The sequence below is a fragment of the Pleurodeles waltl genome, chromosome 7 (assembly GCF_031143425.1).
Source record: "Pleurodeles waltl isolate 20211129_DDA chromosome 7, aPleWal1.hap1.20221129, whole genome shotgun sequence".
Taxonomy (NCBI): domain Eukaryota; kingdom Metazoa; phylum Chordata; class Amphibia; order Caudata; family Salamandridae; genus Pleurodeles; species Pleurodeles waltl.
Genome location: NC_090446.1, coordinates 1,201,177,334 through 1,201,321,512, shown reverse-complemented (window position 1 = coordinate 1,201,321,512; position 144,179 = coordinate 1,201,177,334). Strand labels below are relative to the sequence as shown.

Sequence of the window (144,179 nt, the reverse complement as noted above, 5' to 3'; positions counted from 1 at the left end):
AACCCGGCCTGGTTGTGCTCCCGAGCATTGAGGTTTGCGCACAAGAAGCACGAGATATGACTTACGCCCCAATCCTGTACCGAGCAGTCAGTTGAAAGACTTTGTCTGTCAAATAGATTGCTTATAACTTGGGTTTCGTTGCCGTCTGGCAGGACACTGTTGGAGACGGATGTTGACAGCGCGGAAAGATTTACAGCTGTTTAAAGTGGACAGTGTTTGCGATAATGGGGCTCGGGGTGTTAAGGAGTTTCAGTGTTTCTTCGTTATTAGTTGTTTATATTGTTTCTCTCAAGGATTATTTCTGAAGAGCTCGGCATGGTCATGTGTTAATCTTTTGCTTAAGTTTTTTTTGTGAATCCTGTTTCCATGTGGAGTAAAACATGGGGGGGATGTAAAGAGTGTGCGGAGAGCCATGCGGGCTCTCCCTGTTTGCATAGCGTGCTCTGCGTGTCCGGGAGGGGCACGAAACACGAGGTTATAAAATAAAGAAGGAACTGCGGGTGACGCAGTTCCATGCGTGTTGGCAACCAAGCACTGTCTCTGTGTCTCCCATGAACGGCTGCCTGTTCGCAAACTACATCAGGCACAGTTACTCCAACATCTGCTTTAGAACTCTTGAAGCAGCTGGAGACAGATAGCCGACCTCCGGGGCACTCAATTTCTGGCACATGGCACACCTATTTCAGCAGTTCGGTGGTGTATGGTGCACTGGACCTGGAACCCCTATCCATGAACTGCTGCAGACTTTGCTAACCTTTGTCATTGGACTTCACCTTGTCTCCTGGCTGTACTAGAATACAACCACCATGGGGGTGGATGACTTACCAGCCCTAAAGGATAAATGTGACAACGTTATTGGTAATCCCTTTGCAGGGAAGGAATGAGACCAAACTTTAAAGTGCTCATATAAATTCACCTGCAACACAAGGTTCAAATTTACTCAATTCAACTATCTGCACTGTACATATCTAACACCACATCGACTAAACATCATGTCCCAGGGCACTGACATGAGCTTCCCTCAGTGTTCTCTACCAGATGCAGGCTTTTCACATAATGCATGGGGTTGTCCAGTTATAGAGCACTTTTGGATGTAGGTGGCAACAGACCACCCTCAGTCGTCGATTACGCTGTGCGGCAAAGATTTGCCGGCTTAGTCTATACAAACAGCCGCCAGAGAAAAAAGTGGGCAATAGGTTCCTAGACCTGCCTCTGGGAATAGCTCATAGAAACATGGAAATCACCACATGACCCACTTCACATTAGATTAGGGATAGAGGTAAGAAGAAGGGCTGCAGCATAAGAGGCTGTTCTGCGGAATGAAGAATCAAGGGGTCTGTGCAGAAAACCAACTGTGGAGCTATGGCAGGAGGTAGTAGTTGGCTTTCTGTCCTGCGGCACTCAGGATGAGACAAACAGGGACAGGGCAGGGGTGTGAATATGTGTGTCAATGATGCTGGACTCCTTACCACCTGGGGACCCTCTGGAATACCCCGCACTTTCTGTGGCCCACAGTTCCAATCCACTGAAACATGATATTGTTGCATTTGATAAACATATTTGTAGCCAGGGTCACTTTCACTGAGTAATTTTTATTAAACTGTTATGCACTTGTTAAAGACATATGTTAGCATGCCCATTTCTTTCTCTATATAGGGCAGGCATCGGGACAAATAAAGAACGCTTAGTACCACTGAGACGAGCTGCCTGCTCATACAGCAGAAGGATATGCAGGACTAATAATATACGACGGGCAGATGACTTGGACAGACAAGTGACACAGTGGCTCAGAGATTTGGTCCCTTAAACAAACGGTTACGGATTTGTAGGACTGTTTAGGAGGAACAGTATTCATTACAGTCAAGGAGGAGGCTGAAGGCGACAATGTATTAGCGTTCCCCTGATGCCATAAGCTGTTAAACATGACCGATGACTAAGAGTAGCCGACCTGGAGTGCACGGAGAGGGCAGAGTGTGAAAGGCAAGGAAAGCCTCTTGCATGAGTGTATGTGGCAGCCTTTTGCATGAGTGTATGTAGCTGCAGGGGAATCTGTAGGAAAGGGAAGCGGAGAGAAACGACAGGAGCGTGAAAAACAGGAATGTGGGCTGACCTGCTTCTAATACAGGACAATTGCAAGAATCCGGCCCGATGAAGCCGGCGAGCTCCGAAGGAAGAGAGTAGCGTTACAGCAAGACTTGTTCTTGGAGTGGCCTCAGCAGAGTCAGCACAAGCAGCATAGTCAGACAGTTGTGTTTACTTAGCATGGCACTTCTTAGAAAATTTTGGCATGGCATGGAATGTGAAAGTGAGCTCTAGAATGTAATGAGCTCGGTGTGTTTGGATTGCTTAAGAGAACCGCGGAGACAGTTGGAGATGTAGGATGAGCTGCTGCCAGGTGTTGGGCTACAAAAATAAAACCTAAAAAGTACATTGGTATGGTGTATTTTGTGAACTCAACAGCAGTTGGATACTGTGCTGGCATTGTCTCACTGTGACGGGAGAGCCACTTTGAGGATTTCTGTGTTTTAAAAAAAAGCATTTATCAATTACAAGTGTTTTTATGAGAGCTATGGAGCGCGAAGGGAAGAGCCAAAAGAAATGACTCTGATTGGGTAGCAGTGTGAAGGATGTGAGCAGTGTTTCAATACCACCTCTGGTATTTGCGCTGTTTTCCACTGTTCATGCTGTGAGCGCCATGGCCGCCATGGAGCACGAAGGGGATAGACAAAAGAAAAAAATAGTTCGCCCGCGCAGTAGTATATCGGTAATCATGCAATTATCCATGTAACAGGGTCAGTCTACAAAGTGGTAACAAAACCGCCCCAAGGCGGGACAAATGTAAAGCATTTACCATTGACATCAAGGGATTTTTGAACGGCAAGACCAGAAACTAGTGAAAGTGATGGGCGTGAGATGGGATTCGTTAAAAGCCCAAAGAATTGACATTGAAAAGCACTTGCGCACGCAACCTAAAAATGAACTCCATCATTACGAGCTTTCTTCAAAGAAACCTCGTATTAGGACTGAGAGGTAGAGTTTGGAAGGTGTCCGGAAGAGGCACTATTCAGGAGAGTGTGAAGAGTGGTGGGAAGAGAAGGAAGGATAAGTCAGGCCCCTATCAAAAAACAGAAATGCTAGGGAAGGTTAGATATCAGAAATAGATACAAGGCATTCATGGAGGCTACAACAGATGTCCAGATAGCTGAAGGAGAGGAAAATTGAAGTAGTGCACAACAAGGTGATAACCCTTGTGTGGTATGAGAAAGTGGTCCTCCAAAGAATATTACTGTGCAAGATGTAGCAGGTGTAAGTCAGACTGCAAGTCAGAATGAAGGAGGGTATCCAAGAAGTTCTCTTTTGTCTATTAGCAGAGATGAAAAAGGTTTTGAGAATTCTGAAACAAATCAGAGAGCTATCCAAAACTCACGTGTGACTTTCGGAAAAAAAAACTACACTCTGGCAGAGTGGACGGAGGCCCTAGAAAAGCCGGTACAGGACTTAAGGCTCACTTCACAGGGAGCATGTGCTGAGGTAAAACAGTTGAGGCAGAGAAATAGGGAGATCTTGGAGAAAATGGACAGATGGAGAGACTGGAAAACATAGGAAAGCATGAGAAGATGGAATAATCTTTAAATATTAAATGTTTCAGAAGGGGCAGAAGAGGGTGATATAAAAATGCCTCATAATATAACTCTTTAATGAATTATTGATGTCCGCAGATTTGGAGATAGACGGGAGTGAATTTATTTAAGGAAATACAGAGTGGCTTGGGGACCCTTTTTAAGACCAATATAGCCTGTAAAGAACCTAGACGGATTCTGGTGAATTGTCTGTCATATGGAATAATGGAAAAGATTGTTGGGTAGCTTTGAAAATTGCAACATTGAGAGCAAAGGGGCAGACCTTAGTCATCAGGTCAGATATTTCAAGAGAGAACCCCACCTTCCCAACTCAAAGGATCATAGCATGTCTCACCAAACACACAGGGATCTTTAATATTAAAGGTGGCAAGAAACTTGTGGGTTTGTTCACACTGACAGTCTCCCTGATCCCGGAGTCATGCTTATACCTCACAAAGGTTGCATGACTGAATTCTTCGACCCAGCTGCACTAGACGACAAGAGGGCTATTTGGAGGCCGAAGGTCTCATACTCTTAGATGCAGAACCTTCAGAAGCTGTAGTGGAAGGAGAGCTCACAGGCAACCAATGCCAGACCCAGGGATGGCAAGGAATGCACTCTTGCAGCAAGCACCGGGCAACTGCCTACAGGAAATCAGATATGGGGGGTCTCAAAAGAGTGGTAGAAGCCATAACCCACAAGCGGAGATACGCCCAATGCAGCAGACAGAGCAGTCATGCGGTGCATAATAGGAGATTGCCATCTGCTTGACGTGTGATGCATATCATACCCACCGGATAAAGACTATTTGTTTTACTCACAGTTACAGGTACACAATACACCCTACCGACTTGGCTGTTTTCTCTTCCAAGGTCCTCTGTTGCACCTCCCACCCCAGGCAGATATCCTACCCGGAGGTATCTCTGATCACTGCCTGATTTGACTGTCCGTCTCCCTTCGGCACTGCTGCTCAGCAGGTAACAAATGGCACATGACCATCTCCTAATAAAAATCCCATGAAGATAAACGTCTTCTAAAGTCCCATGTCTGTGCCTACTGTTTAGATAATGACCATTCTGGTTCATTTGTACCACCCTAGTCTTCCAAGCCTTCCTCTGATCCCTTGATCCTGACTCCATTTACGTCTCCAGTGTCTTCACATCTTGAGCTACAATTCAATCTCCTCTTGTAGCTTCTTGTTCCTCAGCCTTCAGCCTTCCCTCAGATTCCAGTTGAAGAAGGCTAGGTGCTTTTTCTCATGTTAGTGCTCACTAACCAATAGTTCAGTTTTGAGTATTGTCTATGACTGAGTTCATTTGAGGACATTCAATTTACCTTGTGGATGCTCCGATCTTTATTTGACTCTAATCTGAAGGTCTTCAGTTTGTATTCTCAACAAGATCTTTGTATTTAGAACTTTTCAAGACTTTGAGCACATAACTGTGGTTCTCAAACTTCTTGAATTGAACCTTGTTATACTGGACATTCTGTGGATTGCCAGAAAACTCAGTTTTTACCTTTTGAAGTTGTATCTGCTCTCAAGTCTTATTTACGATGAAGCCTGTAAGTGTTATTGTTGTAAATATCTGTTTAAACACCATGTGCTAAGAACAGTTAGTAAACTACTCTTCTTGTTGTTTCTAGTGCACCACAACCTCATCCACACACAAAGGTCCAGGGAGTAGAGATCCTGCTGTACAGTATTGCAAGGGAGGAGAGCAGATCCTGTGACGCAATTCCATCTTCTTCTTGTTTTATCCCAACATCCCCTTCCTCTTGGAGGCAATTAGTGAATTAAGGTTGTTGTTACTTGATTTCATTCTCTGCCTCGGGAGGGATTACCGGTCCAGCGCTGTTTCCACGGTTTGAACCATGTGAGTGCGTGACAAACAGTGTACAGAAATAACTGCAATGAGCAAGACAGTCAAGGGTTAAAAGTCTCAATGAAGGGCTGTGCATAGGGTTGAAAGGTGTGCACATCAACACGGGCAGAACCATGTGTATGTACAAAAACATATATGCATGTGCTGTCAAATAATGTTACACAAAAGGTCACTTTAAAGGGGAAGGATGATCAGGCAAAGGTAGAAAAGCAGAGAAAGCTGACAAATAACCTTTACGGTGCTTACAACAAGACTTTTTGGGGCCAAAGAATAGTGTTCAGAGACCCTTGCTTCTCACAAGAAAGTGATTTGAGTTTTTAACTATCACTGTAGTGCACTGTGGGCCTAGGGCACTCCTGTCTGTTTTAATTGGTAGTGACCTTTTCCTTAGTTTAGGATTAATTGATTATCTATTTCCACTATTTTTTGTGTTTCGTCTCAAATATGGCTGGTTATGGGATACAAAAGTGCACTACTTGCTTTTAAAAATGCATCTTTTTGATAGAGTTATATGAAATTACAGACAAAAGCCAAATTTTCATAACTAAAACTCTGTTCTCTATCTGAAGTGTTGCAATATCCCATCCTTTTACAGATATAGTACTAATCAGCAACATCATCATAAATGCCATGGTGGAGAAGTACAGGATTCTTGTGAAATGGAGTTCCTAAAGTTCCTGTGCTGGACAGCGGAAACAGTAGGGCAAGCCAACTCAAAGAATGTCAAAAGCATCAAAAAGAAAATTCTGAAAAACATGATGTGATGGGTGTGATCATTTTTGAGTGGTGTTTGTCTTTGATATTCAAAGTCAAATTTGATGTGGTGCTTCATTTAAATAACACCAACACTATGTACCCTTACTCGAAATTACTAAAGATGAAATTCAGCATGAATTGAAAAGACAGCAGCTTGGTCATGTTCTTTGACTCTGAGATTAAGTTCTTGATAAATGTGTGCCAGGGAGAACCCCGGTGTTGAGTAGAAGTTATCAGAGAACATTTCATTTTTATAGCCAATTACAGTGTTCTTCCATTGTTGACCTCAGGTAATTATTTCAGTAAAATCAAGTTGGTTTACAAAGAAACCAGTTACTTACCTGTAATTATCGTTTTGCAACTTTAAGATTTTCTAGATTTACAAGCTGTGCATATTTGTGTCATCTAGTCTTGGGTCCATAATCCCGTCTCCTAGAGGAAATGTTAGCATGCAAAACTTTTTTTTTACTCCTAGTGGATGTCAACACATGCGTTGCTTGAGTGTGACATTGACTCCTAGCCCAAAATGGCCAACAACGTGACTGCTATTTTAGATTATGTTTTCCCACTGTTGGGTACAGAGGTGTCTCAGCTTCGAATAAATTGCTGAAGAATCTTCGAGGGAATATCGAAAACTGCGAGGGACATTGATTCCATTCTTCATTGGGGAGGCATGAGGGTTGCATGTGAATACAGAAGATCTTCAAGCGGCAAAACCATAATTACAGGTTAGGAGCTGATTTGTTTTGCAGCAAGAAGTCTTTGATACATTCACACGTTGTGCATATATAAGGTGCAGTATCCCCTCAGGGGAGAGTTTGAAGATGGGGTGAACAAGAACAAATGTCTCGGCACTGACTGCTGCCTTCATTCGAAAGCAGGCATTTATGTCTATACAATAGTGATAATGTATTGTAAAGACCATGTAGCAGCTTTACAGATGTCTTGTACTGCTTCTAATTCTAGTTCCCTGTTAGCCTGTGCACAAAAATATTGCAACATTTGCACTACCCATCGCGCTATAGTACTTATCATTAAAGCTGTACTCAGTGCTTGTGTTGTGTGTACCACAAACAAATTGTGCCCTTTCTGTTGAACTGTTGGGTTTGTGGAAAAAAACATATTGTGTGAATTTTCGTTAATGTGAAAAGGAAACAGCACCTTAGGTAGAAATCTTGGACGCGTCCACATTATCACCTTGTCTTTGTGGACATTTAGATAGGGGTTTTGTACAGTGAGTGTTTGCAAATCACTTGCTCTCCTCAGTGATGTGATAGCTATTCGGAATGTTGTACTTAGTGCGAGGTACTTGAGTGTGGCTTTGTGTATGGACTTAAAGGTCAGCTTCATTAGTCATGATAGAACACAATCTAAGTTCTATTATGGCTGTGGAACTGCCCTGCAACGTAAATGAGAAAACCTGTACAGAGTGACTCCCCCTAATGTCTGCTGCATTTGCTGATAGGTGAACTTTTAAGGAAGCATAGGACAACTTGCATTCCACAATGCGAAGTAGACATCTGTCAACGATTCCTCAGAAAGATTGACAATAAGGTTAATTTTCTCACACCATAGTGGGTGTCCACTCAATTTCAGCAGGTAGGATGTCCAGGTGGAAAGTCTACATGCTTCTTTGATAGTGTCTAGTATTTGTTCTAGTATAACCAAACTCGGCTACACGTGGAGACAGGCTGTAGCAATCTCCTGCATTCCAGTGAAAGCCATTTACTCCCTGCATCATGAGTGTGACCGTGTATTGGGATTCTTGAGTGAAGACTTCTGCATTATTTAGGAGTGCCACGGCTAGCCTAGCACTAGAATCAGCCATGTTGGATGCTCTGAACTTTTCTTATACTTTGGGAATCAGAGGCATGGGGGAAAATCTTAAGCAAACATCTCGTACCAATATATCAATAGTGCATTCTCTATAAAACTAGGATGGCAATGCTTGAATGCAAAGGACTGACCTTTTGCATTTGCTGCTGTTGCAAATAGGTCTACCTGTAGTGTTCTCCACTGATGTAAAATGTTTACCAATACCTTGCTTGTATTCTTATTGGTGTCAAATTCAGGTTTGTCTGCTGAGCTCGTTTGTATGTTTTCTACTTCAGGGAACTGATTTCCTATCTGTTGTCTCTTGCTGTTACTCACTTGCATGTGGACTGTGCTAGATTTGAGAGTGTGATTAGGAAACTATTCTCCCCGCTTGTTTAGATAAAACATGCCTTTAGTTGTTTAGCCATTCCTGTAATCTTGAGCTACGAATTAAATGGATAAAAGAAACCATCATGTCCAACAGTTTAATTTCTGTACTCACCATCAGAGGTGGAGATGTCTGGTAAAGATGAGCTTGCAATAAATGCTTGCCCCCTCCTAAACGTAAGCTACCCCTTCTCTTTCGAGGTTTCTAGGCCCAGTCCCCAGGAAGGTCTTTCTCGTTTCTGGGACAGGAGACATTTTTTCCAATTTTTTTGTCAATCCTAGTTGATGGAGAAGGGTCACTACTGACCAAATGGATAGACTAGCCTGAACTTTTTTATGACTTTGGAAAGACCCAGAAGAACGAGTTACTTACCTTCGGTAACGACTTTTCTGGTGGACACATTAGCTACCTGTGGATTCCTCACCTAATGAATACCCCCTTTGCGCCAGCATTCGACGGAAATCTTCTTCCTAGCTTCTGCACGTCGACGAGGACGTCACATTCGCCCACGCGACGCCGTCTGACGTCATACAGGCAATAAGAAGTCCTCGCCGACGTCAGTACCAACATTTTTTACGTGCCTGAGAACAATAATCCAATGAGATGAAAGACAAAAGCAATATTTCATGACATTGTAAACAACACATCATTGCGAGAAGATGGACTACTAATTTAATATATATATATATTTTTTTAAATAAATAAATATATACACTAAAGATAAATATATATATATATATATATATATATATATATATATATATATATATATATATATATATATATATAAATATATACACATGCACATATATACATAATCTATACCAGTCCTCAAAACCAAGAAGAGCACACTCAAGAATTACTTGGTGAGACCAAACAGGCAACGGGGAGGCGGGTGGGACCGTGAGGAATCCACAGGTAGCTAATGTATCCACCAGAAAAGTCGTTACCGAAGGTAAGTAACTCGTTCTTCTGATGGATACAACTACCTGTGGATTCCTCACCTAATGAATAGAGTCCCAAAGCAGTACCGCGCCCAGTGGTGGGTGCCTGAATGGTCAAACCAAGAAATCCTGCAGCACTGACCGTGCAAAATGGCCGTCCCTTCTGACCTCAGAGTCCAAGCAGTAATGTTTCGCAAAAGTGTGAAGGGACGACCAAGTTGCGGCCTTGCGGATGTCGACCACAGGAACACCTCTGGCCAAGGCCGAAGTGGACGACTTAGCTCTGGTGGAATGAGCTCTAATACCATCAGGAGGATCCTTCTTTGCTAAAGAATAACACATTTTAATGCAAAGAACAACCCATCTGGAGAGTGTTCTCTTGTGGACTCCCTTTCCTCTCCTCTTGCCCACGTATCCGATGAAAAGCTGATCCTCCAGCCTGAAATCCTTCGTCCTGTCTATGTAAAAGCTTAACGCCCTTTTTGGGTCCAAGCGGTGTAGTCTCTCTTCTTCCTTTGAAGGATGAGGCGGAGGATAGAACGTGGACAGAGTAATTGTCTGGGCCAAATGAAAGGGTGAAACAACCTTCGGAAGGAAAGCAGCCTTGGTCCTCAACACCACCTTATCCCCATAAAAAGTTGTATAAGGGGGTTTTACCGATAAAGCCTGCAACTCACTCACTCTCTTTGCGGATGTTATAGCCATCAGGAAGACTGTTTTAAGAACTAACAACCTTAAGGGGCAAGAATGCATAGGTTCAAAAGGGGACCCCACAACGAAAGTTAGGACCAAGGACAAATCCCATTGGGGCATAACGAAAGGATTTGGAGGAAATTTATTCATAAGGCCCTTTAAGAATCTAAGTACTATAGGAGATTTAAATAACAAAGGCTGGTCTGGAAGACAAATGAAGGCTGACAAAGCAGACAAGTAACCTTTAACAGTAGCAACTGCACAACCCCTCTGTGCTAAAGACAAAGCAAAAGATAAAACATCTGACAAACGAGCACGTAAGGGATCAATCTGCCTCTCTCCACACCATACCACAAACTTAGACCACCTATTAGCGTAGATAGATTTAGTGGAGTGTCGCCTGGCCGCTAAGATAACATCCACTACATCAGGCGGGAGAGAGAAAGAACTCAGGTTGCCCCGTTCAATCTCCAGGCATGAAGGTGCAGACTCTGGAGGTGGGGGTGTAAAACCTGCCCCTGCGACTGCGAAAGGAGGTCTGCCCTGAGAGGGAGACGGAGCGGAGGGCACAGTGAGAGTTGGAGAAGGTCCGTGTACCATACCCTCCTTGGCCAATCCGGAGCTATTAAGATGACTTGGGCCCGGTCTTGGCGAATTTTCCTCAACACTCAAGGAATCAAGGGTATGGGGGGAAACGCGTAAAGCAACTGGTCGCACCAGGTTCTCTGAAACGCGTCCCCCAACGCTCCTTGCACCGGATACTGGAGGCTGCAGAATAACGGGCAGTGCGAGTTCTCCCGGGTGGCAAACAGATCTATCTGGGGAAACCCCCACATCTGGAAGATTAGACAGACTTGATCTGGATGGAGACGCCACTCGTGGTCGGCCGAGAAATGGCGACTGAGACTGTCTGCACGTACATTCAAGACTCCGGCCAGATGATTTGCTACCAAGCAAATCTGATGGTCCTTTGCCCAGGACCATAGCCGAAGAGCTTCTCTGCAGAGAAGCTACGACCCCACTCCTCCCTGTTTGTTTATATACCACATCGCGGTAGTATTGTCTGTGAGGACCTGAACCGACTGACCGCGAAGGGATGGGAGGAAGGCCTTGAGAGCCAGATGTACAGCCCGTAACTCTAACAGATTGATATGAAACATCTGTTCCTCTGGAGACTAAAGACCTTTGATCTCCAGATCCCCCAGATGAGCTCCCCACCCTAGAGTGGAAGCATCCGTTATGACCGTGGTCACTGGTGGAGGCAGCGTGAACGGCCTTCCCCGGGAAAGATTGTCGTCCGCAATCCACCACTTCAAATCCCTGGCAGCATCTCTGGAGATCTTGACAGAACCTTCGAGATCTCCTTTGTGTTGAGGCCACTGCCTTCGGAGGCACCACTGAAGAGCCCTCATGTGCCAGCGAGCATGCGTGACCAACAGTATGCAGGAGGCAAACAGACCGAGCAGACGAAGGACCTTGAGGACTGGAATGACCGCTCCACCTTGAAACATTGGAACCAACGCCTGAATGTCTTGAATCCGCTGAGGCGGAGGAAAGGCTCGATCCAATGTTGTATCCAGTACTGCCCCTATGAACAGGAGGCGTTGAGAGGGCTCTAGGTGAGATTTGGGCACGTTCACCGAAAAGCCCAGGTCGAACAACAACTGAGTTGTCGACTGCAGATGATGCAGCACAAGCTCCGGGGACTTGGCTTTGATCAACCAGTCGTCCAAGTAAGGGAATACTGCTATCCCCTTCCTTCTGAGCTCTGCCGCAACCACCGACATCACCTTCGTGAAAACTCGAGGTGCTGAAGTAAGACCAAACGGGAGGACCGCAAACTGATAGTGCTGTGACCCTACCACAAACCGGAGATACTTCCTGTGCGACTTTAGTATCGGGATATGAAAATAAGCATCCTGCAAGTCGACAGACACCATCCAATCTCCCTTGTTCAACGCCAAAAGCACCTGAGCCAGGGTCAGCATCTTGAACTTTTCCTGTTTGAGGAACCAATTCAAAATCCTCAGGTCCAGGATTGGTCTCAACCGACCATCCTTTTTGGGAATCAGGAAGTACCTAGAATAACAACCTTGACCCTTTTCCTGCTCTGGAACCAACTCCACCGCGCCCTTTAAAAGGAGGACTTGAACCTCCTGTTCTAACAACCGGAGGTGCTCTGCTGAACAATAAGATGGGCGGGGCGGGATGGGGGGCGGAAACTCCCGAAAGGGGAGGGTGTAGCCTTTTCCCACAATGCTGGTGATCCAGGAGTCTGATGTGATGACCTCCCACTTGTGTAGAAAATACAGTAACCTTCCCCCTACAGGAGAGGAGTGAGTGGGAATTGGTGGAAGCCTAAGGCTGCTTCCCCTGCTGCACCCCTCCAGAGGACGAGGAAGAGGCAGAATGCTGCTGAGAGGCTCCCCTGGTACGGACCCTACCCCTCCCTCTAAATGATCTATAGGTGAGAAAGGAGGTAGGCTGTTGGAATTTCCCCCGAAAGGAAGAGGAGGATGAGCCACGACCAAATCCGCGAAACCTCCTAAAAAATCTGGAGGAGGCAGAAGAAGTGGCTTGCAGTCCTAACGACTTGGCCGTGGCCCTGCTCTCCTTAAACCTCTCCAAAGCCGAATCCGCCTTGGCACCAAAGAGCTTGTCCCCATCAAAAGGGAGGTCCAACAGGGTCGACTGCACATCCGAAGAGAACCCTGAGTTGCGAAGCCAAGCCTGTCTTCTCGCAACCACAGCCGTGCCCATCGCTCTGGCCACCGAGTCAGTTGTATCCAACCCAGATTGGATAACCTGGGTTGCAGCAGCTTGAGCTTCTGACACGAGATTCAAGAGTCCTTGAGGAACCTCTGTATGCGAAGATGTTATCTCGTCCATCAGAGCATAAATGTACCTCCCCAAAATACACGTAGCGTTGGTGGACTTTAACGCCATGCTACATGACGAGAACACTTTCTTTGACTGCATATCCATCTTTTTGGAGTCCCTGTCTGCCGGCACTGATGGAAAAGATCCAGGCGCAGATCTTGTAGAACAGGAAGCCTGGACCACCAAGCTTTCAGGCGTAGGGTGTCTGGAAAGAAAGCCAGGGTCAGTTGGTGCAGCCCGATACCTCCTGGCCACAGACCTATTGACAGCCGAGGAAGATACCGGCTTCTTCCAGACCTCCAATACAGGTTCTAGCAGCGCCTCGTTAAATGGCAAAAGAGGTTCTGCTGATGTAGAGGCCGGATGTAAAACCTCAGTCAACAGATTTTGTTTCGCCTCAGCTACCAACAAAGGCAGTTCCAGGAAGTTAGCTGCCTTCCTTATCACAGCATGAAAAGTGTCCGCCTCCTCAGTATACTCCCCTCGAGATGACAAGTCCCACTCAGGGGAAGTATCAAGGCCACTAGCTGTGTCCAGTCCATGAAGACCCTCGCCAGAGTCCTCAATTTCTCCTTCCTCCAGGACCCTCTGATACTCTTGTTCCTCCAAGAGACGGAGAGCACGTCTCCTCGAATGTAGCCTCTCCTCAATTCTCGGCATCGACATGGCGTCTGCAGATGTCGAGGAACGACGCCGATCACCGGATCCGTCCGACGCCGGGTCAGGCGCCACAGGTAGCTTCAACGCCGAGCCAGGAGTCGGATGAAGAGAAGTCTGCCTCGGAGTTGCAGAAGGCCCTGCCGGTGTCACTGGCCGAAACACCGAAGCCGATGAAGCTCAAACCTCCGGAGCTGAAACCTCTGGAGCCACCGGGGCCGACACCGGCGCCGAGCCCACATTCCCCAAGGGGAGAAAGGGCATGAAGGGTGCTGGTCGCAGCGGCGCCGGAGCACCCAAACTGAAAGCCAACGGACCCGAAGGCCCAGTCGGAGCACCACCTGGAGCCATCTGCTGGAAGATGGAAAACATCGCATTTAAAAATGCGGTATTATCGGCTCCAGGGGCTGGGAAAGCCGGATACTGGGGTGCCTGGATTGAAGCCGACTCCGACGCCGGCCTCGACGTCTGCGACATCGGTGAGAACACTTGAGGCTGTGGTACCTCAAATACTGAAGGCGGCTGCCCAGGCGAAGTCGGCGAAGCTGGAGAAGGCAACGGCGTCGAAGGATGAGGAGTGACTGTGAGACTGACCTCCCAAGTCTTGCGACGTCGAGTCGATGGCGACCTCGACCTGGACCTCTCCTTACTCGACCGGCACCGTGATTCCCGACGGCGCCGGGAGTCTCGATGACGTCGATGAGACTTCGGCAAGGAGGATTTTCTATGGTGCCTCTTCTCCTTTCTCTTCGACTTCGCCATAAAAAGTTTGGCCTCTCGCTCCTTCAGGGCTTTCGGATTCATGTGTTGACATGAATCACACCTGGCCACATCATGGTCGGAACTTAAACACCACAAACAGTCCGAATGTGGGTCAGTAACCGACATTTTGCCCCCACATTCTCGACAGGGCTTAAAACCAGACTTCCTCTGAGACATAGTAACCCCAGAGAAAAAACACTCAGCAAAAAAACACACTGTAACCGTCGAACAGCAACAGTAGCTCCCTCGAAGATAACCGTTTCGAATGGCACGGAAAAAAGGGAACTGACGTCGGCACGTCGGCGAGGACTTCTTATTGCCTGTATGACGTCGGACGGCATCGCGTGGGCGAATGTGACGTCCTCGTCGACGTGCAGAAGCTAGGAAGAAGATTTCTGTCGAATGCTGGCGCAAAGGGGGTATTCATTAGGTGAGGAATCCACAGGTAGTTGTATCCATCAGAATTGACAGACTTACAACAGCCATCTATAACGAAGTTCCGGCATTTGATTAAACTTCGGGCCCAATAGTGTTACTGCACTCCCTCATTATACTACCTGTATCTGTCACATCATGACCAAACGGACCCTATACATTTTTTCATCCTGTTACCAGTTTATTATTTAGTTCATGGTGTTAACTGTGGGGCTTACGCTATATCTACGTCCAGATCTGGCAGGGTGTTAGATGATGTAGTAGCACCGTTCTTCCTACTTACTGTTTTTTAGGTTGAGTGTAAGTGTATGGCCTCTTGTATATGCTTTAGTATATATTTATATACTCGTTTGTGGGCTCTCTTCTTTTTCATTAGTTTGTTTCAGTGTCCTTAAAAATCCTTGCTTGCTAGTGGTCAATCCTTCCTCTTTGTCCCATCTTTTCCTCAGTTGCACACTCCCCTGGAGCATGGCCCCAGTACTTGTACCCTTCCACTTGTGCCACTATAGCATCTCCACAGGGACTACTTTTTTTTAGGCTAAGAACATTTGACCAGAGTACTGGATGTTTTCAGTGGCTCTAGTGAGATTCTCTAAACAGGGCTGTAAATCATGTTCTTCTCTAGTTGCATGTGCTGTGATTTCAAAGACCGAGGTCAAATGTTAGAGGCTATTGTCTGGGGCACCTGTTTCTGCCCTCAGCCGCCATCATGCAAATACAAGCGTATGTTTACATTACGCACTGCTGATGCGTACAGAAAATCTCTAGAATTACAACATTTAATGTATATTGCCCCAATTTAAGATGGTGGTTGCACGTCATGCGTTTAGACGTCATTAATGTCATAATTAAGCCGTCTCTTTTCCTTCCCTGTTGCTTCTCCTTTTCGTCTGCAATCTTGAGGGCAGGAGCTGTCTGAAAAGGTAACCTTTCTTACAGCATATCCGCCTTCGCAGGTGTAGTGTTTTTTTATTTATTCCTGTAAGGGTTTAGTTAAACTACATTGGTTGAGTGACATTTTGCTCTACTACAAGGCAGTTCTTCCCCTTCTTACAGAAACACAAACTAGCCCCAGTTTGCAGCACTTCAGGTGAGCATCTGCATTTGAGTCACACTTCGGAAGAGTTTGGGTGGGGTGGATGTCGGGACTAGGTGCGTCGAGTTTTAAACTATCTGATGCTGAACTCCTTCGTCCTGTAAGTGCATGAGAATGAGGCTGCACATTTGGCTCCTCGCTGCACTTGATGCTCAAGGGCCTATATTTAGAAGCACATGCAATGCAAGGCATATGCCACAAATCGAGCCGCGTGCAGCTGAGCAAATGGGTGGCTTCCAGCGGACCTAAACTTCCCACCTCTGCTTCTCAAAGTGTGTGGGGCCCAGGTCAAACATTTTTAACACCGGTACTCGAAGCTCAGAGCTGACCGTGCAATAGCAGGTGCCTTTTAAAAGAGTTTGTGCAATGCTGATGGCCTACACCATGTAACTGCTTCTTTTATATTTAATGAAATGATATATGTTTAATAAAGCACTGCAGACAAGGTGGTATTATGGGAAACAAAAAATAAACATAAAAGCAGCATTGACGCCACATAACGAATTCTATTAATTTTCATGCACTCCACCAACACTGCTTTTGTGCAGATGGCCCAGGAGTTAGTCCAAACCAATCAGAGCAGCTTCTGGGTCTTCCGTAGATGGAATGTTCCTAAAGGTGGCTGCTCTGTACTGAGAAACCGACACAAAGGGGATGGGATAAGGATCAGCAGGGCTCTGCCTGGTATAATAATGTACTACCCTTTGAGATCTTGTTTTATAAAAATGTATGGCACCAGGTGAACTGAACCCATCCACCTGTCCTGGCACGAGCTCCGCCCCTATAAAGTTGTTGAGGTGCCATGAAATATGCAAATAAATACATCCAGGGCATCCCATTGCTGTGTATTGTATGTGAAGTGGCCACAATGTGGTTTGTGCTGGGCGTCTTTGTTGCAAATAACTGCTTCCGAACATTAGATATGGGCAGCAGCACATATCTGTGGATGCACTTTAAATGTTTGTGGGGCCGCGAACATCTGCAGTTTTACAGCTGCTCCTTTCTGAAAGGCTAAACACAGCTGCCATTCTATGAGTTAACATGGGTGACTACGCGTGGGAGCAATGGAAAGCTATACCTCACTGTAAACAGCCACAGACAGTGGTGTATCTCAGAGGGGCCATATATAGAGGCACCCAGAAGAGTTATAGATTGTTGAATCTCTAAGAGTCCACAGACGGCTGCACCTCTTTGAGGGACTAGAAATAGCTGCACCTCTTTGAGGGAGTGCAGACAGCTGTATCTCTTTGAGGGACTGCTGACAGCTGCACCTCTTTGAGGGACCGCAGGCAGCTGCCCCTCTTTGAGGTACCACAGATAGCTGCACCTCTTTGAAGGATCATAGACAGCTGCACCTCTTTGAGGGACCGCAAACAGCTGCACTCCTTTGAGGGACCTCAGACAGCTGCATCTCTTTGGGACACCACAGACAGCTGCATCTCTTTGAGGGACAACAGCCAGTTGTGCCTCTTTGAGGGACCAGAGGCAGCTGCGCCTAAACTATCCGAGCCAAATTCTTAATGTGTTTACATTTAATATTCAAGGATAGTGATGTGTATTTTAACACAGCAGCAGCTCACTAATAGTACTGCAAATAACTTCCGTGACACCCTACCATTTCTCATGTGAGGTCCAGTTTTGGTGTTAAACAACCTTTTTTTATGGATGCTGCAAGAAATAAACACAACATTTCTCTGAAAATGTCAGTAACATTCCCTCACACTCAACCACATAAAAAAAAACTACAAGAAAGCGGTACTAAAAACAAAACGTTACTAAAAACAATCTAAGAAATGTTCAAGCTCATCAGGGCCAGACTCTGCAGTAAATGGAAGTGCTTTGGTTATATGCAGGGGCACTGGAATTATGTGACAGAGAGGAGCAAATTATGCATCAGGGTTGAACAAATTATGTAGCAAGAAAAGTCCAATTATGCATTTATAGCGCCAATAGCTCTAATTTATGCAAATGTGAGACCTATTGCATTGCAAATACTTGTTTCAGATACTAAGAAACTATAAAGAGAATGTGTAACAAATGTTGAACCTCTGTTAAGCTACTGATTGTATTAATTGACTCTTCCAGCCAGAGGTGTCACTTCCTGCTGTGTTGTCATCTGGAACTTTTGCATTTTTCAGAACTTTTTAAGAAGCCATGGGGCCAGTACTGGTCTCAAGGCAATGTCTTGTTTTGGTACTAAGAAGCAGACCGGTTTAATCGCTGTCTTTGTCTCTTTCTGGTGTACTTTTTTCATATTGCCTTCTTTTGCAGTAGTTCTAGTACCTCCAACTGGAGTACTTGTTCTTGGTCTTTTCTTTTTCTGTGATAGTTACCTATTGAATGTTTATAACACATTTTTCTGCAGTGATCCCTTCCCTTCCCAGGGGCATATTTACAAGCCCCTAGCGCTACCTTGCGCCGCCCTTGCATAATTTTTCTTTACGCAAAGGCATTAAGGAGGCCTTTCTCTTGCACCGCATTTACAAAGTGGTGCAATGCTAGCATTGCGCCTCTTTGTAAACACTTGCGCCACATTATGCCTGCGCTAGGCATAATGTATGCAAGGGGGGGTTCAAATTAGGGAGTCCTGAAAAAATAGCACTGTGAAATTTTCAACATTTCACTGTACCAGTTTTTCTGCCATTTTTAATGCCTGCTCAGAGCAGGCGTTAAAATGACACTCATTTTAATCAATGGGCCTTCATGTGATTTGCTGCACTAGCGTAAAATTTTTTGACAATATTGTCCTAACGACAAAGGTGCGCCGTATTGGAAATTGTAACTAGGAGCAACGTAAGAAAAGTGGTTTCTTGTGAATATGCCCCCCAGTTCTCTGGGAAGTGTTCTATCTTCCCCACTGGACCTATTGTGTGCCCGGACGTGAGTCACCTAGAGGATGCTCTTTTTGGGGGCACAACTCTGTCTGCCATTTAGGTGTGTATAAAAGGGGTACCTGTACCTTGTCTTCGTAGCTGTCGAGGTACAGAGTGCTCTTCCCTGACACCTTCTGTCCATGACATCACCTCTCTTAATGGGAGTTCTAAAGAAGTGTAGGACTCCTGAGTCTTCGCAGTTTTCATAGACTACAGAAGGAAAATGTGACTTAACCAGTATACATCTGTTCGTGGCATGTCTTACTGTAGATTCACATGCTTTGCATAAGTCCACCATTTAGTGTTGGGCTCCGAGTGTTACAGGTTGTTTTTCTTTGAAGAATCTTTTCGAGTCACGAGATCGAGTGACTCCCCCACTCGGTGATAGTGCGCATGGGCATGGAGTCCTTTGTGAGATTGTTTTCCCACAGTCAGATGATGTAAAAAGTGTATATATATATAGATAGATAGTAAATGAAAAAGAGATGCCCATGCAATGTATGTACATATTTACAATATTTTGTACTACAACAACTACAGGCTTCCGGGGAGGAGGGAGGGCGCATGTGAATTGACAGCAATACATGCCACGGACAGATGCTTACTGGGTAAGTAACATTTTCCGTTCAATGGCATGTGTAGCTGTAGATACACTTGCTTTGCATAGACTGTAAAGCAGTCCCCTCCAAATAAGTGGTGGCTAGCATGTAGGAGTTGGAGTAGCTTAAAAAAGTGTCCTAAGTACTGCTTGACCAACATTTGCCTGATGACGAGCTAAAACATTTACACGATAGTGTTTAGTAAATGTGTGTGGTGTAGACCAAGAAGCAGCTTTGCAAATATCTGCCATTGGAATGTTTCCTGAAAAGGCTGTAGAATCACCCTTTTTCCTGGTGGAGTGTGCTTTAGGAGTTGTTGGTAATTGTCTTTTAGCTTTGGAATAACAAATTTGAATACACTTGACTATCCATCTAGCTAATCAATTCTTTGAAATTGGATTACCTTTGTGAGGCATTGAAAAACTACAAAAAGTTGTTTTGATTTTCTAAAACGTTTTGTCCTGTAAATGTAATACATAAGAGCTCTTTTAACATCTAGTGTATGGAGAGCTCTTACAGAAACTGAGTCTGGTTGTGGGAAAAAGACAGGCAACTCGACTGGTTGATTAATGTGAAAAGGTGAAACAACTTTAGGTAGGAATTTAGGGTTTGTCCTAAGAACTATGTTATCTTTATGTACCTAGACAAATGGTTCCTCTAAAGTGGACACTTGTATTTCACTTACTCTCCTTAGTGAAGTTATAGCTGCCAAAAAAGAAACTTTTCATGAAAGAAATTGCAAAGAGCAGGAATGCCTGGGTTCAAATGGTGGACCCATAAGTCTAGTAAGCATAATGTTAGGGTGCCACACTGGAGCTGGAGGAATCTTCGGTGGAATAACTCTTTTAAGTCCTGCCAAAAATGCCTTAATAACAGGAATTCTAAACAAAGGAATATGTTGTCTGTTTTGGAGATAAGTAGCAATGGCTGCCAAGTGAAGTCTAGTAGAAGAGTATTTTGAGTTTTCTACTGTGGTGAAGATATCTATTTCTGGTGTTCTCCAGAGGCAAAAGTATTGGTGAAGTACTTGTGGATGAATTTCCCATTGGTGGACTTGTTGTGCGTCCTGCTTAATAGGTCCGCTAACTGATTGTCCATTCCTGGGAGATATTATGCCAGTAATTGAATGTGATTGTGAATCACCCACTTTCAAACTGCCTGAGCTAGAAGGGACAAGTGAGATGAGTGTGCTCCCCCCTGTTTCTGCAGATAATACATTGTTGTCACATTGTCTGTACAGACTAACACCACCTTGTGAGAGATTTGTGTCAGGGATGCTTTGAGTGCTAGGAAGACTGCTAGCAACTCCAAATAGTGAATGTGATAAGTCTGTTGAATGGGATCCCATTTCCCTTTTATGGAAAGGTTGTTGAGGTGGGCTCCCCGACCCATCTTGATGCATCTGTTGTGAGAGTGATCTGAGGCACAGGGTCCTAAAAGGGCCACCCTTTTGAAAGGTTGGTGGGATTCTACCATTGCAGACCACAGTGAGTCTGGCGGTCCAACAACACCAGATCCTGAAGATGACCCTGCGACTGAGACCACTGACGAGATAGGCACTGCTGGAATGGACGCATGTGTAGTCTTGTATGGCAATGCAGGAGGCCATCACCCCCAATAGTTTTACTGTGTAAGTATGATTCTTCTGTAATTGAAGTAGGAGACTTTGAAAAGCCTGAATCCTTATTGGATTTGGATATGCCAATGCTGATTAAGTATTTGAGAATTGCTCCCAGATAAGGCTGTATTTGTGAAGGTTAGAGATGTAATTTGAGTTTATTGTAAATCCCAGTTGTGTAGAAGATGTACTTTGTCTTGAGTATGCTGCTGGCATTTTTGGATGGCATTGGCTTTTATGAGCCAATCGTCCAATATCCTTGGGGCTGTTGTTATCCCGAATGGTAGTACTTTCAATTGATAATGTTTTCCCTCATTGTGATGTGCCTGATGTATGGGAATGTGAAAATAAGCGTCTTTGAGATGTACTGTTGCCATGTAATCTCCTTGTTGTGATAGAGGAATAACATCTTGCAGAGTGGCCATATGGAAATGCCTTGAAAGTATGTATAGGATGGGAGGCCTGAGATCGAGATTTGGTCTTAAAGACCCATCTTTCTTTGGTATGAGGCAATATGAACGAGTTACTTACCTTCGGTAACGACTTTTCTGGTGGATACATTAGCTACCTGTGGATTCCTCACCTCATGAATACTCCCATGGCGCCAGCATTCGACGGAAATCTTCTTACTAGTCTCTGCACGTCGACGAGGACGTCACTGTCTCGCACGCGACGCCGTCTGACGTCATACAGGCAATAAGAGGTCCTCGACGACGTGCGGACGTCAGTACCAATCATTTTTTACGTGCATGAGAACAACCAGGCAATGCAATGAAAGAACAAAGCAACATCCATTATATTGTAAAAATACACCACATTGTATGAATAACTGTAAATCTTTTTATGTACATATATATATATATATATATAAAACTCTCTCTTTTAAAATATATACACACACCAAGTATATACATAAAGATATATACACATATACCTATATATATATAAATATATTATATATATACATCTATTGCACCCTCAAAGATCAAGAGGAGCGCACTCAAGGATTACTTGGCAAGACCATAAAGGCAACGGGGAGGCGGGTGGGACCGTGAGGAATCCACAGGTAGCTAATGTATCCACCAGAAAAGTCGTTACCGAAGGTAAGTAACTCGTTCTTCTGATGGATACAACTACCTGTGGATTCCTCACCTCATGAATAGAGTCCCAAAGCAGTACCACGCCCGGCGGTGGGTGCCTAAATGGTCAAACCAAGAAATCCTGCAGCACTGACCGTGCAAAATGGCCGTCCCTTCTAACCTCAGAATCTAAACAGTAATGTTTTGCAAAAGTGTGAAGGGACGACCAAGTTGCGGCCTTGCAGATGTCGACCACAGGAACACCTCTGGCTAAGGCCGAAGTGGCCGACTTAGCTCTGGTGGAATGAGCTCTAATGCCCTCAGGAGGATCCTTCTTTGCCAAAGAGTAACATATTTTAATGCAAAGAACAACCCACCTGGATAGTGTTCTCTTGTGGACTGCCTTTCCTCTCCTCTTGCCCACGTATCCAATAAACAGCTGATCCTCCAGCCTGAAATCCTTTGTTCTATCGATAAAGAAGCTCAACGCTCTCTTTGGGTCCAAACGGTGCAGTCTTTCTTCCTCTTTGGAAGGATGAGGCGGAGGATAGAATGTGGACAAAGTAATTGCCTGAGCCAAATGGAAGGGTGAAACAACCTTCGGGAGGAAAGCAGCCTTGGTCCTCAACACCACCTTATCCCCATAAAAAGTTGTATAAGGGGGTTTTACTGATAAGGCCTGCAACTCACTCACTCTCCTTGCTGATGTTATAGCTATCAGGAAGACTGTTTTTAAAACCAAATACCTCAAAGGGCAAGAATGCATAGGTTCAAAAGGGGACCCCATAAGGAAAGTCAGGACTAAGGGCAAATCCCATTGCGGCATAACGAATGGCTTTGGAGGATATTGATTTAGAAGACCTTTCAAGAATCTGATAACAATAGGGGATTTAAATAAAGATGGTTGGTCTGGAAGACATATGAAGGCTGACAAGGCCGATAAATAACCTTTAATGGTAGCCACTGCACAACCTTTCTGCGCCAGAGATAGAGCAAAAGACAAAACGTCCGATAGATGAGCTTGTAAAGGATCAATCTGCCTCTCTCCACACCACGCAACAAATTTAGACCACCTATTAGCGTAGATAGATTTAGTGGAGTGTCGCCTGGCCGCTAATATAACATCCACTACCTCAGGCGGGAGAGAGAAGGAACTCAGGTTGCCCCGTTCAATCTCCAGGCATGTAGGTGCAGACTCTGGAGGTTGGGGTGTAGAACCTGCCCCTGCGACTGCGAGAGGAGGTCTGCCCTGAAAGGGAGACGGAGCGGCGGGCACGTTGAGAGTTGGAGAAGGTCGGAGTACCACACCCTCCTTGGCCAATCCGGAGCTATTAAGATTACTAGAGCCCGGTCTTGGCGAATCTTCCTCAATACTCGAGGAATCAAGGGTATGGGAGGAAACGCGTAAAGCAACTGGCCGCACCAGGTCATTTGAAACGCGTCCCCCAACGCTTCCTGCATCGGATACTGAAGGCTGCAGAACAACGGACAATGCGCGTTCTCTCGAGTGGCGAACAGATCTACCCGAGGAAACCCCCACTTCTGGAAGATTAAACAGACTTGATCTGGATGGAGACGCCACTCGTGGTCTGCCGAGAAGTGGCGACTGAGACTGTCCGCACGCACGTTCAAGACTCCGGCCAGATGGTTTGCTATCAAGCAAATCCGATGGTCCTTTGCCCAGGACCATAGTCGAAGAGCTTCTCTGCAGAGAAGGTACGACCCCACTCCTCCCTGCTTGTTTATGTACCACATCGTGGTAGTATTGTCCGTTAGGACCTGTACCGACTGACCACGAAGGGAAGGGAGGAAGGCCTTGAGAGCCAGACGTACAGCCCGTAACTCTAACAGATTGATGTGAAAAATCTGTTCCTCTGGAGACCAAAGACCTTTGATCTCCAGATCCCCCAGATGAGCTCCCCACCCTAGAGTGGAAGCATCCGTTATGACTGTGGCCACTGGTGGCGACTGCTGGAACGGTTTTCCTTGTGAAAGATTGTTGCTTGCAATCCACCACTTCAAATCCACAGCAGCATCTCTGGAGATCTTGACAGTACCCTCTAGATCCCCTCTGTGTTGAGACCACTGCCTTCGGAGGCACCACTGAAGAGCCCTCATGTGCCAGCGAGCATGCGTGACCAACAGAATGCAGGAGGCAAAAAGACCGAGCAGACGAAGGACCTTGAGGACTGGAACTACCGCTCCATTTCGAAACATTGGAACCAAATCCTGAATATCTTGAATCCGCTGAGGCGGAGGAAAGGCCCGACCCAATGTCGTATCCAGTACTGCCCCTATGAACAGGAGGCGCTGAGAGGGCTCCAGGTGAGATTTGGGCTCGTTCACCGAAAAGCCCAGGTCGAACAACAACTGGGTTGTTGACTGCAGATGACGCAACACAAGCTCCGGGGACTTGGCTTTGATCAACCAATCGTCCAAGTAAGGGAATACTGCTATCCCCTTCCTTCTGAGCTCTGCCGCAACCACCGACATCACCTTCGTGAAGACTCGAGGTGCTGAAGTAAGACCAAACGGAAGGACCGCAAACTGGTAGTGTTGCGATCCCACCACAAACCGGAGATACTTCCTGTGTGACTTGAGTATCGGGATATGAAAGTAAGCATCCTGCAAGTCGACAGACACCATCCAGTCTTCCATGTTCAACGCCAAAAGCACCTGTGCTAGGGTCAGCATCTTGAACTTTTCCTGCTTGAGGAACCAATTCAAGATCCTCAGGTCCAGAATTGGTCTCAAACGACCATCCTTCTTGGGAATCAGGAAATACCTTGAGTAAACTCCTTGACCCCTTTCCTGCTCCGGGACCAACTCCACCGCGCCCTTTAAAAGGAGGACTTCTACCTCCTGTTCTAGCAACAGGAGGTGTTCTTGTGAACAATACGAAGGGCGGGGCGGGATGAGGGGCGGAAACTCCCGAAAGGGAAGGGTGTAGCCTTTTCCCACAACACTGAGAACCCAAGTGTCCGACGTAACAGTCTCCCATTTGGTGAGAAAATGCTGTAATCTTCCCCCTACAGGAGAGGAGTGAGTGGGAAATGGTGGAAGCCTAAGGCTGCTTCCCCTGCTGCACCCCGCCAGAGGATGAGGAAGAGGCAGAGTGCTGCTGAGAGGCTCCCCTGGTGCGGACCCTACCCCTCCCCCTAAAAGATCTATAGGGATGGGAAGAGGCAGGTTGCTGATATCTTCCCCGAAAGGAAGAGGAGGAAGAGCCACGCCCAAATCCACGAAACCTCCTGAAGAATCTGGAAGAGGCCGTGGAAGAAGGAGCTTGGAGTCCCAACGACTTAGCCGTGGCCCTGCTCTCCTTAAAACGTTCCAAGGCCGAATCCGCCTTAGCCCCAAACAGTTTGTCCCCATCAAACGGGAGATCCAACAATGTGGACTGTACATCCGCCGAAAAGCCCGAGTTACGGAGCCAGGCCTGTCTCCTTTCCACCACAGTTGTGCCCATTGCTCTGGCTACCGAGTCGGTGGTATCCAGTCCCGTCTGGATAATTTGGGTCGCAGCAGCCTGGGCATCAGAGACAAGATCCAAAAGACCCTGGGGAAGCTCTGTAAACGAAGAGGAGATGTCATCCATCAGAGCATGAATATACCTCCCCAGGATACAGGTCGCATTAGTGGCTTTTAACGCCAGACTGCAGGACGAAAAAATCTTCTTCGACTGCGCCTCTAGCTTTTTTGAGTCTCTGTCCCCAGGCACCGTCGGGAAAGAACCAGGCGCTGACTTGGACGAACAGGAGGCCTGCACAACCAAGCTCTCCGGCGTAGGGTGCCTAGATAGGAAACCAGGATCAGTTGGAGCCGTCCGATACCTCCTGGCCACGGCTCTGTGAACTGCTGGGGAAGATGCCGGCTTCTTCCACACCTCTAAGACCGGATCCAGCAGAGCGTCATTAAAAGGTAATAGAGGCTCCGCCGCGGCTGAGGCCGGATGCAAAACCTCTGTCAAAAGGTTTTGTTTCGCCTCCACCACCGGCAAAGGCAGGTCCAAAAAACTAGCTGCCTTCCGTACCACTGTATGAAAGGAAGCAGCTTCCTCGGTATATTCCCCCGGGGACGAAAGGTCCCACTCAGGGGAAGTGTCCAGCCCACTGGCCGACTCCAGTCCACGCAGCCCATCACCCGAGTCCTCTAGCTCTCCTTCCTCTAGGGCTCGTTGGTACTCCTGCTCCTCTAGTACCCGGAGAGCACGCCTCCTTGAATGCAGTCGTTGCTCAATCCGCGGAGTCGACAACACCTCCGCCGAAGTCGGAGATCGGCGCCGATCTTCCGAAGCCACCGACGCCGCATCCGGCGCCACAGGTAACTTCGGCGCCGACTGAAGAGCAGATGAAACGGATGGACCCACCGGAGTCACAGGCCGAAATCTCGACGTCGACGGGATGGAAATCCCTGGGGCCAATCCCTCCGAAGCCATCGGAGCGGCCACCGGCGCCGACACTGGCGCCGAGCCCACGTTCCCAAACGGGAGAAAGGGCATAAAGGGTGCCGGCCGAAGAGGCGCAGGATCACCCAAAGAAAAGGCCAAAGGCCCAGCCGGAGCACCCCCTGGAGCCATCTGTTGGAAGATGGCATACATCGCATTTAAGAATGCGGAACTATCGGCTCCAGGGGTGGGAAAAGCCGGATACTGGGGTGCCTGACTCGGAGGCGACCCCGACGCCGGCCTCGGCGTCTGCGCCGGAGAAAACACCTGAGGCTCCAATACCTCAATCACCGACGCCTGTCCAGGCGAAGTTGGAGACGTCGGAGAGAGCAACGGCGTCGAAGGATGCGGCGTCACCGTGGGGCTGACCTCCCATGTCCTCCGGCGCCGATCCGGAGACCTGGAACGAGCCTCCCTTGAATGACGCCGAGATTCTCTATGGCGCCGGGAGTCTCGATGACGCCGATGTCTTGGAGAAGACTTTTTCTTGTGATGCTTCTCCTTTGACTTGGCCATAAACAGCTTCGCCTCGCGTTCTTTAATGGCCTTCGGATTCATGTGCTGACACGAATCACAAGTCGAGACGTCGTGGTCGGAGCTCAAACACCAAAGGCAATCGGAATGAGGATCCGTCACCGACATCTTGCCTCCACACTCACGACAAGGCTTAAATCCAGACTTTCTCTGCGACATTATTTCCACAGAGAAAGAGTACGCAGCAAGATATACACTGTAACCGCAAGAGTAACAGTTGCTCCCTCGAAGATAACCGTTTCGAATGCACGGAAAAAAGGGAACTGACGTCCGCACGTCGTCGAGGACCTCTTATTGCCTGTATGACGTCAGACGGCGTCGCGTGCGAGACAGTGACGTCCTCGTCGACGTGCAGAGACTAGTAAGAAGATTTCCGTCGAATGCTGGCGCCATGGGAGTATTCATGAGGTGAGGAATCCACAGGTAGTTGTATCCATCAGAAAGTGAATATACTCCTACCCCTTGTTGTGATAGGGGGACTGGTTCTTTAGCTTCTTTGAGAAGAAGGAACTGTACGTCTTCTTTTAAGAGAACAAGATGGTCATGTGAGAGTTTGTGAAAATGAGGAGGTATATTTGGTTGAGTGGAGATGAGTTCTAGACAATAACCATGTTGGATAATTGATAGAACCCACTGGATTGTGGTGATGTAAAAGTCACAGTTTTGTATTATAGGGAGATCCTCTAGAGGCAAATGCTTTGCCTCTCCCTCTATTATTTGTGCCTCTATAACATCCTCTAGAGGAACCTCTGTTATAGAAATGTGTTCCTTGCTTTTGTTGTGAGGTAGAAATTTCGGTGGTTGATGTTTTAAAACCACCCCTAAATTGTGGGCTACGACAATTACCCCTGCTGGGTGTAGTTAATAAGTCGCCCATAGCTTTAGCTGTGTCAAGAGTCCTTTTTAAATTTTTCTATACTGGTATCTACCTCTGGGCCAAATAAATGCTCCTTGTTAAAAGGTATGTTCAAGACTGCTTGTTGTATCTCTGGTTTAAACCCTGAACACCTTAACAATGCATGCCTTCTTATAAGAACGCTAGTGTTCACACCACATGCTGCTGTGTCAGCAGCATCAATGGCACATCTGATGGAATTATTGGAGATGGTTCTGCAGCTATCTCTTGTCCTCTTATTTGATACTACAGTGGAAGATGTTGCAATAACTCCTCCATCTCATCCCAGTGGGCCTTGTCATACCTTGCCAGGAGTGCTTGAGAATTTGCAGTTCTCTAATGATTTGCAGCTTGAGCAGCTACTCTTTTGCCTGTGCTTCCAGTTTTTTGCTCTCCTTATCTAAAGGAGGAGCATCCCCCATGGACTGACTGTTAGCTCTCTTTCGTGCTGCACTTACCACTATAGAGTTTGGTGGTAGTTGCGTTTTTATGAAAGTTGGATCTGAGGGTGCAGCTTTAAATATCTTGTCTACCCTTGGTGTGATTATTCTTGCCCTAACAGGTTCTTTAATTATGTCATTAGCATGTCTGAGCATGCCTGGTAGCATGGGTAGAAATTGAGATTCTGTGTGTGTTGTTTAGTGTGTCGAAGAGAAAATCCTCTTCGACTGGATCTGTATGCATCTGCAGCTCTTGCAATAACTTGGTTGTATGCAGTCCTGTCCTCATGAGGAGAAGGCCTTGCTAGATAAAGGTCAGGGTCATTAGGGAGAATATGATCGGGATAGTTTAGATCCCAAGGATCCACATCTTGTGGAATATCACTTATATCATCTCTATGAGGTGATGATGATGATGCTTGTGGAGAAAATTTTGGGTGAATAAAGGATATAGGTGATTGTGGTGGAGTAGAGGGAATTACAGGAGAATGAGGTGGTGAAGGCTGAGGTTGTTTTGGAGCCTTGTCTTTTCATTTGGAGACCTTTTTAGGGGGAGGCACAGTGTCCAATGTTTCTTGGAATGTAAGTCTCCTTTTAATTGGAATAGGAGGAAAAGTCATGATTCTTCCTGTTCATTTTGTATGTGAATTGTACACTGTCTAGGGTCCATCCCTTTGAGGATAGACTCTACAGAAGATGTCTCCTCAGAGGAAACTGCAGAATGTTTGCCCACTATAGTTTTCAGCTCCGAACTCTTCGAGATCGAATGTTTTTTTTCAAACTGAAAATGTCGGCTCCAAAGTAGATGGCAATAGTTTCTTTGGCTCTGAAATGGTTGTTTCCAATTTTCGACTCGATCCTGAAACAGGGATGCAGATGCTTGTTTGGTTGATGCCGAAGGTATTTTGGTCTTAGTGAATTTCAGTGCTGAACCGGAGAGTGGGGCATCCGAATGTATTTTTTGGATCCTACCATGGGCCCAATGACAGTGGAGGACTGACGACCAATTTAGAAGTCTTTTTAAAAGTCTTTACTTGTTGCGATGTTGCTGCTGTATTCACTTACTGCGCCACTGGGATAGATTATCGATGTCCGAATCTTTGTCCAACTTGGAGTCTCGAATCGAAAGGGCTCCCTGGTGTCTAGCTTCTTCCTGTGCTTGCATGCTCTTCTCTGAAGATGTCTGGTATGTCATTTGTTGTTTTCTACGCCATTTCTAAGCGACACGCTCTTCGGTCCCGGAGGGTCTTTTTGGATCGAAAAGACCTACAGGCGTCGCAGGTCTCTTCTTTGTGTTTCGGAGACAGACACAAATTACACACTGTGTTGATCCGTGTACGGAAACTTGGAGTGACACAGAGGGCAGAACTGAAACAGAGTACGTTGCTTTACCATATCATTCTCCATCTACAGCTGTTGAAGTATGCTCAAGAAGGGGGTTGACGCCCCTGAGGGCATTAAATCGACCCCAACGATAACAATCGGATCAACTAGTAAAAGTATGGAATAGGCGATCGAAAACTATACCGACGTTGACAGAAAGATTAAATTTAAAGTTCGAAAGATACCGTACCGAGATTCACAGGACCGACAGGAAACACGTCCGAACCCGATGGCGGATAGAAAACAATCTAAAAAAGGATTCAATGCCCATGCACACTATCACTCGATCTCGTGACTCGAAAAGACTCTTTGAAGAAAAACAACTTGTAACACTCCAAGCCACTAAATGGCAGACTTATGCAAAGCATGTGCATCTACAGCAACACATGCCATCGAACATTTATCTACCTCTGGGTCAAGGAGGTGAATGCCCAGAGGAGGCACGTCTTCAATATCAACCTGCATCTCAAGTTTATGCATTGAGATAGGCAAGCAAACATGCCTTCTTGATACAGTGCCTGTGGCTAACTAGCTGCATCAACAACATCAAAAAACTATTTTAGCTACGAGTTTGCAATGTTTTGACGTTCCTCAATGATGTCTTTTGCCCTTTTCTGATACTCCTCAAAGAGGTGAGCCATAAGGTCATCTGCCCTCTCAGCTTTGGTGAGTGGATCCATTCAGGACAGCATTCAAAATAGGATTACACTCTTTTTATCTTTCTCCCCACCTGCTCTTTTCATCTTCCTACCCACCTTCACCAGGCTCTTACTATCTTTCTCTGGAGTGGGAGGGCATAGGTGCAAGTGACAAGACCCTCTTTCTTGTTGATGGCATGACTGGGGATTTAAGTGCCCCATAAGAGTGTAAATGTTTGGGGATCTGAGGGGGTGTCTTATGATTTCTCTTTATTCATGGGTAACAGCTCTAAAGGAGGTACGTTTTCTAAAACTTCTATTCCATGTTGCATGATACTGTGTAGTATGGGTAGGCATATATTTATTCTGTATAAATGGGTCTTAGAGTTTATATAAGAAAGATGATGTTGCATTTTGTTATTTCCATCTGGCCCCAAAAGCTTCTGCTGTTCTTTTTGCCTCCCAGTGATACATGGAGGTATTTGGTGGTGATGGCTTTGAGGGATATTGCTTGTGGGGAGACTGCTCTATATCCGCCCAGAGTGAATGTTGTGAGTTGGTAGCCTTAACCTGATTAGTGACTACCTCAAACGCCTGTGGTCCTACAACTTTTGCTTCTTGCCTATGCCTTTTAATTCCTAGTGGTTTAAGAATCTTGTGTTGTCGCCTAGATTCTTAAATGGTCATTTTCTTCATTATTAGCTATTCAATTTCTGCCTCAAGTGCCTTTTCCTCTTCTCACTATCAAGGATGTTGGAGACTTTCTTGTCTCCCTTGGACTTCTACTTCAAGGGTGTTGATCACACTTTCCCCTTGAGCTCAAAGACCTCAGAAGCTGAGCCATGCCTTTCAGCAGATCCTTACCAGTGGCTCTTTCTTTAGATTTCTCGAATTTCTTCGACTGTAAACTTCTTCAATGTTGAGGTCTTAGGCCTATAGTGTTCTGATTTCACACTTGAAGGTTTTGGCTGTCGTTTTAATCAGCAATTTTGGTGACTTGTCTTTCGCTACTCATGAGGTTTCTTGCTTTGGGGCACTGTAAGGCTTTCTTTTGCACAGAACATACCACCTCTGGAAGAATTTCCCTGAGTTCTTGGTCCTCAGCCCCCTCGACCTTAGCATCATCATCTTCAGAAAAAAAAACATTTCTTTCACCAATGGAGTGATTGAGCTTGGAAAGCCCTAAATATCTCCCACTGCCCAGTCAGCACTTACGATCTTCCATATGTAATAGGGCCTTAGGTTTAAAAAGAGAACAGGCATAACAATCCTCGGGACTATGGTCAAATCATACGTGATAGATGTTTGTTGTTAAGCGTGAACGTCCTATGACAATTGTTGCAGAACTTAAAAATTGTGCTCATGCTACAAAGTGACACAGAGGAATCTCAAGGACCTCATTGTGCTCAACAGTCATGCTCCAATGATGTCAAGTTTCCCCGATAATTTCCTAAATAACCTTGATGCAGCATCAAGCATTGAGAATTGATATCCACATTTTCGAGGTCCCCTCACCAGTCCTTTGGGAGGTCTCGTGAGACACCTCAATACCTAAGATCAGAAAAAAACAGAATCTAAATTGGTGGTAACACATTAGGACATTGTGTGCCTACAGCTGATGTCACACTCAAGGTGCTCCTATGTTGATGCACACCAGGACTAAGAAGAAGTTTTGCATCATAACACTTACAAACCAACCACTTGATTGTGGGATTATGGACCCAACTACTAGATGGTGGCATTATGCATGGCATAAGAATCTAGGAGAAACTTCACACTGCAAAACAAATGGTAATTTGAAGTTCTAGTTCTTCATTTTAGTGATTTTAACTGGAGGCATAAAATCCCTAAATTCTGAGTGAGAAAATATACAGCTTAGCTTTTGCCAGCTATAACAAGTACTGTAGAATCAAGCCCCATAGAATCAACTCTTCTTGGCAAGAGTTTGGTTTAAAACGTTGTTGTTGACACGATAAACTAAACCTTTTCAAATTTGAAGTAACAGGAGGCTATCATTGAGCATCTTTTTGCTTCCACTAAGATATCCATGCAATTTCATGGCAAGTTCAAATTATCATATTGTCCGATTTCAGGAGTCATGTTGGGAAATTTAAGTTAGCATATTTGATTTCAGGGGTCATCTTGGCAAATTCAATAACGTCTGGTTCAGATAATATAATTGAAACCTATTGTGTAGTGACAATGGCATCTGCAGAAGGTCGGTGAACCACTAGTCTATGGGTCATTCAGGGCAATTATTATTAATGTTGTGTTAAATGTTCCACAGCTTCACATTTACTGCAGGAAATAGAATAACTGGAGGAAAAGCATATAATATGGTCTCTGACCAGTTCATCAAGAGGGCTTCGTTTAACAACCTTGTTCCCATAACCTGGATGTGATGTTTTGGTATATTTTGTTTTGAACATTTACACAAAATTCACATCTTGTGTTGAAATATGAAGACACTCCACAAAGTTGGTGGGGTCTGATGCAGCTTTTCTGCCATGTTAAGGAAACCTCAAAAAAGTAAAGGCACTGTGATTAGAAAATCAGGCTACAAAAAGCTTTCCAAATGTAAAAAAACTTTGGCAACAGACGAAAAAGATGTATTCCTGTGGAAAAGTGGGTAACACAACACCGTCAATGTTCCAAGTTACACTCACACAAGCTGGAAAAAAAGGACTCCGAGAGTCAACTGCCAGTACAAAGCATTCTGGAACTCAAAAACTCACGACGTCTTAAATGCACATGGTGCTATTTCAGCTCTTTTAATGTATGTCTATCCCTTCCTCCTTTTCGTCCTCATTGCGCGCACAGTTAGGCAGAAATGTAGTTAATCGGGTTCTGAAATTTACTTTGAATGGGAACTTAATTTTGATTAGTGTACATTTTGTATGAAAACTTGCCCTTTGTATTCTTTGGAGGGTGTTCAGTCGCAATGGGCAAGCTAGTGTTTACACCCTCTTAGTAAATAATATGTGGGTTGTGTTCTGTCGTCTCCACGGACTGAACAGGATTATTCTAATGTTTATGACTATCAATAGAGATACTACGAAGCAGAAATTCTTATTTGAAACTGTGGCCTTGGCCTTCAGTAGATGTGCAACAAATTAGTAAATAAGCAAATGATCTAGAAAAAGAGCGAGGTCCATGACTCCTTTTCTACTTAATTTCTAGGGCAAAGCAACTGCGCTTTTAGTGGTCATGTGTTGCTCGTGACATTATTGCTTAAAAGAAGAAGACTGAATCCAGAGAGTTATTGTGACTTTTATTTCATAGCTTCTTACTGCACGCAGTCGATACAAAATCAGAAAAGCAAAACGTACGCCTCATGTCATTGGGAGGCGCCAACTGACTGCTACTGTTCTTCTGCTGCCAACACAAGTCATTGTCAGATACACATCTCCGGATGTGAAGCCTACAGAGTAGGGGCCGTTCTCCCCTACCATAGAGAGGGTTTGTTCTGACAGATTTCTGACCACGAGAAACCCAAACAAAATAAAATAACTTTGGTTACACATTTCTTCTTAAAAAAAGAGTAAAATAAGGTATTAGCAAAATGTCACTTTTAGGTACGAAAGTAGCAAGCCCTTTCAAATGACACAAAATTATTTATTCTCCCATAGTTTTCTGTTGCTCACAAACTGTTAATGCAATTTTCCAGTGAGAGTGTTAAACGGTTATTAATATAAGGAATGGTAGATAGGTAGCACCATTTCACATATGTGGTATTTATTTTTTTAATTTGTCATTTGTTTCAGGTTTTTTAACATTTTTATTTTTCTCTGATTTATTTTGTGTCTACTCTTCAAGAAATGACACTCCAAACCCACCTGCCCTACCTTCTGGTTTGTTAGCTCCCTTGCCCCATCCCTCTCCTTCAGCCCCCACCCAGACTCAAACCCATCCCACTCCCCAATTTTGGTTTTTAGCTCATTTATTTTTCACAGAAGCAACAATGAACATTGTAAAAGGTGGTAGGTGTTCAATGCAAATTTAAACATGCCTTTAGGTTAACAATGTGAATATTTAAGTTCGAAAACGGTTTGGCTATTATTTATTATCAGGGCAAAATGGAAATATATAAATGTATGTATAAATATATACATGTATATACATACAAATAATCAAAATATATATACATGTATATAAATAAACATTGGTAGAGAGTAATACAATTACATATATTAATGCATGCTTCCCAAGAACATATTCATTTTCCTGGATGACACAGACAGACATGATGGCAGGTACGCAAAGAAGCACACACCTGTACAAAAGTACAAAAAACACTAGCCACTGTGAAGATTCATACTGACACTGTTGAGTACTTCTCCATGAAAAAAGATGTGGAGCAGAAAAGAAATTAACACGACTTCATGTGCATGTCTGTGTGATCTCAAGGAAAACCGAATTTTTTTCAGTGTGATTCAAGCTGACTAAAGTTTGACTGTCCTATGGCATATAAAAATATACATTTTTGACACACTCTGAAAATAAATCATGGTTCATGGATTTGTGCATGTGGGGTCCGCCTACGTTGACTACACACATATGAATCCATGTTTGTGTGTGTATATGTATATGTTCATTTGTTTCATTTTATGCATATATATATATATGCAGCTATATACACATATGATATGTTAAACTGTTGTAAGTAAAACGTTATTTAGGCACTTATTTAGCTGTCAAAAGCTTGAGGTCAAAAAAGCAAACAATACTATGTACATACATGTAAAAAGTGTTATAAATATGTTTTAAACCATAGATACTATATACATCTTCAATTAACACGGTAACTCTTTTTTGTTTGTTTTTCTGTTGGGAGGAGATCCACTTCTCTTCCACCTCACTCATATTCTTGAATTCCTTCGATGGATGTCTCATAACGAGCTGTCTGATGACTCTCTTCTGCAAAGCTTTATTCACGCTTCCGCAAGATGACATAGATGATACCACTGATTACTGCCAATGGGAATGCCACCCATGCCAGAACATAGGCATAGCCAAATGAGATGTTTGAGTTCTCCGGGGCCCATTCCGTGTGTCGTACAGTGAATATTGCTGCTCCAGTCATCACACACAAACCTAGAAAGGATAGGAGAAACAGGTTTTATATGTCATCCTCCCAAAAAACACAGTTGTGTAAAAATCTTCAATAACTGAACGACTGAAAGAAATTAAGTATTTGCAAGAATCTGTTTTTGGGAAATTAAAAGTTCTGAGCTAGATCGATGCATGATTTTTAGTATCACCATTGACAGTATCAATAAATTCCATTTAAATTCACTGTATGTAAATGTATCTTCAATAGATTTCATGTAAATCTTTCAAGAACCAGGCCATCCTAGACCTATGTTGGGCACTGTTGGATTATGGCACAGGGTATGAACGAAACAGATAATGCTATAGCAAGGTGACTGTAGTATGTTGGCTTAGATGTTCACTCTTCCTATCACAGGAAAAATGATTTAGGAGTTGGTATGCTGCACCTTTTATAATAAGGACTATTGATTCAGCTAAGATATGTTTCAAATCATTTGGTCTTCTATTAGAAGTTCCCAATATTTAATTGAGGTATGCATTAATTGTTATGTGAGCATCTTTGAGGGATTCCTTTGGTAAGCGAGGATGCTACGGAAGTTTATGGTATAAAGCATCTTGTGTAGTAGTGGAACTAAAGCCTGCAGATAGGTCTGTTAGAGTGAGAAACCAGCAACATGCTCAGCCTACGGGTCAAGGCCTGAACTTGAAACTGGATTTGTCTTATTTGACTCAGAAGACAATGTTTATGTAGGAAGGATGACTGGTGCAGAGAAATGGTGCTGAAAGAATGGAGCTGGAAAGGCAGCATGTAGCCTGAGTAAACTGGTGTAGAACAGTGAGTGCCATTCTGGATGTAGGGTCCAAATATAGATAGGATGGTGTTAGATGTTGAGCACACTTGTGTTCAGATTTGCAGGAAGCAGACTGATTTGAAGTTGAAGGAACAAATGTATAGGCGATTTACATGTGGGAGAATTTGAGATACCCCTGCAAGGGAAGGGGAGTTCTTGGTTCTCTATGAGGGAAACGCCTTTGGGGACCATCACTGGCAGGGTATGTCACCAACAAAGAAGAGAGAAAGAGAGAGACTACTTTTCCTAGGAGTTAACCATCATCCAGAGAAGGAAGTTCCTGACTGGTGTGTTGATGCGTGGCTAACATTTCCTGAGAGCTAAAAAGAGGGATAGATATATAATTTTCAACAAATGGACTGACCGCTTTTCAGACTAGAAAAGTCAGGTAGAATAAATCTGAAAGACGGTGGACTTATTCAATGCAAAAACGGTTAAGGATCGGCATAGTCAGCATGCTAGACTGATTCACACCCCAAAATCAAATATTAGTTGGAGGACTGAAGTGCAACGAAGCTGTACTGAAGCTTCTGAGACATGCATATGCCAGTGTCACCTAGCTCTCTTCTGTAAGGAGAAACGGAGACCCTCGGGTGGTTTTGGAGCTGGGCTGGGTCAACACCCCACTCCGTAGTAAAAAGGAGAGTAAAGGGTATGTTGACTGAAGAAGGTGGAAAAAATTAAGCCGATGAGATACCAGACCTTTAGAGCTAGATGCGCAAATGGGCATTTGAAATGTGGAAAAACAGAAGTAATTATTAGTATGTTGGATATGAATGGTATATATTGATTTATGGTAGTGTGTATTGCTAACTATATTTATGCATGTATATGATATTTCTATAGCATGAACCCAGCCAAGAAGGAGAAGTACAGTCCATGATTAAAGACAAGCATAAACTCAAAGATTAAGAGGAAAGGAAGCTGGGTTCTGGATTGTCAAAGCATTTTGATTTAGTGCTGTTTAAAGAGGTGTCTCTTCAACTCATTCCTAAATTGTAGAAGCTTTTGGGCTGTCATGGTAAGGGGATGCTGTACCAGATCCTGGATGCATAGATGGAAAAGGCCTGCTGTCTTTTTTTTTCTTTTTTACATTTCTTTAGTTAGCCACGAGTGTGCCCGCATCCACCAGAGATGGTGAGCATCAAGGCAAGATAAGTGGAGCTGCCGGTCGTGATAATTTTGTAAATGATGCATCCGGTTTTTAAGATGGTATAGGCTGGCATGGTGGGCCAATGGAGTTCCATCAGGATCGGGGTTGATGTGATCATATTTCATCAGGTCCTGGATGAGGAGGGCTGGAGCATTGAGGATGCCCATAAAGGGTGCTGGTGTGGAGTCGGGCTAGAAGGATAGGCTGGAGTCAATTTAAAAGACTTAGGATTAGATAGAGTGAGGAAACTTAGGAATCAAATGTTCATGGTAATGCCTGGGTTTGAGTAAGCTTGTTTCATGCCGTTGTTGATGATAACTAATTCAATTGAGTTACTTTACAGGGAAAAGGAAGACATCAGTATTTTGATGGTGGCGAGTCAAAGATCTGAGCTTGTGTATGGTACTGGACTGTGACTCTTCTATGTAGAGTCGCATCCTATAAATATTGATGACCAAAATTTCCTATCGCCAGTATTTTACTATGGCTCTCGATTTAGTGCTCAGAAACAATAAGAAATCAGGGAGTTTTCCGGATCAATGACAAGACTCTTGGTCCTCATATTAACAAAGAAGTCAAGAACATTGTTTTGAAATGTTGCTAACTTCAATTTCCGTCATCCATCACACTTTCTACAGCAGCTGGGGTCCATACAGCAGTTGGGGTCCATACCCCAACTTGATCATGGGAATAGCATTGTAGCAGGCTGTCATAAACACCAACTAATAAGGCTTCAGTGTTTCCAGAATGCTGCAGTCAGAGTTATGTTTGGGTTTCAGAAATGTGACAAAGTTTTGCAGCTAACACAGAATCTAGAATAATTTCCAGAGAGAGCAAGAGTAGAATTCAAGATCTTGACTCTAATTCAAAAATGTTTGCTTGGCACTGCAGCTTTATATTTGCGCTACATGTTTTTCTGAGAATGCCTTATTCGGCCACTCTGTCTGGGTGACCTTTTCCTGTTGACCATCCCCAGAACTACTCGCAGGTACTGCTAGGTCGAACATTCACTGTCTTATGATTTAAACATGTGGTTATTAACATTTAGCTTCTGTGGACCCCTGACTTAATCATTATTGGAACCAGGGGACAGGCACTGAATCATTTTGGAAACCGGGGACCCCCTCAGTTTCATTACTGAAAACCAGGGACCCCCGCTTAAGTATTTTCGAAGATTTGAACCACAAAACAATACAAAAGAATGCAGAAACAAGCATTTGTAAGACACATATACAAATTATGAAACACTTTCTTTAATTTACAAACAAATATAAGAAAATCAAAATGTATATTTTAATGGGAAGGTTAAAGCTTTTCTAAATTCAATTGATGCCACTCATCACCCAGACCATATTCTGTTTAATGCACTTGCACTGGTCACACAAATTAATCTGAGGATATTAACTTAATTTTCAGCCTCCGATTTCAATTCCTTCAAATTTAAAGAACGTTTTAAAACGTTCACTTTTATATTTTGCTTCCTTATTTTTCGAAGCAGTTGGTGACTCCCTGAGTAGGCTTTGTGGACCCACCAGGGGTCCCAGGACCACAGGTTAAGAGCCACTGATCTAAACCATCCCCCATTTCAGCTGTGAGAATTGCATTATTGATTGTATTTTGGAAAAAATTGAAAAAAATATTTTTTCTGCAAATTCCATGTTTTTTTGCTGTACAGTGCTGTGAGGTTTTTGCAGCCTTGGTACGGTTTAGCCCATCAAATGTGTGTAATAAATACATTAAAATCCTGAATTCTCTGAGAGAATTCAATTTTGTAGTAACTAGACTGACAAGGTGACAGTATATGTTAGATCGTTTTTTATTACATAGAAAACATTACAACAGCGAAGACAGTAAGCCAGATAATGCAATCACTAAGAAAGCTAAATAGGCCCTTCAGAGAGTCGTTGAATCCTAAAGGACATTTCCTAGTCAGGCCAAATACATCCACCACATTGACATTTTACAAACTATTTCCCAACTATTTCACTTAACAGAAGTGGCTTTTGTTTTCCCAGAGAGTTAACTGAACGGAATATGCATTAATGTTAAGCATTTAAACCAGGCCTCCTACTTGCATACCACGGGCAGGCAGAAGAAAGGGTTGGCATGCTTGAGTGGGACAGAGGGGGCAGCTTTGTCTTAGACTGCAGAACTAACCTTAGCCCATGTCAAAAATACAGTTTTAAAAGATTCATACAAAATCAAGTTATACTTCTAGTACAGATAATGCATACATTGGAATCACAAAAAGATTGGCCTGGTATTTAGCATTTGTAAGACCTCCCTTTTGCTGCGGAGCATACTGGACGGGCCATCAATAAACGATTTTATGCCTTGAAGGCTAGCACCTTAAAGTGAATGGCTACAACTAGAAAGTGACTAACACAATATATCCTGAGAGATCTGATAATCAAGCATACTTGCTAAGTATGATTTCATCCCCCCAGTCATGGCTAATCGGGCTCCTTCTTCGTTTACAGCACCATCCGTACAGTCTAAGCCACCACAGGGTCGCAAGTTTTAGGCCCCTGCAAGGTAGGCTCAACTTTTCATTTTCACACCATATTAATTCTGATTGACACAGCAGTGTCTGAAAAGAAGTTAGCACACAGAGGGCCAGATTTACAAGAAAGTGGCACATCAGCTCTGATGTGCCACTTTTCTTGAGCCCTCCTAACGCCACCATGTGTGTGCCATATTTACAATACGGCACAACATGGCGCACATTAGGACAATAGTGTCAAAATGTATGACGTTACTGTGGTACTTTGCAGGATTAACACCATAAATTGTGGCACTAACCCTGCAAGGTAAAGGGAGGCCTATTGAAAGTAATGCATTGCGCCACTTTGTAAATATGGCGAAGGAAAATGGTCTCCTGAATGCCACATTAGCATAAACAAATGATGCTGGTGTGGCGCTAGGGCCCAGAGTGCTTTGGACTAGAGTGATAAATAATTTTAAGATTGTTTCACTGAGACTTATCACCACTTCCACTGATTATGTAACCAGTTGCGTTAACTGTAATAGAGTAACTAACTCATAGTGACAAGAGTGGAGCACAACATTCTTTCCTCTGCATATTGGTAAAATAAACTGATCCTTGCTTAGTTGTTACACCTTATAGTTTGTATGACCCGTTGGAGGCAATGTTCTGACTAGAGTGAGTCTAGTATTATCTGTGAATGGAACTACAGAGCACGGAAATACAGGCACACCAACAATGACCCACATGTCAGATGAAAAAACAGATACTTTATCACAGCGCAGAGGGAGATGGAAAAGAAACACAGGGATCCCCATAAAAGAAACTCAGGATGACCTTTTGATGCTAAACAGAGGGCCCAGTTTACTAAATTTTGTGCTCTTCCACTGTAGATTACTTTAACTCAGCTAAAACTGAGTTATGGATCTCGCTCAAAGGCGTTAAATGACTGAAATTCGCCAGTTGTGGTTTACAACGCACACAATAACTCATGTCGCCAGATATGTTTGGCTCTTGGTGGTCAGTATTTTTTTCCTGTGCCATTTTAAAATGGGCGCTTTATGTTTTCTGCCTGTTACATGATGTGAGCTATGGCATGCGTTGTGTGCCCTGCATGCCATGATTGGCAAATTTCAGGGCCATTTAGAGGTAGAGCCCTCAGTGTTTAACAGTTTTTTTCACTAAATTGGCCAAACCCCACTGCACACAGCCTCAGTCATAAGGTCATCAGCAGAACTTTGCCCAACTCACCACAGGCGGGCTACCCCCACTGCACACGTTCTTTGGCTCTGCACTTGTCCTTTGGCTCAATTAAATTTATTGTACTATATTTTTTAATTTTCTGTTTTTCACTTTTTATATTATAATTTTTCATAATTTTTTGTTTTTGTTTAAAAAATTCCAAAATTCATAAGAGTAGAAACAATTCACATTTGAGAAAAAAATCAATTGTGATTAAAAGAAGTTATGAATTTCTGAATCATGTTTTTAAACTGTAGCTCTGAACCCTTTGAAGGCTGCAAAGCAACATTTTAAAATGCTTATATTTCAGAAACTACTGAACAGATGTACACCGACAAAAGCATGTTTTCTGCGCACATTCCAGGTTTGGTGTAAATTGGCTCAGTGGTTTTGGCTGTGACACAAGCAAAATCTCTCATGGGAGCAAAAATGGGGAAAATCATATTTTTTCAACAATGTATTCTTTTTTCCTCCCTGCACAGGTCTGCACTAATATTGGCAAGCAAGTCTTTAGCTCACACGCCAAGTGATTGCTAAATATGGTGCAGGTGTTAATGGGTATAGAATAATACAAAAAAATAAATTATATTATATATATATATATATATATATATATATATATATATATATATATATATATATATATTTATATATATATACACACACACTAGTACAATAATAGTTAAAAATGATTATCTCTCTTTGTATGTATGCATGTATATATTTATATATGCATTCATACATAAAATGAGAGATATATATACATACATACATAAAGAGAGAGAGAGATAATCATTTTTAGGTCAAGCATGCATGTTGTAATCTATCTGTGGGCTTTTAACCACGCCCACTGCAGGCCCATCACTATCACTCATTCATGGGCTTGCCTTTTAAAAATCCTTTGTTATCATTGGTAAATGCTTTACATTTGTCCCTCCCTGGGGCATTTTTGTTACCGCCTTGACCATCAACCCTGTTCTGTTATATGGATAATTGAACATTTGCCGATACGTTTGACTTCTAGCGAACTTCTTTTTCCTTTTGTGTCTCTCAATCGCACTCATGCTTATGGTGTCCGTGGAGCTTTGAATCAGGTTTCTTATGTCAACTGTTTTACTTTTCATTATCAATTTATGTGGTAAGAAAAGTCTAGTTAGGAATTTACAACGCTAATAGCTCTAACTCGAGCAAACGCAAGACCCATTGCATGGCAAATGCTTATTACTTATTATTGTTGTTGCTATTAGTATTAGGATATATCATGTTTAGAGCTAAGTAGGAAAGCAATAAACAGAAGTATGGTTATTGTCATTTTGAAAGCTGATTCATGCGTCACAATTTATACCATCCCTTCTGCTACTTAGTGCATGAAAGTTACTGTGTACTCACACTTAGAGTGCTCATATTGGTGGCACTTTTGTGTTTTTATGGTTCTTAAAATAAAAGGAAGTGAGTTTCTACAACTAATCGTTAGAAAATCCAATATCAAAAACAACTAGCAGATGGTGCCAAACAAATCTAAATTTTATGAGCCTCAGCAGATATGCATCGTGTTTGCCAAACTCCTGTTGCAATCATTCTATTCATAGTTCTGAATTACAGATACCAAGTTTGGCGTGGCTTTTAAAGCTGTAAACCATTTTCACATGTGATACATTTTTGTTTTCGAAGTTAGAAACAAGAATTAGCAGTTTTAATGATCATTTTAAATGCATCAATTATATTTTGTGTAAAAGGTCTTATTTGTTCACAGAGGGCATCCAGATCAATATTCTATTTTTGATAAGCCTATTGTTTTGGCTATCTAAAGATTGACCTGGTGGCATTTGGCACTATTGTGCTTAAATTACGTGTGCGGCCAAGAGTTTTCATTATTATATTGAATTAAAGGCGTATATAGCTTCAAGTGTCAAATTTGTTACATTTCTCTAACTCTTTCCTGGCTCTACTCTAACTTCAATGGCAAACAACTGGTATTAAGCAACCTCATGGAATTAGAAAGCAGAGATCAGGGAATGCAATTCATTACTCGCTCATAATTTAGGGCCTGATTTAGATACTGGTGGAGGGGTTACTCCGTCACCACGGTGACGAATATCCCGTCTGCCGAAATCTAAATCCCATTATGTCCAATGCGACTTAGATTTAAATGTACGGGATATCCATCACAGTTGTGACGGAGTAACCCATCCGCAAATATCTAAATCAGGCCCTTAGTTGTTACAAAATGTAGTTTCTCTATAGAAACATGAACAGACATGAAATTAATCTGCACAATATGTTTTGAAATAAGGAACAATGACTCAAGCTTAATTCTTGTGCTTTTAGTTCTTGCTTTCCCACCATCACAAGAAGTTGAATAATACCAGAGCAAGCAGTAAGCTGGCAGGACCCTAAAAAGCTTCTCTAAAAAGCTTAGAGTCATTGAGAAATGTTGGAGCACCCTTTGCTCAAGCACCTCCCTATGCGAGCTACACTCTAGCTGAGCATCGCAAACCATTGAATTCTGTCAATGTAAGCCGGGCACATGCAGAGGTGAAGACAGTGATGTGTGTTTAGGATGTAGTGCAAGGCCTAATAGTACAAGCATCAACTTGTAGCCATTCTTTCCTTAGACCATCTACCTGCTCTTACTCCTTCCTAACTGGTTGGGAATGTGATGGGTTAGGAGGAGATGTATATGCTAGCACAGGTTTAAAGCAAATAAGTTGGTATAACTTCCAGTTCAAAAGGTGCAGTTTTTCAAATGATGCATCAGGGAGTAATGCTTGTAAAAGGCAAGCAGAGTGACCAGCTAATACGTTTAAATACTTGTTACCTCAAACAGAATGGTAGGCAGCTCATCCTATTTACACAACCTCTAACCTAAGTGTGGAATGCCTCCCATCTTGACACCAGTAGCTAGAAATGTCCTTCTACCTGACACCACTAGCCTCAAACACAGCAGTGGATTGCATGCCTTCCTCACTTCAGCAACCACAAAGAGCAGTGCAGAATCCTTCTATGCACCAGTGGCCTTCAAAACAGCAGTGCAGCAGTCAATCGTGTTGGAAATGTAAACGTAAACGAAACCCTGATTTTCTCTGCTGTATTCAGTCATACTGTAATACCACTGAACTCACAAAATACACTTTAATTTGGAGAAACACAATTTTCAACGAACATTTTTCAAGGTAGGTATATCAATCAATATTATGTAATTATAGATTTACTGTTTGGACAGATATTCATAAGCAACAGAACTGTGCAAATTGCTGTTAAATACAGAGGAATTGAGTCTACGGTACGTAAGATAAATTATGCCTTGCCTGGGCTATGGGGAATGAAATGGTTATGCAAATGTGGTCCTGGTGCTGCATCGTAGGAATCTTCATTCAAGTCAAAAACGTTGAATAATTGTCCACTGCATGTGCAGACTGCAGAACACCTTTTTGCACAGCATTCTTCCACGGAGATCGTATTACAGAATGTTTTTGTCCATGAGTTCATATTTAGTTCTGTGACATGGAAGCCTAATAGAGGTTTCTTTTTCCCTGAACATTCAAAATAACACTCTGGATTAAATTAATACAACATCATTGCTGCATTCAAAAGCAGAGAAACCAGTGTTAAGTAGTGAACTTCCCTGACTGCATTTTCCTGGCAGTCTGTGTTTATTCTTGGCACAGAGGGGTCCTTTCATTTAAAATAAGTCCTTATCGTTTCCTGCTGTACCTTGCCATCTGCTTGGGTATCAGACTCCAGACAATAGTGTCTAGTAAATGTATGCACTGACTTCCATGCTGTAGATCATACTGCAGAAGCTGTTTTCTCTCTTGTAGAGAGAGTTTTTGGTTTTCCAGGCAGTGGCGTATTAAACCGTTGGTAACATAAAGAAATGCGTGCCACTAGCCACCTTGCGATGGACCAGTTGGAAATAGCAGCCCCATCTATAATGTGGCCATAATTTACAAACAAACCGGTCTGGGATTGCTTTTGGTCCCCTTCGGTCGGTGTCTTTATTAGGCAGTTTGGGATGGACTGTTCCCATGAGAAGCAGGATCAGTACTGATTTGTATAAGGCAGCCCTTTGACTAGAGTGGCATAGTGGGTGAGAAACAATGGGCTGGAATGCTACTATGAACGACTGCCAGTTAGACGCTTTGCAAGCATTCTTCCCCTCACCTTTTGTATGATTGATATTATCCACTAAGTAACCAAAGGTATGCCCAGACTTGGGCCCCTTGCTCACTGTGCACAAGATCCAATCTCTACCTCACTGACGAAGCCTTAGAAAGCTGACACTGGTTTGGGGTTGCTTGTGCTCCATTCTGGAGGGGCTTTGCCTGATACCTTGGGATGGACTGTTGTCCAGGAGTAGGAGAGTCAGAACTGATTTGTATAAGGCTGGCCGTTTTCGAGAGTAGCACATTGGGTGAAAAACAATAGGCTGGAAGGCCAACCCGAACCATTACCCATGGTTACACTTTTTGAGAGCATTCCATCCCTCTCCTTTTGTGTGACTGGCATAATTTACACACAACTGTTTTGCATTGTAGTATGCTTGGATGTCTCTAGATAAAACTGTAGCACTCTTTTAATGTCAAACAAGTGGACAACCCTCTCTGATGGTGTAGTCAGATTAGGACGGAAAGTTTGTAAGTTAACAGTCTGACAGATGTGGAAACCAGAAACCACTTTGGGTAAGAATGAAGGGTGAATACCTAAAAACAACTTTGTAGGAATGGAAGAGAGCAAACGTTTCTACTGCGGATAATGCTTGTAACTCAAAGAGTCTTTTAGATGAGGTGACAGCAATTCAAGAGATTGGTTTTCAGGAGAAATGTAGGTCTATGAAGAGGCCCAAAAGGAGACCTCATCAGCCTCAATAGTACTAAGCTGAGCTCCCGTGGAGGAGATAGCCTTTTCAGTGGTGGGAAAACCTCCTTGAGTCCTTGCAGAAAATGTTAAATTAATGGACTTTTAAAGTAAGAGATTTCTTGAGACAATTATCTTTAAGCTGGTGGTCCTTTGGGGAAGAGATAGTTTGATTTGGTTAGATGCAGAAAGTAAGGTAGTATCACTTCTTCTTGGCATAAAATGGCACCAGGTGCAGAATCTATTCCATTATACTACATAGCATGGTCACTTTGAGGGATGTTTTACCTTTGCAAGTATCTCCATGCATTTCTGAAGAAGATTCACATTTCTGTTCTGCCTAAGTTCAGGAGCCATGCAATCAAATTCAAGGACTGTAGGCTCGGTATTGGATTTGGCCTTGAAGTCTGGATGGAAGATCTGGTCTGCAAGGTTTTGATTCTGTGTTGAGTGATTGGCAGATCTAGAATGTCCTCATACCACCCCTGTCTCAGCCAATCTGCTGCTATCAGGATCATTTTTAATTTTTGATTTGTGTAGTTTCACGATAAACAATGGTATGAGATGGACTGGAGGAAAGGCAAAGACAAATGGTGTTGACCATCTGATCAAAAGACCACTGAGTTGATTAAATTGATTAAATCTGATGTTAGAAATCCCCATTCTCTGAAAATGTTTCACATGACTTTGACATTCAAGAACCATTCATGTTTTTTAGTGATGTTGACTGAGAAAATCAGCTTCCTGGTTCTGAGCTCCTGGGATGTCTATCACTGCCAATGTGATCCTCTGGACAAGGCTCAGAGCCCCGCTGTTTGTGCATGAAGAGACAACTGTTTTGATTGTGTTCCCCCTTACCTGACCATATAAAGCAAGGTAGTTGTGTTGTCTGTTTGAGCCCTGATGTTTTTGAATCCACAAAGGGCAGAAAAGCTTGAAGGACTACCATCTTCAATTCTAATAGGCTGATATAGTATGTGTTCTCCTTGGCTGACCAAAGACCCTGGATTGCCAACTGATTCAGATGGGCTCTCCATCCTTACAATGAAGCATCCATTCCTATGGTCTGTTTTGAAATTTACATTTCGGAAGAATACCCCTTTCCGGAGATTCTGCTTGTTACCCTTACTATGTAGAGATTCTGCAAGCTGGGTTGTCAAGATTAGTCTTTCTTCTGTGGGAACTGATCCCTCATAGACTGTTGAAGGTGTCTCATAAACATGTTTCTCCTCAATTCTAAGCATTCGTTCAGGATTGATGTAACTCTATCTCCCGTAGAATGCACTTTTTTACTTTTTCTACCTATTCTTCCTTTAAGTAAGGCACTGGACCGGTGTTGGGATTGACTTGTCCAACCTGATAATCAAGCCTGGTCTCTCTAGCAGCCTGGCTGTAGTTTCGAAGTCTTAAGCTACCTTTTGTTATTAGTCTGCCTTTAGAAGCCAGTTGTCTAAGTAGAGGTCCTTCTTGGATGGGCTGAGCCAAATGCCATGCACTTTGAGAATTTCCTGGCAGCAACTTTTAGTCGAAATGGAAGGATGGAGTATTGATAGTGAATGTCTCTGACAAGAAACCTCAGGTATTTCTTGTGTTTAACTGCAACTACAATGTGAAAATATACATCTTGCATATCTATGGAACAACGCCAATTGTTCCATTTGATGTGTGGAAAAAATTGATGAAGGGCTGGCATCCTGAGCTTCTCTCTGAGAATGTATTTGCTGACAAATCGCAGATCTAATATCAGACAATATTGATTTTTTTTAACCATTTTTCAATACTAAGAAGTACTGATTTGTTTTCCTGTTCTGATGGTACTATTACACTGCCACTGATTTTACACTGGTTTTGTTAGAACAGATGCTGCCATTGCTTTGAAGCAAGTCAAGTAGCCTTGTCTTATGATGCTCAATACACATCCGAAAGGGGGAGGGGGTCAGATATCGTTGCAACATCAAAGCCAATTACCAGATTAATACCTTTACCTGAGTGTGAAATCTTCAGCAGAGCCGATTTCCATTTTTGGTATCTCCTCTGTTATTGACATCTTTGCCCTTGCTTTTGTTGGTGTTGCATCTATTAAGAACATCTCAGGGATCTCAGGGAATGAACCATCTGATGGAGAAAGGTGCTCATTAGGCCTATATTGCCTCAAGAACTTATTTTATTCCTCAAAAAAATGCGTTAGGTTTTATGCATTGTTCTTCTCTTTTGTATGTTGCCTAAAGACAGCTGTTCCCGAAACGCCAAGCTTGCTCTTGTAAGTGAGGCTTCAGGGATGATAGTCTCTGTCACAAAGATCTTCTCAGGTAAATACCATTACAATATTCTGTAGCGACAAGTCCAGCGGGGTCCACTGCAGTACTAATGACTTGGTTCAAGACCGGAGAATCTTCCTTCAGCATTTCTAAGAAATTATGTTGGCAAACAAAGGATTTTATGCCATTCCACCAAATACAATAACAAGAGTTCATGGTCTTGTTGAGGTAGCAAAGATTTTTTCTGTAGACGTGGTGTTGCTGCCTTCAAGCTGAACAGAGTAATGCATTTTTCGTAAGCTATCTATAGCAGACCAAGACCCAGAGGTAATAAAGGTTTCACAGCTGCTCTTAGTTGAAGAGTCATTATTATTGTCCACAATGGTTATTGTTGAGTCTTCAATTAAATATTAGGTTTTGTAGGCCCTCTTGCCTGTACCTTATGGAGAGGGCGGATTTTATCCACTGATAACAGTTAGAGATTGTGCTATATAAGGGGCTGTGAATGATGAATGTGCTAAGATCAAGTCTGAACAAGGAGAGCGTGACTGATTGTATGATCTGGGTCCTGTGCTAATAGAGGAGCTTTGTGTTGAAGCAATCCTGTTCCTTTGGAAATCTTGTGGAGATGGTGGTTTCCATTTTCCTATTGCCCTCGAAGTCTTCCTTAATGTAGAAAGATCTAGGGGGCTCAAATGAGTCAGCACTCCATTGTCAGCACCCAATCTTATAAAGGCATTATTAACCTAATGGACCTATAAGGCAAAGGTGAACTGTCTGTGGGGATGATGCTGTCTTTGAACTGCCAAACAGAGTGGAGGTTGTTGTTTAAGAAGAAACATGGTCTTGTTACTGTGGAGAGGCCATTCCAGAATGAGAAGATGTGGAAGGGATAGAGTGGACAGCTGAAGTGATTCTGACCACACTTATGAAACATGTGATGATAAACTAGCCATTTTTTGTTTCTTTAACGTCAACTGCAATCTGTACTTCTTCGACGCCGATCTCTATTTCGTTGCCAGCAGTAAAAATCTCTTCAACGTCAATCTCAAATGCTCTAACAATGATGGCTGGTCTTGTTTTCTGTATTGCCAGTGTGTAGCAGCTGAGCAATCTTTCAATGATGAGCAAGTGGGCAATCAATGCTCTTGAAGATGGTGCCATGGTTTGAATGTTGGTCTCTTGTGGCATCGGTAATGATGGTGGTGTTTTTCACTACTACTTGATTAAGAAAGTTCTCTCTGATGACCATTCTCAGGAGGTAATAAGGACACTGAAGCAGTTGGTAGACAGACCTTTCTAGCTTTCTTTTTTTTTTCTCCTCTTCAGTCCTCATGTGTTCAAGCACACCACATAGTCTGATACCCTCTCTATTGTTAAGGCACTTGTTTACATCTTCCTTCAGATGTCTTATTCAGTTACAGAGAGTGAGCCAGGACGTCAAACTAAATATACTTTGTTGGCATCATTGATTGTTTTCTTTCTCCCATTTAAGGGACACTTAGTGAAGAGCAATGGACCTTTGATGGGAAAATGAAGTCAGATGGAAAAATATGTTTAGTGAATCAGTTAAAGAAAAGGAAAAGAATAAAAAAACATTGAGGTACAAAACCTCAGAGGTGTTTTGAGATCATTCTCTCTCAAACTGGAAAAAAATGGCCCTGAGAGGCAACTGACAGTACAATGAATTCTGGCAAGTAGAATTTTCCAGGTACTTAAAGCATTTTTAGGTACTTAAAGGTACAAACTTTTTTCTCCCTACCTTCAACGCAAGCCTATAATGCTTCATTTTTACCCTCCTGTTTACTGCCTATAGGGATTTTTGTTTTCACTTGAATCCTGCAATGCACTTAAATGATTTTTATCTGGAGCATTAACTTGAGCACTGAGGACAAAATGAAGCTAGAATGTTAGGCTTTCATTTCCCAAGGCTAGATATGAACTTATGCACAGAGGTATTCTATGATACTGATTCCATGTAGGAAAACTATACAAAAATTGTGTTCCAAGGTTGATGTATATAGTTGGGAATTATTTAAGCACTTATGAACATCAATGAAGATCCTACAAGGCAGAAACAGTGAATTTCTAATGAATTCTGGAAGTAAAGAATTATGTATCTAAATTTCGAAGTAAAAACTACTGTTTTAACCACTTAATTTAATTAATGAAAGATTAATACATTTTCAACAAAGGCAGCTGCATGCAGAAAATATTGACTGGTATGGGTTGCTATATTCTATTTTTCCCCAATGCCCTGCATCCGTCACAGTGAAATTGCAAATCTGAAGAAAGTAGATATTAACAATACTTTTGTTGCACTTAGACAGTGCCAGGGCTGAAGAGTGCTAGCAAGGCTGCACAAGAAACATTTGCGATTAATGATAAAAGTCAAATTACAATCCTACAAGAATGATTGTAGGATAAGCTCTGACAGTAAGATGTGAAAACACACAAAGGGCATGTGTGAACGAGGCTACGTAATGAAGGCCCAGAAAGTATTCTGCAAGTAACTCTAACTTGAGCAATATTATGAATTTATATGTGGGTTCTTAAAAAGGGAACATAGATTAACTTCCATATTATTACTGAATTTGTCTCATTAAGGTGTCTGTAGCCCATGATATTTTCAGCATGCTTTGCAGGCCCTCCCAATGTGAACACCAGCCTAAACATGTTATCTAAAAGTCCTGGGCCACTCATCATTCGAGACTGATGAAAATCCCCATTTAAAATGTAATGTTTATTAGCTGATGTGACACTAGCCGGTATTCTCTGGTGACATCTAGACTCATAGGTGGCTGTTTACTAACTACCTAGCAATCTTCTATTCTTTCTGAACTGTTTAACATCTGGTCTGGCAACTATTACAATATTAATTACCACTTGGAATGGTTATCGGCTAACCCAATGAGAACAGGTCTATTGATAACTCTCCAATTATCTTAAATTTCTCATCAGAGCATTGTGGATGTTCTTGAATGTTGCTGCGACCCTGGATGAGAATTTTAAAAAATGTGAGCCATGCACCTTCTGTGCAACAGTTACTTCAAACCCTCATACAGTAAAACTCATGGCTGTCCCACGTCTATGACTTAACACATTTGAGGAACCTATTTATTTACCACAGTAATTTGTTTAATTTACTCCAATTACAATACTAAATCTCCCATGTCTTATTTCTCTTTTCATTTATTTCTTTTTTAATGAAACCTGTAATACTTTAAAATCCTAAAGACTTGATAATTTGATATATTCTGATTTTGAATATTCTTGAAATACATCTACAAATCTCATTTTTTTAGGCAACAGTATGTGTGTCTTTGTTTTAGCAGCAGAGCTGAACTCCAGTTGAGATATCTGGCTAGGTTTCAGTGCCTCTAAGAATGTAAGCCATTTCCCTGGCAACTCAATCGCACAAACATAATACACAGAAGAGTAAAAAACATACTACCAAACTTTTGACAAACTTCCGATTCAGAACCATCAAATTACGTAGCTCAGCTTACCGGCAAGGATCTGGAAGATTCCAGTGAGGTAAAACCTCCCGCCCTTGGTAAGTGTAAACAGCTGGCAGAAAAACAGGAATAAAGAGATCACGCCAAAGATGATGGAGAGAATCATCAATGCCTGGACTGACTGCAGCCATTCTGTGAAGAAATACAAAAAACAGAACCGGATTTAAAAAAACATACCAATGGATACTTCCACAACTCCCAATACTGGGCAAACTTTTTTCTACATAGGGATGTTTAGGATACAGTTTTCATATTAACACGTTTTCAGTTGCTGAAAATATTTCCAAAAATGTAAAAAATCCTAAGAACATTACCGAGGGGACACATGGTATTGTGGCTAAGATGCTGAGCCTCAGACTTAGGTTGTAATATCTCTAAGTGCTTAGAACTGAAAATCTACAGTATACTGTATGTTTCTATTACAGGTAGTAGCCACTCCTCATCGCTTGCATGTTTTTTAAAGCTGGTCTTAGCTTGACAGATGCAGTGTTCTACATCTAGCACCACGTTTGAGATGCTGCTTGTGAAATACAAATGTTCACTGTGAAGTGCTCCGTTGCTTCCTTGAACTAAGGGGCATATTTACGAGCCCCTAGCGCCACCTTGCACTGCCCTAACGTAATTTTTTTTTTACGCTAAGGCAACGTTAAGGAGGCATTTCTCCTGCGCTGTATTCACAAAGTGGCGCAATGTAAGCAATGTAAGCATTGCGCCACTTTGTAAACCCTTGTGCCACATTATGCCTGCGCCAGGCATAATGTATGCAAGGGGGCGTTCCGATGCAGGGAAGCCCAAATAAATGGCTCAGTGATATTCACAACATTTCACTGCGCCATTTTTCCGGTCATTTTTAAAATGACGCACACATTTGAATCAATGGGCTTCCCAGTGCTTTGCTGCACTAGCGTCAACATTTTGCCACACCGCAATAGGCCAAATTTTTTTGACATTATTGTCCTAACGACCGCCATGGTGCGCCGTATTGTAAATACGACACAACCATTGTGTCGTTAGGTGGGCAGGGTCGACACTCCCACCAATACTACAGAATGCATTCTGAAAAGCAGTGTAAGTGCTACTCCGTAAGTATTTTATTGTTTGTTTGCCATCAATTTGAGTCGTGAAAATAGTAGCTAACAATGGACCCAGGGAATTTTCTAATTGGCTTCTGGAGTCAATTGAAAATTAGGGAAATTTAATTTAGGCTCCCAGAAGAATCAGGGCAATGAATGTTTCATTTCTAAATGAAGCAAGTGACTTTTGAAGTTGCTTGAGGATAGGGCTCAAGGATAAGACTTAAAAGAGAAATGAAGAAGTGGAAAGAAACATGAGAGATGGTATAAAGCACATGACAACGGTGATAACATATTTCAGTTGCTTTATGTGTTTCCTTAAGGTTAATTATGGTAAGTTCTGAGAAGAGTTACAATTTCTCATCGAAATGGAATTTCCACCCATTTTTAAAGACAAATTGTGTATACTCCATAATTACTATCCAACATTTCTCGACACCCCATTGCCTTTTGAAATAAACAACTTATGGAGTCGTAAACACATGAGTAACTGCTCAATAGGATTTTCTAATAAATCCCTATGAGTCTGTCAAATCAAACGGTTTGGACAGATATTTGGGAACCATTACATCCGGATTAGAATTGTGCAGTTATGTCATCACAATTGATTTTTTACAAAACACAATGTTATGATTTCAAAGTACGTAGCATTGGAAATGTCAGGTAATGCTTGTATTACTATTTGCCAATGTGTCTTTTGGGAATCAAATTAATCCTTTGGAAGAAAGGTTGGAATTGTATTTCACCTTAAAGAACCTGTGATAGCTAATGGAAATCTGTAATCGGTGTCTTAAGTCTGGACTACTTACACAAACATCTGCAACATCAAATTATTTAATGCATTGGCCCAATGAAAGCTAATACCACCTCCACCTAGTCTTTATGATATAAATCGTGAACAGTAACTTAAAGCAGCAAGTACACTCGCTTTTACTTGGTTTCTTGCATATTGAAATAATACCTGCTAATGCAGTAAAGCATGCAATGATAAAGATACAATTTAGAGATTGTATTTTTTACAAAATGTGTGCTGTACGTAGATCCACTTCTAGGAATTTGAAAAATGTCCATAATAAAAGCTTTAAATACTCTTGCAATAATTCACAAACAATTATAGGTCTTGGTATGGGTATGTTTGATCACAGATGTATTCTATTTTTATTGACTCATAAAGGTGGCAGTATACACTAAACTGAAACGATGACTGTCCAATCATATATGAGGATTTAGATGATGGAAAGTGTTACAAAGTCAAATTGTACCCACTGAGGTCACCGCTTGGTGCTGACCTAGTAACCTATGACACACCATAGCCCTATGTCAAGGCATTGCGGGGCTGTCACAATCGTGTGGGAGGCCCTCAGCCTTGGCTTGTGTTAGCTGTGATGTCCTACACTATGGGGGTTATTCTAACTTTGGAGGAGTGTTAATCCGTCCCAAAAGTGACGGTAAAGTGACGGATATACCACCAGCCGTATTACGAGTTCTACAGGATATAATGGACTCGTAATACGGCTGGTGGTAAATCCGTCACTTTTCCGTCACTTTTGGGACGGATTAACACCTCCTCCAAAGTTAGAATAACCCCCTATGTTTTTAAAAGTGTGTGTGCTTCACGCATTTGCGTAGCAGCTCGAAGCTTGAAAAAAACAGAAGTCATAAGAGCAAACATTTTGAAGAAATTGATAAAAGGCTATTTCATATATTGGATGGGACCCCATGTCTAAAAGACTATTGATTTGATTCCTCCAAGGTGTTTAATGTATAGCATACCCTGATTCATATTTTTTATATATAGCACGAACTCGACCCTAGAGTATTGGAGCATTTACATGAACACCAGTTACATTACAAGTTCATATTCATTTTTTAGCCACCTGTAGATTGAGTGATTTGCCCAGAGTCACAGGATAATCAGGGGCATAACACAGGCCTGTTCAGCCCATGCAGCGGAAGGGGCCCCAAAAGCCTTCACAGGGCCCCATTCCACTCAAGGTGGTGAGACAGGGGAGACTCAGGTTCCTCTCTTCACATTTGCAGTATTGCCCTTATCATTTTACTTTACACCACTGACATGAAAGGTGCATAATGTCTCCTTAAGAGAGCCGCCATGAGGAGCAAAAAACAAAGGTAAATAGATACTGTCTGGCCATCTTATATCGCTTAGTTGAAGATAAAGATTAGTGTAGTGCCAAATTACCAAATTCCTCCTGATATCAGGAAGGAGAAAAGGGCCAAGCATTGACGCCCAGAAGTAAAGAAGTAAATCAACTAGATGTTCCAACTGCTAGAAGCAACAATGTCAATGCTTGTTTTGTTTCATCATTAACTAAAACTTTATAATTGAAGAAACTTCTGGCCCTCACCAATGTAAAAAAAGAAGAAAACATTCATTAAAAGCGAAAAATATTGTTCTCCTCATAAAAACTATGCATTGTCATAGTAGTCCCTGGCACCGAAGAGAACTTCTTTGTGAATGTGCTCCTTGTGAAAGAGCAGAATGCCTTCACTCACAATGAAGTAGCCAATGACTGAAGCTGACTGATCAGTGCTCCATGCTTAAAGCTGTTGTGAGCAGAAGAAAAGTAAGAGTGACACTACAGATAATGGTTAAAGAGGGGAAGCATCCCGAACAACGAGTCGTGAACAACGAAGTCGTGCAAAACTAAAGCAGAACAATGTTTTCGTTTTCCACGACTTCCTTGTTCAGGGCATTAACCACGCATGTGCTGAACCACGTACATGTGTGGTTAAGGCACAGAAGAAGGGTGTCAACGCGATCAAGGATGAGATAAGTTGGGCTGGGACTGGGGCTGTTTTTGTGGGGGTAGGGTGGGGGGCTCGGGTGATTAAGGTTTAGGGGTGGGGGTGGCGGGGTCAGGGTTTAGGTTTTAGGGGTGGGGTGGGGGTTTGGGGTGCTTTAGGTTTTAGGGGAGGGGGTGGGGAATCGGGGTATTTTTAGTTTTTGGGGGTGGAGTGGGGGGCTCGGGTGATTAAGGTTTAGGGGCGGAGGCTGGGGGGTCAGGGTTCAGGTTTTAGGGGTGGGGTGGGGTGTTGGGGTGCTATAGGTTTTAGTGGAGGGGGTTGGGGTTGCGGTAATTTTGGGGGTGGGGGTTGAGGTGGTTGTGGGGGTGAGGGGGTCGCAGTAATTTTTTAGAGGTGGGGGCAAGGGGGGATGCATGCTGGAACCATGCATGCCGTTCACTAATGCCTTTACCAGGAATGTCTTTACAACAAAAAATTGTTGTTAAGGCATTCGTGGTAAAGGCATTAGTGGTAACAACGAGGTCGTTGTTCCGACCTTGTTGTTCAGGCATGGGTGGCTCAGGCACTCATTGTTCCGAGATATAAGCGTTAAAGAGGACAGGATGAAAGCCCTTATTAGTGTAGAATATATACAATTTATGTAAAATCAACATGGACTGGCTAACATAGAGCCTAAAAATCAGGGACTACAATAGTAGAAAGGTGGCAAAGAAACACAAAGAGTAATAAGGTCAATACATCCATCACTGATCATACGATACAAACAAGAACTGTTATCACAGGAACAAAATATGGGAACCTGAGATAGATTTCTTTGATGAGACCATCATCTTGGAAATGGCTTTTCCATGCCCCTTACCTAAAGTTCATGGTGTTGGTTTGTCACAAAAAGAATAAGTCCCGAGTTTGAAATTCTTTGCTCAGCTCTGAGCTCCACAGTCCTATGGCTGCCCTTCTTGCTCAATGCTCCATGCTGCTTGTGGAACACCCTGTGGGAGCCCGCAAGCATGAAAATGCCAGTGCATTTCTAGGAAGGAGGATGCTTCACCACGCACTGAGTGCAGCTTCCAGCAATATGCTGTCTGACTCAATGAGCACCACAGCATCTTCTCCGGAATGCCTGCAATCGCTGGTAAGCTCTCAACACAGATGTAATGCCCTAGCAAAATCTCTGGCCTTCTGCGTACAAACGATGTAATGTAATGAAGTTGCCAGTAAGAGTATTCCAAAGTTAGGCCACCTGAAGAGAATAGGTAAGTTCAACCACAAGATTCCTTTTAAAACTGGGAACTCATAACTTCTGTTGGCTGGCTGAGCACTCTGTCTTGCACTGAATATAGGGACAAAACTGATTCTCAGTAGAAACTGGAACAAGCCTTATAATATAACAAGCATTTGCAATGCAATTGGTCTCGCAATTGCGAGAGTTAGAGCTACTGGCATTGTAAATGCCTAATTGGATTTTGTTTGCCACATAAATTGTTCAAGCCTGCCTCATAATTTGGTCCTTTCCTGCCACATACTTCCCCTGCATATAACGAAAGCTCTTCCGTTTACCTTCTTCCTCTATCTGCAACAAAATGTTGCCATTTAGCATCCTAATTTAAATCTGCCATGCTAATTGCAATAGAAGACCACTTTTACCACCCCACCATCAGAGTTGCTGGCTGGCTAACACAATCCCACCAAAAAAGACACAAGCCAGCCATGGAGGAGTAACGAGGGAAATAAACTAGAAGGGTCACCAAAACATAGGAAAAGTGTTCAAACAGTCATATTCAGTGACATGCTACATTTTCTTGCAAGCTTGTTATCTTTTTTTGCAACCCCAAAAGTTTTCTGGTAGTCATGCAATGCCACACCACATGCACATTAAAACAAATTGTCCTTTGCACAGAGTTATATTTGATAGGACAAAGTTCTCCAGACTGACAGCAGGAACATTTGGAGCTTGTCAGCCATAAGCATGTTACATCTACAGTGTTTCTGCAAGCTATATATAAAGCCGCACTCTTGCAACCACTTATAGCAACTGTTACAACTACAATATAAATAATAACTGGTCGTGATATATTCTGATCAGTGCTCTGTGTTGTGTGCCTTAATATGATTTCTAAGTAAAGGCACGACTTGTTAAATTCTACCATTCCTACCAAGAAAGACAACAAAGTATGTTTTGGGGTGTGAGGAGTAGATGCATAGAATAAAGTTTGGGAATGGATACGTAAAGCAGTGTTTCTGATGTTATGGGAGGGAAGGGGCACAGGTTATGTTTTAAATTAGGAAGGCGGAAGACAATATGTTTTGTATTGGTGAGAGGATACAAGGCACCTGAAATGTTTTGGTCAGGTTGCAGATCAGAAAGCATGTTTTGGGTGAGGGTCACAACACTGGTTTATTTACCACTAGGAAGTACAGAATTCTAGCCGTTTTTGGGTCTGACAAGATGGATAGTCACAGTGCTGATAAGATATACTGCCTACAATGGTGGGCTACCCCAGGCTCCTTGACATGCCATTTCCCCACCTTAGCTCAACCATGCCCTGGATACCACTGTCAAAGGCCTCTCCCCTGTGTGGGTGCCCTTTTCACTGTGCTTAAGGCTATTGGTAGTTATAACTGAGTACTAGCTTATCTCTCTCTTGCCACCCACAAAAAGTCCCATTCGATTACCATCACTCTTCCCTCTGTTTGTGCCTGGCCTTGAAATGCTCCCAGTCGGCACAGTAGAAAATCCTTCAGCTGGGCTGGTTTCTTGGTTCACATCCTCCCAGCCAGCCATGAAAAGTTTAGTTTGTCAACTTAAAAAGGCACGGTGCTCCATTCTTTATCAACGAGCCATAGGAAGGCTGCTGCACACATACAGTGAACATTATACCAACCGAAACATTACCTGCTTTGGAGTGTTATTGTGCTTTCCATATAAATCCTTGCACACGTATGTGCATACTAGTTGATTGACAGACCATCATAAATTCACCAAAAACACTTCTAACTACTTGGTCAGGCAGTGAGTCTGGGAGACGACGGGAAGATATATTTTCTGCTCTTGGGCCAGGAGACTTACAAGCGTGCATGAAATTTCAGGGCATACATTTGATTTTTCAGCTGGGACACTCACAGATGGACGAGGCTCTGCATCCATGAAGAATGACATTTTCAGGACTGGTTGCATAACAAAGGCACATTTTTCTCTCTACTCACTTTAAACTGAATCGCAACAAACACATAATCGCACACAAAAAGAATGAAATGCAATTGTAGTCCTTTTCCGCACTCATCTGGGCAAAACCCAGTAGCTTTTGCTCCTATAATGTAAAGGAAAGCTCGGTTGCGCTACATTTTTTGTTTACGCCCAGATTCTGGGAGGGCAGCTGTGTGTCGCTGTATGATTAATTTGAATATGTGTGTGTTGTAGCAGAGACCCACAAAGCTCTTGGTGAGCGTGACTTGACAAAATGTGGGCGGTGGTGAGTGTACCCACTAACAAAGACAAAACACGCCTCTGTCTGGCAAACATGCACAAGATCAAACGTTCTGGAGAAAACCGCCCTGGGTTATCTCTACAGTACGTGCGGGGGCACCTCTTCTGTTTACTGCCAATTGGCATGTTACACTATGGATAATCAACACACATTTTTATAACTTGCAGAGTTTGTAAACCGAAGAAAAGCTGAGGTGCAAGATGGACTTCCTTAAGCCCTTGTAATAAGTCAGAACGTCTGTGCGCTGTAAATAGGAATTTACATTTTTTCAGGATCGTCAATGCATCAACTTGCATTGAATACAGTACATATAAACATGGCAGTGGAGGGAGAAGCTGCGTACACACACACGCACATACCACTCCCCACGAAAAAAGGTTATGTAAACAGCGACCACATAACGCCGCCTCCAAAGACAAATGTTGCATTGTGAAGCACTTCAATACTTCTGATCTAGTTTGCACTACATGAAACTTCAAAGCGCCATGGCCGCCATGGAGCGTGAAGGGGAGAGACAAAAGAAAACAATAGTGCACACACACTAACGTATATAGCCGATGGTGCAATAATCCATTTGAGAGAGTCAGTCTCCAAGGCGTAAAAAAAACGCCCCAAGGCGGAAGAAATGTTAAACATTTGCCAATGATATCAAGGGACTTTTGAAAGGCAAATCCAGGGATGAATGAAAGTGATGGGCGTGAGGTGAGCATGGTTAAAGCCCAGAATAGATTACAACACGTCAGAAAAGCAGCGCTTGCTGGCTGCTATGCTCAACCTAAAAAGGTGGAGGTAAACAAATTGAGGGGAAGCATGTTTAGATCTCACATGATAATGGATTTACTATGGAACATTTTGATTTCCAATATTATTAACTGTAAACATTTTGTGCATAGATGAGTTCCTCACAATATGTAGGGTTCAAACTGGGTTTGACAATGATTCACCAAAGGGGACATCACTCACTGATATTGGGGAATCAGTACAGTTAAAATTAGTTTCTAAAACAGTTCTGGAATATTAGAGTGGTGTTTGTAGCTGTGTCTTAAACTGGGACTGTAATGGAACAATATTCCTTCCACCTTTCCTTGGTTCTTCTTACTGCAATTGTATTGATTATATAAGCAATACTGTCTTTCCTGTCGTCCTTCACAATGAATAGTGACTCTCGATTTCTGATCTCGATCTCGATCTCGAGAACTGTAGTTGTAGTATATATAATGAGGATTTAACTTCTTCTTGAACAATGGTTGATGTAGTTTCTAATGCACTGTTTTAGTTTTAGTATGCAATTTACTTAAATGTGGTGATAAATTATTTTTGGAAATGCATGTACTCTTGGAATGTTTGTTAGATTGGTTCTCTTTCAAAATTGGAGGTAAAACAGTTATTTTTGACAATATTGTGTATAAATATTAGCAGAGAAGAATTAATGGTCTGTTTCCTGCCTTATTTTAGTATCGATCATTTTTGGTCTTGTTACATGTGCCGTTATTTTAAGGTAACATAACAAGGTTGGATATTTTGTCCCACCTTAAGTCCCTCAACATCCTTCAATCTGCAGCTAATGGACTTCTCACAGATGTCTCGAAAGAGTATTGTACAGAAATGAAGAATCAAACGCCAAAACTAGGAAATCATTTATTTGTCACAGCTGTGCTTTCCCACCTAATGGTCTTTTGGTTAAGTTCTTGTTTTACTGTTAATCAAAACCTGTTGTTTATTTAAGGCATTGGACATGATGTGTACGGATTCTAAACAGATGCATTAACCATTGAGGCCTTTAGGGGAAAAACAATAGAAAACTAAATATGGGTTGGAAACTAAATAATGAAAGTTTTGTCACTGACTGACATCGATAGAGAGCAATAAATGTGTTATCCAAAGAACAGGGCACAGTGCCCAGCCATTAAGACAAAAGCCTAAGAGGTCACTGCCATAAATAAAGGAGGATTCTCTGACAGTGACTTTGAATGAAGGGCAGGATATGAGATACTATTAAGATGAGTCACAGAAGCACAAAGAAAGCAACAAGAAACAAAAAAGTTAACGTTTGATACAATGCTAGACTGCAAAAGGTTCAGACTTTAGTCACACCCAGAAATATATCTGAGAAGTGCACAACTTTGTTGAATGTGGAACGTGACAGCCAGTTGTCTTTACATTTGCTTACATAATTGAGAGGTAACTCTCATTTTACTTTTTTTTTTTTAAAGTGCCTTAACACAGAGCACTGACTATTTCCTACAGAAAACTGACATTTCCTGTACGGCCCTTGCCACTATGAGGCTGGTAGGTATGGTATGTAACTGGGCACACAGATCTCAGCGAGTGATGGAGCAGATATATTTGCTAACTTTGCATTCTATGAATGTTTTGCCAAATATTTACATTTTACTAGGTTTAGTGCCCTATACTATGCCCTGTGGCTCGTGGCTAGTTGCGACTTTGGATAGTATGCTCCAAAACTCAAACATATCTAGGCGTATCAATCATGGCAATTACCTCAGAACTTAAGGTTTATAAATCAAGAAACTTCAGATGTGTTCTTTTAGTGGTCTAATAACTGCCTTAAATTACCATGCCTGTCACTGTGCAATTCCCATCAAAAGCCTCTCCAATTCCAAGTACAATACTTAACAGGGAGAAGGTCCATGACCTTCTATGTAAGAGACATTCTCTTGTAGCACCTCTAAAAAAGACATGAGATAAAAGACAAGACCAGAAAGTCTTGGCATAATTGAGTACATATCATGTTCATGTACTAAATCATAAAGGCAAAGTGTACTTCGTGTATATGCATGCACCATATTTAAGTTTCAATCTGGGTAACGGTGCTTGAGTTTTAAGTAAGTTCCAGCACAACCAAAAATATTCTCTAGAGTCTGCATCAAAATTATCACTTATCACCCACCCTGGCCTCCCTCTATTGGCTTCTGATATGGGCATGTATTTTGTTCTCGGCTAGATTTAGAGTTTGGCTGTCACACATCAAACCGACGGTATGTCCACTTTAATCATGGTTGGGAGGACCGCAAACTATCTGTCAATTAAGCCCGATTGGATCCGTTGATGAAAAGCTTCCTCCAATGGTCTGATGGAGAAGAGGCCATTGCAAAAAAGGCATTACACAACCTACTCTATTTAGGGTAGATGATGTGATGTCCTTTTTTTCCTATCCATCACAGCCTGGGGTGAACCAGCGAAAAATGTAAATATTGGTCCCCTCCTGCAGGAAAATTAGTCCCTTATTGTGGGAGTCATTAGTTACTCGTTTTTTTAAATTTTGCTTGTTTGCTTGCTTGTTTGTAAAACCCAATATTTATTTTTGCATCTGCAGTGCTTTGTGATCTGTCAGAGCCATGGCACGGTTTAAATGAAAAATGTTAAATGTAAGAAACTGTTCTAGCTGATAGAGCCTGTGGATGAGAGATAACCCCGACTCATGCAGCTTTTGGCAGCATTACTTAGAGAGAACAGTAGTGTATACAAACTTTTAAGAAGCTTTCTTGTTTTACTAAGGTAACCTTATGCTATTTTACTGTGTATTTGTATAACAAAGTGTTCACTAACTACCTGGCCTCTTGCCACTCGTTGCAAACTACAGGCTGCGGTTGTGACTCATCCAGTGGAGATTCTCCAAAGAAGGTTGTTGTTTCTGAATGACACAGGTCTGAGCGGGCAATATGGATGTTATGTAGGTGCGGTCAATGCTCAAGGAGATGCTCAGTGGGGGACCCTGGAACCTTCCAACCTAATCTGTGTGAATACTGATTGTGTAGTGGGTTGTCTCTGAATGGGGTTTTGGGTCTTGAGGAACTCTGCCCTGCCTGTGATGGCTATGTCAGTGTTGTTGGGCAAGGGCAATGGTTCTTGTGCTCTTTCATGGTACTTACGTGTTTGTGTGTAAAAGTCTTTGTAGGGCACTGAATGTGACCTATCTTTCTCAGCTGGTGCATGCTGTTTCTGTTCACTTAACTAAAAGCCAGCCCTTCTCTGTCTTTCTTGTGGAAACAAGGTATGTACCATTGTTGTAAGAGGTAGCACAAAGAAGCAAATATTTGTGTGTGGTACTGTCTTTTCCGGTCTATATGGGACTTATCTGACATCATGATCTGTCACGACTTAATGCTAAAAAATATCTAGGATACCAGCCTGCAGATGGGTCATATCAAAGAGAAATATTCTACAGAGCCGCTAGTGTCAACTAGAGCAAGCATTTTAATACAGTGTTGTACAGTACACCTGTATTTGGAAAGAGTGCAGTGGAGCCCGTGGTTTCTTTCTGCTGCTCGCCTTTTTTACTTACCTGAGATTGACAGCTGTGACATCCAATGCTGTTTCCTATCACTTAGCAGTGCTGGAAACATCTAGCACTTTCCATAAGCGATTTTTTTTTATTGATACCTGTTTTTAAATGCTAATTAGTTTGCACTTTCCTTTGCCCTCATTAGAAAAGGTTATTTGCTGAGAGTGTCCTTTGGAGCAGTCTGTAACACTTATGGCAATACTCGATAGCTATTCCTTTAGCTATTCTTTATGCTGTGAGTTGTTGTTAAAAGGTGTGACTGAAAGTGACGTGCTTTGAATCATTGTGAGCACCAGTATAGTGCCCAGGCACATCTATGCAGTGTTAGATGTGACACGTGATAAGCACCAGAGTTGTTGTGTTGGTTCCAGAAGAACGTGGTTCTTGGTGGTTTATTTGAAGACTGGCAATAGGGTAGTCGTCCACATAGGCATGGTGGGCACTCCAAAGGAGGGTTACTAGGAGTGAAAAAGACCTGCATCTGGGGATGACATTTAGGGCCTTGTGATTTGGAGATGTTGTTATCTGATGGTGTTGTTAGGGAGGTAAGCGAACTTGGTGGCGCTAAGCCAGGTAAGATGGGTGATAAGGGCATTTAGAGTTTGTACTAAATGCCGGCCTGTGTAATGCGTGGAATTAGTTGTACTGATTGATTTATTTTTAAATCCTGTTTTAGTTGTACTTTATTCAGCAGCTTCACCAAGGCACTTTAGAATTACCGAATTCACTTGTGAAGCAAATTAATATTTAAAATTTACAAGCAAAAACAGATTATGATCATGAAAATTGGCATGTGAAGCCTGATGAAAGTACATGAGTTTTTAAATTAGAACGTGGAAGCAGCACTTTTAGGTGCATTTAAATTTAAATTCAAAGAAATTCAATGGAAGAATGATTAAGCACAGGTGGTAGAAGGAACAAAGTTAAACTTGTGGTTGTCAACATTATGTTTGAGGATTATTGTATATGGGACAACTTAGATATATAAAATGAGGGGTGAGACTTTTGAACACATTTAAGTATGATGACAGGATCATAGACAAAGAAAATAAAACTATTCCAACAGGATAATACATTTGTGAAGTGAGCAGATGGTGAAGTTCAGAAAGAAAAAGTATAGATGAGATGATAATTTATAGTAGTTAACAGGATCAAATAAAATACTAAATTGCACTAAGCGATTAGGCCGAAGAATATGTGATAGAAGGGCAGGCTTCGCTTAAGAGTTGATAACAACTGTAAAACAGACAGAGGTACACAACCTAAATCTGCATTTTGATTGGCTACTAACTAGTTGATATTTAGCTAAGAGATTTGCAACTTCTACCCAGACGAGACTCGCTGGAGTAATGAACGAATAAATCAGTACGCCTTCTTCCACTGACTGCCTTTAAAGATCACAGAGATTGAATAAAGAAATAAACTCTTTGCCTATCTCATAGAATGCACCTGCACTGGGACGGATGCTTACTAAAGATAACTTTAGAATCAATCACTTTCCTGTGCAGAAAGCAGGATATATGTAAAATAGTTCTCCTTTATGCTGCCTCCACATTCCCGTTTATGTGTTTGTAGTATATATTTAAAGATTTTCGACACTGTCAATGTTGTGCAGCCTATGACAGTTTTCACTGTTTAGTAAATTACCTTTGAATTTGGAGGTTGGGGGGGGTCCACTACAGTAAATGCATGGGATCTCAAGGGCACAAATCTAATGCAACTAATCCTACAGGAAAAGGAGGGGGGGCATTATACTAATGTATTACATGTTTACCTCTGCTACGCACTGCAAAATGTAATGCCTTGTCAGGGGTAGTAGGCATTAGGTAAATTCAACATTAAGCAGCAGAGAGGATGAATAGATAGTCTGAGGAAACAGATTTGGAAAGAAGATGCTGCTCTTGGCTAATCTGGCGTTTATCCATTTAAAAGTATATCATTCTGTCAATGCTAAAAACCCACACGTCCCTTCACATTTTTTAAAACACCTGGTTTCATATCTGCATTAACTTCTTAATGCTCATTTGCATTAGCCCAAGCAACAGCAAAGGCGTTACACTGAATTGCCCTTATAGCCCATATCTCAGCAGCGTGGCATTGAGGTGTACCTTACTTTTGTCATGAAATTAGAGCTCTAGTTGTTAATTAGAACCCTTGGGTGAAGCTGCAGTAGCCCTCTGAAGAATCAACTAACACACTGGTACTGCTGATGGAAGTATATGTTGTAGTTAGCATGTCAGACTTTGTCCTCATGTGCCTGAAGAATACATTTATGAATTTATACAAAACATGTAATTTTAGTTTCCGCCTCACTAATAATCATAATTTCCATGACAAACTCACAGGTGAAAACAGTTTGCTCTCAAAGATGGTTAATCAAATCCCAGTAGAGTATCATCATTTTCCATGGAGTGAAAGTACCTTAGAACTCATCCCAATTCCTGGAATTAGTATGGCTCTACCAATGAATGAATGATAGTGTGATGTAAAATAGTTATCATCCTTTATATAAGCTTCTTGTTTTGAACATCAAGACCTGGTATTTAGTCAAATATGTTTCAAAAGGACAAACATGGTGGAGCCTTATCATTAAAACAAGCCCAACAGGTATGCTTCATGTAACCTTCCGCGTAAACAGTACCATGAAAAACACACCTTCTGCAAACATTTTCTGTTACTTACACTCTCCATTTTAGGACTCTGATTTACATTAGCAATATTATCCAAGAGGGCGGCACTCACAGACAGTTATTACATGCACATCGGGCCCTCTGACTCTACCCTGCTCAATAACTATCTGGCATTGCCATCCCCTTGGCTGATGTTTCTTATGTGTATGCAGAACAAGCCTGAGGTAAGAAAGAAACGGACACGGAGAAAACAACTTCAATATTATGTGCGATGGGTGAAACAGGATGAGAAGGACACAAAAGAATGAAAACAGTTACAGGGGAGGAAAAGCAGCAGATGGCTGGAATGAGATCATTTCAGCAACAAAAGATTCTAAATGTAAGAATTTCCCACAAAGACAGGCATTCACCCTAGTTTTGAAATCAATGTTCCCTCTAATTATTTTCCTCTGTGGGCGGCGAAATTTTTTTGTGTGCACCCTTTTCTTAGCTGTGGGCAGCACCAAGTATCAGGTGACCCACAATAAGAGTCATTATTTGTTTTTTGGAGCAGGATATCCATTGAAGATTTAAAAAAAGCTATGTGCAACATCCAATACATTCTCTGTAAATGTAGTAAAAATTAAGAAGCACCTGAATGGATTCGCCCTCATGATCAGTGTCATTCAGCATGTATCTCCTATTTTGCCTATTTTTCAGTGTTCAACTCTGGCATCTCCTCAATCTCAGTAAATGTTCCACACATTGGGCAGTGATCCTTAATTCCAGCTTGAAAATGTAGCAGATAATGTAGACCGCATTACTTTGTGCCTAGCTCACATGTTTGATAATGGGAGGAGCATAATCCAACTCAATTTCCTTCCTCTGGCCACGAGGCCTCAATTGACTTCTTTAAGGTAACCAGTGACCTTCAAAGGTACCCTAGGGACTCGGACTTCTTGCTCCCCTCTGCACCACAAATCAATGCAGTGGATAAGTTTATCAAAATGTAGTTCTCACCCCTCCAGAAAATCCTCCCACTACTCAATCTTGTACTAAGTGGAGCTCAAGAAAGCCCCAGCCTTGGCATTCCTTCATTACTATCAGGACAGCTGGAATTTCAAGATTCAGTTGCTTTTGTTACATAATATGGTTACAACACTCTAGCAACCTGATATCATTAACAGACTGTAAAGAAGGGATAGAATGTTATGTTTAGAATAACATCTGGGATTATCAGTTGTTGGCGTGTGTTTTGTAAAGAAGCTAAAAATAGTAGGCATGTCAGTTGTATACTTTTGACTTTTATATGCCTGTGCGCTCGGAACAATTTACTGAGCGGCATTAGGTGGTAAGCTGGGCAGGAGCACACAAGCTCAGGCTAGAGGGAACATGGGTTAAGAGTAAAGAGTCTGAAGTGGAACATATAGAGGTGGACTATCAGGGGCGGGTCCTTCATTAGAGTGGAGGCGCGTCACCCCACTGACAAAAATGCCCCCAGACACTGCCCAGAGATGAAAAATAAAATGGTATTAAAGTTATTTTACTACGATTTTATTTTTCATCACCAGTCCTGAACCGAGAGTCAGGATTGGGGGGGGGGGCAGCTCAGTGCCAGCAGCAGGACTTGTTGAAAGTGCACTTGTCTGTGGCCAGCGGTCTTGAAACAGCCAGCCAGACTTGCACACTTTAAACCTCTCAACCCAGCTATCTTACACATCTGGGTTGAGAGCAAGCACAGGCCTCCAGTGCCCTGGGAGCTCCAAGAGAGGCCACTCCCTCCAGTCCTTGAGCTTCTCTAATATTGATTAACAGCATGGGAGCAGCACCAGCATTGGGTAAGGAAGTTGGATGGGACCTGCGTTGGATCCTGGAGAGAAGAAGAAAACTGGAGCGAGGAGGATGTGTCGGTCAGCAATTTGCAAGCAATGTAAGTTTTTTTAAATTTTATTTAGATTATGTACCACCTCCTTACATGCAGCGCGCACGTGCATGCACCCACCCCTCACCCATTTTCTCACCCCACTACTCTCTGTAGTTGCCTTCTGCCCCTTTGGACTATAATGCAGACATGCATCAGAAGGCAAACAAAATGTGTACTTTAAACACTAGTCTTCAGAAAAATTCTGTGCATAGCTCATCAGGTGTGCATTACAGATGCGTATTATGTGGCTTACGTGTAAAGTGCTTTCTGCTGCCACCATGCTGCCATGAAGCACTGGGGAGACACAAAAGGGACAAGCAGAAGGTAAAACAAGAGAAAAGATGGAATAAGGGGGAGCTTTGTGAATTAAATGGGGTTCCCAGAACGTTAACATGAACTCAGAATTAAACCAGTTTTTCTGAACTAGGCAAATTTGTTTTGGTTTCCACTACAAATGTATTTACTGTGATGATGTTGTGACACGAGGTACAAGAGCAGGAATGCATTAAGGGTTCCCACTTTCCACACTCCCTTCTCCGTCATCAGTTTGCTTCCTAAAAAAAATACTTTCTGTTTGGGATAGATAGATGGTTGCCCACTAATGCGTACTTCTGTATTTATGCATCATTATTTAAATGCCCCACTGGCACCGGGAGACGCTCTAGGGAACCCTGGCAGCAAGTAGTTCGATGATCACAACTTTTTATAATGGAAGAAACTCCTCCCCGAGGAAAACTCCCCAAAACATTATTTGGTCAGAAGTTTCCTTCTAAGGATTTGAGTCTGGTGTACTGGTATTGTGAGCACTAATAGCACACGGAATGAGGCAACCCTGCACCACGGCTAGGTGGCCTCCAATGTATAGACAAATGTGTCACAATCAGCCTTGGAAAATGTGTTTCTCACAGGTAATGTCTGCCGGCGGATATCCTCTTGCATAACTGAAGAAACTCTGCTAAGCGTAATACACTTCTCGGAACTTGAACAAGCATCTCCATTGAAAAAACACTCCTTATTCAATAATTTAGTTGGCACAGCAAAGCCAAAGAACACTTGCCCCTATTGTGACTGGTTTCTTATTTCACCCTGAGGAGAAATAGGTGCTGTTACCTCTTTAAAGGTCCAGCTCTGAGAGTTCACAGCTCCTCTTTTGGATATGAACGAAAAAGGTTACGTGTCTCTGGTTTGTCATCGAAACTTGTATTAACACAAAATATTGCAAATAAAAATATGGAAAAAAACACGAAACAAATGAAATACTGTATAGACAAACCGGATTCAAAAACGGCCCGGGACAGTATGGCCTTCCGAGCACAAGAGCAAGACCAGAACTGGAGTTTGAGGACACCATTACCAGGATGAAGGAATCCGGTACAAGGAGTTACTGTCGTGCAGGAACACTGCACTACTGGTCTTTTAGTCCTGCGCCCGATTCGTATGGGAAAACCTGGTGAAATCAGTGCAGGGAAAATAGCATGGAATTCACAGGAAGACTGATTCTCGCAATTATCCGTTTTCACAGAAAAAAAAATCTGAATAGTCCAGTAATATCACACCCAGGAGTTTGGTGATTTCCGTGTGTGGTATTAACACATCAGAACTCCGGTTACTTATATAATGGGACCTTGGTTACTAAAGTGCCACAGCAGGCAGGGCCATGGAAAGATTAGATTGCCATGATCTATGTATCCATGAAGAAGGTAAAAAAAAAAAAATATGTTGTTTTTACCAAATGCTGTATCTTTAGTATTCAAAAGACCTTAACATTACTTATAAAAAATGTTAACATTGCGTAACGCATCACTGTATCATTCAACTATAAATTTACCAAGGTACCTACATTAATGTTTCATTATCCAATTAGAAAGGCATAGAAGTGGACAGCCAGCATGATTTGATCCAGAAATGAGACATTGATATTAGTTAAGAAATCCTACAAACTTCCTCACAGCTCTCTGCAGAGGTTTAAAGTTACATCTCTGACACAAAGATTACAGCAACGGGAATGAAATGTTTTTTTTAGCTCTGCCATAAGTCGAAACATTTTGATTTCACTTAATATATTTGATTTTACTTATATATATATTCACTAAAAAAACAAAAGTTACAGGGCTGTTATAGTTAGGTTCAGATTTTACACACACAAAACCATAGAAATTCATGAGATCTGGATATACTTATCTTACAAAACTATAATTCATGCCCTAAGGTAACTATAACTCGCACCCCCGCCATGCACAGTTTTGTCATCAATAACTATATTAGAAATGTTACAGTGATATTATCAATGATGTCATAGAAGGGGTAATTAGCAGTGCATGGTGAGGGCGCAAGTCATAGTTACCTCAGGGCACGAGTTAGTTTCTCGAGATAAGTATAACTATAACTGTTGAATTTCTATGGTTTTGGGTGTGCAAAAACAGAACCTAACTATAACATCCCTGTAACCTTAGTTTTTTAGTCAATTTCTAAGGTATTTTCAATTTCATTTCCTAATTATAACGTCCCTGTTTGTAGGATTTTTTAACGTTAAGTAATATTTAATTACCATATGTTAATCTAACCACTGCTGCGCATGGCTGCAGGGAAAGGGTTGGCCGCAGGGTCTGACCTGTGGCCAGGCCCTGGAGCCAACTACTCAATGGCAGCCAACCCGGGAAGGGGGCACGTAGCCCCCGCCCAATACCCCAGGGCTCAGCACATTTTGTGAGTTGGGAGAGGCATGTCCCCCTCGCTCAGCTGTTTTTGGCCCTGGGGTCCCCATCCTCCGGGGCCCAGTGCATTATCTTTAGGGCAGGTGGTATGTGGTTACCCTCCCCCAGACATTTATGACCCCAGAGACCCCATTTGCCATGGCTCAGCCATATTGTAAATGGGGAGGGGCATGCAGCCCCCACCCAGGGGCGATTTTGGCTCCAGTGACCCCATCTCCTGGGGCCCAGCCATATTATAACAAGCATTTGCAATGCAACGGGTCTCGCATTTCTCCGAGTTAGCACTATTAGCAGTTGTAAACTCCCAACCGGACTTTTCTTGCCACATTAAATGGAAAAAAAGAGCACGATCGCACTGCTACAGTTCACTCGTAGTGAAACCTATCGGCAAAAGTGCAATTATCTACGTAACCTGCAAAAGTGCAATTAACTATGTAACAGGGTCGATGTCATGGAAAGCGCTCGACTTCTGCCAAGCGAGATCGCGCTGCGAAAAAAGATAAAATGTAGTCCACAAACTGGACGGAAAACAGTGAGCCTCGCATGTTGTCAGTAATTAGTCGCTGCCCTCGAGGAGGGCTAACCACCGGAAAAGGCATGACTTATGCATGCCTTACACTAATGAAAGCAAGCAGATTTTAACAGGCAAGCCCACGAACCAATGAAAGACACTGATGTGACATGGACGGGGCTCCAAGCCCTTTTTTAACTACTAAAGTGTCTCGCAAGCGAAACGCATGTGCAAGCGCATGCGATGCAGGCTCGACCCTAAAAAGGGGAGGGCAGCACGCAGCCCTCTGTCCAAGCCAATTTGGCCCCGGAGACACCATCCTCCAGGGCCCTCCACCTTTTTTAAATGGCATACCACAAGGCTCGGCTAATTACTCAAGCGGAAGGGGGCCACATGGCACTCTCTGGGGCCCAGCCAATAAAGGGTGAGTGTCCTGGAGCCCTCATATTCTTGTTGGGGGCTGCAGGAGGAGACTGAAGACCCCACGGCCCCAGCTGGCTCCTTGCCTTCAGCATGAGTCAGCATTGCCTCCGCCAGCAGGAAGCTGCTAAAAATGCTACTCCCTACGAGGAGCAATCTTTGCATTTGTTTCCGTGCCCGCTTCAGTAAGGCAGGGAAAAAGATGAATAGTTCCCTCCCAGCTGGGTGCGGACTTAGTGATAACTCTCGCTTGCTGGGAGCTTTGAAATTGTTCCCACCAAGCAAGAGCAGACACAGGTTTCAATGCTAGAGTAGGCACAGAAACTACTATGTCCTGGGTGTAGGCACTCCAGGACATATCAGTATCCTGCCCTGGGGAGTGAGGTTCCCAGGGCCATTAATGGATCTATGTAATGCATGGCCTGGCCCTGGGGGATGGATAGATAGATAAATAGATATATAAATAGATAGATAGATAGATAGATAGATAGATAGATAGATAGATAGATAGATAGATAGATTACCTACTGGCACTCGCCAGTATGTAGATATAGTTAGGACATAGGGGGTAATTTTGACCTCGGCGGTCTTTTGTCAAGACCGCCGAGGGATCGCCGTGCTGAAGACCACCAGTGGTGGCGGTTTTCCACTCGGCGTATTATGACTGTTGGCAGCTCTCCGTCCTTTTTCGGACGGAGAGCCGCCAACAGCCATACTGGCGGTCGGCGGGGAAGTGGAGGTTGCTCCGCCTCCACCGCCACGTCAACAGAACACCGCCCCCCCGAATCACGTTGACGTGATTCGGAGTGGCAGTGTTCTGTTGACGGTGTGGTGTCGGCGGAGCAGCCCCCATGGATCCCGTCCCCTCCCGGAGGATCGATGGACCAGGTAAGTCGATCGTCCGTTAGGTGAGAGGGGTGGGGGGGTGTTGTGTGCGTGCATGGGGGTGTTCGTGTGTGTATGTAGAGGGGGTGTGTGAGTGCGTGTATGCTTGCGGGGGTGTTTTGTGTTTGAGAATGAGTGCGTGTATGTCTGTAGGTATGTCTGTATGGATGTGTGCGTGTATGTTTGAATGTGGGTATGTGTGTCTGACTGTGTGTGTGGATGTTGGCATGTATGTCGGTGTGTGTGCGTGTATGTGTGTTGGTGGTGCCTGCGTGTCGTGTGTGAATGAGTGATGTGATGTTGGGGGTCGGGGTGGGGAGGGGGGTCCTGCCACCTTTTGGGGGTGGCAGGGTTGGTGGGGGGTGTATGGGAGGGAGTCGGGTGGGGGAGACCCCTATCAGTGCCAGGGAAGGAATTCCCTGGCACTGATAGTGCTTACCGCCATGGATTTCATGGCGGTTCCAAACCGCATGAAATCCATGGCGGTCAGCCGGGTCCAAATACCGGCGGCGGTATAGTGATGACCGCCGGGCTGGAGACCCAGGTCTCCAGCCCGGCGGTCGTCTCCGCCCTGGCGGGCGGAACGGAGAAGCGGCGGATGACCATGGCGGTAACCGCCATGGTCATAATTTCAAAAAATAGACCGCCAGCCTGTTGGCAGTCTTAGCACCGCTTCACCGCCGTCCGCCAGGGTCGTAATGACCCCCATAGTTTCCAAAGAAAAAGAGTTTTTTGGTTTGCTAATAACTTTGGCGCCATTTGACGAATCTTTACGAAATTTTCAAAACTAGTTTGCCACTTACTTGAGCTGTTGTCTAGAATGTTTTGGAGTGATTTGTCAAGCGGGCTGAGAAAAAGGGGTGATTTCCCATAGGGATTTTAGACACCACTACAGCCCGAACTGCTGAACGGAATTGTACCAAATTTGGCAGAAAGCTAGATCTTGTTCCAGAAAGATATCTTTTTGTGGTTTGGTGTAAATCTGTTCAGTAGTTTTGGAGTTATTGAATAAAAAAGATTTATGTATATCTAGAGACGAAAATTGAAGGATCCATGCAGCAACAACAATGCCATCGTAGACTGGCCGCAACCTGAGAGATAAGTTGCGGCTGCCATTTTGTGTATCAGGACTTGGTTTTGCAGAGGTGAGGATTAAACCCCTCTGATGGAGACTGATAGGGGGTCTGTGAGAGACCTCTCCTTGGGCAAGAAATTGCTGAAAAACATATTTTTTGGGGCACACAAGGATCTGCGAAGCCACCACTCCACTCAGCGTGCCCCCGTGTGAATCCGTGACAGATCCGTGGATCCTAAGCCAAATGAAAGAAACAAGTATATCCACTCAAAGACCCACTCACACTCACTCACATACCTATTCATACCCACTCACAGACCCACAAAACCAATACCACACCCAGTCACAGACCCACACAGCCACTCACAGCCACTCACAGACCCAAAACAGCCACTCACACACCCACTCACAAAGCCACAAAGCCCATACCACACTCAGTCACAGACCCACACATCCTCTCACACACCCACTCACAGACCCACAAAACCACTCACTCACATATTCACACATCCACTCAATATACTCACACACCAACACAACCACACACACCCAGTCACACGCCCATACAGCCACTCACACACCCGCAGCATGGGGTTGGCTGCATGTGAGGGAGGTTCGCTGCCGGGCCTGGCCACAGGCACCGCTAATTATCCCATATATTACATCAGTTGTGACATCTTCTATGACATCATTGATAATATCACTGCAACATTTGCAATAAAATTATTGATTTGATTGCATGGCAGTAGCGCGAGTTATAGTTACCTTAGGGCATGAGTTATGTTTTTTTGAGATTACTATAACTGCTGAATTTCTATGGTTTAGTGTGTGAAAAATCTGAACGTAACTATAATGTCCCTGTAACCTTCGTTTTTTTAGTGTGTGTGTGTGTGTATATATATATATGGCTTTTGTCATTTTACAGCTCGGCAAGGATGACACTATGTCAATCCTATGCTTAAAGATTTTGCTGTACAAATGGCAAAAGACTTTGTCATTATCTAGCTCGGCGAGGATAGCACTGTGCTAATCCTATGCTTAAAGACTTTGCTAGATAAGCAGACATTTGAGGTGAGCAAATCTAGAGTGTCGCTGGTGTTGCAGGGTGCTCCTTACTAGAGCAGCTCTCCACCTAAAATTGGGAACTTCCCAGAGTTCTCCTTTGTTTTTTGCATAATTTATGCATCGCTCTATCCCTGAAAGGGTTTTGGTTTGACTTATACTGGGTGCTCCCTTGTGTCTGGACAAAGCTATACTCCTCTGAAGAGCTCTAATGAGAGCGAAACACGTGTCAGGGGTTGCTTTACTCATTCCAGGTTGGCTTGGATGGTATTTGACCAGTCCAAAGCTGTAATACTGTGCCTGGAGTGGTAAATGGCTTTTGTCATTTTACAGCTCGGCAAGGATGACACTATGTCAATCCTATGCTTAAAGATTTTGCTGTACAAATGGCAAAAGACTTTGTCATTATCTAGCTCGGCGAGGATAGCACTGTGCTAATCCTATGCTTAAAGACTTTGCTAGATAAGCAGACATTTGAGGTGAGCAAATCTAGAGTGTCGCTGGTGTTGCAGGGTGCTCCTTACTAGAGCAGCTCTCCACCTAAAATAGGGAACTTCCCAGAGTTCTCCTTTGTTTTTTGCATAATTTATGCATCGCTCTATCCCTGAAAGGGTTTTGGTTTGACTTATACTGGGTGCTCCCTTGTGTCTGGACAAAGCTATACTCCTCTGAAGAGCTCTAATGAGAGCGAAACACGTGTCAGGGGTTGCTTTACTCATTCCAGGTTGGCTTGGATGGTATTTGACCAGTCCAAAGCTGTAATACTGTGCCTGGAGTGGTAAATGGCTTTTGTCATTTTACAGCTCGGCAAGGATGACACTATGTCAATCCTATGCTTAAAGATTTTGCTGTACAAATGGCAAAAGACTTTGTCATTATCTAGCTCGGCGAGGATAGCACTGTGCTAATCCTATGCTTAAAGACTTTGCTAGATAAGCAGACATTTGAGGTGAGCAAATCTAGAGTGTCGCTGGTGTTGCAGGGTGCTCCTTACTAGAGCAGCTCTCCACCTAAAATTGGGAACTTCCCAGAGTTCTCCTTTGTTTTTTGCATAATTTATGCATCGCTCTATCCCTGAAAGGGTTTTGGTTTGACTTATACTGGGTGCTCCCTTGTGTCTGGACAAAGCTATACTCCTCTGAAGAGCTCTAATGAGAGCGAAACACGTGTCAGGGGTTGCTTTACTCATTCCAGGTTGGCTTGGATGGTATTTGACCAGTCCAAAGCTGTAATACTGTGCCTGGAGTGGTAAATGGCTTTTGTCATTTTACAGCTCGGCAAGGATGACACTATGTCAATCCTATGCTTAAAGATTTTGCTGTACAAATGGCAAAAGACTTTGTCATTATCTAGCTCGGCGAGGATAGCACTGTGCTAATCCTATGCTTAAAGACTTTGCTAGATAAGCAGACATTTGAGGTGAGCAAATCTAGAGTGTCGCTGGTGTTGCAGGGTGCTCCTTACTAGAGCAGCTCTCCACCTAAAATTGGGAACTTCCCAGAGTTCTCCTTTGTTTTTTGCATAATTTATGCATCGCTCTATCCCTGAAAGGGTTTTGGTTTGACTTATACTGGGTGCTCCCTTGTGTCTGGACAAAGCTATACTCCTCTGAAGAGCTCTAATGAGAGCGAAACACGTGTCAGGGGTTGCTTTACTCATTCCAGGTTGGCTTGGATGGTATTTGACCAGTCCAAAGCTGTAATACTGTGCCTGGAGTGGTAAATGGCTTTTGTCATTTTACAGCTCGGCAAGGATGACACTATGTCAATCCTATGCTTAAAGATTTTGCTGTACAAATGGCAAAAGACTTTGTCATTATCTAGCTCGGCGAGGATAGCACTGTGCTAATCCTATGCTTAAAGACTTTGCTAGATAAGCAGACATTTGAGGTGAGCAAATCTAGAGTGTCGCTGGTGTTGCAGGGTGCTCCTTACTAGAGCAGCTCTCCACCTAAAATTGGGAACTTCCCAGAGTTCTCCTTTGTTTTTTGCATAATTTATGCATCGCTCTATCCCTGAAAGGGTTTTGGTTTGACTTATACTGGGTGCTCCCTTGTGTCTGGACAAAGCTATACTCCTCTGAAGAGCTCTAATGAGAGCGAAACACGTGTCAGGGGTTGCTTTACTCATTCCAGGTTGGCTTGGATGGTATTTGACCAGTCCAAAGCTGTAATACTGTGCCTGGAGTGGTAAATGGCTTTTGTCATTTTACAGCTCGGCAAGGATGACACTATGTCAATCCTATGCTTAAAGATTTTGCTGTACAAATGGCAAAAGACTTTGTCATTATCTAGCTCGGCGAGGATAGCACTGTGCTAATCCTATGCTTAAAGACTTTGCTAGATAAGCAGACATTTGAGGTGAGCAAATCTAGAGTGTCGCTGGTGTTGCAGGGTGCTCCTTACTAGAGCAGCTCTCCACCTAAAATTGGGAACTTCCCAGAGTTCTCCTTTGTTTTTTGCATATATATATATATATATATTCATATATATATACAAGAAGATGAAGGATCACAAGAAAACAACAGCCAGCCAGGGCAAAAATCTGGATCCCAAAGGATGCAATGAGTCCCAAGAAAATGTAATATCCAAGAAAGAAGTGACTCAAACAGATGATCTCACCAAAGAACAAAAATATATTTCTACTACAATGTTTCAGCTTCTGCTATATATATATATATATATATATATATAAAATTATTTTTTTTACTATAAAAACAAAGGCTACATGGAAGCTATAGTTACCATCAGATACCTATAACATCCCTGTAACCTTTGATCTTACATTTAAACAGCCCTGGGGAGGTGGTGGTCGCCAGGGGTCCGCAACTGACCCCCTATCTTATTTTATTTCAGCCCCAGGGAGGTGGCATTCCATGGGGCTATGGAGGGGGGGAGATGTGAAACAATTGCCTGGGGAGGTGGCGGCCCAGGGCTGCGAGGGGGGTCTACAGCACTACCCCCTACTACATTTAAGAGATTTTGCCCTGGGGATGTCGTGGTCCCTGGGGTTGTGGGGGCCAAGCGCCCCCTCTACTCTCTGATTTAAGCCCCAGGGTGGTGGTGGTCCCCGGGGCATAAATGAGTGCAAGATGGGGGCTCCCGTGCAGCCCCCTCCTTTATTTTTGAAATGCCCTGGGACTTGGCCCACCTGGGGGCTTTACTAAAACAAACACGGGAGACAATGCTTGTTTTTTTTATTTATCGTGAATTTGCAGCAAAACTTTGGTTGCCTTGGTGGGCACCCTCTGGGACCCCAGCACCAGAGCTAGGGGGTCAGGGTGTCCCTACTCTGGCCGCTTTTCATTTTTTGCTATCTTTTTTTATGGGAGCCGAGTCCCAAGATGGCTGCCAATATTTCCTTGTTGAAGTGTTGGCAGCCAAGGAGATCTCAGCACAAGGTCGGGAAGATTTGCGAAGCCGTCGCACCTCTAGAAATGTATACTTCTTTTTCTTCTAATATCTCAAAAACTACTAAACAGATTTACACCAAATAACAAAATGCGTAATCTGCGTACTGAAAGCTACCTTTCTTAAAAATCTGGTGTAATTCCATCCAGTGGTTTGGGCTGTAGTCGTGTTCAAATCTCCTATGGGAAATGCAATTTTTTTCCCTCCCCCTTTATCGCGGCCCCCACTTGATGGATCACCGTGAAACTTCCCATGCACAACAAGACTCTTTGGCACAGTTTTTCTGGAAAAGTTTGTGAAGATTCAACAAACAATGCCAAAGACATACGCAAGTCAAATACTGTTTTTTCAATAGAAACATGGTCCTAATATATATGTATGTATATACACTTGCCTATAGGCCTTTTAGCTAACCCCCTTGATCCATTATTCTATTGTTGTGTCATTCATATTTTCTTCCACCCACTACAACAAACAGTATGGGTAAATGGTTTAGCCAACTTTATTCACTGGGTAACTTCACTGACAGCTTCGCCAATATGCTTTCACAGGTAGCAATCCACACGCAAAGTGTTTCCCTTCAGTGCCAGAGATAACTGTTTGAGAGGAACCCATTTTTTTGCTCTTATCCAAAATATTTATATTGCATGAGCCCACGAGCTCCCCAGAAAAAGATTTTAAAAAACTAAGGCTGACAAAGCCAAAAACCCATCAGCCAATGCCAGACTTTAATTGTTAAGCCATTTAACTCTTTCAGCACAGTGCATCGTAGTCTGAGTTGGTTCATCAATGAGCCACAACTACATCTGCAGGCTATAGCAGGAAGGAATGGTTTCTTACCTGTAACTCCAGTTCTCTCGTAGGGGTATTTCCATGATAGTCATAAGCACTGAATAGTTCCGCGCGCCTGCGGGGACCCCGGAGCACTGTTGTGTAGTATATTCTTAAGTGCAATCATCAGCTCCTTGACAAAAAAGGTCTGTGAAAAACACTTAAGAATAACAATGTGCAGCCTATGTGAACAGCTACACAGGCCAAATTGTTAGAAGAAAAAACAGTTGTAGTGTAAATTTCACGTTTAAACCTCTATTTATTCTATAAATACATAAATAAATACATTCTCATATTTTATTTACACCTCTCATGAGAATAAAACAATGTAGGGCAGTGTAGCCCATAGGCTGCCATTATACAGAATGAAAATAGAGCTGTGCCTTTAAGAAAGTAAAGTCTTCCTGTTTCCCATCATGCACAGCAAAAGGCAGTTGCCTCAGTTCTTTTTTGGAGGCTATTAACCTGACATGAAGAAAAAACAAAACATTTGTTGGAGTACCAACCTCCATAATATTCATGTTCTATGTCAACTCCACCGGGGAGGAGGGAGGGTTGCTTATGACTATCATGGAAATACCCCTACGAGAGAACTGGAGTTACAGGTAAGAAACCATTCCTTCTCTCGTAGGGGATTTCCATGTATAGTCATAAGCACTGAATAGAGTAGCAAGCCCATCCCCATAACCGCGGTGGAGTAGATATAAGAATACTGAGAAAAACATGAATCATGCAAACAAATTCTTGAGCAAAGCCTGCCCAACCTGAGCATCTGCCCTAGCGTCTGTATCAAGGCAGTAATGCTTAGTAAAGGTATGGACCGACCTCCAAGTGGCAGCCTTGCATATTTCTGCCAAAGGGACATTTCTCATCAAGGCTACAGTAGCTGCTTTCCCTCTGGTAGAGTGGGCTTTTGGCCTACCACCAAGGGATTTGTTTGCTAACTGATAACATAACATTATACATGAAACAATCCACCTGGATAAAGATTGTTTAGATGTGCCCAAACCTGTTCTGATTGGGCCATAGTTAATAAAAAGCTGTTGTGATTTTCGTAAGCTTTTTGTCCTGTCCAAGTAAAATTTCAAGACTCTCTTTACATCCAGAGAGTGCAGAGTTCTCTCAGCAGGAGTAGCTGGATTCTGAAAGAAAGTCGGTAATGAAATTGTTTGGTTCACATGGAAGTCGGAGACTACCTTAGGTAAAAATTTTGGATGAGTTCTCATTACCACTTTTGCAGAATGAAAAACCGTGTAGGGTTCCTGAGCGCAAAGGGCCTGGATTTCGCTGACCCTACGCGCTGAAGTGATTGCCACCAGAAAAGCAGCTTTCCATGTGAGATGTTGCAGCGATGCCTTATGTATTGGCTCGAATGGCGGCAGCATCAGACGTGATAAGACAACGTTCAGTTCCCATGGAGGAGAAGGCTTTCTAATGGGGGGAAAAACCTTCTTTAAACCTTCTAGGAAATCCTTAATAATCGGAATCCGAAAAAAGGAAGTTTGTGAAGGACTCTTTCTGTATGCTGTGACAGCCGCCAAGTGAACTTTTATTGACGACAGTTGTAAGCCCGATTTTGCCAAACTTAACAAGTATGGCAGGATAGATTGTTCTCCACAGGAAACCGGGTCAATGTTGTTGTGTAAACACCAAATGCAGAATCTCTTCCACTTGCTTGCATAGGCTGATCGTGTGGAAGGGCGCTTTGCTTCCTTCAGAATTTCCATACAGTCCTGAGGTAGGTTCAAGTGTCCATATTGCACTAGCTCAGGAGCCATGCTGCCAAACTCAACGATGAGGGGTTGGGATGAGATATCTGCCCTCTGAACTTCGTGAGAAGGTCCGGACGATATGGTAGCCTGATGTGTGGTTTGAGTGACCGGTGAAGAAGGTCTGGGAACCACCACTGGCGTGGCCACTCCGGAGCAATTAGGATCATTTTGGTCTGAACATTGGACAGCTTCTGGAGGACCGCCGGAATCAGGGGAAGCGGTGGAAAGGCGTAAAGAAATGCTCCTGACCAGCTTATCCACAGGGCATTCCCCAGTGTCCCTGGATGGTAATATCTGGAGGCGAAGTTTTGGCATTTTTTGTTTTCTGGGGTTGCGAATAGGTCTGTAGAGGGGGTACCCCAGAGTGCGAAAATGGAATGAACGACGTCGTCGTGTAGTACCCATTCGTGGTTCTCGTCCATTACCCGACTGAGGGCATCCGCTTGAACATTCTGGATGCCGGGCAGGTGAGTTGCCACTAGTGACAGGTTCCTGGCTAGAAGCCAATGCCAGATTGTCTGAGCCTCTCTGGATAAAATTCTGGACCTGGTGCCTCCTTGTTTGTTCACGTAGTACATAGTGGCCACGTTGTCTGTCTGGAGAAGGAGAGTTTCCGTTCTCAGAGAGGGAAGGAAGGCTTTGAGCGCAAGGTGGACTGCGCGAAGTTCCAGCCGGTTGATGTGATAGAGACTCTCTCTCTGTGACCACTCGCCTTGGACTCGAAGATGTTCCATGTGCGCCCCCCATCCGATCAGTGACGCATCTGTTACGATGGTTTGAGATGGGGGCCGTTGTTGGAACGGAATCCCCACCAAGAGATTGCTGGGTAAACACCACCACTTGAGGGATTGTAGGGTGTGAGGAGAAAGAAGGACTTTGTTCTCCCAATCGTCCCTCAGTTGACACCACTGATCCTCCAGGTTTTCCTGCAATGGTCTCATATGGAGGCGAGCATTGGGAACCAGATGGATACAAGACGCCATCGAGCCCAGTAGAGAAGCTATTATTCTTGCAGTGGCTTGAGGTCTTTCCTGCAGTTGTTTGCACTTCTGGAGAATCGATAACCGTCGTTCCTCCGAAGGAAACACCTTTCCTAGCCTGGTATCTACAATGGCCCCTAAGTAATGCAACCTCTGAACAGGTGTTGCTGTAGATTTCAGGAGATTGACTTGAAGACCAAGTTTTTGCAGCAGTTGTAGAGTCCATTCGAAATGTTGCTGTGTCTCGAGACAACTGGAGGCCTTTATGAGCCAATCGTCTAGATAGGGGTAGACGAATATTCGCTGTTTCCTCAAGTGGGCGGCTACTACCGCCATGCATTTGGAAAAAGTTCTTGGCGCTGATTTTAGGCCGAAAGGTAGAACTGCAAATTGGTAATGGCGTTTTCCGACGGTGAACCTTAGGAATTTTCGATGTTTCTTGGTTACTGGGATATGAAAGTAAGCGTCGCAAAGATCTATCGCACATAGCCAGTCGCCCTGACGTAGATGTGGATAAATTTGGTGTAAGGCTAACATCCTGAATTTTTCTTTGCGAATCCATTTGTTTGCTGTCCTCAGATCTAAGATGGGACGAAACTCTTGTTTGTCTTTTTTCGGTACAAGGAAATATCTCGAATAAATCCCCTTCCCTTGTTGGCTGATGGGAACGGGTTCTATGGCTCTTTTTTGCAATAGGATATTGACCTCTAACTGTAGAGCTTCGAGATGGCGGTTGGCTGTTTTGGGTGGAACAGATGGTGGAGAACTGGTGAATCTGAGAGCGTAACCATGTCTCACAATATTCAATACCCAGGCGTCTGTTGTGATGCGTAGCCACTCGTCCAGATGATTTGAGATACTTCCCCCTACCGGAGTGGATAACGGAGGAGGGGGAAGCAAAGATTCAGGGCTTAGACGTGGGAGCCTGTCGAGTTGCCTGAGTTTGAGGTGTTGAACGACCCCTTGTCGACCTTCGCTGAGTAGAGAAACCCCTTTGATACTGCTGTTGTTGCTGCTGCTGGGGGCGCGAAGACATCCAGTGTGGCGACTGATACCGGTGGGTGAAAAGTCGTCGTTGATATGGCCGGAAAACCTTTCTTTGTTCTTTCGGTCTTTCCATCCCTACCGCTTTCAAGGTATCTAGTTCAGCTTTCATTCTAGCCATCTCGTCATCGGCATGAGAACCGAACAAGGTGGAGCCCGAGAAAGGCAGGTTTTGTATTCTCTGCTGCGCTTCAGGTTTGAGTGATGTAAGTCTCAACCATGCATGCCTTCTGAGCGCTATCCCGTGTGCATAATTGTGTGCGGATAGCACCGAAGAGTCAGCTGCAGCACTTATAATTTGGTTAGACACCATGGCTCCCTCACCCACGACCTCCAGGAAATCTTCCCTTTTATCCTTAGGAAGATGTTCCGCAAACTGCATTAAAGAGTCCCAGAGGGCACGATCGTACCGCCCTAATAACGCAGTAGCGCTGGCTGCCTTCATCGTGACGGCTGCAGTAGAGCATACTTTTCGTCCTGCAGCATCTATCTTTCTGCTCTCTTTATCTGGAGGTGAAGAAGAAGATGGTGAGGTTGAATGCAGTTTCTTTGCCGCTACTATGACCACCGAATCAGGAACTGGGTCCGACCTCAAGAATAGAGGATCTTGTTCTGGTGGACGATATTTTTTAATAAGTCTGGAAGGAGCAGACTTTGTTGCGGCCGGTGCAAGGAAAATATCCATTGCTGGTTCAAGGAGACCTGGAACCAGTGGAAGCAAAGGTCTGGAAGATGTCCTGTGATGCAAGGTCTCGAAGATCACTGACGTCGATGGGGCAGGTACCGCCAGCGGGATGTTCAGCTTGGTTGCCCCTCGTACTAAGACCTCCTGGAACGTATTCACATCATCTATGGGGGACACTCTCGGGGACGGTGAGTCCGATAGGGTTGGAGAGTAGTCCCGTGTAGACGAAGAAGAACGCCTGTGATGTGAATGCTGAGATCTCTGTGGGTCATGACGGTGCCGAGAGGAAGAAGAGCGTCTAGAGGAATGTCCCGAACGTCTTACAGACCGCGTTGGAGTCCTCAAAACAGACTCTGAAGGCGGAGCCGGAAGAGGCGCCGTAGGTGTTACCGGCGTCTGTGGCAATGGTGATTGTCGAGGAGAGAGTTGTGGAGACGCTGGAAGGAGGATGAGTGAAGCCGAGGATTCTGAGGTTGTATAAACCCTCCTAGGTCTTTTTGATTGTCTCGACGTCGACACACTCCTCGACGTCGAAGTACGGTGACGGCGAGTGCCCTTCGCCGTCGATTCTTCTCGCCGTTGAGAATCTCTCGACGACGACCCTCGACGTCGCCGTGATGACGGTGAACGTCTACGACGTCGAGCACCCCTCGACGTTGATCGATCTCGCCGTTTCGACGGCGAACCGGATTCAGATCTCCTCGACGTGGAACGTCCTCGCCGTGTCGACGGTGACCCAGATCTCGACGGCGAAAGTCCACGCCGTCTCGACGGCGAAATCGTCGTCGACGGCGAGCGATGTCTCTTTCTCGCCGGCGAACCACTCCTCGACGGCGAGCATATTGGCGCCGTTCCTTGCCTCGACGTCGACGCCCTCGACGTCGTCGGAGACCTGTGCCGTTTTTGAGCCGGTCTGGTCGGAGTTATAGAGGAACCAGTGTGAGCCCTGGTAGAAGACTGACCTTCTCCTCGCTCTGTGGTAGAATGACCACTTTTCCTCCTGTCCTCTTTCGCCTGGAGTCGGATCTTCTCCCTGTCACGAAGGGTCCTTCTGGAGAAGGTTTTGCAGATGTCACACGACTCCGGTTTGTGGCTGGATGGAAGGCAAATTATGCAGACCCGATGTGGATCTGTTTTGGCCTTTTTTCTGCCACAAGAAGGACATTTGTCAAACAGTGAAGGCATTTCTGAAGTAGAAAAACCTCAAAATTCTGTCAGAATCTAACAGAAAAAAGCAGAAAATTATCACTCAATGTTAAAAACGTCGAGTGAAAATGAAATTCAAAAGATTTTAAATGAATTTCTGTCACAAAAGGATTTTGTGAGGTAGAGCTCAATGCTTCAGGGTCCTGTCAGAAAGGAGCCGGAAAAAAGAACTGAGGCAACTGCCTTTTGCTGTGCATGATGGGAAACAGGAAGACGTTACTTTCTTAAAGGCACAGCTCTATTTTCATTCTGTATAATGGCAGCCTATGGGCTACACTGCCCTACATTGTTTTATTCTCATGAGAGGTGTAAATAAAATATGAGAATGTATTTATTTATGTATTTATAGAATAAATAGAGGTTTAAACGTGAAATTTACACTACAACTGTTTTTTCTTCTAACAATTTGGCCTGTGTAGCTGTTCACATAGGCTGCACATTGTTATTCTTAAGTGTTTTTCACAGACCTTTTTTGTCAAGGAGCTGATGATTGCACTTAAGAATATACTACACAACAGTGCTCCGGGGTCCCCGCAGGCGCGCGGAACTATTCAGTGCTTATGACTATACATGGAAATCCCCTACGAGAGAAGTATGTGTGTCCTGACCATTCATCAAAGCAGGAAGTGAATATTGCAAAATTCAGCAACAGTTATCCTTTTTGGGAGCATTTCTATATGGTTTGCCAATGAGCATATGGTCTTCTAAGCAAGAATCAAACCAAAGAAGTCATATTCACAACATCCCCCTTGATAGTCACCAGGGGGCATATTTATACTCTGTTTGTACCGAATTAGTGTCATTTTTTTTAACTCTAATTCAGTGCAAAACTAACTCCATATTTATACTTTGGTGCTAGACCCCTCTAGCGCCAAATTTATGGTGTTAAAGTCATTTTTTGAAAGTGGAGACCTACCTTGCCTTAATGAGATGCAAGGTAGGTGTTCCCGTGCAAAAAATGACTCTATGGCCTTTACGCCATATTTAGGGGCATATTTATACTCTGCAGCATATTTATACTCTGTTTGCACTGAATTAGCATCAATTTTTGGACTCTAATTCGGTGCAAATCTAACTCCATATTTATACTTTGGTGCTAGACCCATCTAGCACCAAGGCCCTGATTTATACTTTTTTTGCGCTGCATGAACGTAATTTTTTGATGCAAAAGTGGCACAAACGTACAATATATTGGCCCTTATTTATACTTTTTGCTGCAAAACTGCACTAACTCAGTTTTGCACCAAAAAGTTTAGCACCTGCTTTCACCATTTCTGTGCACCAGCCGGGCACCATATTTATGGAATGGTGCAAGCCGGTGCAAAGGGTAGGCTAGAGTAAAAAAAATGACTTTAGTCGGGTGGGGCTGGCAGTATAGAAGAGGATCTACCACCAAAAAATGACTTTAGGCAGTTTAGAGTAAAAAAATGACTCTAACCAGATTAGCGTCATTTTATGGTGCTAAACCTACCAAGCCACATGACTCCTGCCTTAGAAAAGGCAGGAGTCATGCCCACCACCCCAATGGCCGGCACAGAGGACAGGGGTCCCCTGGGCATGGCCAGTGCACCCTGTGCCATGTATGGGGGCGCCAGAAACATACATGATTAAAGCCAACAGCATTGTCACTTTGCCAAAACAGCAGATCAGCTGAAGGCATGTGAATGGCCAAGGGATCTGGCTGTATCGTTAAGCAAAGGATCCATTACTTTTTCCAAATGTACCACCTCTGACTTCATCCATTTCCACAAGGAACCACAGTGGTAATGGCGAATAGATTAACTTTAATGATCTTAAATGCACTGTGCTGATATCAAAAACATAAGGACCAATCAACACAACATTCATAAGGAAAGCATGCAAAACACACCTTATGTGTGCTTACATTTGGTGCATGTTGACAAAACCTGCACTTATACAGCGCTCATGTGAAATTGAGTCTTGGATGTGCATGGAAATACCTCCTGGTAGGTCTCTGACCTGAATCGTCAGAAGTCGACTGCTACTTATCTGGAGATATATCGGAATCCGTCTGCTGCTTAAGACAGAGTTGCTCAGATGAAAACCGTGAGTACCAATAAAGTATTGAGGTTCCCATGAAGCAGCACTGGGAGAATTCACAATATGATCAGTGGCAGCCATATGAATACATCTGATATTATTCCGATTACTCTGGGTCACTGTGAGGATCAGCTGGATCAATAACACTCCCTAGGATTAATGCAGCAATTCTTTTCACAGCTTCCATCCGTTGTGACCCCGCCCTGGTTAGAACAAGATGTTTCTAAAACAAAAAAGACAACCTGGGTATTTCCTTGGCAGTGATACAGTGCACACACAGTTGTCCCCTGACAATAGCCGGACGGAAAGGAGTAAATGTTTACAATTAATGCTCCAAGTGCACTTAAGGCCTATTTGAGGCAGTCAAGGGCCGAGCAGCTCTCGACTGGATGGAAATAACGAAGAGCAAGACAAGAACAGCCTCAAAATCAGGATTAAGAGGAGGGCAAGAGTGACTGGAGCCTTCAAGGCTCTCTCAAGAGGTTGGATCAGGGGACTTTCTGAAGAAATGTCTTTGGGTTCTTGTCCTAGGAAACAGTTACTATGTAACCTGAAGCTTTGTGGTGATCTTTAGTGGTTTGTTTTTTAAGATCAAACAAGGAAGTATGCATATGAAATGCTGTGAGCTACCTTTAAAGAATCTATGCAGACGCACTCTGCTGCCTTATACTAGAAGTATTTAAACTCAGAATACCAGGACTTATTTTCGGATGGAGTCCATATCCAATGAATATATATCAACTAAAGGGACCGCCAGAAAATATGAGTCTACCACACGACTTTCCACTAGACATATTATGGCTTCCCTATAGCACAATATTTATTTCTGACTGCTTCAAAATCACAGAGCTAGCTCCCATCTTAATTTATTAAGAGGGGGAACTCCGTTTGTAATGCAGGCAGTGCTGATGCTCAAATAGGGACAAGTGATTTAGGGATCAGGAAGACTCTATGTAAAACTCCCATCATCCCGCACTGAAACAGGAAGCCCAGCCTCATACCAGGAAATCTTGGATACTAAACAAGGACGCAAATAAGCCCTGTGTTTCCGTAAATATCCCCTTGCAGGTGGCTCACAAAAATTACAAAAACGTGAAGGCTACATGACCACATGGGCAATGGCTTGTGCTCATGCAACGAATAATGTCCTAAACTTTAGTATAGACAGTTTTTTTTCAAGCGTATTACACAACACTGGGAGGACTGCTCCAGTCGCCACAGTGTGGGTTAAGCGCGCATGCGCACACACACCCAGCAGTGCAAGCTTCTTTCACAGATAAAACAATGCACACTTCCTCGCAAGCAAAGAACTTGTCGAGCAGCAGTGCAAGTTTTTCCGCATAAACAGAGCTGATCCAACACACGCTTAAGGAGGGCACACTTCTTCACACACATAAAAAACTACAGATCCAACAGCAGTGCAAGTTTTTAAAAGTTACAACACAGGCTGCAGCAGTGCACACTTATACATACAGTAAAGTGTCCAGCACCAGTGCAAGCCTTTCCTGCATTAATGCAACAGTTACTGATCCGGTTGCTGCAGTGGACATTTCTTCACACACATAGTAAGTGCAGCAGTTGTCATAGCTTGCCTCAGTTTATTTTAGGGTGTGACTGAGATTGTGTGTTGGTATGGTAATGTAAAAATATGTTTCGGTGGTGTGTTTGTGTCTTCTAGTGAGTGTGATATTGAAACGGCATATGTTTGTTTTGTGGTTTGATAGTGGTTGTAAGCAAGTATATATTTTTACATGTTTGTAATATACAGATATATGCCAGCCATGAGGTCAGTCAAATGCTCCTGGAAATTTCAAGAACAAAGTAGCAATGGAACAAGGGAACGATTTTCAGTCATAGGCCCTTGAATATGAAACTCATTACCAGGGGATACGTAACAAAAGTCAGCCTTTCTAGGGTTCAGCGAGGCACTAAAAGCCTTTTATTCCGAACTATGAATCTGAGCTCTTGTGAATTCCATAGTGTGTAATGTCCTGTTGGACACATTTTAGTGTTTCCACCAGCCACTCTGATCAGGGCTGGCTTCCACACTCACCCCACACCCATCCATCATTGGCATCAGCAGTCAGGTGACCCTGCTAATAAAAGAGGCCGGGCGCAGGTGCCTGGAGGCGAGTTGATATAACCACAACTGTGTCTGTGTTATCATTCTAAATAGCATGAGGGCCCAAGGCCCTTAACATCACAATGGCGACGAATGGGTCTGACCCCACGTTTGTGTTGCCTACCACTTTGCTGTTCTCATGGGGGGGGAGAGTAGCCTCAATGTAAGGCACCCCTGCACCCACTGGCCCCAGCAAAGTGTCTGCTAGCCTGCTGGGTGTGAGATGAACCCTTGAGTAGCAGTGGACATAACGCATGGAAGAGAAAAGGGGGGGTAAAGTATTGCAGTCAGTGCCGCGTTTAGAACCCCCCCCTAGCTGACCGCTCTGTGACAGAGGAACCCCTCCCGCACCGGCAACACCCACATCGGGCGAGGAGACTGCACCTGAGGTGGCCCCTACCTGCCACGCTGCTTGTCTGCTGCCCCATCTCAAGCTGCGTGATCCTTGAAAGAAGAGGGAGGAAAAGTGCCCTCCCGCGAGGCGGACCATGCCATCACCAAGGCGACAGAAGAAGCAGCCAGCGACCTCGTCGAATGTGAGTGGACTCCCACCCCTAGAAACACTCTGACAATGGCCTGCGAGGGCTGGCATGGCACGCAGCGATAGAAAGGCTGTTGCAGCCGCTGCAGACAATCAGACTACCCTGCATACCTGAGAGTTGTGTGAGGACCTGGCCAGGACTGTCTCTAAGGAGAGATGAGCTGCTCCAGTGTAGCATTTCTCCCCACTGGCATTTTCATCCCCGAGCAACCAGAGGCCATAGAGAAGACGATGTGGACAGTAAGAAGTGCTACCGCAGCACCATCTATTGGCCATTTGTGTCTAATGCACCTACTTCAAAAATAAACTGAGCTTAGAAGGCCTGCAGCGCCAAGAAGGCTGCCCTGCCCACAGTTGAAGTGGCAACAGCACCCAGAGGCATCAACTGCCATGGAAAAGACTGTTTACAGTGCAGGAGCCCCTTAAGAAGCCTAAAGCAGCCCCAACGAAAGCTGCCAAGTCTCCAGAGAAAGCAAACACCAAGATGCCAAGGACAGCGCTAACAAGTAGGACCACTGTGTGCTGTGTGTGCACCCCCTAGTGGCTGCCCACTGCAAAGGCAGTTGAGAAAATGGTGCCGCCAGCCCCATTTGGGGCAGGAGGGGAATGCAGCCCCTAGCGATAAATGGTCACCACCATAAGCCTGGAGAACAGTCCCGCCAAGCGCCAGTAGAGGACACCTAGGAAGAAGCACTACCGTAGGCCCAGAGAATGGGCATGACCAGAGCCAGCAAAAATGGCGCCCAGGAAGAAGGACAGAGACACAATGTCAGAGGTGAGCAGAGGTCAGCACCGGTGAACCTGACACTATGGGTAGGAGCCCAAGAGAAAGACAGAGCCCTCTGAGTGCGAGATGCAAAGCCAGTGAGAAGAGGCCACGGCAGCCGCCAAAGCGCAGCACCACATGGCCACTGTTGGCCCATTAATAAGCAGGTCAGGGGGAGTGACTGACCCTGACATGCAAACCGGAAGGGAGGCAGGAGCAAGTGCTGCAATGGCGCAGTCTCGAGGGGTAAGCACTGCGCCCTCGAGTGAAGACAGGAAGAAGGGAACGGTGACCTACCAGTCAGGGAGCAGACCATCATGAAGATCCCAAAAGGGACCGGACCTGAGAAGCGTCTGTGATGAAAAGGAATCAAGTCCTACTGACAGGACTAAGCCTTTGAGAGGCCGCAACAGAAGAAAATGCACCATCTGAGGTGCAGCACATGATTAGCGAGTGAAGACAGGAAGAAGGGAACGGTGACCTACCTGTCAGGGAGCGGACCATCATGAAGATCCCAAAAGGGACCGGACCTGAGAAGGGTCTGCGATGAAAAGGAATCAAGTCCTACTGACAGGAATAAGCCTTTGAGAGGCCGCAACAGAGGAAAGTGCACCATCTGAGGTGCAGCACATGATTAGTGAGCGATCCATGTAATGCAACATGCGACCCGCGGCGCAACACCACATCAAGAAGGGAAAGAGAGAGGGGAGAGGAACGTGGCACGATGCCACAACATGAAGGATCTAAGAAGAAAGGGTTTGGCAGACCTGTCACACAGAAGATCCAGAACACCACAAGTGCGCAAGAGAAAAAGGGAGAACAGTGATAGGGCTGAGAACTCGTGCCAGCATACGAGAGGGCATCCATCAACACAAGACAGTCACCCGGATGCACAGACATCACTGGGGACAGCTCCGCGGGTAGACCAACTGTAAGCTGCCAGCATGCGCAAACCACATCCAGGCCCCACGCTTCTGAGTGCGACCATCTTGCCACCTGTCACCGGCTGCTTGACATCGATAGCATCCCTGTTGCGAACTGCACACGCCAAGCAAGAACCACACGTGGCCACTGAGTCCCTCAAATTATCCCTTCTCCAGGAAAGACACCGCCACCTGTTGATCTAAGCAAGTAGACGGTAAGATCGTCAACATTACCAGATGCATCAACCAAACCACCGAAGGAGCACTGCACCATCAGAGTAGAGACGATGGCAGTGAAAAGACCAAAGGTTTACAAGACATCCCTGGCACTGTGAGAGGCTGACCACCCATAAACCTACTGTAAGCCCCTGTGAACCTGAGGCCTGCCAAAGAGAGCATACTCAACCATTTGGACCATCCACCCTTGAGGTTGCACGAGGCTTGGACGTGGCCCTGTTGGGAATTCTGCAGCAAACCTCTCAGTGCGGCCTATGAATGGCCCACACAGCCCACAAGGTCTCTTGAAAATCCAGGGGCAAGGGCCTCAAGGGAATTCTGGTGAGAGGAGTATCCCACCAAGAGAAATGTGTCTGAGACAGTTCCACAACAGGCACCGGGAAGCACTGAGTTCACAGTTGGTGACTTGTCACCAAAAGGCTATTGCACAAAGGCCAATGCACCTGAGTCCTGATGGCCAAAGCACACAGACCCTGTGACAACCACCCTTGCGGCTCCCATAGTGACTTGGATGTGGTCCTGTTGGCTGTTACCCAGGGACGCCTTAGCTCAGCCTGCGATAGGCCTGGCACAGTCCTCACGGTCCTGTGGCAGGCTGGCAAAAGGCCTCAAGGAGACTCCTGTGCAATGGAGTTCTGGTACGAGAGGGAAGCTTGAAGCTGCTCTACCAGCAGACGTTAGGATGCACCAAGGCTTTCAAGGATGACGCCTTTTCATCCAAGTCATCCTCAGTCTTGGAGGTTCGCTATTCCTGGAGCCTGAATGCCTTCCAAGAGATCCTTGAAGTGGACTCCCCATTGCTCCTGATCCATTCGCATCAAACTTTGTAAATAGACTCCAAAACCGTAAGCCCAGGTGGGACAGGAACAACAGTGTTTGAGTGCATTGTAACCTCATGGACAGGTCATTGAGGTATTTGGACTTCATCAACACTGCCATTCCGTGTCCAGAGCAGTCTGGTTAAACTACAGAGGCGTGCCATGATGCCGAGTGCCCCAGCTATACCTGTCCATGCAGCATGTCCAGCAGACCACCTGAAGAGACTCAGTGGTGTTTATACTAGTGTTTATGTTTCTCTCCCACAGCTTGAACTCCATTTCAGTAAAGTTTGGGAGGGATGTAGTGTCCTGCTGGACACATTCTAGATTTTCTACCACCCACTTTGCTGAGGGCTGGTTTCCACACTCACCCCACACCCATCCATCTATCACAGGCGTCACCAGTCAGGTGAGCCTACTAATAAAACAGGCCAGGCGCACGTGCCCGGAAACCAGTTGGTATAACCACAACTATGTGTCTGTGTCATCATTCTAAGTAGCATGAGGACCCAGGGCCCCCAACATTACATCGTGACGTCCACTGTAATTAATTTTACTGGCTGATGCTTTTGTAGTTTTCCTTGAGCCAAGAGATATTTGCATTTATAGCGGTCGCATCCAAGATCGACAATGTATGTGTTGGTGTGGTGGTATGCCTGTGACTGCCAGTGTTGTTGGTATGGTGTGAAGGCGACTCTGGTTTTGATATGGTTCTTATCACTGCAGTATACCCTTCTCTTTGGGCGCACGTCGTCTTTCCCTTCAGAACAGAGCTGGGATGCAGTCCCACACCCTGTCCTCTCGTGTCCCTTCAATACACCAATCAAGTAGAAGACGAGACTGTAAGAAATGATAATAATAGCACACAAACGCCAAAATGAGCTGAACGGTACCGGACACCACGGTGTTAGAGGAGTTCAAAGGGGAAGTTTGACTTCACAGCAGAAATCTTCGTGGGGCACACAGCTGTGTACAGAAAACAGCCTTTTGCTCTGGCCCATGAGAGTGGCATTCAATAGAAGAATGTGTGCAAGGTGTGGAGCCTCCGTGTGCCTAGCCTGGCAAGAGCCAGAAATCCCTTCAGAAAGCACCCATTCATTACCTGCATGCCAGCCAGGCTGGGCACATGATCCCGCGGTGCAAGTGCCACTCCTCTGCCAAGTCTGAGGTCTGCTACAAACAAGCCAAAATAGCATCACTGGGGAGTGCGGACATCTTTGTTGCCTGCATTGGCTTGTGCCTGCGTAAAACAAACTTGAAGGGAATTATGAGCTATCCTCGGCTGGAAATGCAGATGATCTGATGAAGGTGGGGCGAAGGTGAGAGACTGAAATAGACCGCATCACTTCTCCCTCCATACGTGCACCACGTACCTACATGATAAATTTACAGCACGATTGTCCCTATTTTCTGTCAATGTTCATGCGATGGCATGCATAATCCATACTACAATCCCTCACGTGCTCTCTGTTAACAATCCCGTCCTTCCAGTGTGCTATGTGACGTTACTGTTCCTTTGTACAACATTTCTGTTTAAAAGATTATGTTCACTCAATTCGCAAATGTATGGAAGATTTCCTCTTCATAGGGTTACGTTTCGATCTCAAAGTTGCTTCCCCGTGAAATCTGAACAACAGAGGAGTGTTCACCAGTTAGTTATAGGCCCAAATAAACAGTAGCTGGAATTCTATCTAGATCTTATATGCCTAGGGTGTTTTTATTTTTTCTTGCCAGTGTAGCTGGTGGGATAAAAAAAAACGACAGTGACAATATACACCGAAAACTATTACCTGCCAAAAATACACTGACCTAAAGTCACTATGCAGTGTTTACAAATAATTATGTTTTCCAGAAAAAACGCGATAACAATTCAACATGCAAATCAGCAAATAGTGATTTGCGAGGCCTAGAGCCTAAATGGTGAAGGAAGGTGATCAGAGCCAAATGGTAAACGCGTCAGAAAAAAAATATGGCGATTGGAGAGGCGAGGGCAGGTGCCAAATGTGCACTGGAAAAACGTGGTCAAAGTGGAAAAAAATAGAAGAAAAGATAAAGGTAGGTCTGTGCGTGGGGAGGAGTGGGGGACCCTCTTTGCTACAAATGGTCTTTGTCCAGCGCTGTATAAGGACTAAAGGCACTTAAACCACGAAACAGTCACCCGCCTCCCCCAACATCAGATTGGAAGGATCTCATTGTTGAAAATTGAAAATTGTTATGATTTATATCTTCGTATTCACTCAAACCTTAAATATATCTAGCATAACTCCGCTCCCAAATGCACGCAGCAGTCAGCCATCAAGCGCACACTGCTAGAGATCTGACAGCTTCGCAGAGGGAGAGGGAGAGGGCGTGAGTGAGTGTGTGTGCGCGCCCGTGTATTATGTTGGGGCCAATATTTTAAATAATAATATATTAATAAGGTACTATAAGATAGGTCTCTACAGACCATCCTGAAAGGAAAAGTACAACACACGCAACGGCTAAACAAGGGTCCTCTTCCACTCACTTCACTGAAGTACCCAGTCTGTGGGGCATAGGTAGTCAGTCACATGCCATGGTCGCTGTGGCCTCTGCCTACCACACACTGATGATCTGCATTCTCGTGTGTAGTGAAACACAGACCTTAGCAGGAGAACTGCCCTTCTCTTACCTGAACTGATATTTTCTATGTCCTGTCCTGCACGGATGTGTAGAGTGAGGACAGAGAAGGGAGGGGGGGGGGGGGAGTTAATGTTGAGGAGGTCCGTAGGTCATATGGAGAGATCCTTTCTCTCACCTCGCAGGAACAGGAAGCAGTAAACAAGCATTGGCAAAGTGAATAGGTCTCGCCTATATAAGAGCTATTGGCTTTGGCAATGTGTTTCGCCAAGTTGTACACCAGTGTGGCTGCTGTTCAGCACGGCTAAAAGTTAGTGTCTGGAATGTCAGAGTGGAGTGGGGAAGTAGAGTGTCGTAGAGTGGATTTGTTGGAGTGTCATAGAGTGGAATAGGGAGAGTAAAGTGTCGTAGAGTGGCGTAGAGTTCAGTGGTTCAGCGACAAAGAGTGGAGTGGGGTGGAATAGGGCGGAGTGGGTTGGATTGGATTAAGGTAGTGGGGTGGATTGGATTGAGATACGGTGGGGTGGATTGAGTGGAGTGGGATGGGATGGGCTGCAGTGAGGTTGAATTGAATTGGATTGGGATGGATTGAAATGCGTTGAGATGGGTTGGATTAGGGTGGATTTGAGTGGGGTGGATTGGATTGGAGGGTGGTTTGGATTGGAGTGATAGGGCTGGTAAAGGGTGGATTAGACTAGGGTGGATTGGATTGGAGCAGGGTGGATAAGATTGGACTGGAGAGGGGTGGATTAGAGTGGGTGGATTGGATCAACTGGATTGGACTGGAGCGAGGTGGACTGGAGCAGGGTGGACTGTCCTGAAGTGAGTTTGATTACACTGGATTGGAGTAGGGTGGATTGGGGTATATTGGAGTGGGGTGGACTAGATGAACTGGACTGGAGTGGGTGAGGTGGACTGAAATGGGATGGGGTGGGGTGGATTGGACTGAGATAGAGTGGGGTGGACTGGAGTAGAGGGTGGTTGATTGGAGTGAGTTCGGTGGATTGGAGTGGGGTGGATTGGAATAGAGTGGGGTGGATTGGAATGGGGTGGGGTGGATTGGGTTGTTATGGACTGCAGTGGGGTGGATTGGCTTGGATTGGATCTAATATAATATAAAGGAACAACGATTCCTAGAGTATACAATGCAAAAAAAAGGTGGCAGGACATGAAGAATGTCCACACTAAGGCATTGATTACTATAGTGCCAGACTAAAATCGTTATAATTGTATATTTGTGAAAAGAGGAGCATGGGCACTTGCAGCTACTGAGCTCACCACTGGATTGATGCCACATGTGAAATGCCTGAGAGCTGAAATTCTTCATGACCTCCCTTGTGGTTGATTCCCCACAGTAATGAACTTATGTTTGACTCAATAAATGTATATATAATTGTCCATTTGGATATCAGACAAAGACATCATTGTATTTCTATGCTTAACCTTTCTTTGCATTGTATTCTCAAGGGACCGTTGTTCCATTGTAATATGTTGTAGACTCGTAGCCCTTGAGCACCCATTGGTTTCCCTTGTTTTTTTTTAATAAATATGGATCTAAGATAAAGCATAAACCTGCGTGTTAACTGATTAAACAGCAACACTGGATAAAACAAAAAACACAAGTCACACAAACTAGAAACAAGCATTGGCAAAGCCAATAGGTTATGGCTGTAAAAGGCTGAAACTATTGACTGCGCCTGGTGACTGCATGTGAAGGCACATACCAAGATGCATGTTCACTCGTGCCTTGCAATCTTTTAATGGGTTTTCAAGAAAACTCAATCAAAAATGGCTGCCAATGCACTCGCTTGTGATGTGACGGATATGCATGTATGCATTTTGACATGTATCTGCATATCCGTCGTGAAGAACAAACATTTTTAATTTATCATTCTAACATGGTGGTTACCAATGATAAAATATTAAATTACAATTTCTAAAAAAAATGGCAGTCACTACTCTGTAGTTATAGTTAGAACAAGGTTTTGTCAGGAAATCGATTTTTTGGTTTGCTAATAGATTTGCCACTGTTTGATGAATCTTTACAAAAGGAAGGGAATGACCTGGTAGCACTTTGCACCTATCACGCCCACATGAATCAAGTATTGCAGTTCTGCAGGGCCTACTATTAGAATTGACTAGATAAGATGTTCACCTAGTGAGAATAACCAGTGGGAACACCCTGGTTATTCCCATAGGTTGACTTAATTTACTAATAGTATGATACCTAAAATAATTATTAAGTTGTGGTGTAAAATCACCTAAATGACCTAAAGACATGATAAGAAGTATTAATAACTTCTCTGTGTGTTAACACTGAGATCTTCTGTTCATGGATTGATCGTCCCTGGGGACTTGGTGTCTCCATAGATGGCCTATGAAAAGCCAAAGTGATGTGAGAGGTTATGAATATCACTAGGATTACAAGTAAGACCTGGTGAGGTCCACCGAATGACACAGGAAGTGCTTTTCGAAGGTCTGAATGCATGTAAGTGCACTGTGCACTTTTACCAAAATGACACCCATTTTGTCTGTAGCACATCCATAAAGTTTTCTGAAATGGCTATGCTTGCATTACATTTTAAAAGGTTTAACACCCGTGCTAGTGCATTTACCATTACTAGGATCAGACTGGCAGATGTATGTTGCCAATTCGCAGTTATTCTATGGCAACAATAAATACTTTTTTCATGACGTCTTTAAGGCTTGTTTGAAGCCATTTTATTTCTAATTCAGTCTAATAAAATGTATTTTCGTGTATATGTTAGAATTGGGTGGCAGCAGAAGATTATTGTCCGAATATCGTCAGCTGAAAAATATTTTGTCATAAATAAATAATCAATTGGCCGACAACTATGGCGAATACAATCTGAATGAGCTCCGCCACGCGCCTCATTATTATCCTCACTTATCCTGCTACTCATCTCGCCATGAACCCTGAAATATCAGTGCAGTGGTGGAAATGCAGGAGCTGGTCTGGACTGAGACGTGAGTTTCCACCTCGGCCTGCTGAGGACTATTGGAGACGCTCTAGGGCCTGGTGTGGGTGCAGAGTGAGGGTTGCATGCAAGCTGACTCGGTGTCCTAGAGGGATCAAGGTGGTAGGCAACAGGTTTCTCCTACATCGACCTGTGGCAATTGGCTCTGGTGGTGAGTGCACTCTGCCCCCCACCACCCCTGCCCCAAGGCCCTTTTGTCGGACCTCCTGCGGCCGGCCACTGGGAATGTTGGCAGCAAAGCTGGTGGCTCGCTTGTGCAGAGTACAGGCACCATCTTGGCGGTACCTGTTACCACGGCAGGGGGAAGATACTTGGAACAATCACAACGGCATCCTGATACTAACAAAGGAGCCTTACGTGGAGAAATCCCTCCAACTACTTTCTTGAGGTTCTGGTGGGGCCCTTAGGGGTAGAAGAGGGCAGGTCCGCAACACGACCAAGGTGCATAGTGGGCCTGAAGACAACTACAGATCCTGGCCCTGGGAACCCCTCAGCTCGCCACCTGCTGGATCCTCAGCCCCACAACTGCAGGTGCAGAGGTTTCGCTTGGGTGGTGGAGCTCTGCCGGGATCGACCTACAAGGGGAGCCCACAGGCTATGCTCAACATTGCACTGCTCACTGTGTGCCCCCAGCTCAACGACCGGGGTTTTTCATGCATGTGAAACTATGAAAGATCTAATACTGGAGAATATTATTTTTAGCCATGACATATCTAGGTAAAGATAGTCAGTATGAATACCTACACAAAAAATCCATAAAATTACAAGATTATGCTAAAAGATCCCAAAAATACATTTGTCCCAGTTTAAATTATTTTCCATGTTAAGTAGAAGTTAATCAATGGAGAAAATTGAAAATGGATATGCTAGTTTTTCCGGTTCGGCCTACCACTGGAATTAATTAGGATCTTATAACTCAAAGAGGTGAGCACTACTTTCCTATAATTGGGAGTTCTTTATGCAGCATGATGGTCCACTAGTGGAGTAAGAAATTGAAAGCACAAGCCTTAAGAGTGATGAACACTATGAGGTAAGGCACAAACCATAAAGAGGCACCTAAAAGAGAAACTACCTGCACTTACTAAAGAAAATACAAAAAACTAGGATGTGCAAGTCTGCATAATTTTTTTCTCACAAAATTCCTCCGAATTCAATTAAAAATGTGCAAAATTACACTTTTGTAGTAAAATGTGGTTTGCTGTTATGTGAACACTTTCCATCACATGACCCGCCGTTGACTGTTTGGACCTTCATTTAAAACAGGATCAGAAAGCAGTGCCTGAAGCACTGGTCAAGCCTCATTGGATTATTGAAAATTGTCCTGCGGGAGAGGACTTCAATGCCCAGCATTCCTCAGGGCCTAAGGAGGCAGCCCTGCTACGTTGCCCAGCGGCAGCTCATTGGCGCTATATACTGTGTGTCCTTCTCCCACAGCACGGGTTTTAGTTGTCCTGCAGGGGAGGACTTTCACGCACAGCACTCCTCAGGGCCCCAGGAGGTGGTCCTACATTCTTGCCCAACTGCAGCTCGTTGGCACTATATACCCATGCCTTTCTCCCACAGCGACTGGAGGAGGCTGGGCTGGGCCCACTCTCTGACAATGTGATTCTAGGGTGAGTGTTTTCATTTTGTGCTCGAGATTACTTTAACTTTGTGGCCGTTATTCTGCAGTCATTAGCCCTTGTGGTTCTGATCTAAACTACAATGGGCAAATGGAAAGCACAAGGGGGTTTACCGAAGACACTCGCTCTACCGAAGACCACCAGCATCGATAACATGCTACAGAGGGCCATGACGATTATTTCAACCAAAATTGTGCAAACAGAAAGGAGACTGTCACTTGATGGCCAAGATGGGGCTAGATTGCCTAGTCCTACCACAGTTGATTTCACGGCGGACAGCACAGCCCTATATAATGAGCTGGGTAGCTTTGATAACGTAAACCCACTGTCCAACCCAGCGGGGGCTAGAAATATAGCCATTCCTTGGCCACTTCGTGCTATTAAGCAGGACAGACAACATTCTGTGCCTCCGTCCCCTCTTGGCCCTGCTAGCCCACAGACTGAACTCAGCGCAGGGGACTCACGAATGTTTAGCCCTCAGGGACCAATATATAAGCCGCCTTGGGTGGCTGACCTTCTGGAGACTTACCTGGGGACTTACCTGGGGAAAGTTAAAGACCATCTACATAAAGAGCTCTCCCCATTGATAGTACAGTTGGAAGTCATTGAAAAGGCCCTTGACTCAACACTTACTCAACCAAAACAACCTGCCTGCCCAGTACCCGACACAGAAGTTGGAGCTCGCGGGTTGACAACAGATTGTCAAAGTAATTTGAATAAGGCATCACTGGTTCGCAATAGAATCTATTAGGCAATGCATCTAGCTTCACTGCAACAAGCCACACCTCATACAATAATAGCAAGGGGATTGCAGCTAGGGGTATCTCGCATGTGACTAAGGCTCCTGAAACACATTTGGCTCCAACCCCTCAACTCCCTGGAGCAGTGGGAACGGGTTCATCTAAGTCTAATGCCCCTGCACTCACAAAGAGGCAACTAGTGATTGACCTTCCACCTGCCTCTTGTCTGTATGTTCTTGTTTTAGTTGGTGTTCTGGAGTTGCTTAAAAATCAGAGGGAGAGTCAGGTTGAGCTGACTAACAAATGCTTGAACCGGCTGGCCCATCAAAGGCAATTTCCTTATCATATGGTAAGGGAGATTTTGCTTACACGAAGAGTGAGTTGGCTGGGGTGAAGGACAAAGGTCCATTGTGGTGATTATATTATCATTATAGATCCCCCCCAGGTTGTACAGAGGTTACTTTTTGGCCCTTTCCTGCAACCTATGAGAGAATCTAGGATTGGCCTATTTCTTCTGGGGCATTTCTACAAATCGTTTTGCCCTTGGGAAACAGATACCTTTGTTCAGAAATCCCCTGCCCGCACCAGTGCATTAAGGGATCCTATTGATTATGCAATGGGTTATGCTGGTTTTAAGATGCCAGTCTCAAATCGTTTTTATGCCCTGGAGGGGGTTGAGTGACTAGACCCAAAAGGAAATGGCCCACCTAGAACGCGTTTCTTACTAGGGAAAAATATGGGAGATATTGAAAGTGACCGGGTGTATAAAAATGAAAAAGAGGAAGGTAAGAGGCCCACCTTGGTGAAGCAAAGCAGATGCAAGATTGAAAATGTCACAATTCCAATTAGGTCTACATCCTGTGACAAAAGCTAAGCCCCAGAAGTTCTAGATAGTGGGGAGATTGTCCCCATAGACCGCCAGGATTCCCAGCGGATGGATAGATACTGTCACTATAAACTTCTTGGGAGGGGGCACAGATTTTTGCCCACAGCCGAATCTCTTGGCTCAGTTAGCTCCCAAGAAAGATTGCAGCACCAGCGACCATTTGGTACTGCCTAACGCTGTGGGTTCTTGTTTAAAACCTCCAAGTAGTTTGTCAGAAATGTTGTCTTGGAATGTTGCAGGGTTAAAGCTTAATATACCCTGAAAGGGCTGAATTTATTCAACACTATATTATCCGCCTTTTCTAGGAAACGTAGGCCCTCAGACCTTTGTATCGGGCTTGTTATGTTAATTTTAATAAAGAGGCTATTTCCAATGACAGAGGTACACCATCTAATGGGTTGACAACCTGGGTCAACACTGGATTAGCCAGTAAGGTTAAAGAAGTTTTGATACCCTACCCCGATATCTTACGTGTTTCTATAACTACCATGGCTAGAACTGTGTATCTATATAATAATGTATATGTAAGGCCAGGGGGTTTATCACATGTCACCCACTACTGAACTGTTAATTTGTCATATGATACCTGCTCCCGGGGATGTACTGAAGGTTGTGACTGACTGTCAGTTTGAACCCTTGGATAATGATGGTGTGATATATGCCCATGAAGAAGATAGTGTATAGGGCATTCTTAGGCTGTCAATAGTTCCAATTAAGAAATGGTCTCCCCTGGCTTTACAAAGCAGCGCACTCCCTATGAAATTAGGTCTTTGAGCAGTAAATGGCAGAACAAGGTCTGATTGTAAGGGGAAACATACATATAATCGCCTGCCTTGCACCTGCCTTATTGATTATATCCAAGTGGATCTCAGGGTTTGGCTATCTTTAAACTGTTTTTCTGTTATGTCTCACGTAGATAGCAACCGCAATGCCCTAATTCTGGAGGCTGACCTCTTTGCCCTGGGCTTGAAGACTCATCCTGGAGTCCCACTGCATCCTAGGGTAAGTGTGTCCAGTAACTAGCACAGAATAAAGTGGGCTAGTATGAAGGACTTGGAGGAACAGATGGGTAAAAGTCACTCTCTAGTGGCTGGTTGTCTAGGGGATCTTTTCAATTTTGGGTGTGATTATGGCCACAAGGTGGCTTTGTATTTTATCGGCTTAATCCACAATAAATTGTTTGATGATCTTAAGGATTACTTTTTTGGAATTTAAAAAAAAACACAGTATACATCTGTCTGAGTCTTGGTATAACAGAGCGTGCAAGATTGTTAGATCCACCCTTTTCTCTGCAATTAAAGGCCAGGATAAAGGGGAAATTAAAGTCCAGAGGGATCTGTATAAAAAAACTATTAGAAAGGCTAAAAAGACTGGGAATTTAAACAATGGGATGATATGTTGACTTCAGTAAATAATAGGGACCAACGTGGCTTTTGGAATCTGGTCTCACTGGGTGGTAGGGGAGGTGTTTGCCCTTCAACGTGCCTGATGAAGGGTGATACCCTGAAACCGGTCCTAGGCTGCTTGAATCCTGTCCAGGGAAGACCTGGCTTGGCAGTTCGGGCTGGACTATTCCCATAGGGAGCAGGGACAAGACTGATTTGCATATGGCTGGGTCTGAACTGGGATGACATAGCAAGCAGAATAACAATGGTTTAAACCCAGATCTGTGACTGAGGGTGAGTGTCTGAAAAGTTTCAACACTCCATCCATCATTTTATTTTGTGATATTGCCTTGTGTGCCCTAAGTGGCTAGCATATGCCCAGACGTGGGTCCCTTGCTTGCTGAGCCACTGGATTCAAGCTAGCCTGGCTGATGAAGGGTGGTACCCTGAAACCGGTCCTAGGATGCTTAAATCTTGTCCAGGGAGGACCTGGCTTGGCAGTTCAGGCTGGACTGCTCCCATAGGGAGCAGGGTCGAGACTGATTTGCATATGGCTGAGTCTGAACTGTGGTGACGTAGCAAGCAAAATTATAATGGATTAAACCCAGATCTATGACTGGGGGTGAGTGTTTGAAAAGTTTCAACACTCCGTCCATTAGTTAATTTTGTGATTTTGCCCTTCAATGTGAAACATTTCTGCAGCAGACTGGGCAGCCCATTTCTCCTCCCTATATTCTCTGAAAGAGGATGTCACTACACCCCAGCTAATGCTGATGGCTGATAATTTCATGCTAGAAGAGGGTAGCCACTCCAATTGCATGAAACCTAATCCAATCCCCTTAGAGGAGGTAAATTCAGATATCGCTAAGACAGCAGTTAATGAAGCCCCAGGTTTGGATAAAATTCCCAGGGACCTCTTCAGGAGTGATTTGGATGTATGGAGACCATACTTTTTGCTAATCTTCAATAATATCCTGGAAGCAGCACTGATACCCCCCATATGGGCAGGGGCCCAACTTATCCCTGTGCACAAAAAGCGATCTTTAGCTGACCTCTGTAATTACAGACCTATCAGTCTGATTGATTGCTCTCAAAAATTATTTTGCAACATACTCCTTGACTGGCTTCATGCCTAGACGGATGAGTACTAAATATTAATACCACATGTTAAGCTGGATTTAGGGAGAGCATTAGTACAATGAACCAAGTTTTTAGTTTCTAACAAATTTTCTGGAAAGCAGTGGTCCTGGGTAGTGGAAGCCTTTATATCATATTCATCAATTTACGTTCTGCGTTTGATATGGTTCCCCGTTTGAAACTGTGGCAGGTCATGGCTGATATGCAATTTCCTGCTGATCTTCTGGCTAATCTTATCAGAATACATTCTGGTAACTTGGCGCAAGTTTGATGTGGACTTTCTGGGGAATCGACTGACTCATTTCCTGCGGATCGTGGGGTCAGGTAAGGGTGTGTCCTTGTCTCTACTCTTTTTACATTGTATGCTAATGATTTTATCTCTTATTTGGACGATTTTGATGGAGAAGTACCTAGGATGACAAACATCAAGCTTCAGCCTTGATGTTTGCGGATTACACACTCTTCATATACAAATCCCCTTTGGGCTTAATGAAAATCCTATGTCACTAGAGAAAACAAAATTCATGATCCTAAATTCTGGTCACTTTACACGACCTAACCCTAAGCTCATTGGTGTTCCCCTAGAGCAGGTCAAGGTTTTGATTACCTAGGGATGACCCTCACGAGGATTTGAATTGGAGCTTTCATACAGAGAAACGGAGACTCAAAGTGGGGTGTTATTAAGAGCTCAGCAAAGTTTGTCTTCTCGCCCAATTTCACCTGCAATCCAAATCGATAAAGTGCAAGCTTTGGGGGCTGTCATGTATGAGTCTGAACTCCGGGGACACAAAAATGTGCCCAAAATACAAGTTGCAGAAAACAGTATACAATGCCAGCTAATACATCTTCCCAGCATTACACTGCTAATTCCACCTAGAATTGATCTAGGTTTAAAGCCTATCACTGAGGGGGTGGGGCTCATGTTCACACTTTACTGGAGATGTATCTGGGCCACCCCCAAGTTATCTTCCTACCGAGCCGATCTACGACAAGTGTTAGCTTTGCTGGAATCAAGAAGTATCCCCTGGTTTAGTTATGGGAAAGAAACTCTAACCAAGACAGGGTGCAGAGAACTGTGGGAGGAGCCAGAGGTTGCTTGAACAATCAGTAAAACCCTGGTTAAAACAAAGATATCTCCAGTTTAAATTTGAACAAATGCTGACAGGTTCTTCTCATGGTACTCTGACTGATTGTATTTTTTAAACTAAGGTAGCTTATAATTTTGAACAATTCCTGATGAAATACAGCCCCCATTGGCTCTGAAACTGTATCTGCAGTTTAGACATGGAACATTGCCAATTGCCTCTTTCACCGATAATGGGTCCCGTAATATGGGCACGAATGGGTGTACCTGTCCTTCCTGTGGATCAGAATGAAAAACGGTAGAACATGTTGTTTTTTTGTGCAGCTTATCTTTTGAGGAGGAAAAAGTGGATTATTCCAGTCTATCGGCTTAGGAATTTGAGAACATAAAAAAGCCCTCCATATTCCAAGGTTTGATGCTAGCCAAAGTCTAGTTTTTGCTGTATGCCGTTTTTAGTAACTATGTGGAGGATAAGGGAAACAGCATGTTCACCGCCAGCCATTTGAGATCTCCAGCCTTTTTAACGTCTTGGTAAAAGTATTTATTTTTAGTTTGTATGGGGGGGTTATACTGTGTCTGTATGTGGGATGAGTTGTACTATGAATATTTTATATGTATATTCTCTTTTATCCTTTTTGGAGATAGGTAATAAAGATCTAGATTTAAGTGTCAGATTGCCACGGGGTATCTAAAATGCTTGTAATTGATTGTGAAGCCCATTGTTTCTTGGAGGGTTTCTATATTGGTTTTATCGTTTTTAATTACTGATCCTGTTTTATTGAATATACATGACTCGATTGTATTAATTATGCATTCAAATTTTTATAAATGTCTGTGTCTATGTTATTGTTTTTTATAAATAGAATGAATATTGTAATGGTTTTATTTTATACTTTTATAGTCTTTTAACTGAAATAAATTATTTGTAATTTGAGTTGAGTTATGTTGTGTCTCTTTTTGTTACCCAAATGTGTTAAAAAGAATGCCACAGAAGATATTGGCAGGAGACTGGTTTGAGCAGAAAATGTTTCTTGGCAAAATATTTTTTGCTCGAACCAGTATCCGGCTTGTAACTCACAAAACTGAATATTGTAAAATTCTGCAAAATCTTGTGAATTTTACTGACGTAACTAAAAATTAAAAATGTGCCCAGCCTAAAACAACCTGAGTGATGACACAGTCACTGCTTTTATCAATCTATTCTCAGCCAGAATCAAACTCATGGAGACGCAACACACACGTCCTAGAATCCGTGCAATGTAGCATGAACTCAGTAGTAATCCAAATCACAGAGGACAAGGGGACTAGAACTAAGAAATCCCAATATTTGCTCAGAAAAGTCAAGTTAAAATAGATGTCCTTTAGCCAGCTGAAAAGTACAGCTTACAGCAGAGTGTGGCCAGCTACCGAGGACTTTGAAAACCCAAAGTATTACTCCGCCACCACATTAAATACTTATTATTTTTAACGGTTTATTACCAAACTTATGAACGTGTTTATTTAAAGAATATTGAACACTTAATGAACCTGGCTGCCTTTGTGCAATTAATTTCTTATTTTTGTATTTCTATTTTCCTGTATTTCCATCCTATGCTTACAGCTTTAAAGGTACCAGCCACTCTTTTGAAACAAGCAAATAAATACCAATACACTAAAGCCCACCATAGTTCCACATACTGATCCTATCAACACCTTCAATAACACTCCCATTGCTAAGCCCCTCAACATTTCACTCTTCCAAAGCCTGGAGTGTATTTTCTTCAATCATACACCCCTAAGGACCAACTACTTTTAAAATATCAAATGATGACCTTTGACCTGCGACATCATACTGTAACTGGGCATCGCGTGCGCAGTCGCTCTTTAAGAAGAACATTAGTTTCAGAAAATGATACTTGTTTCACGTGCTTATGTGTAATATCACAATGAGGATAAATTAACCGGTCGTGATAACAGGTGGGGCAGGTGTTGATTGTAACACTTTGTGCCCCCTCCTACTTCCAAGCTCTGTAACGGGGTTTCACCTCAAAGGCTAGAAAGCACATTAGCACCACACCTTTTCAAGATAAGCTCGTGTGTACGCAACCATACGTGTGGGAGGAGAGGAAAATGCCCAGGTGAATGGTGCTATCATAAAAGGCCATTTACCTCTCTGAATACCACAAGCTCTTGCACCTCTCCAAATACCACACGCCCTCAAGGCATGCTGGCACATGAGGAAACACAATACCGACCGCCGGGGTGTATTTCAGTTTACTTGCTGAGATACGGCACAGAGTGTGTGAAAACAGCAACCCGGCTCAACATCGAATTGAGCCTTGCAAACTGGCGCCGCTCATGTAATAATCAAAAACTATTTTCTCTCCCACAGGCAGCCTTTCATCAGTCGAAAACAGAATCAACCAAAAACAGTTTATGCAATTTATAGTGAAATGTTTTTTCAGTTTATTACATTTTATGTTATATTGCATCTGATGATCAGTTGGGGTGAACTTCTGGGGGTCCTTGTGTAGCGCCACTGCCCAAAACAACCGAGATGTGATCTCCAAATTATACATTAAACTATTAGAACTAACACTACTGGCAATTGTTATAAAAGCCCAGGTAATGTGTCCACCTGTGTGCCTACCACCAATGGTAGGGATTGTGCCAGTCCATGCAGATCTGCTTCTTTCTGTCTTTGCCAGGGCCTGTGAGCAGTCAGTTGTGGCCCATGTGTTATCTCTTTGCAGCTTCTCATTCATGGTATAAATAATGTACAAGGATGCGAGTATGGCTTACATGAGCATGGTGGTGTCGGGCGAGAAGGTGCACCAGTTTCTAGTCTGCCTCCGATATCCTTGGGGGTTTTCTCTCTCCAGCTCAGTCTTTACGCCCACACTGCAATTATTTCCTTGTAGGTGTTGCACCTTTTTAGCAATACATTACTTATGTTACTACTGCTGCTTCTGTTGAAAGCAACTTCCCCGCTTTTACTGCCCATTAAGTTAAGATAATTCTTGTTGAATATGAAACATTTTATGTCATGAACCCGTGGTTCCAAAATCACACCTCTGCTGGCATATGCTTTATTCCCTTTTGTGTGGACGAAAGTCCCCACGTTGTTGAATCAAAACCATAATTTTAACTATTTTCGTTAATTTCTGTGTAATGCTTTGTTTCAACACAGTGGTCTTGGATCTTTGAAAGTGCTGTCAGGCTAGCTCTATGTTCTTGTTGCTGCCAAGAGTAGTGCTAGACTCAGCTAGTCAAGCGTGGCACTCAGCTTTTTTACAAAACGCTTGTAGTTGTGGGTGGTGTGCCACCTGACTACGGACTGTTATTTCCATCATCTCACCAAAAGTGAACACGTATGGAGCTCAGGAAACAGTACTTGTTATTACTCTAGGCTTCAGAAGAAAACTCTAGGGACTAGTTGAGACTGTGATTTCAAAGAACAGAACTCTGTTACCTTACCTTCCTAAAATGGACCAAGCCTCAAACTAAAGCAGAAAACCTTAGCTTGCAGTGACTAACACCTCTTTTACCAGCAAGGCACCAAATCTAAGGTATGCTTGTGACCTTGTTTATAACATCTTCTTTTTCTGGTAAGCCCCAGACCTTAAAGGACAGGTCCCATATCTAACTGCTGCTGGTGTAGAGGTTGCTCCCACTTCCAAGGACATTTGGTGTTTCGTCTGTTGATTAGTCCTATCCATCCTGCTTTGGGTTCTATCAGAAACAAGTTTCAACAGCCCTCTAATCCTAAATTACATCTGCTCAAGGATGTGGTGTTCCATTACTCATACATCTGTGATCTCTTCAGATTTGAATGCAAGATGTCAATTCAACTGGGTACTCATAGACTATCTGAGACCTGTCTGTATCACACAAATTATTCTGTTCCCTCACATCTGAACCCATAGGTTCTAGGGCAACAGAGAGACATTGAACTTACTATCCAAGTGAGGCACATGTTCAGCACACATCAACCATTTCATCCAACTTGATTTTGAAAAGCCTAGGGGTTTAGTTTGATGATGATTTCCAGAACTTGAGGTAAATTCATTGAGTTGCCTTGGTAAATTCCTGCTTTGTTTTCTAGGAATCCGGGCCAGAGGTAGGACACAGGAAATGATTGTAACATTCACTGACTAGAGCATGGAAAAAGAAAATGCAGTATTCCTCAAAAGCATAGCCAGGTTGAAAACGTGAGAGTGTGCTACAAAAAGTGTTGAAGTCGCTTATTGAATGGCAGTGCACAAATGGGCCAACACCTTTCCACCCCAAGCAGCAACTGCTCAGTTAAAGAACATTCAGTGTAACGATGCATTGGAAAGCATATGCGTCCTATTCGACTGAGGACTAAGACACACAGCCAAGTTTAATTCATAAGCATACTCAACACAGGTTATTCACTATCTGAGGAGACCCAGTCCTGGATTTGCATATACTGCCCACAGCATCACACTGAGCCACAACATCAAATAAATGTTTTGTGGGTTTCAATGTCTAGGTGCAATAAACCTCTAACGACTCATATCTAGTACCCTAAAGGTGCCATAAACTCTGGGATTGTTTTAATTGGGCGACAATGTTTAAATATATATATATGTGTGTCCTTTCATGAGGGACAACAAGCACCGGCCACTGACCCTTACAGTGAGAGATTACTCTGCTATACTGCACCTGTTCCTAAACCCATTGTCTCCTCCCGGAGTAAGCTTCGGCTGCATGAGTACCACATTCGGACAGTCAAGTAAGCAAGAGAACATGATGTAACCCACAGCAAACAACCTTATCCTGGCCCCAGGGCAAAGGGACAAGGCGAGGTGCGGCTCAGCCGTGCTGTCTTTGCAAAGATGTGTAAAACGTAATGAGTGCGCATTTTGTGAGTTGCCTCTCATGACGCACAAGCTTAATAGCTGTTTTAGAGTTCATGCAGTTCGGGATAGTTGTGCAATGCACGGTTGTGGATGAGCTCATGTGCTCCCGGTGAGCTTGCAAATGTGACCTGATCTCGTGGTCAGAATCAGCTAAGAGACCCTTAAAAAACAACACCGACAAGGCACATGCATTATTGATCTGCTCTGCAGAACAAGTATATACCATTTTCACACAACAATGGAGGAAGCCTATTTAAGTCAACAATCGGAACCCAGTCTTTTTAGTTTACTTTAGTAAATAACTGGGCTCCACGTGCGTATTAGCTTGAAAATACCAGTCAAAACAAAACTTGACAACGACAAAACCCAAAGAACCCAAAACAGGCCAAAATAAATCGTAGCAATAAAAGAATACCATGTGATATAGACCAAATCTAAATGGAGATGAAGTTTATAGTTGTAGGATCATAGCTTTTGATTCGAGCAGTAACAATGGAAGTACTGTGCTATACAGAAAACCAGTAATACCTTCAGTATGTGATAGCTACGACAATCAAGATAATGGTTGTAAGGTGACAGAATGATGTTCCAAAATGGCGTCTTCTTGGTACGAGTACACATCTTCTAGAAAGGGAAGCTTAATGTTCCAATAAAGTGACAAGAAAAGGGCACCAATGGGTGCCCACATGGAGTGAGCCATGAGTGAAATCCCAAGTATTCCAAAAGATAATTAACTGCTCTTGAAATAGTACCCAGCACCAATTAGGTTAAATAAGCAGATCTCCTACATCAGTGCAAATATTAGAACTATGTATGTACTAGATTTTAAGCCCAACAGGATCTTATGCACACACCCTTGTGAAACGTGCGCTGCTGCTGCACAAGATGTCCCTATTCAGTGTATGAGGAAGCATGCACAGCTGTTACCTGTGGTCTACCTGTTCTCTGTGAAAGGGAGTTTTGCACTTCTGCTGCCACCACTTTGAGTGAAACTGATTTTTGTTATGCCTCACCTACAGACTCGAATGACCTCTTGAGGATACCAAAAAACTTTCAGTGGGCTGAGAGCCGACCTGTTGCTTGCCAATAGTGGGCTTTCTTGTCACTCCTATTTGCCTATTTCCTATTAGATCTTCCTCTTCTTGTGTGTGTCCCTCTCCTGGAGCATAGCCTCCTTGCCACCTTGTTGGCTAGATGCCTAGTAACCTTAACACTGCTCACATTCACTGAACTACTTCTTTCGTTTTCACTCAGCATTCCATATGGCTGATTGTGTTTAATGGCTCACTCCTTCATGTTACTCCCTCGCCCAAAATCCCCTCCCCTACACGTGCTTTTGAGTATTGCTATCAGCTCCTCCCAGCTTGTATGCAGAAGCACATCATGAGGTATACTTTTTCCAGGATACGATTAAAGAACACTTTGAATAATTGTAATGTTTGTTTTTATTTCATCTCCTGCATTCCACATATTGTGTGAAATCACAGGCATTGGCAAACAAGGACGTTCATGGTTCTGCTGGAAGGGCTGCACTCACTTGCGTTTGAGTCAAAACGTGTACTTAACATTACTGAAAGTTAGATGTCTCTTCTCAAGGCCCATAAATATGCTCACTGGTATAAAACAGAGGAGCAATGACGGGATCATGCTTCATTTCTGAATCCTGTGAATAGTAAATTAGGCCTTGCCAGGCATTTCCCTTAAATTCTGACACCTCCTTATTCTTTTTAAATTATGTTCAGTTTTCTAAGTAAAAAGTATATGAAAAATAAAGTAGTCCGTGTATACTGGTTTAAAATACTGTACTCAATGTACAGTTTTAAACAGATTTTTACTTTTCCTCCAGTATTTTGATATGTTTAAAATTTTCAAATAATGATGTATAAGCAAGCGCTGGAAAAGCTAATATCTTGGGTTTCTTTCGCATTATAAAGGCAAGCCCAATTGGCTTTGCCAGTGGTCGTGTTAAAGGAGCTTCTCCTGCTCTGTCTGTGATTGTGTGTTAGTAAACTTTGAAAAATCCTGTTCACTATACAAAAGCTAAAATGATTGTCATTTGCAAGTGCTTGTCAGGAACTGCTTTGATAGTTGCAGCAAAGCTCTTTCAATCTGCATTTTAAACTTTAACCAGGGCCTATAAAAATCGAACGCAGCTAAAATGAGGTTACTAAGATAAGGACTTTAAGCTGTGTGGAAACTTTAATCCTACGAGGAGGATCCCTTTAAACCTGGATTTCAAAGGTCACATAATACCACCCTGATTGCATTCCCCAGAGAACTGTACAATAATGGGAGGGAAAGCTGAAAACATCTTCAAGGCCGTTCAGCACAGGTGAAGGACACTAGAAAGCCTTCAAGTGCTGGAGCATAAAAATACCCATATTTAAAGGGCAGACTCAAAGGGGGGATGTTGATGAAGATGCTGATCCACATAGGCCTGTCAGACTTCACTGAGCCAGGCGGGCTAAGTCTGCTACTGTCATCAATTTTGTAGGTTCCAAAAGAGTGTATTATCTTACGACTGAAGGGACATTCCTCTACTCTAGAAAGAAGCTGCTGTGTTTGCTGAGTTGGCAGACAAAAAAGAAATGAAGTTGTATTGTGTTTAAGCACAATGCACGCCATGCAGAGGGCTTCTTAGTGCGGATCAACGACTGCAATGTCATTCAGCCGCAATATACAAGATCTTTTGTCATGAAGTTTGCTCAGCAAGGTTGAAAACGGTACAAGGCCCAAACTTTGACAAGAAACTTCTTTTAAGTGAGTGATAGTCCTAAATCAATTCTCACTTGAGTCACATGAATCAGTGCATTTGAGAGAGTTACATAATGAACTTTCTTACAGATCAGGCATGATGGGGGCTTGGATTCCATGCTAATTCATTCTGTTGCTGCTGGGAAGCCTATTAATAAAAATCAAGCTTTTTTGCCAGTGGACATATGGGCATATTTATACTTGTTTTGCGCTGTATTTGCATCATTTTTTTAAATGTAAATTCGGTGCAAAACTAACTCCATATTTATACTTTGGCACTAGACCCATCTAATGCCAAAGTTATGGAGTTAAAGTCATTTATCGACAGCAGAGGATGGGGGACCCCATCCCAGGTAAGTACAGGTAAGTAATTTTTTTTAAAGTGCCTTTGGGAGCCCTGAAATGCCCCCCTACATGGCCCTGTGAGCATTGGCCATGCCCAGGGGACCCTGGTCCCCTGTGCTGGCCATTGTGGTGGTGGGCATGAATCCTGTCTTTTCTAAGACAGGAGTCATGTGGTATGGATGGTTTTGCGTCAGAAAATGACACTAGGCTGGTTAGGGTCATTTATTTTACTCCAACCTGCCCAACATCATATTTTGGTGCAAAACCCTCTTCTTCCATACCACCAGCCCCACCTGGCTAAGATCTTTTTTTTTTACGCTAGCCTACTCTTTGCACCGGCTTGCACCATTCCATAAATATGGTGCCCGGCTGGTGCTCAGAAATGGTGCAAGCCGGTGCTAAACGTTTTGGTGCACAACTTTTGGTGCAAAACTGTGTTAGTGCAGTTTTGCCCCAAAAAGTATAAATCAGGGCCATAGTGTATTTATGAAAAGCCGACAACAGCCCACTTTTTACTGCTCTATTCAAATCACAAACTAATTTCAAAATGTTCCCGGAACAGCCAATAATGACAAAGAGTTGAGCAGGTAACCGAGAATACACTGGTTGCTGCACTGCACAAACCAGCTTATTAGTTGGGTGAATAGTGAGTGCACTGCGACCCTATTTCCAATCACAAACCTACATTAGGTCCCAACACCTTCAACTCTGGACAACTGATAAGCAAAATCTATATTTTAAAGAAATCTACTGACCAACAGCACCTTCTATTCAGAAAGCTTTAGTTAATAAAAGAATAGGTAGAAACAAAACAAAAGTTTATTTCTACAATACGGTGATATGTTTTTTGTAACTTTAGATCCTGGAAGCAATCAACGCAATGTATAAATTTAGTACCTTAATGTGAATGCATGTTATGAACTACCAGGACCAGAATGCCTATCATGGTATAAAAAGCATGACATCAGATATCGCATTTGAAAACAGACTCAGCCACTGTGATCAAGACCGGCAAAGGTTGAAACGCGTTGGTGTAATGCTGAGGTCAATTAAATTGATTTGGAAATCGAAGCCCCTGGGAGTGCAGTGTCTCTTTGGTTTGCAATTAATTTGTCAATACTGGTCATACCTCTTTCACTGCACCAGCAGCAAGAGCGCAATACATATATATATATATATACACATACACTGTCCGCTCACTAGCCAGGGATGAGAATTCTTGTGCCGCAGGAATGTCTTGCGTAATGTTGTCTTATTTTGCCAACCACAAATAAGCAAATGCTGTGCGCTGCCATATTAGTCAGAAAGAACTTACTTGTGACTCAGGAATCAAGAATGTATGACAAAAACACATCTTGCTAGACATGGATTATCCTAACCTGAGCACTGACCTGATGGTAAACTAAGGATCATCCCAACCTAGTAAGCTAGTTCTTGCTTTACCAGACGACCTCAACTTGCCAGTTAGGGACTTTTCCAAACCACGTGTTGCCATTTCAGCTGGTACTTCAAGTGTGTTGAAACAACAGCTTGATACTTAGCTAATGGGAAAAACATTCCCCTTCAGAAAACAGAGTGCACTAATAACTCCATAAAATATCTTATATGAGCCTCTTGGCCAAACAGCCCTGGATTATGAAGCACGACCCCTGTCCTCGGCAACAGAATGTAATCTCATATCACTCCTGTGAGAATTCTTTGTGCTTTTAGGGACGAATATTGTACATATATGGGAACCAGGATGTGAGCAGCTCTGCAAGGAATACTGTTAAATTCTGCACATTCACTGAAGGCTGATGAAGCTGTGGGCGGTGTCCTTGAACAGTCTTCCATATCTGCATAACTGTGCATTTCCTGTGGGAAACTAGCAAACCGCATAGGAATTCTGCACATTTTCTATATTCCATGTGTGCCTCTTTGAAAAGATGAACAATGTATGCATCTTTTTAACATAAAAATAAAACAATTCTCCCGCCTTCTTGTAAGAAAAATTTAGTTTAATTGTTTTGCTTTGAATGCACCAGGTCTGGGCTTTTTGCTTAATGCTGCTTTCTAAGCTGAAGTCAACGCCACATGGACCAGCTGACAGGGTGTCCTTGAGAGACGTTCACCTATGTGGAGTTTGATGTGGCCCAACTGTTGATGACATAATTCTGAGTATTTGTGGATTTTACTCAAACTAAAAGGCTGGTGGTCTCCTGCAGCACAACTTACCAGACAGCTCTTCTGCCCCCTAATACAGATGCTCATTGTATGCAAAACACAGTATGAAGATGGCTGACCCACGCACAGAAAGCTCAACACAACCAAGGGCCTGCCTACATTAACCACCGCCTGAATATCCACCAACCGTCAAGAAGACTACTCACTGCCTCCCTATCGCTTGCCCACACTCCAAGCATCCATGAAGCAGAAGAGGACGTGCCTTCTACACAGCAGCAAAAGCCTGGAACAGCCTCCCCATGCATTTCCAGACCATCACCTCTCATCTGGAATTCCTTAGAGCCCTAATGAACTGACTATTCGAATGAGTCTCTGAAATCTGACCCTCGAGGGTGTCGCGCTTTACAAATCCTGTTTGATTGATTGAGAGCTGATGGAACATCCATTAGCTCTGTAGCCAAATTTAGCATCTAAGCACTTCAGCCACTGACTCTGAATAAAATGACGGTGGCACTTCATGCAATTTAAACGTTCGTAGAATGGCCAGTGACACTGGCCAAAAGGGTGAGCAGTCCTGCATGAATGGCAGGATTTTGGCGCACCCCACAAATATGTGAAAGTGGAACCACTAGGATTGACTTCCACAGCAGGCAGCAAGTAGAATACTGGCAGATGGAATTGTTCTTTGATTGTAACCCTAGTTCTTCACCATGGGCATTCTATCTGAATTCATAAAAGCCACAGGCCCCAGATTCCAGGGCTACCCTATGCTTCAGAACGATTCACTCCCCGTTGGGCATGATGAGTGGTGCAGGTTTCAAACGTTATTAAAGGAGCGGGGCAGTTTGCGCCATTTTACAATGGTTTACATAGAACGACACTTCCTGCTTTTACTTTTGCTGATTTTTTTTCAGTCGCAGCGGTGTTTTCAGCCACTTCCACTGTTAGTTTGCAATCTAGCTTATTGGCTTGAATGATATAAAAAGGACAGTAAATGTTACATATATGGGCAGAGTTTCTATGTATTTTATTTAATTTGGAAAACGTGACATTTAAAAAAAAATGTATTCCCTCATTTTACGCACGCGCAGCGATATTTTACCTTTCGCAAACATCGGTGAGAATTCCATGGTGGGGGGGGGGGGGGCTCCTTTGTTCACCGCGCCATTACGGCTGCCAGTAGCCACCACAGCTCTAGGGTAAGGTTACCTGACCTCTCAGATTTCCACTGGCACTCCCAGGTTTTCATTGCCTCCCCGGGAACCCCAATACCTTTACCACAATAGAAAAACAAAATGTACAATATTCCTCGTGTTTACATCTCCACTGATGCAGCGTGGTAGACCTCTGCCAGCACAGCTGCTGCCTTTTCCAACTCTCTGGGAGGAGTCCTCGCAGCCGAGCTCGACATGTGGCACAGCCAACATGCCGTAGCTCATGAAGGGATTGCCACGCCTTTACAAATATATTATTGTTCACTTGCGCGCAAAGCAAGTGTCACGTTGCAGGAAAAATGACAGGGCATGCATGCCTTGTCGCATCAAAGTTGCAGCATCTGCGGTGGCCTTAAATCGCAACCCTAACCTTGAGTTTACGGAACACAAAAATGTGCTCTTTTTTTTTACTTAGTGACTACCAAAATAATGGCAGTATACTTTTGAGGTGGATCTGTGAGTTTTAGATTTTAGAGAATACAAGGTCGTTGGGGCTGCGTGTTATAACTGTCCTACATTGGTGAGTGTTTTTACTGTAGCGCTGTGCTAATGCCGCCATGCTGTAGTCCTACTTCCATGTCAGTTGTCTGTCCCAGTATTTTGTTTTTGAAACCTGGTCAACTTAATATGGGGCTAAATCCTCTTTCTCCCGAGACGATGAAAGATATTTTTTCCTTTAAACAGCACAGTCCAGTACATTATCGTTCTCACGCTATGTTCCTTTTCTCCCTCCAAACGGTATGACTAAAACCGTTACTCAATGAGGAAAAGGCTTAAACGACCAGGTAGGTAAATATTATTTGCCACTTTCCGTTCATTTTCTTTCCCAATACCGACATTTTTGCCACGAACAATTGCCACATATTTCCATATCCATCTCCAATACCGCTCGCAGCCTTTCAATATGTTGAATGTGGCTAGTACATTTGTTGATGCTTTAAAGCGCCACTGCAGAGAGGTTTGAGAAAGTTTGAGAAGGAAGGCTCACCTCTGGGTGGTAGATAAAAATATATCCAAGCATTCCAAGGAGCTTGAGACTGACACTGGGGACTAGGATCCTAGAGCGAGAGCAAAGACGGAGCTTAAGTCTTTCCACGTTGAAATGGCATTTTTTTCATGTCTATTATTAACATTTCCTGCACAGGACTTCTCTGTACTCCTGTTTACCTAAAATGTCTTTCCAGAACACAGACTAAGCTGGGACTAAAGTAAAAGCGCCACCCTGAGACAGCGCCTAGCAATGCAGTACAAGCAGTGGCCCTTAGATGTCACTAGCGAACCACTCTTTTACCTGTTGCCGCTTAAGAAACACGACCCTCTGGCAGAGAAGAAAGGGGGCTTGGCCACTATTTTTAACAAGGTTACCTATTGTGGCTACTAAAAACTGCAGTGATGTGACTCGCCAGCCGTGCATCAGAAATAGCCCCCAGAGAATTCCGAAGGGTAATCAGACTTCAGCAGCTGTGTTTACGCCAGGTTTGTAGAAAGGCACAAACGTTGGCCGTTCGCCCTTCAATTTTTTTTTATCTACGAGGCAATGCTTTAAAAATGCAAGCGTCCTGGCTCAGGAATCTGTCTCATTTGAGACCGTTGTAGGGCTGAAATTACACGTGTGTGATTGTGAATAAGTGCATGCACACATTATAACGTGTGCTGGTGTGCGACACCGGTGCGTTGCCTGTTATACGAATATTGATTACAAACCTTTTCTGTCAAACGCTTCTGTGAACATCCTGCTGTTAAGAAACATAAGCTGCTACATGCTTGTAAAAAAAAACCCCTGTAAACATCCTGCTAAGAAAGGTAAGCGTGCTACATGCTTGTAAAAAAAAACCTGTAAACATCCTGCTGTTAAGAAAGTAAGCGTGCTACATGCTTGTAAAGCAAATCTGTAAACATCCTGCTCTTAAGAAATGTAAGCGTCTACATGCTTGTAAAGCAACACTGTAAACATCCTGCTAAGAAATGTAAGCGTGATACATGCTTATAAACCAACCCCGTAAACACCTTGCTGTTAACAAATGAAACCGTGCTACATGCTTGTATAGCAATTCTGTAAACATCCTGCTGTTAACAAATATAAATGTGCTACATGGTTGTCACGCAACTCTAACAACCTGCTGTTAACAAATGGAAGCGTGCTCTATGCATGTTTGTAAACCAACCCTGTAAACACCTTGCTGTTAACAAATGTAAGTGTGCTGCATGCTTGTAAAGCAACTCTGTAAACATCCTGCTGTTAACAAATATAATAGTGCTGCATGCTTGTAAACCAAGGGTACTCACAAACATTTTCCCAGGGGCCGCTCAGTTTGGTCTGTGATGTGACCGGGGGCCGCATTAATGCCAGCAGGGTGGCAGTCAGAGGGGTGGGGAGGGGTAGTGGTAAAGTGGTTGTAGGGGAAATTAAGCGTATACATCCAGTGTCGTGTCTGAATTGCGCAATGTAAAACCAGAAACTTGGGTATAAATCCCAGCTTCTCCACTTAACCAAATTGTGTGATCCTAGGCAAATGTTTTATTTCACTTTACCTCCCTTTTCTTCATCGTCACATATAAGAACCTTGAAATATGTCTTCAGGGTGTATGCTGTATAAAACCTTCTGGGTCTGATTTAAGAAACTATAATATTGTTCATGTATAATAGAAACCCAGCCATCCCAAAGAGTTCACATAACAACTGACTAGCCTCTTAGTTCACATTGTTGTCAGGGTGTTTGGGGGCAGATAGGGGGTGAAAGTTTGTAAATTTATGTTTGAAAAATATCACTTTAAAAAATACTTCTCAATGCAGGCGTACTTTGAGTATCACTGTTGTAAACTAACCCTGCAAACACCCTTCTGTTAACAAATGTAAGCATGCTACATGATTTTAAAGCAGCCATGTAACCATTCGGCTTTTATCAAATGTACAAACTACAGCTCGCCCAAAACACTGTGGCGCACCTGGTCTGTAAGCTCCCTCCGGGCTGCCTCACGCCCACCATCTTAAATCCTCTTCATTGGCTACCACTCAGAAATCGTTTCCTGTTCAAGTTTCTCTGTCTTATTTACAAATCTTTGTCAGGGAAGGGCCCAACCTACTTGTGACTGAAGCTTACTCAGTACTGCCCAAGAAAGTTCCCGCCATATCCGCACTTCGAGATGTGTCAGTTATTCTCCTACCTTGCCCCTCACCACTGGAACAAACTCCCCCACTCTTCCAACTTCCGTAGATTAAAAAATATTCTGAAAATTTGGCTCTTTTGATCGGTCGTCCTGTCTTGGTTATGTGGAGTGCCAAGATACCCCTCAGGGGAGAGTCCTTTGCGCTATGCTAAGTGCTTATAACATAAGCATGCTACATTCTTGAAAAGCGGCTCTCTGAATACCCATTGTTAACAAATGTGTGAGCTACTTGCCTGTGTCCTTCCACCTCATGTTAGTAACAAATGTACTATAATTGATATGTACTATGCACCAAATAAATGTATTTATAACACTCCTACCAGAGTAGCTGTTTACCCGTATATCGTTTGCTACAGTTCTGTAAAACACTCTATTAACAAACATAAGTAATAGGTCATAAACATATCAGGTGTTACACTACTTATTGTGATACCTGATATGTTTATGGCCTATTACTTCTGTAAGTATGTAAAGCGTTCTCATAATCCTCAAGCTGTTAAAAAACACAATATGTGTCCCATGTTTTAAATGCTCTTTTGTACATTATTTACCAAGTTTGCAGAGTTCAACAAAAAAGTCCTACCGTTTATTAACATCTCCGTGACATCTCTGCAAAGTGTTCCAACTGTTAACAAACATGCTGTGCTCTAGAGCCTAGATGCCTCAGAATCTCTGAAATAAAGATCCCACTGCCAACAATCGACAGTGTCCTATCTGTCTGTAAAGGCAACCGCCAAGCACTCATTGATGACATATCGAATATCTGCTGCATGTTTGTAAACTGCTCATTTGAAAACACCCGTTTTCAGAGTTGCCTCCACTAACACCCCTCCCCCTTGACAAATGCATTTTTGCTCTACGTTTGTGAAGAACCTCTGAACACAATATTGCCAACAAAAAGAGTGTATGCTATTTCCAAAAGCTCTCTTGTAAACTTCCGGGCAGCGAGCCTGTGAAGTGCTTCGAGGCCTCGTCAAGCACAACCTACACTCTCTGTATAGCATGGTAGCGCTATTAAGGCCATAATCCGAAAATAAATATATCCCTTGCTGTATGGATGCATGATTGAATCAAATAAAAAAAAGCTCTGTAGAGGGACACATACATTTATGTTCATTTCCGCCAAGATATCTCAGTGTGTTAAGCACCAACTGACGTGGTTGGCAGATCACGAGCTGGAACACTGGCAAGGCCAACTCAGCCTTTCATCCTTCAGGGTTTAGAAAACTGGGTATCACTACATATGAAAACAGTAACATATTTTTCTCGGTCTATTTAGACATGACAGAACTTAAGTATTAAGCATTATACACTGTAAACATTAAGCTATAGGTGTTATGTGAACACTCACCGTTAGTGGAGGAGTTCAAACAGTGCCAGGTGGTTTCAGGACTGCTGCAGTTCTGCCAAAGATCTCCCGAGAAATTGCTGCTGACGAGCCATTTCTGTAAAACAAAAACAAAAAAAAACAGTAAGAAATAAGAAAGGTAGCACGCCGGTCAGAAGGGCTGGTGCCGGCCAGCCGAGGAGAGGTAGCCTGAGGCTGTGGAAACGCAGCACTTATCAAAGTGATAACAGACACCCGGGGCCAGGGGCTGCGCGCTTGTGCTTGTTCTGTTCACTGGCTGTGAGAACCCGTAACTAACAATCAGACAAATGTCGAGCCTGCCTGGCGGCTGGAAATGCAGCATCAAGCATTATGTTGCAGACCCAAGGACCGCCGCTATAAAGGAGCACACGTATAGCGCTGTGTAATCCAGGGCGCATAGGGAGGCTCTCCTGTGAATGCACTACGGATGGCCAAACATGCATTACCAATTTCTTTTTGAAGTGGTAGCTAACCTCGCCCCTCTACTTCATTAAAAACAGAAACGAAAATATTCTGCATTTCTAACTTTACTCTAGTGAAATTCCAGTTGAAATTCCAGTTGCCCAATTATAAGTAGTTTCTACAGGGTTCAGGTCAGGGTGTGGGGTTTCGACACTGGCCCTTAAAGAGAAACATGCAAAGCGAAGTTTAACAGGTTACATGAATATACCAACTGCAACTATTAAACACCAAGTACCATACACATAACAAGTGTCTTGGTTTCCTGGGCGACTTATAAGATGTTCAGAGGCCCCTGTGCTGAACAGACCCAAAAAAGTTTTACACCCTTTAAATCCAGTGGTAACTGGCGCTGTACCTGTTTTTCATATAAAGCGCCGCATGTCGTGGACTCTTAGCACTATGTTTTTCAGTTTTACAGTTTTATGGAAAAACTTGGTGAGACTAATGCTTTATGGCTATTGAGTGTAGTTTGATACAGCCTGCGTTCAGTTACACAGTCTGCTGTGGGGCACACAAAACAATCACATCAGTAAAGCAACCCCATACGCTGAAATGAGAATCAGCAACATGACGGGGAGAGCATCAGAGGGTGTGCAGTTTGGTAATTTCATATCCACTCGCCCCTTTTCCGCCCTGCCAGGGACAGAGCCTCGCCCAAACTGCTTTATTTTTCACAGACACTCGGTGAATGTGCGGATCAGATCCACACCGCACCGTGTAAAGACACTCTGGAGTTGCAACAGGGCGGTACGCTGGCGCTATATTAATTATTTACGTGATGTCTACCACGCACCACTCCACAAGCTGTCTAGGGCGAAAATAAACAAAGAATGCCGCATGAATATAACAGTAAACACGCAGAAACCATTCGATTTAGGGCAGAGAAAAGGCTGATCTATGTATTTGGTATTTAAGTAGGCATTTTGAACTGCAGGCTACTGGGAAGCCCGAGTTCATCCCGGCAGTTCGGCTGACTGCAATATGAATGTGGAATCCTAAAAACAGTTAATCTCCCCGAGAATCGTGGAAGTTTAGGATCCGGCTTCGCCTCAGTGCACTGTGAAAGGACATTTACATGCACGTGCAAACAGAACTTTCCCTTCCTGCTGATAGCCCAGTATGTCTCTCTGTACCCCACCCTGTCTCCAAGAGCGCAGGCTCCGAGCAGGAAAGTTCTGTACTTACGCTGACTATGGTGGAGACGAACAGCAGCACCAGGACCGTCACGTGCAGGACAATGATTCCAAACAGCAACAGCAGCATCTTCAACGAGTATCTGGAGTAATCTAGGGCGAAACAGACACAGAAATTGGTGTACAAAAACAGACGCACTTTTCCCCAGCAGTCCTGAGAGCAGAGTAACTGGAGGAACAGGGCGTGCTCGGCCGGGCTGGGTGCTATTAAGAATGGGGTGTGTCTAGGGCTCGGTCTGTCATAAGTCACATGGACACCAGGGGGCGCTGTGTAGGCAGAGATGGGGCATGTACATCAGCAGGCCGCATTACATCAGACTGGAATAAGGGCACTCTGAAGACCACGTGATCAAAAGAAGATCCTCGTTTGCTCCTTACTCGCAGGATATTTGTGGGTGTGCTACGGGAGAACAAATTAAGGAGTTTATTAGAGAACCAGCTGCAAAGACTAAAAGCAGATGTGATTGCAGTCATTAGGAGGGCTGGGTAGAACTGCTATTCACAAACGCTATTATTTCCCAAAATGTGTGATCTTGGGCAAATCACTAGATTCCGCTGCTCATGAATTCCACTTCTTTTATATTAGGGCGCGCTAACAGCTTTATGAAAAGCTTGAAAAGCCCTACACACACGGAGCACAAACCATCTTCACGGTTCACGTGCAAGTAGACAGTAAGTTTTCCATTCAGAAAATCTGGAGACTATTTCTGTTATTTCACATTGCTTGTTTTTTTTGTAGTACAACCTATACTAGTTGCTTAAGGGACACTGTACTACAATTAAACAAGGTTTTCTATAGTTATGAATTATGAATCCTTCACACACGGAGTACAGTAATACAAACAGTGTTTTGGGTGCGGACTGTTGCGGAGCTGCAGGGGGAGGGGGGTAATGGAAACGGTCGCCCACAACCTCAGTGTGGATATTTCTTCCACATTCCTGAGGAGAGAGCGGGGACGCCACACCGCCCTACTCCCGCCTACTTTCTTGCTTGGAACACGAGAGGGCGGTAATGAGTTTATGTGTGTACAGATCTGTACAGCGCCGCGAAGTCAGCTGTAAAGCAGCGGGGCGCTGTACACTGTGGGGTATGGAGCAGTGTTTGGTAGGAAAAGGGGGTGGCAACTGCTGGGTAGTAAGGGTTGTACGGGGCCCGATTTTGCAATACAACAAGGGGCGTAGCATAAGCCCCTGTGGCATGCGGGGATGGGGGGGGGGGAGGCAGCCCTTTAAGGACTCCCAGTCAGTCCAAGGGAAATGAATATCTGTGATATATGGGACTCAGGTGCCCCTCATCACATTCTGCATGGAGGGTGCACGCATAATTCTGCACAAAGTCAATGTGCACACAGCTGGCCATACTCTAAATGTAGCGTTTAAGGAACATTCCTGCCCTAGATCTCTCCCCACCTCATTCACAGATCAGTAGTCTCCTATACATCTGGCCCCACATCAGCAGCGAACCACCTGCCCCCTACACCACGGCTCCCACATCAGTGTTTACCCCCCAGCCAGCTCTCACTAGCCAGCTGCCTTTTACACCTCTGTCCCCACCGTAACCACATCTCACCAGCTGCCTTTTACACCTCTGTCCTCACCTTCACATCATCTCACCAGCTGCCTTTTACACCTCTGTCCCCACCGTAACCACATCTCACCAGCTGCCTTTTACACCTCTGTCCCCACCGTAACCACATCTCACCAGCTGCCTTTTACACCCCCCACTGTAAACACATCTCACCAGCTGCCTTTTACACCTCTGTTCCCACCGTAACCACATCTCACCAGCTGCCTTTTACACCTCTGTCCCCACCGTAACCACATCTCACCAGCTGCCTTTTACACGTCTGTCCCCACCGTAACCACATCTCACCAGCTGCCTTTTACACCTCTGTTCCCACCGTAACCACATCTCACCAGCTGCCTTTTACACCTCTGTTCCCACCGTAACCACATCTCACCAGCTGCCTGTTACACCTCTGTCCCCACCGTAAACACATCTCACCAGCTGTCTTTTACACCTCTGTCCCCACCGTAACCACATCTCACGAGCTGCCTTTTACACCTCTGTCCCCACCGTAACAACATCTCACCAGCTGCCTTTTACACCTCTGTCCCAACCGTAACCACATCTCACCAGCTTCATTTTACAATAACCTCCTCATTAGTAACCACTGGGCCTCACCCACCTCTGCACTATCCATCATTCCCTGTCAGATTGCTCCATCCCTGCCACAGACTGTGTCCAACCACCCCACAATTCTGTATACATCCAGTTCACTAACAGCCTGCCCCTTACACACCTGACGCAATCCTAGCCACTGCTCAGCTGCTCCACCTCCTTCTACCCACTGCCCCTTCTAATGCTCTACCCGCGCCTCTACCCCAGTCATCACTACCCATCTGACAGCCCACACTCAAGGCACAACCCGCTTGTCCCACACATCCTCCCACACCACAGTCAATAAACATCTGTCCACTGACCGCATCTTAGTCACTGTTTGCCTGCCATTTGCCCACCTGCTCGTACACCCCGGCCCTACCCAACCAGCTGCCACCATCATGCCACAATCTTGCCTGCCACCCTGTCCACACAATCCAGCAGCCCTACCTCAGGCACTACCAATCTCTTGCCACCACATCTGCGTACCCCGCCGTCACTGGCTAGCCGACAACCTCATATCTGTACCCACCTAGGTCTCTACATAATTACCACTATGCCACCTTCCTCCCACTGAGAAATTCCTTTCTGCTCTCAGATCCCTGCACCCTCTCCCCCAGACACTACCCACCTGGCGCCCAAAGCCCTAGCCAGCGTTACCCTTCTCCACACACGACTGCCACATCCCTGCCCCCAACATCAGTCGCTACACCCCTCCTTCCCATACCCCTGCCACACACAGGCTACCATGTATCTACTCTCACACCAGTGGAACATACCAAGTGAAGTAATGAGACCTCTCAGCCCCACACAACATGCACCACTCCTCTCCCTGACCCTGACGCACCGCCCAGCTCCACTAGTTGCCCACACCTCATCTAATCCCCTCCTTTGGCCCAAATCACCCGAGGCCCTTCAATTTCCGGACATCAGGATCACGCCCGCCCGCCCGTGCGCTACAGTTCAGCCTGCTTAAGTATTACAACTGAGAGCACATTTACCCGAATCCTGCTCCGAGGTTGTCTCGTCGCCGTGTACAGCACTGCGCCCTCGCGCCCCTGCCTCCTGTCAGATCATGACCATGCCTTGGCCCTGCACACACTAACAACCAATGAACACATTACATTGCGCAGCGGTTACCTCACACGCAAGCAATTTATTTACAAAATTGAAGTCACCAGCTCTCAGGCTGGAACCCACCTTTGTAAATAAATGACTTGCATTTCGACTGTAAGTGCACGCGATGAATGACCATACAGACGCGAGCTAGTGCAACTAGGACGTCTTATACAACAGAGGTGCCAAGATACCGCCTGTCATTTCACCTGTGAAATGTGTGGTGTCCCTGTCAGTACTAAACCGCCAACGCCATCACAATACCAACCTAAAAGCACATGAGAAGAAAATAAGTGAGTACTGCTCTTCTCTCCGCACGCGTCTCCTCAATGCTGTCATCGGAACAGAGGGGCACCCGAGACACGCCCCCTGCCTTCCCAGTCCAAGCCACACATTACACAAGCAGCTAATGCATCGCATCGCAGATTGTCGAGGCACCTCCGAACTCTCCCTGGGGGAGGTTCACCTGCATTATTCATTCAGTTTCACTTCTATACTGGGCAGACCACATCAGTTGATGACAGAGCTCTGTAAAACGTGATTTATCTAAACGTAACTGCAATTAAGGAAGTCTAATTTAACTACAGCTGCACAGCGTCATGGGCTTCAATGAGACAATCCCACGTCTAATGAGAGACTGTGATCCAAGGCGTGAGACTCCTAAGCACTGAGGGTGCGCTCCGTAGAGCGAGTCTCACTCATTGATTAAGACTTTGCTATACAAGGCATGGGACTCACAGCCAGTGAGCGAGACCGTGCTCTGAGATGCGACACTCACATCGAGCGAATTAAACCGCGCCTCAAAGTTAGTCATACGTGATAAGAAAAACTGTGGTTCAGGGTCTGACACTGACAGCCAGTAAGTAAGACTGGGCTTCAGGGCGTGACCCTCACCAAAAGATACTCTGCTCCAATGTATGAGATTCACACTCGAGAGTGAGACCATGCTCCAAACGGAATTTCACCAACCGAGGGAGACTGTGCTTCAAGGTGTGTGACTAACAAAGTACAGCTGGGTTTCAAGGTGTGGCTTCAATTCACAGTGGAAGGCTCTCCTCCAAGGTGTATGATTCTAACAGAGGAGGCTCGGCTTCAAGGTGCGTAGCTCTAACTCACAGAGGAAGCTGTGCTGTACGGTGTGCGACCAGCCACACCCGGAGGCTGTGCTTCAAGGTGTGTGCCTCCGACTCAAAGAGGCAGCCTGTGCTTCAAGGAGAGCGACGCTACTTCACAGAGAGATGGTGTGTGGGACGCCGTGTTTCAAGGCGTGTGACTCTAGGGAGCGTCTGCTTCAAACTATCTGATAATTCACAGAGAAAGACTGCTTCACGGATTGTGACGCTACTTCTAAGTGTGTGACTCATGGCATGACTAGTTCACAGAAGGAGGCTGCGTTTCAAGGTCATACTGTACCCATTAGCATCGCATTTCTTCTGATTCTTCTTATTCTACTACAAGGGTCAACATTACGTCTGCGCAGCAGGTGGCTGCGCTACGCCCCTGCCCGAATGAAAGTTAAAGTGCAGGAATAGTGGAAGGAAACGACGCTAAGCGTCTGCTCTGAAGTAACTGGGCGCGCCATCACGCGGACTTGCACGGCAGACGTGCATTTCAGCGAGCCAAGGGTGGGATGGGAATCTGTCCCAGGAGGGAAACTCGGAAAGGGCCAGGCAAGAGGAAACACTACAAACCTCTCAACTCGCCTTTATTTGGAGGGATGTATTTCCGCTGGGGCACATCGCCCTCAAAACACACAAAAGTCTAATTTGTGCATTGCTCAGCCTCCAGAATTCATAAATCTCCTTTGTTTTAAATAGGCCCACCCTTGAAAACCATCCAATCTCACCCTCCTTAGAGACCCAAAAGATGGGAATTGCAGGATTTCGGAGGTTGGCACTGAGCCATGGGTCGCCGTTTTGGAGCTACGTGCTGATATTAGCGGACTGAGATAGCTTAGACGTTAGGGTGCTAGGCAAAAACACAGTGGCCGACTGGTCAGTAGGAAATAAAGATTTTTTTCTGCCATTTATAAGCTGTTGTATCAGACTAACCCTTTGCTTGGCCTCAGGTTTGATTAGTCTCATGTCAAGGGTAGACCACGTGTTTGCCGACATTTTAGCAAAACTTTCCTAGAAAATTATAGCTTCAAGTAAAACAACGTGCAGATTTCTGTATCTAAGCACAGAGGAAAGGCCACACAGTGGTCCTGCGTTGACCTCTTGTTAGATGTTGTGTATGAACGGGCCATTTCCAGCATTTCTCTTCTGGTGTTTTATTTGCACTGGGGTGGGTTACACTCTCTTCTAGCGAGCCTCTCAGCCTTGGTTAGCCGTGGCTAGCGCATTGTCCCCATTGGTTCCAGGATGTCTCTGGGTGTGGTGGGCAATAATACGCCAATGCCAGGCTTGAATACTCGTTATAGTCCAACATAATCCCATGCTGGATGGTGGTCAGAATGACAGGTGGGATTTTGTGGCTCAGGGAGTTTATAGGCCACGGTTTCTTAGAGTATTATGAGTTGGCAGCTATATGTAGCAGATGACCGGACTAATACATTGTGGTGCAACTTCTGCAAGGAAATCACAAAACCCCTTGAACCTTTATAAGATTTTGGGACCAGAGAGGAGGAGTAACACTGGAAACACTGAGGTTTCTTTCCCCCAAATACATTTTGCATTTATATTTTCTAAGAGCTTGCGTGTGCCTATAGTTTGATGTATTGCAGACATATAAATTCACACACCGTTCTAGTGGTGATAGGATCCCATAAAGACATGGTATAAGGTATTCTGCAATCTGCCAGCAACCCATACAGAACAATGCAATCCAGATCCAAAGGATCCTGAAGGGACAAGAGATCAGATATCCTTTAATTGCACAGAAGTATGACACCAAATATCCTGCGATTTTACAAAATAAAAATGTATTTAATTAGATATTATGCAGACCCACATGATTCTGCATGAAACTAGAATAGCTATTTTATGATACCATATGATTTCACAGAGGTGCTGGATTAGGTATCCTGTGATCCCACATGATCCTACAGGAAATGGGATCAAATTTCCTGCAATATTTTAGATGATTCTTCAATGGCATGTAATCCTGTATCCTACAACCCAGAATCTCACAAAGATATTGGAACATATGTATTGTAATTGATGAACGGCATGAGAGTGTGATAATATAGTTTCAAAAGATATCAGGTGATGGGATTGCATCTCCTATTTTTGACATGACCCAACAAGAGCTTGGATTAAGTTATCCTGCAATCCATTATGATCACACAGGGCCTTAGGCCAGATACCCAATGATCTCACAGGATCCTACATGGACATGAGATAAGGCGATTGCACAACCTGAATCAGATATAGTACAGCTCTGAGTATCATGCAGAGTCAGGTTATGAGATATTCAGAGATACCATGTAATCCAAGTAGTTGTAGCCAAAACTGGAAAGGGTTTAGAATGGAATGGCCCTCTGATTGGATAACTCAACTTTGCCATTGTAAGGAAGGCAAAAAGATTTGGCACCCTTCTTTCTAATAACTGGAAATATTTGTCACATGGGGAATTTCATTTGGAATCTAGGTTTTGAATGATATTATCTTTCTGTTTCTGTCTGCTTCTCTTGCCCACATATGACTCCTTCTTGGAGTTATCTATGCTATCAACTATGAAATATCATATCTAATAGCTCATAGGCCACACTGTAAGACTGGATGGCTGCTTCCATCATACACACAGAGTCTTGTGAAAAAGAGGGCATGTATTTGTAGCTTTGTGATCATAGACTTCTCATTCTCTTTCACACCACATGTATATCAATTCTCCCACAAGATCCTTTATCTAGAAGATCTGGAACAAAAGAGGTGCCACAGGGGAGAAGAAGGTCGGCCTCTTACAATGAAGCATACAGTGATACACTTTCGCCTGATGTCTTGGTACAGCTGCTGTATGGGTGCTTCCCATTGGCCTAGCAGAAGGAACAAGGATCTGTTAGTTGGTGAAATTGATACCTGGTCATGGGAGATAGGTGAGTGATGTGAGCCTTTCCTTATTGGCTGCACCTCTCATTTAAGCCAAGCAGGTCTCCCGGCCCTATTGACAGTCAACAGATATAATTTGCTACCTTACTTAAAAGTCCCCATTTTATTGCCTAGGAAGGAAAAGGGAAGAGTTCACCTGCTTGGCTTCATATCTAGGACAATAGTGTCAACCTCAGCTCCCTGCAGGGGATGCTTTAATCGACCAAAACAACCACCAGTCTGGCTAAGGACCAACAAAATTCTGACAGAAGTGCATCCCTGCTGGAAGTGCACCTCTCATCCCTTTCACAGACCATTCTCTCCAATTATGAGGCGGCCTCGCTGCTCAGTAAAAGAAATTGCCCAATGAGATGTGCTTGGGCTGCCCTAATTAATGTAGCCTTATGCAAAGGTGTTCAAACTGTCCTAATCTTTGGAAACCTGCTCAGAGACACCTGTCACGATTCAGTTACAGCAGTCCTGTCAGCAGGGGTATGTGCAGTCTTATTTATTGCAGGCCAGCTCATAGGTGCTTATCCTGTCACAATAAAAAATTGTATGCTGGTATGTTTCTCCACTGCTCCAAATAATGCAGTCCTGCCCAGATGTGTCTGCACTGTCCTAATTACTACAATTCAATTACTACAAACCTGCAAAACGGTATGTGTACTAATTATCTCTTTTCTGCCCAGAAGTATGAGCACTGACCTAATCTATGCAGTCCTGCTCAGAGATGCAGTTACTGCAGTATTCCAACTGCTGCAGTTCTGTGTAGTAGTATTTGTGATGTCCCATTGAAAGAAATTCAGCCCAATTTAAAGATACCAGCCCTGTCCTTTTTATGCTCTGACCTGACAACGCAGATGTCACCAGACAATTATGTGAGAATCACCAGGAGAGAGGCTTTGGTTCTGCCCACATGTTGGGAGTCAGGAGTACATGTTTTGATAGTGCAGAAGTTGTGTGCTTCCACAAAAAAGTGCTTGTCCTCCACACAGCTGTGATCGTTTTTGTTTATTTATTCAGCTTCCTGAGCTTTAAGTTTCTTGGGTACACACATGCCACTGTATTGCTATCAGCATGTCTTAGATAACTAGATAATTTAAGGTGTGTCTTTTTTTGGTAGCAGTACAGATGGGAGTGGGGTGGTTACTAATGTACATAGATTTTAGGTTTGGCTTGACACTGCATTTATAAGCCAGATTTATTGGCATTGCCAATGCTCGTCTAATTACTGCTGTCAGAACTTGGAAAGAGATACAGAAATGTTTCTAAAGTACTTTTCTAAGTACTAAGTCTGACAAGATGAATCTAAACTGTCAATTTCTTATTACCAAGGCCCTACCCAGTGATATATATGCCGCCCGTCTCATAGTTCTGCATTCCTGCCACAATGTACTGCCCTATTCAATATACAACAGTCCTATCCAATTATTTCAACACGGAGCCCTTGGAATTACTCAGTTCTTCCAGAGGTTTTGACCCAATTCTGTCTTGAATATGTTTCCTAACTGTCCTATTCAAAGTATTGCAGCTCAGGCCAAATGTGCCTCTACAGTCCCATTGAAACGAAAGTAGTTCTGGTTAAGGCTATCTCGGGGTCTTGCTTGAAGTGCCATATTCATGCCCATAGGTTTCCCTACTTCCTTTTCTAAAAATATTACAGTTCTGCCTAAAGGTGGCACTACTGTTGCATTCAAAGTCGTGTAGTTTTGCCTGCGAGTACCTTGCAGTTCACAGTGAGGTTCGGTGCAAACTTAATTCCCACATTCCTCCACAAATATGTAGGGATTTTACCCTGTAGAGTACTAAGGTTCTGCTCAGAGTTGTCCGCATCATCATATTTTAAGTACTGCAGGCCTGCCCAGAGGTGTCTTCACGGTCATAAGCACTGCAGTCCTGCTTAGGGATGTCACCACTGTCATAGTCCTAGTACCGCCCTCTTTCTTAGAGGTGGCTGGATAGTCATAAGCCAAATACTACAACCCCGCTCAGAGTAGTCTGCACTGTCATATGCACTGCAGAGCTGCTCAGAGCCATTACCGCAGTCCAGCTCACAGGTGCCACCAGTGTCATATTCCAAGTACCACAGTTCTGCCCAGAGGTGTCACCAGCGTCATATTCCAAGTACTGCAGTCCTACTCCGAGGTGTCACCAGTGTCATATCCCAAGTGCCCCAGTCCTGCTCACAGGTGTTTGCATCATCATATTCCAAATACCACAGTCCCGCTTCGAGGTGTCACCACTGTCATGTTCCAAGTACTGCAGTCCTGTCCAGAGATGTTTGCACCACCTTATTTCAGGTACCACAGTCCTGCTCTGAGGAATCTACACTGCCATATGCATTGCAGTCCTACTCAGAGGTGTCACCAGTGTCACATTCCAAGTACTGCAGCCTTGCTAACAGGTGTCAGCCCTCTCATACTCTCATATTCCAAGTACCACGGTCCCACTTTGAGAATTCTGCACTGTCATATGCACTGCAGTCCTGCTCACATATGCCACAAGTATCAGATTCCAAGTACCGCAGGTCTACTAAGAGGTGTCAACACTGTCATATTCCAAGTACCACAGTCCTGCTCTGAGGAATCTGGACTGTCATATGCACTGCAGTCCTGCTCACATGTGCCACAAGTGTCGTATTCCAAGTACCGCAGCCCTGCTGACAGCTGCCTATATCGTTATATTCCTATTACCCCGGTCCCGCTCACTGGTGTCTGAATTGTCATATTTCAAGTACTGCAGTCCCACTCAGAGGTGTCACAAGCGTCATATCCCAATTACCCCAGTCCCGCTCACAGGCGTCGACATTGTCATATTCCAAGTACCACAGTCCCACTCGGGGATGTCACCACTGTCATGTTCCAAGTACTGCAGCCCTGCTCGCAGGTATCTGCGCTGCCATATTCCACTTACTGCAGTCCTGTTCAGAGGTGTGTGCACTGCCTTATATACAGCCTTACTCAAAGGCACCACTGCTGTCCTATTCCAAGTACCACAGTCCCACTCGGAGATGTCACCACTGTAATATTTCAAGTACTGCAGCCTTGCTCACAGGTGTCTGCGCCGTCATATTCCACTTACTGCAGTCCTGTTCAGAGGTGTGTGCACTGCCTTATATACAGCCCCACTCAAAGGCGCCACCGCTGTCATATTCCAAGTACTGCAGCCCTACTCGGAGATGTCACCACTGTAATATTTCAAGTACTGCAGCCTTGCTTACAGGTGTCTGCGCTGTCATATTACACTTACTGCAGTCCTGTTCAGAGGTGTCTGCACCGCCTTATACACAGTCCCACTCAAAGGCGCCACCGCTGTCATATTCCAAGTACTGCAGCCCTACTCGGAGATGTCACAAGTGTCATATTCCAAGTACTGCAGCCTTGCTTACAGGTGTCTGCGATGTCATATTACACTTAGTGCAGTCCTGTTCAGAGGTGTCTGCACCGCCTTATACACAGTCCCACTCAAAGGCGCCCCCGCTGTCATATTCCAAGTACTGCAGCCCTACTCGGAGATGTCACCAGTGTCATATTCCAAGTACTGCAGCCTTGCTTACAGGTGTCTGCACCGTCATATTCCAAGTACCTCAGTCCTGCTTAGATGTGTCTATACCGTCATATTCCAAGTATCACAGTCCCGCTCACAGGCGTCGACATTGTCATATTCCAAGTACCACAGTCCCACTCGGGGATGTCACCACTGTCATGTTCCAAGTACTGCAGCCCTGCTCGCAGGTAGCTGCGCTGCCATATTCCAGTTACTGCAGTCCTGTTCAGAGGTGTGTGCACTGCCTTATATACAGCCCCACTCAAAGGCGCCACTGCTGTCCTATTCCAAGTACCACAGTCCCACTCGGAGATGTCACCACTGTAATATTTCAAGTACTGCAGCCTTGCTTACAGGTGTCTGCGCTGTCATATTACACTTACTGCAGTCCTGTTCAGAGGTGTCTGCACAGCCTTATACACAGTTCCACTCAAAGGCGCCACCGCTGTCATATTCCAAGTACTGCAGCCCTACTCGGAGATGTCACCAGTGTCATATTCCAAGTACCGCAGACCTGCTTAGATGTGTCTACACCGTCATATTCCAAGTATCACAGTCGCGCTGTGAGGAATCTGGACTGTCATATGCACTGCAGTCCTGCTCACATGTGCCACAAGTGTCATATTCCAAGTACCGCAGTTCTACTCACGAGATGTCACCAGTGTCATATTTCAAGTACTGCACCCATGCTCACAAGTGTCTGCGCTGTCATATTCCAAGTACTGCACACCTGCTCAGAGGAATCTGGACTGTCATTTGCACTGCAGTCCTGCTCACATGTGCCACAAGTGTCATATTCCAAGTACCGCAGTTCTACTCAGAGATGCCACCAGTGTCATATTCCAAGTACTGCAGCTATGCTCACAGGTGTCTGTGCTGTCATATTCCAAGTACCACAGTCCCGCTATAAGGTATCTGGACTGTCATATGCACTGCAGTCCTCCTCACATGTGCCACAAGTGGCACATTCCAAGTGCTGTAGTTCTACTCAGACGTGTCAACACTGTCATATTCCAGGTAAAGCAGGCCTGCTCACAGGTGTCTGTATTGCAGCCTTACTCTGAGGTGTGTGGACTGTCCTCTTTAGAGCACTGTGTCAAATCCAGAGGTGCATGGCTGTTCTAGTGAAAGTAGTCAGCCTGAATTGCTCGAGGACGTCTATGTTGTCCAGGTTAAAATACTGCAGCTGTAAACAAAGAAAGGTTGGTGTACCATTCTAGTAAGAGTAATATTCTCAGTTGTTTATCTACTCCCATTTGAAACAGTGTCGTACTGCTGATAGGAGTGTGTGCTGTCATAATCTTGAAAAATACTGCATTGCCTCTGAAATGTATGGTACTTCATATTCAAGTGAGCATTCGAGTAGATGCCCGCACTGTACTCTTCACAGTGCTACTGTCCTGCTGGGAGAACGCCCTGTTCTGGACAAAGTCCTGCTTGGAGGAGTCTGCACCGGGCTGGTCCAAGTCCTGCATTCCTGAGCAGAAATGTATTTTTAAAGCACCCGACTCCTACACAGAGGTATCTGTGCTGTCCGATTCAAAGTGCTGCCGTCGCGCCCAGAAGTGTTTGCTCTGTCCTATTTAAAGTGCATAGCCTTTACCCAGAGAAGCCTACAGTTGTTCTGTTCGAGGTGATGCTGTCCCAAGGCATATGTGGTGCCATTGTACAGCTAAAGCAGTCCTGCTTAAAGGTGCTTCCACCCTCCTCTCTAAAGTGCTGAAAACCTGTTCATGGGGTCTGTAATCTGTGGTGTCCTACCACATGCATAGCGCTGCATCGCCCCAGAGGGACAGTAAGCGCTGTACACATACTACAATACAGTACAACTGTAGTGCAGCCGAGAGTTGTTTGCTGGTCCTGTTTAAAGTGCGGTAGGGTACTCCTGTTGGCACGTGCATTCTCAACTCCTCGAAATCCCGCCGTCCTTCTGGGGTGCACGTACTGTCCAAATTAAGTACGGCAGTCCTGTTTGGAGGTGTGTGCACCACCCTACTCAACCTACTGCAGTCCTCCTAAAATATATTTAAAGCCCTATTAAAATGTAATACATTCTTGCAGTGGTCCGGATAACGAGTAACAGTACTACTGCACTGAACGCAGTGTTCTTCTGGGGAATGTTGGTTCTGCCCCACTACACGTTTTGCATCCCTGCTCATAATTATGTTTAGCGCCCAATTAAAAGTACACAGAGCTGCTGAGAAGAGCAGCAGGCCACGCGCTGCTTCAGTACTGCAGCCATTCTAATAGGTGTCTGTCCTACCCCAAAGAACAGCACTCCTTTTGATAAGTACCCCTCTGTCCCATTAAAAGAACGTTAGTGCTGTTCACAAGTACTGGTCCTACCCAACTGAAAAGACGAGCGCCCCGATGCGCAGTGATAATGTTGTTCAATGAAAGCTGACAAATGACTGCCCATTCCCAGTGCGAAGTCCTTATGACAAGACGTGGCCGGAATGTAAAATGAACAGCACTGCGCTTCTGCGGGAAAGTGCCAGCTCTGGCCCATAAAAGTGTCACATTCAGATTAAGAAGTGCCAGTACTGTCCAGAAGTTCTGCGCCCCGCCGGGTGGGAAGTGCTGTGACTGCTCATATCCCACAGAAATCGCTCCAGCTCGATGGACACCGCTTCTACTGACCCACTGAAAGCGCTGCTGCACCTTTGTGTGGACGGTACTGTCTCTGTCCCACTGAAAGTGCTGCAGTACTGCTGGGTGGGAAGCACTGCTATGGTCTCTTTTAAAGCGCTGCACTACTGCTGGGTGGGAAGCACTGCTATGGCCCCATTTAAAGCGCTGCAGTACCCCTTGGTGGACAACACTGCTATGGCCCCATTGAAAGTGCCGCACTACTGCTGGGTGGGAAGCACTGCTATGGCCCCATTGAAAGTGCCTCACAACTGCCGAGTGGGAAGCACTGCTATGGCCCAATTGAAAGTGCAGCAGCACCACTAGGTATAAAGCACTGCTACTGTCCCATTAAAAGTTCTGCAGCAGTGCTCGGTGAGAAGCACTGATGTTTCCCCAGTGAAAGTGTGCAGTACACTGTGGAAAACACTGGTGTGGCCGAAATTGCTGCTGTTCTTCCGAGAAGTGCCGATACCGTGCCTTTATTTTGAAAGCTTGCTACGAAGCGCCGGCACAGCTGCAGTGCACAGAGTCCCACCGAGAAGAGTAGGGACAATCATTGGCATACGAGCGAGTCGCTAACACCTCACATTTTAAGGGTAGGCGCTACACAAGGTGGCCTTATGTGATTTATTAATCGCATATGTTATGGTGTTCAATGCACTCTAATGTGAAACATAATATTTGCCGGTGTGACAGTCAGCAAATATGTCTATATTCTTCTTTAGGCACTGATAACTTTTACGGGACGAATCATTCGGAAGCACGCGAGAGCCTTACTCAGCAGATGTGAGCCGCTAAAGTTTGCCCTGTCGTGAAAATGAGAGCGAAGTAGAGAGGCCCAACTTACTGTGCACGGCGAGACTCCTGCAACGGGGCACTCGATCCTTCCTTTCCCAAACAAATGCGCAACACTTCGCACAGAGAACCCGAGGTGGTCAGAAGATTAAAATGGGCGGATAGATCCAAGCAGCAGGGCGCGCGCCGTCCAAGTGCCAATCCAAAAGTGAGCTCCCTGGGGCTGTGTGCAAGCTGATGAGTTATAAGGTTCGCCTTTACCAGTCGGGGACGACGCCCCGGTGACGCCGACTGCTGGGAGTGTCCTCTGTATAAAACTGGAGGAGCGGGGACACACTGTGCTGCTATAAATAACCTCAGGAAAAAAGCAGTCAGGCTGCACCACACTGAATTTTTTTTTTTTTTTTTCACTCACTCTCGTCTTTGACTCACTCGCTGCGTGAAATCACGCTCTGGAATGTGACTTCCTTAGCCCTGATCGCTGCCAGGCTGTGCGCATGGCAACCAGGAGGTGACACACAAAAACAGCGCGGTGGTGTTTCCCTCTCTGCCCACGTGGTTCGGCCCATGCTGCTTCCCAACTGTACGCATCATCTGACAACATCTGCGCGCTGCCGCCCCAGCAGTCTTCCCCCATATCTCGCCGCACTCGACAGCTTCCGCCACAAACTATTTATGGGACGCCTTTTACACGCGCACCACGAGATTATCTGAATGACACGCGCAGGTTAACGAACCTACCACAATCTCCTAGAAGGAACCCGCACTGCAACTGCGAAAGGAGCCGGTGATTGATAAATGAAGGTGTATACATGAAATACACTTGGACAGAAGCACTTGATCCGGCTGCAGTGCCTTAGATGCTGAGACTTTTGCCCACACCGTGTGCAGAGCCAAATTTTTAAAGTCAGACAATTTGAGCCTGTATATTTTTTTCCATCAAAGGTATCCAGGACAGATTTTCATCATTTTTCTCACATCACGGGTATTCCAAAGATACCCCTGGTTTGTGGATTCGTCTGGTGGGAACCAACAAAATAATCAAAATTTGGGGGTGGGAGTGCTTATGGCATGAAAGAAAGGTTTGCCCTTCTAACACCACCCTCTTCTAGATTGACCACCTGGCATTGAGGCAAATTCTGGAGGCATTACATCCTTGTTCAGTAGTAAATGAATGTCCTCAGCACTATGTCAAGGCCACCACCCCGACCCAAATGTACCCAGTCTTTCTTGATGAGAAACTAACAGCAGTATTTTGATTATGTTTCTGAACGTTTTTAAACCCCTGGCAAACAGTTTGGGAAACATTGAGGTAATTAACCTTATGCTACTTTAAACAAATTGAACAAAAACATCTGGCTCACCCCAACTGTCCATGGACTTTCAACCTAAAAAATAATAATGAGGCAGGGCAGATGGTGTGGGTGACAGTCTCACACCTAATGTCAGAGTGTGAGATACTCACAACTTGTCTGTAGTCTCACATCACTACAGTGTATGTCTGGTACTCTACAATTATCTCAGAACTGGGAGCTAGGACTACCAATCGAAGATAATAAAAGAGGAGAATGAAATCGAGATCAAACGGGAAATCCACGGCATCTGATTCAAAGGGTTGTTGCTAAGGACTGGATAACTAAGGAAGAGAAGAACAAGGTGGGACAATTCCTAAAATCAAACAAGATGGGTTTACCAAGACTATTGGAAGGTATTGGGTGCCTGGGAAGTTGTCTCTGCAGACAGGAGAGAAACAGAAGATGCACTGTCAAGTGGTTGAACAAGCAGCACCCACTCACCTTGGCAAGCTCTTCTGGTGCAATGGTCTGCTGCTCATGCTTGTGAAGGGTGAGCAAGGGCCTGACCCCTTGCAAGGCTGTGCAAGGCAATTGCCCGCTTTGTACATGTTTTAAAATGGTTTTGAAACTGAGCAAAGCCAAAGTAGTGATCCAAGTTATCCCTAAGTGTCAAGTACACATAGAATCTTCAAAATATTTGTGATGTAAATTGCACAATCAAAATGTAATTAAAAAAAAAAATTAATTAGTGTTTACTTAACATATGGAACAGTTTTCCCCTTTATATACAATTAGACCTCAAATAGAACTGGGAACCGGTTACCTTTCGATACCTAGATACCATATTAGTATCTACCATTCTCACACTGATTTGCAGGATGGAATCTCGGCAGAGCATCACGGCCCCTCCGAGCCAGTTTGCTTTTTGGTCTTCTCTTCTGCTTTCTGTAGTGGGCCACGTGGCACTAGTGAAGGTAGTGCACTACCCTGATGATAATATAATTGTGCAAACCTTCTCTTGCTCCTCCTTCATTCATTCTTCATGCCACACTTCTGATTTGGTCGATGGGGTGCTGTCGAGTAGCTCTTTCAACTCTAAAGCTACCTGTGACTGCGGGTGGATTAGGCCTTCTGGACTTAGAATGCTATTTTGCAGCTGCACAAGTCCAATGGGTGGCTCGCTGGCTTTCTGCCTACCCCCTGAATGAGATGGGATTTATCCGTAAAGACTTTTAAGGAGGGCTTACTGCACTGCTCATTGTTTCCAACTGACCGTTCTACGGATCACCATCTGGGGTTATCATGCACAGCTTTCTCTTGCCTTGCTAGATTCTGTAAACTCACTGACACAAAGACACCCTGTGCTCCTGCACTACATTTGCTAAGCCTTCCTACTCACACAGGACGGCTGTGCTCAGAGCAACTCCATCATTGGCATGCTGCAGGTGTCTTAAAATTGGGAGATTTGTTTTTGGACACTGAGCTACTAAATTTCAAAACCCTTGTGGCAGACTATTATCTTCACCCCGGTCAACTCCTTACTTACAACCACCTTAAACAATAATTAAATGCCCTAATTCATGTCTGCCACCTATCACTAACCCTACATGAGGTGTGCCAGAATCTCTACACCATAGGGACTGGTGGCAAACTGATAAAATGGATGTAGAGATTTTTCCTGTAGCATGGAGACCACTCCAGGTCTTCTCGTCATACTACCTCGGTGATTGATGTGGCCAAACCTCTGCAAGACACGGACTGGACTAAAATACTGAACTTTACCCACAAAGTATCCCACGGCTGTCACTTTAAGTACATTCATAGATCTTCCTTGGGAATGCATTTCACCCGCTGCTTGCCATTGGCTTTGTGGTTTGTAACTCACATTTCATTGCTTTCAATTTGCTGACTTTATTTGTTTTAGGCTATGCAGATTGAGTTTGTCCCTTCACTTGCCCAAACCTTATTTACAGGATCCTTCAAGTGTTCCCTTTCTGTAAACAGGCCTGTAAATCTTGTTCTTATCTCATCACATTTGCTGTGCATGCAAAGAACAAGGTCAAATGTCTGGCTCTGTCTTTGGTGGGAACTTAGGGCCAGATGTATGTATTTTCTGAATTGCGACCCGCAAATTGCGAGTCAGAGAGACTCGCAATTTGCAAGTCACAATTCAGAATGCAGGATGGTGTCCCTGACACTATCTGCGACTCGCAAGGGGGTCGCAAAGGCCCATCTCATTAATGTTAAAGAGATGGGTCGCAATTTGCAACCTCTTTGAGACTCGCAGCACTCACAGGGATGGTGGCCTGCTGGAGACAGCAGACCACCATGTCTGTGACTGCTTTTAAATAAAGCAGTTTTTTTTTTTAGTAATGCAGCCCGTTTTTCTTAAAGGAAAACAAGATGCATTACAAAACTAAAAAATGAAACGTTTTCGTTTCATTTTTTCAGAGCAGGCAGTGGTCCATAGGACCACTGCCTGCTCTGAAAAAACGTTTTCCATGCCATTCACAAAGGGGAAGGGGTTCCATGGGGACCCCTTCCCTTTTGCGAATGGGTTACAAGCAGTGTGACACTGGTGGTAACTGCGATTGCTTTGCGACCGCGTTTGCGGTCACAAAGCAATGCAGCATTGCGCTGCGAGTCGCAATTAGGAGGGGGAACACTCCTTCCTAATTTCGACTCGCAGTCCCGTTTTGCGAGTCGGTAACCAGGTCACCGACTTGCAAAACTGGGGTTGGGCATTGCAATGTGCTTTTTGCACGTCGCAAACAGCTAAATTCGCTGTTTGCGACGTGCAAAATGTTTGCTACATCTGGCCCTTAGTGATTACTTTTCTCTCTCTGACTTCAGAGAGGATTTATGCAACAATGTTGCTATATACTGGGGTTAGGAAAGAGTTTTTTCTATCACATGACAACATTTGAGTAAACTTCAGAAAAAATCAGAATTAGGATTACAAATGAAGCTATTTTTTGTTAATTCTGAACTGTGCTGGAAACAAATACCTTTATATGATTAAAACAAATCATAGCATGAGGTGATGCAATTTCCACACATCGTCTGTGCACTGTATAGTTTTATTTGAAAAAACTGTATGTCTGCGCAAATGTAATGGCCATTTCAATCAAAAACATGTCTGTAATGGCAGTGTGTTACCACACCATGCATACTCCACCACACTCTGCTCTATACCACTCCACACCACTCCATACCACTGTACCCATCTCTGCATCACTCCACTTTACACCACTCCATGCCACTGCACTGTAGGACACTGCACTCTTCTCCACTCCACTCTATGGCACTGCACTCTGTTACTTCACACTACACCTCTCTACTCTACTCTGTACCACTCTACTCTATGCCAATGCACTTTACGCCTCTCTATACCACTGTGCTCTGTGCCTCTGCAGGCTATACCACTCCAGTCTAGGCAACACCTATCTAGTTTGCACAATTCCACTCTATACTTCTCTGCAAAACTGCCCTGTACACCACTGCACTCTAAGTTAATACACTCTATGCGAGTGCACTTTACTCTGTAACACTCAACTGTATGCCCCTGCACTGTACATCAATACACTGTACATCACTCTAATCTACTCTGCACCACTGCACTGTTTGCCACGGCACTCTACACCACTTTACTCTATGCCATCACACTCTATGCCACTCCACGCAACCCCACTCTACCCTGCATCTCTCCATTATACGCCACTTCACTCTACTGAGAAACAATCCACTTTCACCACTGCACCCTGCGCGACTGCATTCTATGCCATTCCACCCGACCCTGCGTCTCTTCACTCTATGCCACTGCACTCTACTCTGAAACAATCTATTCTATGTCACTGCACTCTACACCACTCTGCCCCACTGCACTCTACGCCAATGCATTCTAAACAGCTGCACAATACACCACTGCACTCTGACAATCTACTCTGCAACACTGCACTGGCCACCAGTATACTCTAAACCACTCTACTCTGTACTTCTGCATTCTGCACCAATACACTCTATTCCACTACACTCTATACCACTCTACTCTACATATCTCCACTCTACGCCACTGCACTTTACAGCAGCATACTCTGCTCTGCACTACTCTGCACTATTCCACTCTGCACCACTCTATGCCACTGCACTCTGTGCCACTTGAGTCTGCACTCTATACCACTGCACCACTCTACACTACTGCACTCTCTGCCACTTTACTGTATACCTCTCTACTCCACTGCACTCTATACCACTCTACTTTGCCCCATGGCACTCTATGCCACTGCACTCTACGCCAATGCACTCTAAACAACTGCACTGTACTCCACTGCCCTCTACTCTGCTCCACTGTACTCTATGCCACTGCTCTCTGTACCACTCTACTCCACTACACACCACTGCACTGACACTCTACTCAGCAACATTGCACTCTCCACCACTGTACTCTTCACCAGTCTACTGTATACTACTGCATTCTACACCACTGCACTCTATGCCACTGCACCACTCTACACTTCTGCACTCTATGCCACTCTATTGTATGCCACTCTGCTCCACTGCACTCTATGCCACTCTAGTCTGCCCCACACCACTGCACTCTAAACCACTGCACTCTACGCCAATGCACTTCAAATAACTGCATTGCACCCCACTGCACTCTAATCTGCACCACTGTGCTCTTCGACATTGCTCCTATGCCAATCTACTCCACTCTACACCACTATGCCACTAACCTTTAGCCATGCTGAACAGCAGCTACTCTAGTGTATAACAAGGATAAAACACTTTGGCAAAGACAATAATTATTGAGTAGACTAGACCTATTGGCTTTGCCAATGTTTGTTAGTACCACGAGGTACTGAGGTCCCTGAAAGAACTGGGAATGTGTAAGCCCCTAATTTTAAACATGATTACATCATAATATAGGCTCCTACAAAATGCACAAATACATTTCGCTTAAATAAAAAAAAGTCCTTCTAAAATACATTTTGAATAATATATAGTTTATACTTAGTACAATTTTTTTTATAACAGTCCATTAAAACCACACACTCCACAGCTCACCTTGGACTACCATTACAGTGCCTTTCTAAAAGAAAATATCTTCAGGTGTCATCAGAAAGCTTCAAGTGACTCCTTTGATTAAAGTCAATGCAGGTTTCCAAGCCCCTTTGCATTTGCAGATTTACCAGTTGCGCAAATTTGCATTTCTTTAGGGAAGTTTGGAAAAATAGTTTCTCACCCTTCGTGCAACCACTGTTCATTTGACATCAGGACAACCATATTGAATATGGCATCCATTTTGTGAGTGTTTTAAACACTGCGTCGCAGAGGAAATAGGCAGAAAAAGATGCAGCTTGAAAGCAGCTACATCGTGTAATATGCCTAAGGCCGAATACCAGACCGGCCACATACCTGCGGTTAAGCCAATTTTGAGAAAAACTAATTTCCACGGAATAACCTGCAATTGGAACAAGGTCATACCTGCCATTTACTACACACTATTATACGCTTCAGCTGTTTGCACATTTTTTTGTTTGTAAGCAATCTCCCACTCCTCTCCCCTGAGGCATACAAAATGTTTTTATACCTAACTAGTGGAAAATGATTGAACCTCTGCCATTTGTTTGCATGTAGTGGAAAAATGTATAAAAGCTCTATGCTGCGCGAAGTAAGACAGACTACTCCCTAACCCGCTTGGTGAAGGAGCTCTCCCTTAACTCGAGTTATTGAATTAATCCTGATTATTCTCTACATCTCGGACCCCGTCTCTTTCCTTTTTTATTATTTATTTAACTTACAAGGCAAATTCAGAGGTATTTTAAATTATTTACCACATTTTGGCGCCCGAACAGGGACTTTCCCTTCTCTACACGTGCCGGTTTTGCCGGTTGCGGGTTTTTCCCCTACTCTCTTGCGACGGACTTTAGGTGCACCCGGTGGGGATTTCCCGCCGAACTCCCTCGGAGACCCGGGGGCGGACCAGCGCCTGGCATACACATGAGGCGGTGAGAGACGCGGAAAGTCCATACCCGAGTGCGACAACGAGGAGAAGAGGAGTCCGAGACGTCCGAGACCCCTCAAAACGCGCAGCGTCTGGATTCGATCGAAGAATAAAGAGTTTGCTTCTCGGTGAGTACTGCTGAAAAGTATCAAGACGTTTTCTGTTTAAACAGAAACGGTACAGATATATATTAAGAATGTCATTATTTACTAAATTCAAGTATCGGGAAAAAGAGAAAAAATTGTTAGAGAGGGCGATTGCACTCCCACCCAAGGACACTCCAGCCAGGTTCATGTATAACAAACATGGTATGCCCGGCATTGTATTCTTGGACCTATGGGTAGAATATACTAGTCAATTAGCGGAACGATTCAAATGGCCAAGTACGGGGACTTTTGATATAGAAAATGTCCTCAAAGTAGAGGAACAGTTGTTCAGGAGAAAAGCAAGACAGGGCCAGTTAGAGGCCATAGAATGGTGGAGGAAAGAAGCCCATCGGAGGCAAGAGAAAGCTCAAGGAAAAGTTGAGAAAGCGCAGAG

General features: G+C 44.1%; 1 protein-coding gene across 1 annotated transcript; it reads right to left on the bottom strand.

Annotated features, from left to right (window-relative positions):
* Positions 1 to 33,685: 33,685 nt before the first annotated feature.
* Positions 33,686 to 136,626, bottom strand: PMP22 (peripheral myelin protein 22). The gene is made up of 5 exons (XM_069200342.1): positions 136,393 to 136,626; positions 122,053 to 122,153; positions 120,388 to 120,481; positions 51,843 to 51,983; positions 33,686 to 35,529 (listed from the first exon to the last, which is right to left on the bottom strand). The coding sequence occupies exons 2-5, from the start codon at positions 122,128 to 122,130 to the stop codon at positions 35,363 to 35,365; spliced, it is 480 nt and encodes a 159-aa protein (XP_069056443.1). The 5' UTR covers positions 122,131 to 122,153; positions 136,393 to 136,626; the 3' UTR covers positions 33,686 to 35,362.
* Positions 136,627 to 144,179: the final 7,553 nt, after the last annotated feature.

Excerpts from the sequence above, each read along its gene's own strand:
- PMP22 (XM_069200342.1), bottom strand. The coding sequence starts at position 122,130 with ATGCTGCTGTTGCTGTTTGGAATCATTGTCCTGCACGTGACGGTCCTG. Across the intron at positions 120,482-122,052 it reads TCGTCTCCACCATAGTCAGC|AAATGGCTCGTCAGCAGCAA; the intron begins GTAAGTACAGAA and ends TTTGTTTTACAG. Across the intron at positions 51,984-120,387 it reads TTTGAACTCCTCCACTAACG|AATGGCTGCAGTCAGTCCAG; the intron begins GTGAGTGTTCAC and ends ATTTCTTCACAG.